Below are 143,552 nucleotides of genomic sequence, written 5' to 3' on the forward strand. Positions count from 1 at the left end.
ATTGCAGGCGTGAGCCACCTTACCTGGCTGAATTGTACATTTTATTCTCTCTCTCTCTTTCTATATATATGTGTATATATATGTATATATATGTGTATATATATGTGTATATATATAATTTTATTTATTTATTTATTTATTGAGATGGAGTCTCACTCTGTAACCCAGGCTGGAATGCAATGGTGCGATCTCGGCTCACTGCCACCTCTGCCTCCCAGGTTAAAGCGATTCTCCTGCCTCAGTCTCCTGAGTAGCTGGGATTACAGGTGTGCACCACCACGCCCGGCTAATCTTTGTATTTTTAGTAGAAACAGGGTTTCACCATATTGCCCAGGATGATCTCGAACACTGTCTCAAAATAAATAAATAAATAGTGTGCTAAGTCAATTTCTCCCTCTCCACACCTGTCCAGTCTTATTCTTCCTGAGTGTGCTATATCAGAGTTGTGGATGGACGAAAGGAGAGGATCGTGACAGGCAGCAGCCCTAGAGTTCCACCCTCCCCTGCAGGGAAGGCTAAGGGGCCTGCCTTGCGCTACGGTTTCATAGAATTGGAGTCCGTCAAACCTTCCTGAGCCCTAGCGGTAGCCTGGGAGCCAGGAGGGGCAGGTGTGTGGGGAGCTGCGCTGACTGCCCACTGCGTCCACTAGATGGCGCGCTGGCTGCACAGGTAAGCGCGTCGCACCTTCCCTGAGTGGGTCCAGCTTTCGGGAATCACCTGCGGGTATAGCCAGCACCTGTTAGCTGATCCCCGCCCCAGGTCTGCTGCATAGACGAGGAGACTGAGGCACGAACAGGTGAAAGGACTCAACTGTTATCTTTTTTTTTTTTTTTTTTTTCTGAGACAGAGTCTCACCCTGTTTCCGAGGCTAGGGTACTGTAACGCAATCACAACTCACGACGGCCTCATCCTCCTGGGCTCAAGCAATCCTCCCACCTCGGCCTCTCGAGTAGGTGGGATCATAGGTGTGCATCATCATACCCAACTAATTAAACACTTTTTTTTTTTCCAGACAGGATCTCTGTTGCTGGAGTGCAGGGGCACGATCTCGGCTCGCTGCAGCCTCCGCCTCCTGGTTCAAACGATTCTCATGCCTCAGTCTCCCAAGTAGCTGGGATTACAGGCGTGCACCACCAACCCCGGCGAATTTTTGTATTTTTAATAGAGATGGGGTTTCACCATGTTGGCCAGGATGGTCTTGAGCTCCTGGCCTCAACTGAGCCTCCCGCCATGGCCTCCCAAAGTGCTGAGACTGCAGGCATGAGCCACCACACCCAGCTAATTTTTGTATTTTTAGTAGAGACAAGGTTTCACCATGTTGGCCAGGCTGGTCTTGAACTCCTGGCCTCAAGTGATCCACTCATCTTGGCCTCCCAAAGTGGATCACTTGTTTCTGATCTGTTTTAGAGGTATCTTTGAGAGCCTGGTGAACGTTACAAGACCCCTTCTTAAAAATTTTTTTGAAATCAATTTCATGGGCTTCAAGAACACCACAGGAGTAGATTAAGAACATCTGTCCTTCATGTTGGCAGTGTATATGTTTAATTGGGCTTTGGCCGGAGGCAGTGGCTCACGCCTGTAATCCCAGCACTTTGGGAAGCTAAGGCAGGAGGATCGCTTGAACCCAGCAGATTGAGATCAGCCTGGGCAACATAGCAAGACCCTGTCTCTAACAACCCCCGCCCCGCCCCCCACCCAAAATTAGCCAGGTGTGGTGGTGCGTGCCTGTAGTCCCAGCTACTCAGGAGGCTGAGGTGGGAGGATCCGCTGAGCCCAAGAGGCTGAGGTTGCAGTGAGCCATGATCACACCACTACACTCCAACCTGGGTGACAGAGCGAGACCTTGTCTCAAAAAGAAAAAAAAAGGGAGTTTACATTAGCTCTTAACTTTCAATTCCAGATGTGAATATAATAATGTAATCCATCCACTTACTAAAAAAAAATATTTACTGAGCACCTCCTATGTGCTAGGCACTGTTCTAGGTGCTGGGGATACTTGCTTTTGTGTAGTTTACCTTTTAAAGGGGGAAGACAAGTGATAAAAATGGACAAACTATAGTAGTCATTAGTGCTGTTCTCTAAATATTTCAAATACTCCCCCTTCTCGGTACATGGTAGGATTTTAAATTTTTCTTTAATTAGTAGAAAATTTTTTTTGGCTGGGCATGGTGGCTCAGCTCATGCCTGTAATCCCAGCACTTTGGGAGGCCAAGGCAGGTGGGCCACCTGAGGTCAGGAGTTCGAGACTAGCCTGGTCAATATGGTTGACTAAAAACACAAAAAAATAGCTGGGCATGGACCTTTAGTCCCAGCTACTTGGGAGGCTTAGGCAGGAGGATCGCTTGAACCTGGGAAGCGGAGGTTGCAGTGAGCCAAGATTGTGCCATTGCACTCCAGCCTGGGCACTGCAGCGAGACTCCATCTAAAAAAACAAAAAAACAAAAAACAAACAAACAAAAAAACCGCAAACAACAACAACAAAAAACACCAAACAAAAAAACCCACAAATTTTTAAATTTTCTTTTCTTTTTTTTTTTTTAAGTAGTGGTGAGGCCTTGCTATGTTGCTCAGGCTAGTCTTGAATTCCTGAGCCCAAGCGATCCTCCTACCTTGGCCTCCCAAAATTCTGGGATTACAGGCTTGAGCCACGGAGCCCAGTCATGGTACAATTTTACTTCCTGCTTCTCTTATGGTTGGCTGAAATCATGTGACCAGTTCTGGCCAATGAATTGTGAGGAGTGGTGATGCCATACTTCAGGGCTGAGCGTTTAATTGCTGGTGAGAGGCCCCCTAGAGCTTTCCCTCTGCCCCAGGCATGAGAACTGGAAATATTTAAAATGAAGTCTGTTTAATCAGTATAGATCCCTGAGTCATGAAGCATGAGTGAGAAATAAACATTTTTTTACATCACTGAGATTTTGGGGTTTGCAGTGTATGTTACAGCAGTATAACCTGGCCTGTTCTGACTGATGCAACAATAAGAAGATCATAGAATTTTATAGATTGCTAGAAGGAGATTAGAGCAATGGAGAAAAGAAAATGTTGAGCAGGATCAATGGTATTGCTGGGGACTAGGTGTGGTGGCTCATGCCTGTAATCCCAGCACTTTGGGAGGCTGAGGCAGGAGGATTGCTTGAGCTCAGGAATTCAAGACCAGCCTGGACAACATAGCAAGGCCCCATCTCTAACAAAACCCAAAAATAACCGGGCATGGTGGTGTGCACCTGTGGTCCCAGCTACTCAGGAGCCTGAGGTAGGAGGACGGCTTGAGCCAGGAAGGCTGAGGCTGCAGTAAGCTGTGTTTGAGCCACTGCACTCCAGCCTGGGCAACAGAGCAAGACCCTGTCTCAAAAAAAAAAAAAAGGGACGGAAAGGGTGGAGGGGAAGGAAGATGGAATGATGAAGATGTGATCAAGGTGGGCTTCTTTGAGAAAGTAATATTTGAAAAGGAAGAAGGCAGTAAGCTGTGCAGGTACCTGGTGTGAAGGGGGTCCCAGGCAGGGGAGCAGCCAGGGATACACCAAAGGTTGGAGGTGTGTCTGATGTATTCCAGGAAGATCAAGTGGGTGGTGGGTGAACCAGGTGAGAAGTGAGGTCAGAGAAATAAGAGGGGCCAGGTCATGTGGAGCCTCATGGCCACGGGAGGACGTCACCATGTTTTCGGCGTGAACTTGGGAACCATGGTAGGGATTGGAACCCAAACATGACATGATATGATTTATTTATTTATTCATCCTGAGACAGAGTTTCACTCTTGTTGCCCAGGCTGGAGTACAATGGCATGATCTTGGCTCACTGCAACCTCCTCCTCCCGGGTTCAAGCCATTCTCCTGCTTCAGCCTCCCAAGTAGCTGGGATTACAGGCATGCGCCACCATGACCGGCTAATTTTATATTTTTAGTAGAGATGGGGTTTCTCCATGTTGGTCAGGCTGCTCTTGAACTCCCAACCTCAGGTGATGCACCCGCCTCGGCCTCCCAAAGTGCTGGGATTACAGGTGTGAGCCACTGCGCCTAGCCTGACATGATATGATTTATGTTTGTAAAGGATCTCTCTGACATCTGGGGAGAGATAGACAGCATGTAGGGGTGGGGCAGGATGGAAGGATGGAAGTTGGGGGGCACTTGTATGTTTCAGGAGACAGCAATCTGTGGCTCACACTGGGCAGTGACAGCAGAGGTGGGGACAAGTGTCCAGGTGGACAGATCCTGGATATTTTATTTTGTTTATTTCATTTGTTTATTTCCAAGGCAGGGTCTCTCCCTGTCACCCAGGCTGGAGTGCAGGTGGGGCAATCACAGCTCACTGCAGTCTCGACCTCCTTGGCTCAAGCGATCCTCCCACTTCAGCCTCCCCAGTAGCTGGGACCACAGGCACACGCCACCATGCCTGGCTAATTTCTAAATGTTCTTGTAGAGATGAGGGGGGAGTCTCATTATGTTGCCCAGGCTGGTCTCAAAATCCTGGCCTCAAGGGATCCTCCCACCTTAGCCTCCCAAAGCACTGGAATTATACGCTTGAGCTACCACACCTGGCCTTATAATTTCAAGATAGAACCAATACTATTTCATGATAGATTCAATGAAGGATGGGAGAGATTCAAGGCTTTTGGCCCCATCCTTCCAAGAAGGATGAAATTGCTGTCAACTGAAGCATGGAGGAGGTTACAGATGGAGTGGGTTTCATGGGCGGAAGATCAGGAGTTGGTTTTGGCCGTGTTGAGTTTAAAATGTCTATTGGACCCCAAGTGGAGGCATGTGGGTGGCTGTTGGATGTATGAGTCTGGAGTCGGGAGAATATAAATTTGGGAGTTGTTGATGGAAAGATGGTATCAACAGTTTAATGTCTTAAAACACTCTTCTCTATAAGCCAGGAACAGAAAGTTAAACACCGCATGTTCTCACTCTGAAAGCTAAAAAAAGTTGATCTTGTAGAAGTAGAAAGTAGAAGAGAGAATACTCGAGTCTGGGAAGGGTAGGGGAAAGAGAGAGATTTGTTAAATTTGTTTAAAAATTACAGCTAGGGGCCAGGCACGGTGGCTCATGCCTGTAATCCCAGCACTTTGGGAGGCTGAGCTGGGCGGATCACGAGGTCAGGAGTTCGAGACCAGCCTGGTCAATATGGTGAAATCCCGTCTCTACTAAAAATGAAAAATTAGCTGGGCGTGGTGGCGCGCCTGTAGACCCAGCTGCTCGGGAGGCTGAGGCAGAAGAATCACTTGAACCCGGGAGGCGGAGGTTGCAGTGAGCCGAGATTGTGCCTCTGCACTCCAGCCTGGGTGATAGAGCAAGACTCCGTCTCAAAAAAAAAAAAAAAAAATTACCGCTAGATGAGAGGAATAAGTCCTAGTGTTTCATACCACTGTAGGATGACTATAGTTCACAATAATATATAATTCCAAATAGCTAGAAGGAGGAGATGGAACCTTTCCAACACAAGGAAATGATACATGTTTGAGATGAAGGATTTGCTAATTACTCTGAGAACAGACTGGGCAACATAGCGAGACCTCATGTCTACAAAAAAATTAAAAAATTAGCTGGGCTACCTGGCATGCACCTGTGGTCCCAGCTACTTGGGAGGCTGAGGTAGGAGGATTGCTTGAGCCCAGGAGGTGGAGGCTGCAGTGAGCTATGATTGAGCCACTGCATTCTGATTGCTATACATTCTATGTATCACAACGTAACTATGTGGCACATGAATATGTACAATTATTGTCATTTTAAAATGTTTAGGCTAGGTGCAGTGGCTCATGCCTGTAATCCTAGCATTTTGGGAGGCCAAGGTGGGAGGATCGCTGGAGTCCAGAAGTTCGAGACAAGCCTGGATAACATAGTGACACCTTATCTATAAAAATAAATTAAAAAATTAGCCAAGTGTGGTGGCCTGTGCCTGTAGTCCCAGCTATTTGGAAAGCTGAGGTGAGAGGATTCCTTGAGCCCAGGAGTTGAAGGCTGCAATGAGCTATGATTGTGCCACCAACTGCACTTTAGTCTGGGTGACAGAATGACACTCTGTCTCAGAAAAAAAAAACAACAACAAACTTTAAAATAAGCCACGCATGATGGCTCACGCCTGTAATCCTGGTACTTTGAGAGGCCGAGGCAGGAGGATCGCTTGAACCCAGGAGTTCAGGACAAGCCTGGGCAACATAGTGCAACCCTGTCTCTACAAAAAATATAAAAATTAGCCAGACGTGGTGGCGCGTACCTGTAGTCCCAGCTACTTGCAGGGGCTGAGGTGAGAGATGGCTTGGAGGTCGAGACTGCAGTGAGCCTTGATTTTGTCGCTGTATCCCAGCCTGGGCAACAAAGCAAGAATCTGCCTCAAAATAAATAAATAGAATAAAATAAAATTTAAAAACCTAGTTGGGCACGGTAGCTTATGTCTGTAATCCCAGCACTTTGGGAGGCCGAGGTGGGTGGATCATCTAAGGTCAGGAGTTCAAGACCAGCCTGGCCAACATGGTGAAACTCTGACTCTACCAAAAATACAAAAATTAACTGGGTGTGGTGGCGGGCACCTGCAAAGCTACTCTGGAGGCTGAGGGAGGAGAATTGCTTGAACCCAGGAGTCAGAGGTTGCAGTGAGCCGAGATCGAGCCACTGCACTCCAGCCTGGGCAGCAAGAGCGAAACTCTGTCTCAAAAAGAACAAAACAAAACCAAAACCCCATTGTTCTCTTTATAAAGAACAATTTTGTTTGTTTGTTTGTTTTTGAGACAGAGTCTCACTATGTCGCCAGGCTGGAGTGCAGTGGCGTGATCTCCGCTCACTGCAACCTCTGACTCCTGGGTTCAAGTGATTCTCCTGCCTCAGCCTCCCGAGTAGCTGGGATTACAGGCATGCACCACCACGCCCAGCTAAGTTTTGTATTTTTAGTAGAGACAGGGTTTCACCATGTTGGCCAGGATGGTCTTGATCTCCTGACCTCGTGATCTGCCCACCTCGGCCTCCCAAAGTGCTGGGATTACAGGCGCAAGCCAATGCCCCTGGCCTGAAACTCAACTCTTAATCATTTGGGTCTGGAGAGTTTGTGTTTGTTTTATTTATCTTGACTTCTTACTTTTAACTCCTAGTTTTTGTTTTTTTAATTTTCATTTTATCATATGTATTCTCACTCTAAGTTGCCTCAGATCGACACGAAATGAGGCAGAATATAAAACAAAGAAATAAACATAATTGAATAAAGTTGCTTTTTAATAACAACACAACTCATTTATAAGTAAAAAGATATTGAAAATTTGTCTCTAAAGTAATCTATTATGTGCAGAATCTTATATTCCAGCTGACTTTCATTATAAAACAGAAAATGTATCCCTTCAGGAAAAACAATTCTAGTCCCAAAATGTTATAAAAATTACACTTTAAGATTGCAGCATCTATGTAAATTCACATATTTTAAGGCAAATAAGTATGCTATTGTGCGTTATCGAGAATAATATGCAAAAGAAGTCACAAAATACAAATGCAAAATAACTAGAATTGCTTTTATGTCTTCATGAAATGACTTACAGCTTGCAGGAAAAGAACATGAGTTTTCCTAACAGGAGACACCACGCTTTGAGTCTCCACGTTTACCTTTCCCTGGAATCCACTGAAGCAGCAATTCTCAGATCATGGGCAAACTCTTATCCTTTCCCTTTTTGACATCCCTGTAAGTCCCTGTTTTTGTTGTTGTTATTATTTGTTTTTGAGATAGGGTCTTGCTCTGTTGCTCAAGCTGAAGTGTGTTGGTGCAATCATAAGTCACTGTAGCCTCAACCTCCTGGGCTCAAGGAATCCTCCCTCCTCAGCCTCCTGAATAGCTGGGACTAGACAGAAGCCACCATGCCCAGGTAATTTTTTTATGTCTTTTGGAAGAAACGGGGTCTTGCTCTGTTGCCCAGGCTGGTCTCAAACTCCTGGCCTCAAGCAATCCTCCTGTCTCAGCCTCTCAGAGCTCTTAGATTACAGGTGTGAGCCACTGGGCTCAGCTCAGGCTCCTGTTTTGTTTTTGATTTTTTTTTTTTTTTTTTTTGAGACAGAGTCTCGCTCTGTCGCCCGGGCTGGAGTGCAGTGGCGCGATCTCGGCTCACTGCAAGCTCTGCCTATTGGGTTGATGCCATTCTCCTGCCTCAGCCTCCAGGTTAGGTGGGACTACAGGTGCCTGCCACCGTGACTGGCTAATTTTTTGTATTTTTAGTAGAGACGGGGTTTCACCATGTTAGCCAGGATGGTCTTGATCTCCTGACCTCGTGATCTGCCTGCCTCAGCCTCCCAAAGTGCTGGGATTATAGGCGTGAACCACTGCGCCCAGCCAGGCTCCTGTTTTTATAAGTCCATCAATATCGGTCTTTCCAATCAATTTCTTTTTTAAACTTAAATTTATTTAGAGGGGAAACAGTTTAAATAATGTATAGTGTGTGTGAATTCATGGGTTCGCTATTTTCCTAAGGTACACTAAAATCAATTCAGAAGTATTTAAAAAAATAGGATGGGGCCGGGCATGGTGGCTCACGCCTGTAATCCCAGCATTTTGGGAGGCCGAGGTGGGAAGGACCACCAGAGGTCAGGAGTTCGAGATCAGCCTGGCCAACATGGTGAAACCCCATCTCTACTAAAAATACAAAAACTAGCTGAGCGTGGTGGTGGGTGCCTGTAATCTCAGCTACTTGGGAGGCCGAGGCGGGAGAATCACTTGAACCTGGGAGGCGGAGGTTGCAGTGAGCCGAGATCACATCTCTGCACTCCAGCCTGGGCAACAGAGCGAGACTCCATCTCAAAAAAAAAACCAAAGGTATAGTATGTTGCCCTAAAACTATCTCTTTCACCCCATGTTGCCTATGGAGCAGTGGTGGGGGGCTCTGTCCTGGGGGATAGTTTTGCACTGGGCTGCTCCCAGCCCTTGGAAGTAGATTAACTAGGCTGAATGGAGGAGGAGCCCCAGCCACAGTGAGATACGCATGTCAATGAGTCAGCAGAGAGAAGAGGAAGACTCCCCCCAGTTAAAGAGCAAATGAGGCTCGTGGGGCGCGGTGGGTCACGCCTGTAATCCCAGCACTTTGGGAGGCTAAGGCAGGCGGATCACCTGAGGTCATGTGTTTGAGACCATCCTGGCTAACACGGTGAAACACTGTCTCTACTAAAAACACAAAAAATTAGCCGGGTGTGGTGGTGGGCACCTGTGGTCCCAGCTACTCGGGAGGCTGAGGCAGGAGAATGGCGTGAACCCGCGAGGCAGAGCTTGCAATGAGCCGAGATCGTGCCACTGCACTCCAGCCTAGGGACAGAGAGAGACTCTGTCTCAAAAAAAAGAAAAAAAAAAAGAAATGACAGGTTGGTTTCCAACAGTCTTTCCAATGGAAATCCAACAGTAATTGCAATTGGCTTTTATTTTATTATTATTCTTTATTATTATTTTTTGAGACAGAGTCTTGCTCTGTCTCCCAAGCTGGAATGTAGAGGCATGATCTCGGCTCACTGCAACCTCTGCCTCCCAAATTTAAGTGATTCTCCCGCCTCAGCCTCCCGAGTAGCTGGAATTACAGGTGCCCGCCACCACGCCCAGCTAATTTTACATAACTGGCTTTTAGAACAGTGGTTCTCAGCTGCAAACCCTGAATCTGTAGATTCATCATCACCTGGGAGCTGATTAGAAATGCAAATTCGTTTTTATTTTTTGAGACAGAGTCTTGCTCTGTTGCCCAGGCTGGAGTGTAGTAGTGCAATCTCAGCCCACTGCAAACTCCACCCGCCGGGCTCAAGTGATCCTCCTACCTCAGCTTCCCAAGTAGCTGGGACTCCAGGCGCGCACTACCACGCCCAGCTAATTTTTGTATTTTTTTTGTAGAGACGGGGTCTCACCATGTTGCCCAGGCTGGTCTTGAACTTCTGGGTTCAAGTGATCCTCCCACCTCGGCCTCCCAAAGTGCTGGGATTACAGGTGTGAGCCACTGTGCCTGACCAAAAATGTAGATTCTTGAGCCCTATCCCAGAGGTATGGACCTCCAGAGAATATAATGGATGCTAACATTGAGAACTACTCTTCTAGAAGAAACCCTGTTGTTGCACAGTAAACAGAGGGTGAACAGCAAGGAGACCTGAGATCTAGTCACAGATCTGTAGCCAATTAGCTGTGACCTCAGACCAGAGCCAAATTGCTGTCACCTGGAACCTGGGAACAGGCTTGGGTCTGAGCAAAAGTTCCCAGCCTAGAATCACCTGGGTACCTTTTTCTTTTATTTTTCTTTCTTTTTTGAGACAGGGTCTCACTTTGTTACCCAGGCTAGAGTACAGTGGTACAATCTCAGCTCACCACAACCTCTGCCTCCCGGGTTCAAGTGATTCTCCCACCTCAATCTCCCAAGTAGCTGGGACTGCAGCCACACGCCACTATACCTGGCTAATTTTTGTATTTTTAGTTGAGTCGGGGTTTTGCCATGTTGGCCAGGTTGGTCTCGAACTCCTGACCTCAAGTGATCTGTCTGCCTCAGCCTCCCAAAGTGCTGGGATTACAGGTGTGAGCCACTGCACCTGGCCTCTGGGTAGCTTTTTGAATTCTGATGCTGCTACACCAGAGTCGATACTTTATGATTCAATTTATGTTAAGTTGTAGAACAGGCTGAAACTAATTTATAATGGGAATAATCAGATCGGTGGTTGCCTGATTGACAGGTGGGAGTGGATCGACTGAGAAGGTATACAGGGGAAGTTGTGGGATGATGGTGATGTCCTGTCTTGATGGAAATATGGGTTATATGGGTGCATGCATTTGTTAGAATTTATTGAGTGGTATACATAAGATTTGTACATTTTACTATATTCATTACAAATTTTATTTTTGTAGAGACAGGGGTTTCACTGTGTTGCCCATGATGGTCTTCAACTCCTGAACTCAAGTGATCCTCCTGCCTTGGCCTCCCAAAGTGCTGGGATTACATGAGCCACCATGCCTAGCCTAGAATATTTGATTCTTTTCTTTTATGCTATGTTATTATTTAAAGCCATGATTTAGATGATGCTCTGTCTCTGGTCTGGATTGCAAGTTTATTCATTGGAAAAATATGATCCACATTGCAACATGATCTTCAGGAACACATCGAAGCAAAAAGGAAGAGACTTATGTGCTTTCTGTCTTTTTTTCTGAGACAGTCTCGCTCTGAGTGTAGTGGTGCCATCTCGGCTCACTGCAACCTCTGCCTCCCGGGTTCAAGTGATTCTCCCACCTCAGCCTCCTGAGTAGCTGGGATTACAGGTGTGTACCACCATGCCCAGCTAATTTTTGTATTTTTAGTAGAAACAGGGTTTCACCATATTGCCCGGGCTGATCTCGAATTCCTGAACTCAAGTGATCCACCTGCCTTGGCCTCCCAAAGTGCTGGGATTACAGGAGTGAGCCACCGTGCCTGACCTATATGCATATTTTATATCTAAAGAAAAAAGGACTATAAATAAATATGAGAGTCTTGTTATAATATGTGTGCTGAAGTGTTTAGGGGTGAAATGTGCTACTGCCACAATTCATTTTGAAATGCCTCAAAATTGAATGGTTTGAGGGATGGATGGTTGAATAGATTATATGATAAACTGAGCATAATGAAATGTTAATTGTAGAATTCACGGGTGGGTATATGGATGTTCACTGCAAAATTCTTTCAACTTTTCATTAAGTTTGAACATTTCCTAAAAATTTTTAATTCTTTTTTTTTTTGAGACAGAGTCTCGCTCTGTCGCCCAGGCTGGAGTGCAGTGTCGTGATCTCTGCTCACTGCAAGCTCTGGTTCCCAGGTTCATACCATTCTCATGCCTCATAATTCATTTATTTTTTAGAGACAGGGTCTCTCTCTGTCTCCCAGGCTGGAGTGCAGCGATGTGATCCTAGTTCACTGCAGCCTTGAACTCCTGGGCTCAAGGGAAGCTCCCTTCTCAGCCTCCCAGGAAGCTGGGACTACAGGTGCGCTCCACCACATTTGGCTAATTACCCAGGCTGGTCTCAAACTCTTGTCCTCAAGCGATCCTCCCACCTCGGCCTCCCAAAGTGTTAGGATTACAGGCGTAAGCCCCACACCTCAAAAGTTTTTATAATAAAACACTGAAGGGAAATTCTGAAGCTGAGACTCTACACTTACATCTGTTAATGAGATCTTTCCTCAATTAAATATTCTACAATTGGGGGTTGGTACATTTCTCTGCCAAAGGCAGCAGTTTTTAAGCCATTCATGTACACATGTTCCTGGGAAAAGTGACACTGTGGGAGATTGTTGGGTTTTTTTTTACCCCTGAAAATGAACTTATTGGGGAATAGGTTCATGATCTCTCCACAGGTTCCAATAATGAGGGGAGACCTGGGTTCTGCACCTGGCCTTGTTGTCGTGGTTACTGTTGCTTTCAGGAGATGGCACCAGGTGTGTCTCGACTTGTACTTGCTTTAGCCAAATATGGCCACCAGGAGGAGCAGTCACCCCACAGTTGCCTGAAGCACCCACACTTCAAACTCACGGCTTGAAATGTCACCTGTGGCCGTCTGAGGTCATCCATCGTTATTTTCTTTCTTTCTTTCTTTCTTTCTTTCTTTCTTTCTTTCTTTCTTTCTTTCTTTCTTTCTCTTTCTTTCTTTCTCTTTCTTTCTTTCTCTTTCTTTCTTTCCTGCTTTCTTTCTTTCATTCTTTCTTTCTCTTTCTTTCTTTCCTTTCTTTCTCTTTTCTTTCTCTTTCCCTCTCTCCCTCCCTCCCTCCCTCCTTCCTTCCTTCCTTCTTTTCTTCCACTCTCTCTTTCTCTCTTTCTTTCTTCCCTCCCCTCCCTTTCCCTTCCCTTCCTGACAGAGTTTCACTCTTGTTGCCCAGGCTGGAGTGCAGTGGCCAGATCTCGGCTTACTGCAACCTCCACCTCCCAGGTTCAAGCGATTTTCCTGCCTCAGCCTCCCAAGTAGCTGGAATTACAGGCACCTGACACCATGCCTGGCTAATTTTTGTATTTTTAGTAGAGACGGGATTTCCCCATGTTGGCCAGGCTGGTCTCAAACTCCTGACCTCAGGTGATCCACCAGCCTCGGCCTCCCAAAGTGCTGGGATTACAGGCGTGAGCCAACATGCCCGGCCATCCACGGCTATTTTCATCATGCCTTGCTTTCCCCTGTTGGTTCAGTCACCCTCAAAGGACAGAGCCTCTGTGCCATGGGCCCTCCCCCGAGATCTGTGCATTGCCTAATGTGACTGGACCCTCCTCCTCACCCCCCATCCTGCCCCAGCTCCTCTGATGACATCATCGGCTCTGGAGCCACCACTCAGTCTCGTGCAGGAGGGTCCGCTCCCTCTGACCACGCTGGTCCCTCAGGACCCCACTTCCCCCGGCACTGTCTGGTGCAGGGAGTCTTTCTCCTTTTATACCCCATGTACCACAGAAGCTAAGGTAGGGTCCATATCCTCCATGCTTCCTGTGGTCGCATCCAAGATATTTCTCTTCCAAAGGCAGCAGAGTCACCTGCTGACCCTCTCGGTGACTGCTGTCTGCTGGTCTTCCGCTTGTACCTCCTCATCCATTGAGGACCTGGGCTCCTGGTTGACCGTGTTCTCCATTCTTTTTGCCACCTTGTGCCCGAGGGCGTCATCACCCATGTGGACAGGCCAGGCTACTCCCAGTCTCTCTGGGCACCAGGACAGCTGCAGCTCCAGTGAGCTTTTCCAATGTGCCTCTCAGCTACCCCTCCCCGCGGTCACACCTGGGACCCTTCATCACCCGGAAAGGAGACTTCAGACAGCTCCCGGCTGACCTCTCCTCTCTCGTTCCAGAACTCTCTGCTTGGCCTCAATGCCTCACTGCCACTCTCTATATGGTCATTGCCTTCCTTAATCGTGGTTCATAATTAAAATCAACTCCTGCAGGGCGAGGTGGTTCACACCTGTAATCGCAGCACTTTGGGAGGCCGAGGCAGGTGGATCACTTGAGGTCAGGAGTTAGAGACCAGCCTGGCCAACATGGCGAAACCCCATCTCTACTGAAAATATAAAAATTAGCCAGGTGTGGTGGCGGACGCCTGTAATCCCAGCTACTCGGGAATCTGAGGAGGGAGACTCGCTTGAATTTGGGAGGTGGAGGTTGCAGTGAGCCGAGATCACACCACTGCACTCCAACCTGGGCCACAGAGGAAGACTCTTGTCTCAAAAAAAAAAAAACAAAAAAAACTCCTTTGTCTTTCTCCTGACATTGTTCCCCTCAGCAAGGGTGACACGAATGGGCCGGATCTCTTGCATCTGCACCTGGACAGTCAAGCATCACTTTATTTATTCGTCTATTTATTCATTTACTTATTTATTTATTTATTTTAGAGACAGAGTCTCACTCTGTTGCCCAGGCTGGAGTTCAGTGGTGTGAGCAGAGCTCATTGCAGCCTCCACCTCTTGGGCTCAAGCGATCCTCCCACCTCAGCCTCCCTGTGAGCTGGGATCACAGACATGCACCACACTGCGCCCAGCTAATTTTCTAATTTTCTGTAGAGATGAGGTCTTGCCATGTTGCCCAGGCTGCTCTTGAACTCCTGGCCTCAAACAATCCTCCTTACCTCAACGCCCCCAAAGTGCTTGGATTACAGGTGTGAGCCACAATATCTGGCTGTACTTTCACTTTTTTTTTTTTTTTTTTTTTTGAGACAGAGTTTCGCTCTTGTCACCCAGGCTGGAGTGCAGTGGTACGATCTCGGCTCACTGCAATGAATACATAGATGAATAAATAAAGTGAAAGTTTAGCTGAGTGTGTGCTTTCCCAGTGGGGCTTGGCTGTCCAGATGCAGATGCAATAGATCCAGCTCGTTCATGTCACTCTTGCTGGGGGGAACCATTTAAGGGTTCAAGCCATTCTCCTGCCTCAGCCTCCTGAGTAGCTGTGATTACAGGTGCCCGCCACCACGCCTGGCTAATTTTTATATTTTAAGTAGAAATGGGGTTTCACCATGTTGGCCAGGCTGGTCTCGAACTACTGACCCCAGGTGATCCACCCACTTCGGCCTCTCATAGTGCTGGGATTACAGGCATGAGCCACCGTGCTCAGCCTGGCTGGGCTTTCACTTTAATTTCACAGACTTCAAATGGGCTGCCTGGCAACCCCTCTACATTCCCCCAGGAGGTTTGCAACAGCGATTTCATACTTCCTGTCTCTCTCCTCAAACTTCCTGTGCTTCCTCCCCTCCCTCCCTTCTGCTCAGCTGAAGCTTACATCTCTAATGTTATTAGAAGCCATCAGAGTGAATGCTCTTATCTTCCCACCACCCACCGGCTGTGTCTGTTCCTTCTACTGTCACTGTGTAATAATTGCCCTTCTGGGGCTGGATATGGTGGCTCATGCCTGTAATCCCAGCACTTTGGGAGGCTGAGGCGGGAGGACTGCTTGAGGCCAAGAGCTCAAGACCAGCCTGGGCAACACAGTGAGACTCCATCTCTACAAAAAAGTTTAAAAATTAGCAAGGGGCCAGGTGCCGTGGCTCATGACTGTAATCCCAGGACTTTGGACAGCCGAGGTGGGAGGATTACCTGAGGTCAGGAGTTCAAGACCAGCCTGGCCAATACCATGAGACCCCATCTCTACAAAAATACAAAAATTAGCAGGGTGCGGTGGCTTGCACCTGTAATTCCAGCTACTTGGGAGGCTGAGGCAGGAGGATCACTTGAACCTCAGAGGTGGTCCTTTGTGGTCTGCACCAAAGAGCTTCCCCAGAAGAGTGATCTACTGGTAAACCCGTACCCGCTTCTCACTCCAAAAATGGCGACTTTTAGCATTCTGCTGACTTTTTTTTTTTTGAGATAGTCTCCCTCTCTCTCCCAGGCTAGAGTGCAGTGGCCTGTTCACTGCAACCTCCACCTCCCAAGTTCAAGTGATTCTCCTGCCTCAGTCTCCTGAGTAACTGGGAATACAGGTGCCCACCACCTCGCCTGGTTTTGTATTTTTAGTAGAGACAGGGTTTCACCATGTTGGCCAGGCTGGTCTTGAACTTCTGACCTCAAGTGATCTGCCAAAGTGACCTCAAGTGATCCTCCCAAAATGCTGAGATTATAGGCCTGAGCCACTGCGCCCGGCCCGCTGACTCTGCCTCGTGAATTCTCCCATCGCACTGGCTCCAAGCCATCCACATGGTGTCACTGAATGGGCATCTGGGAAGAGATGCATGCAGTTGGCTTTTGGGGTATTGGTGGGCTACCTGCCCCGCCCATGACCTGCTGAAGGTGGCAGGAGGGTTGGGTATGGGACGGTTGGGAAAGGAGAGGTGGGCTGCACCTCCTCAGAAGCAGAGGAGTCAGTGCTCTGGCCAGGCCATTTCTTGGCAGAGTGACTCTCATTTAAGCTACACCTGGCTGGGCGTGGTGGCTTACACCTGTGGTCCCAGCCCTTGGGGAGACTGAGGTGGGAGGATTGCTTGAGCCCAGGAGTTCGAGGCTGCAGCGAGCTATGATGGCGCCACTGCACTCCAACCGGGGTGAACAGAAGAAGACCCTGTCTCAAAAACAAACAAAAAAAGCTGGTCGCAGTGGCTCATGCCTGTAATCCCAGGACTTGAGGGTCACTTGAGGCCAGGCGTTCAAGACCAGCCTGAGCAACATAGCCAGACACCCAACTCTAAAAGAAAAGCTAGACTGGAGGAAAATGCTTAGAGAGAAAAAGCTGTATTCTCAGGCTCTCATGAGGAAAGTTGAGGTTTTCTCTCCTTTTTGTGTAGAAAAATCCACTGGGATGTGGCATTCTCATTAGACTGTAGTTTAAACAAGACAGGCTTCCATTTGCAGGTGAGAACTTTCGTTTTCACAGCCAGAGCACAAATGTCAGACCTTTTCATGGGATGAATCTGAAATTTGGAAAATCACTGTCATTTTTATACAAATGAAGCCCAGGTGGTTCTCGCTATAGAACTTTCTAGTTAAAAAAGAGGGCAAAAGTCTAATCTCTGAATAGGAATTCCCTGTTTCTTGCAGGTGAATTAATTGCTTTCTGTCTTGGGCTATTTACAGAATACTGATGACAAGCTGAGAGGAAGGAGGAAAAAAATCTCGTAAAAAAAGAGGAATTTTTAGTCACAAAAAGGAAATTATGCCTGCTAAGTGAGACAAGATGTGAATTTGCCTTAAAAAGGAGCAGACATGAATGTTAAGTGGCAGCTTTGTGCTGAAGGTGGGCAGGCGGCCTTGAGTGGCTGAAGAGGAAGACTGGGGGTGTGGAGGCGGTGGATCCTTCTAGAACCTTCTAGAAATTCTGTCCCTTTTAACTTTTTTTTTGTCTCGCTCTGTCGCCCAGGCTGGAGTGCAATGGTGCCATCTCGGCTCACTGCAACCTCTCCCTCCTGGGTTCAAGCGATTCTCCTGCCTCAGCCTTCTGAGTAGCTGGGATTACAGGTGCCTGCCTACATGGCTGACTAATTTTTGTATTTTTAGTAGAGATGGGGTTTCACCATGTTGGCCAGGCTAGTCTCGAACTCCTGACTCCATTTTTTTTGAGACTCCATCTCAAAAAAAACAAAAAACAAAAAAAAACCCCCAAAGTCTGGGACCTTCCCCTTCTCTCTCACTTGCTCCCACTCTTGCCGTGGAACCCTCTGGCTCCCTGTTGCCTTCTGCCATGATTGGAAGCTTCCCGAGGCCCCCCAAGAAGCAGATACTCCTGACATGATTCCTGTACAGCCTGCAGAATCATAAGCCCATTAAACTGCTTTTCTTTATTAATGACCCTGCCTCAGGTATTCCTTTAGAGCAATGCAAAGAATGCCTATCACAACTCTCTTTCTTTGCAGGTGAATTAATCACACCCGATCCTTGTCACAGGCTCTGCTGTTGGGGGAACTCACACTGGGACATCGGGGTGGTGTCCCCTCCCAGCATCACCACTGCCCAGCTGTGTGACCTGATTTCCTGGGTCTCTGGGATGTGTTAGGCTCTCAGTGCCTGGAGAGAATGGAGGTCTGTTTGTCCCATGTCTCAGGTTCTTTGATCGTCACAATGTTACCTCCCTACAGGCCTGTTGCTGAGAGGTGTACCTCCCAGCCCACTGACGTCAGGCTCAGCTGTGAGATGGGAGCAGAGGTGATCCACACTGTGTTACAGCAGAAAATTCACGAGCCATTTTCTCATCCTACCATACCCCTTCCCCTCTGCCATGAGACCGTCACATTCCAGATTGGGGCCGCCCCTTTAGTCCTGATCCTAGAATAAGGAGGACAGGGAGAAAAACCACTGCTGATCTGCAGTTGACAATGATGGTGGCAAGAAACCCACCTTCCTCCCTCTCTTCCTCCCCTCCACCTTCCTTCCTCCTCTCCTCCCCTCCCTCCCTCCCTCCCTTCCTTCCTTCCTTTCCTTCCCTCCCTCCTTCTGTCTTTCTTTCTCTCTCTTTTCTTTCTTTCTTTCTTTCTTTCTTTCTTTCTTTCTTTCTTTCTTTCTTTCTTTCTTTCTTTCTTCCTTTCCTTTCCTTTCTTTCCTCCTTTATTTTTTCTTTCCTTTCTTTATTTCCTACTTCTATTCCTCCCTCCTTCCCGCCTTACTTTTTTCCTTCCTCCCTCCTCCTTCCTCCTTCCCTCCCTTTCTTCCTTCCTTCTTTCCTTTCTTCTCCTCTTCTTCTTTCCTTTCCCACTTCCTCCCTCCACTGAGATTTTTGGGGCTATTTGTTACTGCAGCATAACCTAACCTTTCCTGACTGATACATTAGGAAATCCAGCAATGCCCTCATCTGGCCTCATGAATCTCCACTCCCGGATACAGCCCCTAAGGAAGAAAGTGTCTCTGGCCTTGAGTCCCAGATCCCAGTGGTGAAAGTCTGTGATGCAGGCTTGATCCTGCAGAGCCCCCTTCTTCCTCAGGTCCAGGGATTGGGGACAAAAGGCTCATGGTTCAAATAAACCTGCCCCAGAGGATGCAAGCAGAGAGGAAGAGAGCGAGATGGAACAATACTGGCACCCAGTGCCTAAGACCTGATGGCCTGGTCTGCCAGCCTGGCTGCCCCTTGAGAGAAAAGAAACCAGAGTGGAGGGGCTGGCCCCAGAGGCCAACAAGGAGGAATGGCATGTGTGGCCTGTGTACCATTCTCCCTACATTGCCCCAACTTGCTGCTTAAGTACAGTAGAAACTTAGGTCAAAGGAGAGCAGAACATACAAAAAACACTTGAGCCCTCTGAGGCACAGGGACCTAGGTACTAGCAAACAGGCCCCAAACCAGACCAACTCCATGCAGCAACCTCTTCCCTTGCACACGCAGGGCTGGGGTCATGTGAGGAGAGATTCATGAGTGAGTTTTCACCCTAGAGACTGTAGTGAAAGCCAAGTTTGCAAAACTGTTTTATAAATAGTAAAACATCCACCTGGGTGTAGTGGCTCACACCTGTAATCCCAACACTTTGGGAGGCCGAGGTGGGCAGATTACCTGAGGTCAGGAGTTCAAGACCAGCCTGGCCAACATGGGGAAACCCTGTCTCTACTAAAAATACAAAAATTAGCTGGGCATGGTGGTGCACGCCTGTAATATGAGCTACTCGGGAGGCTGAGGTGGGAGAATCACTTGAACCCAGGAGGTGGAGCTTGCAGTGAGCCAAGATCGCACCACTGCACTCCAGCCTGGGTTACAGAGTGAGATTGTGTTTCAAAAAGAAAAAAAAAATAGTAAAACATCTCTTATATGATAGAATCAACCTAAACACCCATCAATGATAGACTGGATAAAGGAAATGTGGTATATATACATTGTGGAATACTATGCAGTCATAAAAAATCATGAGATCATGTCCTTTGCAGGGACATGGATGGAGCTGGGGGCCATTATCCTCAGCAAACTAGTATGGGAACGAAAACCAAATACCACATGTTCTCACTTATAAGTGGGAGCTAAATGATAAGAACACAGGGACACAAAGTGGAGAACAACACACACTGGGGTCCACTGGTGGGTGGAGGGTGGGAGGAGGGACAGGATCAGGAAAAATAACTAATGGGTACTAGGCTTAATACCTGGGTGATAAAATAATCTGTACAACAAACTCCCAAGACACAAGTTTACCTACATAACAAACTTGCACTTGTACCCCTGAACTTAAAAAATAAAAGTAAAAAAAATAAAAGAGATGGGAGGAGGGCCCTCAATTCTAACCCCAGGAAGGGTTCGTGAGTCATATCTTGCTTTCCTGGATGCTGACTTCTTAGGGCAGGTGCTAATTGTGAGATTTTTTCTTTTCTTTTCTTTGTTTTTTTTTTTTTTTTTTTTTTTTTTTTTGAGAGAGAGTCTTGCTCTGTCACCCAGGCTGGAGTGCAGTGGTGTGATCTCGGCTCACTGCAATGTCCGCCTCCCAGGTTCAAGTGATTCTCCTGTCTCAGCCTCCTGAATAGCTGGGATTACAGGCACCTGCCACCACACCCAGCTAATTTTTATATTTTTAGTAGAGATGGAGTTTCACCAGGTTGGCCAGGCTGGTCTTAAACTCCTGACCTCAGCTGATTTGCCTGCTTCAGCCTCCCAAAGTGCTGGGATTACAGACCTGAGCCACCGCGCCCGGCCTAATTGTGAGATTTGAGAAAGAACTTCATTCACATCTACAGCAAGCTGGTAGATGTTTTTCCCAAATCGTTGTTTCTATGGACCGGGCAGATGGAATCATTTATCTAAAAGTTCCTCCCATTGGCATCGAACCAGCTGCATCTGATGCCTCTGGGGGCAGAGGCTGCTCTCGACCCAAAATCTCACCTTCAGTGCTACCTAGCAACAAATGCAAACACAATCTCCTAAGGCTTGAAAGAGAGGTCCAGTTGCAGCCATAAACTCCATTTACAGCATTCTAGGGGCCGAGAGGACCATGGAGGAGAAGAGGGTTGCCAAAGAAACCAGAGTTATTCTATTTTCTTTTCCTTTTTTGAACTTGAAAATAGAAAATCACTGCTGATGTCTGAATCCTAAGCCTGTACTGACCACAAGGTCCTGTCTTCCACAGGAGGAGGAGAGGGGAGGATTGGAGGTCGCGGGGCCCTTATGGGCAGTTTCCCTTCCAGGCCCGGGCTCCGGCTCACTTGGTGGAGAAGTTTATTTTCCCTTTTCTCACTCATTTTCAACCTTGCCCATCTCCAGTTTCTTTCTTCCTGGGCGTTGCTCATGTTCTCTCTCTCTTTTTTTTTTTTTTGAGACGGAGTTTCACTCTTGTCGCCCAGGCTGGAGTGCAGTGGCGTGATCTCAGCTCACTGCAACCTCCGCCTCCCGAGTTCAAGCAATTCTTCTGCCTCAGCCTCCCAAGTAGCTGGGATTACAGGTGTCCGCCACCACACCCAGCTAATTTTGTAATTTTAGTAGAGATGGGGTCTCACCATGTTGGCCAGGCTGGTCTCAAACTCCTGACCTCAGGTGATCCACCTGCCTCTGCCTCCCAAAGTGCTGGGATTACAGACATGAGCCACCATGCTCAGCCGCTCATGTTTTCATTCCTGATGCTTTTTTTTTTTTTTTTTTGAGACAGCTACTCAGGAGGCTCTGTTGCCCAGTGGCACGGTCACGGCTCACTGCAGTCTCCACTTCCTGGGCTCAAATGATCCTCCCACTTCAGCCTCCCAAGTAGCTAGGACTACAGGTGTGCACCACCATGCCTATTTTTTTTTAATTGTAGAGATGGGGTCTTGCAATGTTGCCCAGGCTAATCTTGAACTCCTGGCCTCAAGTGATCCTCCTGTCTCAGCCTCCCAAAGTGCTGAGATTACGGGTTGTGCGCTGTCACACCCTGCCCTCTTTTCTGATTCTAATTCACTATAATCACGCCCTTTCCTTTTTAGAAATTTAATTTCCTTTTAAAATTTTATTTTTATTTATCTATTTTCGACAGGGTTTTGCTGTGTCATCCAGGCTAGAGTGTAGTCGCACGATCATGGCTCACCGCAGGCTTGATTTCCTGGGCTCAGGTGATCCTCCCACCTCAGCCTCCTGAGTAGCTGGGACTATAGGTGTGTGCCATCATGCCTGGCTAATTTTTGTATTTTGGGGGGTAGAGATGGGGTCTTGCTATATTGCCCAGGCTGGTCTCAAATTCCTGGGCTCAAGAGATCCTCCCGCCTTGGCCTCCCAAAGTGCAAGAATTACAGGCATGAGCCTCTGTGCCCAGCCTCCTTTTTGTAATTTGTAAATTAAAAAAAAATTTTTAATAGGGTCTCACTCTGTTACTCAGGCTGGAGTGCAGTGGTGTGATCCTAGCTCACTGCAGCCTCAACCTCCTGGGCTCAAGCGATCCTCCCACCTCAGCCTCCCACATAGCTGGGACCACAGGTGCAAGACGCAACACCTGGCTTAGAAAGTGGATTTCTTGATCCACTCTCTTCACTTTTGCATCCTGGGATTGTTTACTGACACAATGAAATGCTAATGTTATAGCAAAGATGCCAGAAAACAGAGAAAAATATCCCTTGTCCCCTGCACTCAGCAGCCCCAGGGTCTGTGGCTGCAGGAAGGTGGACTGTGGCCCAAGCCTGGCCCCAGAAGGCCCCTGTGGGTGCCTGGTGTCAGGGGCAGCGCAGGTCCTGTGCCCGGACCATTTTCTCTTCTTAAAAGACACTAGGCCAGGCGCGGTGGGCTCATGCCTGTAATCCCAGCACTTTGGGAGGCTGAGGCGGGTGGATCACCTGAGGCCAGGAGTTCGAGACCAGCCTGGCCAACTTGGCAAAACCCCATCTCTACTAAAAATTAAAAAAAATTATCTGGGTGTGGTGGCAGGTGCCTGTAATCCCAGCTACTCGGGAGGTTGAGGCAGGAGAATTGCTTGAACCCAGGAGGCGGAGGTTGCAGTGAGCCAAGATCACGCCGCTGCACTCCTCAGCCAGGGTGACACAGCAAGACTCTGTCAAAAAAACAAAACCAAACCAAAAAACCCCCCAAAAAACAACAACAACAACAACAAAAAACACCAATCCTTGGATGTAGGGCTGAAATCCAATATGATATCATCTCATGATCTTTAATTTAATTATCTCTGCAAAGACCCTATTTCCAAATAATGTCGCATTCACAGATATTAGAGGTCAGGACTTGGCCGTATCTTTTTGGGAGGCACAATTCAATCTGCAACAGAAGGTACTGGTAGTTTATGAAGAGGACTGCACGATCTCATTGCTGATAGAACAGATCACGCTGGCTGCTTTATGGAGATTAGGCCAAAGTTGGGAGGTGGGGTACGGGGCCACTGCAGGAAGCTGGGCCAGGGATGATGGTAAAAAAGAAAAAAGTGTCACAGGCTTGTGGACTTTCACGGCTGGGCCTGGGTATTCTCCTGTTAGATGTAAATGATTTCGCAGATCATCGACATCGGGCAAAAGGCCGCTCTGTGGCCATGACGAATCAAAACAGTAGTCAGACGCCCCCCTTAAATCATGTCTGAAAACCGATAACATGGGGACAGTGTCTGAACCATAGTATTAACCAAACATGCTCCATCATGGCTGACAGGAGAGACTGAGCCTTTGAATTTTTCTTTTTTTAAAAAATCAATCAAGCCTAAGCAACATGGTGAGACCCATCTCTACAAAAAATACAAAAAATTAGCTGGGCATGGCAGTGTGTGCCTATAGTCCCAGCTACTGGGGAGGCTGAGGTGGGAGGACTGCTTGAGCCCAGGAAGTCAAGGGGCTGCAGTGAGCTGTGATCATGCCTCTGCACTCCATCCTGGGTGACAGAATGAGACCCTGTGTCAAAAAAGTAAAAATGAGCCGGGTGCAGTGGCTCATGCCTGTAATCCCAGCACTTTAGGAGGCCGAGGAGGGTGGATCACTTGAGGTCAGGAGCTCAAGACCAGCCTGGCCAACATGGTGAAACCTTGTTTCTACTAAAAATACAAAAATTAGCCTGGCATGGTGGTGCACACCTGTAATCCCTGCTACTCGGGAGGCTGAGGTGGGAGAATCGCTTGAACCAAGGAGGTGGAGGTTGCAGTGAGCTGAGATCGTGCCACTGCACTCCAGTCTGAGAAACAGAGTGAGACTCTGTCTCAAAAAAAAAAAAAAAAAAAAAATCACAATTCTAGCCTTTCTCCATTCTTCTCACCTTCTAGATGAGAATAATCAAGATAGTCAGGTGTGGTAGCTCACGACTGTAATCCTAGTGCTCTGGGAGGCCGAGGCAGGAGGGTCGCTTGAGCCCAGGAGGTTGAGCCTGCCGTGAGCTATAATTGTGTCACTGCATTCCAGCCTGGGCAACAAAGGAAGACCCAGTCTCAAAAAAAAAAAAAAGATCAAGTCACTCAATTGTGGATACCATCTCACGCCAGTCAGAATGGCGATTATTAAAAAGTGAAGAAATGTTTGGTCATGGTGGCTCATCACACCTGTAATCCCAGCACTTTGGGAGGCCAAGGCAGGAGGATCACCTGAGGTCAGTAGTTAGAGACCAGCCTGACCAACATGGAGAAACCCTGTCTCTACTAAAAATACAAAAATTAGCCAGGCGTGGTGGTGCATGCCTGTAATCCCAGCTACTTGGGAGGCTGAGGCAGGAGAATCACTTGAACCCAGGAGGTGGAGGTTGCAGTGAGCCAAGATCGTGCCATTGCACTCCAGCCTGGGCAACAAGCATGAAACTCCGTCTTAGGAAAACAAAAAAAAAAAAGTAAAGAAACAACAGATGGTGGCGAGGCTGTGGAGAAATAGGAATGCTTTTACACTGTTGGTGGGAATGTAACTTAGTTCAACCATTGTGGAAGAAGGGTGGAGATTCCTCAAAGACCTAGAACCAGAAATAGCATTTGACCCAGCAATCCCATTACTGGGTATATTCCCATAGAAATAGAAATCATTCTATTATAAAGATACATGCACACATGTGTTCATTGCAGCACTATTCACAATAGCAAAGACATGGAATCAGCCCAAATGCCCATCAATGGTAGACTGGATAAAGAAAATGTGGTACATATACACCATGGAATACTACACAGCCATAAAAAGGAATGAGATCCTGTCCTTTGCAGGGACATGGATGAAGCTGGAAGCCATTATCCTCGGCAAACTAATGCAGGAACAGAAAACCAGACACCGCATTTCTGACTTATAAGTGGGAGTTGAACAATGAGAACACATGGACACAGGGAGGGGAACATCACACACTGGGACCTGTTGCAGGGGCGGGCGGGGACGGGAGAGCACCAGGATAGACAGCTAATGCATGCGGGGCTTAATACCTATGGGTTGATAGGTGCAGCAAACCACTATGGCACATGTTTACCTATGTAACAAACACGTACTTTCTGCACATGTATCCCGGAACGTAGAATAAAATTAAATTAAAAAAAAAAAAAAGAAAAAAGGCCGGGTGCGGTGGCTCACACCTGTAATCTCAGTACTTTGGGAGGCTGAAGTGGGTGGATCACGAGGTCAGGAGATTGAGACCATCCTGGCTAACATGGTGAAGCCCCGTCTCTACTAAAAATACAAAAAATCAGCTGGGTGTGGTGGCGGGCGCCTGTAGTCATAGATACTCGGAAGGCTGAGGCAGGATAATCGCTTGAACCCAGGAGGCAGAGGTTGCAGTGAGCTGAGACTGAGCCACTGCATTCTAGCCTGGGTGACAGAGTGAGACTCCATCTCAAAAAAAAAAAATAATAATACATCAAGTAAAAAAAGATGCTCAATTGTGGAATGACCTGGTTCTTAGCAGCATGCAATCCAGAACAAAGCCTTGCTTCCTTGAGCTATTCTCCAAAACATACAACCCCAGCATGAATCCTAAATACATCCTTACAGAGATGTCCTAGGGTGTTCCACGATCTGTGCACGCTTCTTGCATTGCATCAATAAACCCACTTTGTTCAGCTGTCAGTTCCTGGTGGTCTTGGAGGGGCAGGGCCGGCTTCATGTGTGTGGGGCCTGTGCAATCCACAGAGCCCTGCACTTAAGAAGCATTAATCCCTGGACTGGATTCATGCTTGGGTGCTACCATATTGAATTCTTTTATTTTAATTTTTTTTAGAGATGGGGTCTCTTTCTCTGTTGCCCAGGCTGGACTGCAGTGGCGTGATCACAGCTCACTGCAGCCTCAAGCTCGTGGGCTCAAGCGATCCTCCTGCCTCAGCCTCATGAGTAGCTGGGACTACAGGTGCGGCCACCAAGCCCAGTTAATTAAAATATTTTTTTTTGTAGAGATGGGGCCTCGCTCTGTTGCCCAGGCTGGTCTTTTGGAGCAGGGGGCTCCCTGTGTTCATTTTTTACTGAGCCCCAGAAGTTACACAGGCAGTTCTGCTGAAGGTCAGGGCTGGTGGGTAACGTCAGGGTGGTCGTGGAAGAGGATGTGAGAAATGGGTGAATTCAGAACTTTTTGGCTAGAATCTGTAAGACTGGCTGATGTTTTGGATTTGGGTGGGAGGATGCAGGGAAGAGGGAGGAATCACTCCTGAATGTGGGGCTGGGACCTGGGGAATGAGTACCCTTTTTCCAGATGGGAAATATCGGGTAAACAAGTCAAGTGGATTTTGGAGTGGGCAGATGGGGTCAAGAATTTCAGTTTGGTGAAAATAAACTTCCTATCAAATTTTATAAAATAGGGACGGGATATTACATTTAAAAAAATTGCTGACCAGCCAGGCATGGTGGCTCATGCCTGTAATCCCAACACTTTGGAAAGCCAAGGTGGGAGGATCGCTTGAGGCCAGGAGTTTGAGACCAGCCTGGGCAATATAGCAAGACCCCATCTCTACAAAAAATTTTTAAAAATTAGCTGAGCATGGTGGTGTGCACCTGTAGTCCCAGCTACCTGGAAGGCTGAAGCTGGGGACGATTGCTTGAGCCCAGGAGGTAGGGGTTGCAGCGAGCTATGGTTGTGCCACTGCACTCCAGTGTGGGTGACAGAGCGAGGCCCTGCCTCCTAAAAAAGAAAAAAAAAAATTGGGCCAGGCACGGTGACTCATGCCTGTAATCCTAGCACTTCGGAAGGCCAAGGCGGGCAGATCACCTGAGGTCAGGAGTTTGAAACCCGCCTGGCTAACGTGGTGAAACCCCGTCTCTACTAAAAATACAAAAACATTAGCTGGGCATGGGAGCAGGCACCTGTAATCCCAGCTACCTGGGAGGCTGAGGCAGGAGAATTGCTTGAACCTGGGAGGTGGAGGTTGCAGTGAGCTGAGATTGCACTACTGCACTCCAGCCTGGGTGACAGAGTGAGACTCCGGCTCAAAAAAAAAAAAAAAAAAAAAAAAGAAAAAGAAAAAGAAAAAAGAAAATTGGTGACCCAATATTGTACTATAGTTTTGCAAGATGCTACCATTGGGGGAAACCAGGTAAGGGAGTTCATGAGCTCTCTCTGTATTATTTCTTACAACCGCATGTGAATCTACAATCATCTGAAAATGAAAAGTTTAATTAAAAAAAATTGGTGACCCAGAAAATCAGGATGTGAATGGAGCAATAGGCAGCTTGGGGCAGGTGTTACTCATTTTTATTCATCAGTTCTTAAATCTGCAAGGAGTTTGGGGGCAGCTCATAGAGGCAGACACAGCCAGGAACAGCGAAGGGGCTGTTCGTGGTGTCTGAGGGGATGGTGGCAGCGGCTGTGTCTCCTGAGCGTCTGTCCTTCCTGTTGGTCTGGTGTTGAGGGCTGATGGTGTGGACAGCAGCTCATCTCTTGGAGGTCCTGCCAAGTAAAGGGGTGAACTTGGTTCTAGAAGACAATGTCCTTGGCTCTGAGGACGCTGACTTCAGCACTCACCTCCTCTAGCAATTTCAGGTCACTTGGGCAGTGGGACAGACACAGGGGCAGGAAACTGTGGGTAGGAGAGGAGGCCAGGATAAGCCCGGTTGGTGTTCACTTTCAAGCTTTCCTTCGCTAGAGTCAGGGCTCCCGGTGGGGAGAGGAACATCTCATCTTAAGATATTTGCAGATTTATTCACGGAACTTCCCACATATCTGGATGAGGATATACGACTTGCCCCCTGGAGGAAAGAGTTAAATGAATCGCTAAAGCACAAAATGTTCCTGTAAAATTGCTTCCATATTTTATTAGACGCAGATGAGCATGAATTATTGTGAAGCCAGCAGGGGAGTTTGCAAGTTTGGTTCTTGCCTTTTTCCATCAACAACCCCCCCTCGCCTAGACGGGGATGGAAGGACTGGTTGAGGGATGCTGGTTTGGGGTAGGACCCTTGAATAAAGAGCTCATTCACTTGTTAATTCATCCAGCCATCAGAGGTTTATGGGGCACCTACTGTATGTCAGGGAAAGCAAGCACAATTACAGCTTGCAGGTATCATTCCTGTTGATCAACCTTCCAACGACACCACCAAGGTCCTTCTGAGATGCGCCATTTTTGTTTCACGGTTATGTTGAGGATGGCTTTTGGGGGAGGAAGCTTCCTTTTGAGCCTCTCAGAGTGCCACTCTTATCTGTGCCATAGAAAAGAAGTCACATTTCACCTACCCCTCCACGGTCAGAAATGCAAATTAACATGAAATCCCACTTTCCCACAATCTCCCGATTTGCATCAAGGTGTAAAACTCCTTGGGAGGAAAATGGACACAGTTGTGCAAAATTGGTTTTCTAGCTGAATAGATCTGATTAGTTTCTTACACTCGGTGTGGCTCTGTCAATTTATTTTTTCTTTTCTTTTTTTTTTTAAATTTTATTTATTTATCTATTTTTTGAGAGAGTCTCACTTTGACCCTCAGGCTGGAGTGCAGTGGCACGATCTCGGCTCACTGCAACCTCTGCCCCTAGGTTCAAGTGATTCTCCTGCCTCAGCCTCCCGAGTAGCTCGGATTATAGGCACGTGCCACCACACCCGGCTAATTTTTGTATTTTTAGTAGAGACGGGGTTTTACAATGTTGGCCAGGCTGGTCTTGAACTCCTGAGCTCAGATGATCCACCTGCCTCGGCCTCCCAAAGGGCTGGGATTACAGGCGTGAGCCACCATGCCCAGCCAAAAATTTTTTTAAAAAGAAAAAATAGTGGCTGGGCATGGTGGCTCACGCCTGTAATCCCAGCCCTTTGGGAGACAGAGGTGGGAGGACTGATTGAGGCCAGGAGTTTGAGACCAGCCTGGGCAATATAGTGACACCCCATCTCTATAACAAATAAAAAATTAGCCAGGTGTGGTAGTGCGTGCCTGTAGTCCCAGCTACCTGGGAGGCCGAGGCAGCAGGGTCACTTGAGCCTGGAGTTCAAGACCAGCCTAGGCAACATAATAAGACCCCATTCCTGCAAAAATTACAAAAATTAGCCAGATGTGATGGCATGAGCCTGTAGTCCAAGCTATTCAGGAGGCTGAGGTGGGAGGATCACTTGAGCACAGGAGGTTGAGGCTGCAGTGAGCCATGATAGCACTGCTGCCCTTCAACTTAGGAAACAGAGCAAGACTCTGTCTCAAACAAAATTTATTTATTTATTTTTGAGACGGAATCTCACTCTGTTGACCAGGCGGGAGTGCAGTGGCGCAATCTTGGCTCACTGCAACCTCCACCTCCCAAGTTCAAGCGGTTCTCCTGCCTCAGCCTCCACAGTAGCTGAAATTACAGACATGTGCCACCATGCCTGGCTAAGTTTTGTATTTTTAGTAGAGGCAGGGTTTCACCATGTTGGCCAGGCTGGTCTCAAACTCCTGACCCCAGGTGATCTGCCGGCCTTGGCCTCCCAAAGTGCTAGGATTACAGGCGTGAGCCACGGAACCCAGCCAAAAATTTATTTTTAAGTTTTTTTTCATTTCAGTAGCTTGAGGGGTACAAGTGGGTTTTGGGGATGTGGAAGAATTGTATGGTGGTGAAGCCTAGGATTTTAGAGCCTCTGTCACCTGAGTAGTGTACTTTGTACCCAATAAGTAGTTTTTCATCATCACCCACTACCATCATCCCCTTTCTGAGTCTCCAATGTCCCCACTCTGCATGTCTTTGCATACCCATAGCTTAGCTCCCACTTATTGGTGAGTACATGCAGTATTTGGTTTTCTGTTCCTGAGTTACTTCACTAAGGATAATGGCCTCCACTTTCATCCAAGTTGCTGGAAAAGACATTCTTTCTTTCTTTCTTTTTTTTTTTTTTTGAGACAGGGTCTTATTCTGTCACCCAGGCTGGAGTGCAGCAGTACACAGCTCACTGTAGCCTTGACCTCCTGGGTTCAAGCAATCCTCCCACCTCAGCCTCCCAAGTAGCTGGGACTACAGGTGTGCACCACCATGCCCAGCTAATTTTTAAATTTTTCATAGAGATAGGGGTCTCACTATGTTGCCCAGGCTGGTGTCGAACTGCTGGCCTCAAGCAATTCTCCTGTCTTGGCCTCCCAAAGTGCTGGGACTACAGGCATGAACCACCTCACCCTGCCCCTACTTCATTTTTTTTTTTTTGAGATGGAGTCTTGCTCTGTCACCCAGGCCGGAGTGCAGTGGCATCACTGCAACCTCCATTTCTTGGGTTCAAGTGATCCTCCCACCTCAGCCTCCCTAGTAGGTGGGACTATAGGCACATGCCACCATGCCTGGCTAATTTTTGTATTTTTAGTAGAGATGGGGTTTCACCATGTTGTTCAGGCTGGTCTGGAACTCTTGAGCTCTGGCAATCCTCCCTCCTTGGCCTCCCAAAGTGCTGGGATTACAGCATGGGCCACCGCACCCAGCCTAATATGTAATCTTAATTGAGAGCCACAAGCATTCATTCATCAGATATCATTTGGTAGTTTTTATTTAATGGGTATATGTCTTTGAAGGTGATGCCACATTGGAAACGGGTCCCATGGGATTAATTTGGATTACCTTTAGGGAGTGACCATCAGAATTTTGGAACTCAGCTGTTGTGTTCAGTTGAGTCACTTATTAACGTAATCACCCAAAGCTGGGTGCAGTGGCTCACATGTATAATCTCAGCACTTTGGGAGGCCAAGGCAGAAAGATCGTTTGAGCCCAGGAGCTAGAGACCAGCCTGAGCAACATAGTGAGACCCCATCTCTACAAAAAAAAAAAAAAAAATTAGCCAGTCCGGGCGTGTGGCTTACATCTGTAGTCCCAGCTATGCAGGAGGCTGAGGCAGGAGGATGGCTGGAGTCTGGAAGCTCAAGGTTGCAGTAAGCCACGATTACACAGCTGCACTCCAGCCTGGGCAACAGAGCAAGACCCCAACTCAACAAAATAAAATAATCACCCAAGATCTGAGCTGTTGTATAATTAAAATTTTGTTCTAGAATAAAGAATTTCCCTGGTTTCTGAAAGGGAGCGTCTAAGTTCTTGGAATTTCCTGAGTGATAGGAGTGTGTGTTATTCACACAGACTGCCCATACCTGAGTTTATGTTAATGAGGTGACTTGGGATGGGAGCTGGCCATGCCAGGAAGTCCAATCGTGTGATTACAGGGTTGGGGCTTTGAGCCAGGTGATATCAGCCCAGTCTGTGGGGTGGGGTAGGGTGGGAGGCTGGAGACTGAGTTCAGTCACATGGCCAGTTATTCAATTAATAATGTCTATGATGAAACCCTAGTAAAAACTGTGGACACTGAGGCTTGGGGGAGCACCCTTGTTGATGAACATAGAGGTGTGCCAGATTCTATGGGGAGAGGGCCTAGAGACCATGCATTTGAGACCCTGCCCCCTCCCACCACCCCTCAGGCCTTGCCCTATGTGTCTCTTTGTTTGGCTTGTCCTGATTTGTACTCTTTATAATAAAACTGTAATTGCAAATACAGAACTTACCTGAATTCTGAGTCATTTTAGCAAATTATTGATCCTGAGGAGGATCATGAAACCTCTTCCCCTCCCAGATTGGTGGCCAGTTGGTCAGAAGTGCATGTGTCTTGGTGACCCCTGAACTGGCCTCTGAAATGAGGGCGGTGTTGCTGGGAACCATGCTCTTAAACCTGTGGAGTCAGATGTTAACTCCAAGTGCCTGGTGTCAGAATTGCATCGCAGTAATTGCAGAGCCAAGAGAACGCCACATCGTATTTCATTTTGTCAGCCAAGAAATGATCTCTCGAGGGCTTATTTTGTGCCAGGCCTGGTGGTGGGTGCCACAGGTACCACCTAACTGTTGAATGTTATGTTACTGAAGGAATTCATCAGGCTTAAAATAGCACCTGTGTCAAAGGGACGACACTGTGAAAAACACGCCGTGATCGGAATTACTATTTTGGGGAGGATGCACAGATTTGGAGGACCAGATTTTCCCATACATTCATTAAACCAAGGAAGTCAAAAAGCTTCATGAAGTTAAAGGCTGGAAAGGAATTTTTAGCATTACCTTAAGAGGTGTCCCATTTCTTAAGAACTTGGAGTCATTTCTTGATGGAGAAAGGATTCCGGTGGCAGACACTGTGGTCCTATCCATGAGCTCTCCTTGGGATGTGCCAGTTGTGGTGAGTTTGCTGGGGGAAATGTTTGAGACCACTGTTAGCAAGGACTTGAGAAGTGCACCAGGCATCGTGTACCAAGAGCAGGAGGAAGGGCTTGAGGTCTCCTTGAGTCCTCATGTGGATGGGTGGGCCCATGACAGAGAAGCACTAGTAGATGAATGTCTGTAAGATCCCATATTGGGGCCGGGAGCGGTGGCTCATGTCTGTAATCCCAGCACTTTGGGAAGCCGAGGCTGGTGGATCACGAGGTCAGGAGATCAAGACCATCTTGGCTAACACGGTGAAACCCTGTCTCTACTAAAAATACAAAAAATTAGCCAGGTGTGGTGGCGGGCACCTGTAGTCCCAGCTACTCGGGAGGATGAGGCAGGAGAATGGCGTGAACCCAGGAGGCGGAGCTTGCAGTGAGCCGAGATTGCGCCACTGCACTCTAGCCTGGGCAACAGAGTCAGACTCCGTCACAAAAAAAAAAAAAAAAAAAGATCCCATATTGGGGGTTTTCCTGTCCTGGGGGCCAACACCTCCATTTCTCTCTCTTTATATTTTTTTTTTTTGTTATTTAGTTTTTATTTCACAATCATAAACTTAACTCTGTAATCCAGCTAGGCATGGAAGGGAACAAGGAGAACATGGAACCAAAGGGAACTGCAGCGAGACCACAAAGATTCTAGGATACTGCGAGCAAATGGGGTGGAAGGGTGCTCTCCTGAGCTACAGAAGGAATGGTCTGGTGGTTAAGATAAAACAGAATTCAAACTTATTAGAGTTGTCCGCAGTCAGCAATGGTGATCTTCTTGCTGGTCTTGCCATTCCTGGACCCAAAGCGCTCCATGGCCTCCACAATCTTCATGCCTTCTTTCACCTTGCCAAAGACCACATGCCTGCCATCCACCACTCAGTCTTGGCCGTGCAGATGAAGAACTGGGAACCGTTTGTGTTGAGTCCAGCATTTGCCATGGACAAGATGCCAGGACCTGTATGCTTTAGAATGAAGTTCTCATCATCAAATTTCTCCCTGTAGATGGACTTGCCACCAGCGCCATTAAGGAGTGTGAAGTCACCGCCCTGACACATAAACCCTGGAATAATGCTGTGAAAGCAGGAACCTTTATAACCATATCCTTTCTCTCCAGTGCTCAGAGCATGAAATTTTTCTGCTGTCTTTGGAAACTTGTCTGCAAACTGCTTGAAGGAGACGCGGCCCAAGGGCTCGTCGATAACAGCAATGTAGAAGAACACGGTGGGGTTGACCATGGCTGATAGTACAGAGTTCCTGGTGGCGGCAGTGTCTGCAAAGCTTCTCTCTCTCTTTTTCAAGAAATAGGGTCTCACTCTGTCACCCAGGCTGGAGTTCAGTGGCACAATCATAGCTCATTGCAGCAGCCTCAAACTCCTGGCCTCAAGTGATCCTCCTGCCTCAAACTCCTGAGTAGCCGGGACTAGAGGTGTGTGCCTCCATGCTTGGTTAATTTATTATTATTATTATTATTATTTGTAGAGATGGGATATGGCTTTGTTGCCCGGTCTGTTCTCAAACTCCTGGTCTCAAGTGAGGATCCTCCCTCCTGGGCCTCCCAAAGTGTTGGGATTACAGGCATGAGCCACCATGTCTGGCCAATGCCTCCATTTCTGAGGTGGACAGTCTCACTGCCCAGAGGAGTGTCTGGCTGGCCTTCATTTGTTAAAGAGCATCTCAACAGAAGGGGGCCCACCCATTGGAGGTGATTCAGCTAAGTCTGGAGGCCCACCAATTGGCAGTGGTTGAGCTAAGTCTGGACATTCAGACATGGTGGGCCAGGTGCTTGTTAGAACCCCTTGGAAGCAAGAATGGCTGAATAAACCAGGATTTTGTTGCAGAATGGAGTTGGTCCTGAATTCTCACTGTTAGAGTCACCATCTGGGGGACCCTTCCAGCAGCCCCCAGGATCAATGACTAAAATGAAGTGGGCAGGCCTGGGGAGCTGGGAATGATGCAGGTGTATCCAAGCTCTGAAGGCAACCTCTACAAGCCAGTGCCAGTGGGAGGAGGCAGACAGACATCCTCCGGGAGCCTGTTGGGGCTAGAGGGAGTCGCCATGTCCCCAGTATGCTACCAGGGTAGCAGGGGCATCAGCAGCAGCATCACTGGATGGCCTCTTCTTCCATCCTCTGGCGTTTCACAGACTCACCATGAATGGGACAGATTTCATGACCACTCAGGGACTTTTCAGAAATCTAGGAGCAGGGATGACCCTGTACCTTTTTCAGGTCTGAAAGCAAGAAACATCCCATGGGCTGACAGCCCCCACCAGGGAAAGGACAGCTGTATGCAGCATCTTCCTCCTTAACTGGGCACAGATCCCAGGGGCTGGAGAAGGAGTGTTGACACCTAGGGGCTGGCCACACTGAGATGCCAAACTCCCCAACTTCTGGGAGGAAATGCATATAATGGATACAGGTATGTTTGGAAATGTGCACATAATGAGTACATATGTGTTTGAATGTATGTGTTGTGAGTACATGTGTGTGCATTTGTGTGAGTCTGTGTGAGAGCATAAGTGAAAGTGTGTGATATATGAAGCCAGCCTGATGGGGTTTGGTGGCATTGCTAGAAGCCCCTGAGAGGAAGGGAAAATGTGCGTGTGTGTGTGTGTGTGTGGGAGTGAGTAGGGTGTGTGTGTCTATGTGAATGTAAGGATACATAACTGTGAGTGTGTGTCTTAGTCCAAGGCGGCTGCTATAATGGAATGCACACATTCAAACCACACATAATCTATCTGGCTGTTCTTATGCACCAGTCCTTGCAATGAATAGCATGTATGTTTGAATGTGTGCATATAATGGGTACGTGTATGTTTGAATTCATGCATATAATGGATACATGTATGTTTGAATATGTGCACATAATGGGCATACATATGTTTGAATGTGCATTGTGTATATGTGTGTGTACATTTGTGTGAGTCTGTGTAAGTGCATGAGTGAATGCGTAGGATATATAAATATATGTGTATGTGAGCTTTGAATGTGTGCATTTGTAAGTATGTGTGTATGTGTGAGTGTGTGTTTGAATGCGTGAGGTGGTGTGCATGGATTGAAAGCATGCGTGAGATCCTGATTTACTATTCTTTAAGAAAGAGCTAATTCTCAAGAATAAGAACAATGGAAGGAGGACATATTAGGAGAGTCACAGGGCAGAAATTCAGAAATCCAGGATGGATTGAGGGGCTCAGGGAGGAGGAGGGAGAAATAAATGGTAGCCAGGGTGCTGTGTGAATAAGCTATAGACCTATTTTAGTAGATGCCAGTAGTGGGAAATTTGGAGAGAGAAAGAGATGTCCGGTGAGGATTTTCAGAAAATTTCCATGAAAAGATTTGTCTAAAGCCCCTGGGCCTACCTTTTGACGAAGCCGATATGAAAGATTTACATGAGTATACATTGCAAGGACTGGTCCATGAGAACAGCCAAATATATTCAGGTTATACAAGGGAATAAAGGCCTAGTGGCCATTTCTCCGGGACATCCTACTGTGTAAATTCCAAAGGACACCCAGAGAAGCTCGATATAGATTTGTAAAAAGATAACGTTTTGAATGTCCATTGGGATATGATGAGTTTCTAAGAAAGAAGCCCAAGGGGGTGGAACAGCTGTTCGCCTATGACCATTGGCCCGATACCTCCCCAGGGAGCATGGCGGTGCATGGGAATGACATTTGATAGGAACCGCAAAGACACAGCCACATTCATCAAAATATGTTCAGCTGTTTGCATTCACTCTGGCTCAGACATTAGAGGAGATTTCCTGGCTTATGTGACTGAAAGGCCAGAGGCAGAGTGGGTGCCAGCATGGGGTTTCATTTAGTGAGTCCAGTGTCATGAGGGTTTCTTCCTATCTCTGCTTTGCTTTCTGTGATGAAAGCTTTATCCCCAGGACGGCTCCTCTTCCTGGGTCCACATCGTCTCTTCCACACCACCTGGGTAAACAGGGAGACACTCTGGCCCAAGATGTCAAGGGTGAGTCCTGAGATCCACCTGGCAGACTGTAATGACCATGGACGGGGACCAGCAAGGTTCAGACACCTGCTGAGTTTGGATCTGTGGCCTTTGGGTTCTAGAGGACTCAGCCCCAGTAGCAGCAGGATTTTTTTTTTTTTTTGGAGACGGAGTTTCACTCTGTCACCCAGGCTGGTGTGCAGCGGCGCGATCTCAGCTCACTGCAACCTCCACTTCTGGAGTTCAAGCGATTCTTCTGCCTCAGCCTCCCGAGTAGCTGGGATTACAGATGCCCGCCACCATGCTTGACTAATTTTTATATTTTTAGTAGAGATGGGGTTTCAGCATGTGAGCCAGGCTGATCTCGAGCTCCTGACCTCAAGTAATCCACCTGCCTCGGCCTCCCAAAGTGCTGGGATTACAGGCGTGAGCCACCACACCCAGCCTAAGGCTGGCTTATTTTCCTGGCTCTGCCCCCACTAAACACCATAGGGGACTCCTGCTCCTGGAATGATCAGAGCCACCTTGGGGCCAGCTGCCCCTCTGCAGCACAGATGCTGAGCTGGGGACTCAGAGAAGGACATCAGTGATAGCCATCTTCTTCCCAAGAAGGCGCTGGTGCAGGGCGATGGTGGAGATACCCCTGAATTTCTGAGCTGTGGGCTCACAAGTTTGGGGGTGCAGAATGAATGAAGGGTGGGACCCAGTGTATATGAGGAGGCAGCCTGGATTTTGAATCCCAAGCTTGGAGGACACAGATCATCTGTTTTTGCAGTCTGACATCTGAAGCCCTGTCCTAGGCATTCCCAAAGCCCCTCCTTAAGCATCTTGGTGAGCAGTGGGGACACCTCCCACTCTAGGAACTGAAAACACAAGGTCTTCCATTCCCAGCACGTCTTGCAGCCTGAGCATGTGACCTGAGCTCAGCCAATCAGAGACGTCTGCTCTTCCTGGGCACTCCTTCCGGTGGTGGTGGTCACGTGGACCATGTTGTCTCGGGGCAGCCATGCCTTTCCCAAATGCAAATGTGTGGACTCCGTAGTACCCTGCCCATCAGTTCCCTTCTATCTAATTAACAATCCAACTCTGTTGCTTGCGACTCATAAGCTGGCTGATACGAAAGGGAATGCAGCCCACCAAAGTCAGCCTGGGGATGTCGAAGAGGGTCCAGGGAGCAGAGCTGGACACCCCAGGACAGGGCAGCCAGGAGAGGATCCTGGGTCAAATGTAGGGGTCCCCTGAAGTGAGGGAGGACAATGACAGATTCACTGCACAGCCCGGTGAAAGCAAAACTGTCAGTCCCCAATACCATCCTGCCCCGACTATCCAACAGGCTGTGTGACCTTGGGCCACCGCCTTCCCTCTCTGAGCTTGGCTCCTCCTGTATGGGCTGGGGGCCGGTGTTGGTAATCTCCAGGGGGCCCCCTCCTCGCCTTTGCCTCTCTGTCTCTACATTTGGGCTGTGCTGTGGTGGCTGGCGGCTCTGGGTGCTATCTGCCTATCAGTCCAAAGCCTCGGGAATCAGGCCAGGCCTCGGCCCACCTGGGGAGCAAGCAAGTTTTATTTTATTTTCTCTTTCCAGGCTTTGGCGAAAGGCTGTCCCCGATGGGAGACAGCTTGGGGGGTTCCGGAGGCAGGAGGGAGATGAGCTCCGTATTGCAGATCTTCAGGCGATCTGAGGAAAAGTAGGAGAATTTAAAGAGTCGTGAGACAACCTCCCAGGGAGTTCCCAAGACCAGCCTAGGGCAAAACCGGGGATGGGGGCTCAGCCCAGGCTCGGGGAACAGCTACCCCTGGCAGGTATAAATAACGAAACGCTGTAACTACTGACAGAACCACACCATTCGAAGGGTGCTTGTGAATTCTCTTTGATTTCTCCTCTGCACCTGTGGAGTGCCTGCTATGTGTGTCCGCACCTGCCAGGGAAGCTGAGAGGCCTGGCTGGCTGCTTCGGGTTTGAGCGAGGACAGCAGCTTGGTTCTGAGTTAAGCAGATTGCATCAGAGGTAGCCAAGTATTGAGGCTTCTGCTGGGCCCCCCACCGTGTTCCCCAGCCAGTCAGGGCTACCGGGGACCCCTTTGTCCACACTGGGCACTGGGCTGAGATGGGCTTCTGCCCGAGAGCCATTCATGAAGGTGTGTAACACACAAGGCCCAGTCAGGAAAAGAGAAACCACTCTGGGTATTTCAGAGTGAACTTGTTGGTTACCCAGGTATAGTAGGGAGTTAAGAAACAGAAAGGGTAAAATGAGGCAAGCCAGAGATTAGCAACGCAGGGAGCCGCAACCACCCCTAGGGTTGGTAAGACCCAGGGGGAAGTGGATTTCCTGGAGCCAAGGATCTGGGCCATGGGGTTGGGGGCGGAGCCGTGGCAGGGGCTGACCATAGGGAGCTGGGACCGCGGAGGGAGGGACTGTGCAGCAGGGGCTGTGACTGTGGAGGAGCCACCACCAGAGGCTTTACCCAGAGGAAGAGAGAGCAGGAGAAATTCCCTGATTTCTCCCTTTACCCCATCTTCTAGTCTTTTCTTTAAAACTGTAGTAAAAGACACATAACAGGAAGTTTATCATCTGCACCATAAAAAAATATAATAAATAAATATAATAAATATTTATTTATATTATTTATTTATTTATTTTAAGGCAGGGTCTCACTCTGTTGACCAGGCTGGAGTGCAGTGGTGCAATCATAGCTCACTGAAGCCTCCAATTCCTGAGCTCAAGCGATTCTCCCACCTCAGCCTCCTGAGTAGGTGGGACTACAGGCACGTGGCACCATGCCTCACTAATTTTTAAATGATATGTAGAGATGGAGTCTTGCTATGTTGTCTAGGCTGGTCTTGAATTGTCCTTAAGTGATCCTCCTGCCTTGGCCTCCCAAAATGCTGGGATTACAGGTGGGAGCCACTGCACCTGACCAGCTCCACTTTTAAGTGTACAGTTCAGTCGCGTTAAACATATTCACATTGTTGTGCAACCATCACCACCATCCATCTCCAGAGCTTTGTCATCTGGCCACACTGAAACTTTGTCCCCATTAAACAACAACTCCCCATTCCTCCTCCCCCAGCCCCTGGCAACTACCATTCAACTTTCTGTCTCTATGAGTCTGACTGCTCTAGATACCTCATATAAATTGAACTATACGGGCTGGTCGCAGTGGCTCATGCCTGTAATCCCAGCACTTTGGGAGGCCGAGGTGGGTGGATCACCTGAGGTCATGTGTTTGAGACCAGCCTGACCAACATGGCGAAACCCCATCTCAACTAAAAATACAAAAATTAGCCGGGCATGGTGGCGTGGACCTGTAATCACAGCTACTCAGGAGACTGAGGCAGGAGAATCGCTGGAACCCAGGAGGCTGAGGTTGCAGTGAGCTGAGATCACGTGCCTGCACTCCAGCGTGGGCAACAGAGCGAGACTGTCTCAAAATAAATAAACGAATAGATAAACAAATAGAATTATACAGTATTTCTTTGTGTGCGATTGGCCTATTTTATTTAGCATAATGTCCTCAAGGTTCATCCATATCGTAGCATGTGTCAGGATGTCCTTCCTTCCTTCCTTTTTTTTTTTGTTTGTCTTAGAGATGAGGCCTTGCTCTGTTGTGCCGGTTGGAGTGCAGTGGTACAGTCATAGCTCACTAAAGCCTTGAATCCCTGGGCTGTAGGGGTCCTCTTGCCTCAGCCTCCTGAGTAGCTGGGATTATAGGTGAGTGCCACCATGTCCAGCTTCCTTCCTTTTTAAGGCCGAATCATCTTCCATTGTATGGATGAGACCACATTTCATTCATTCATTCATTCATTCATTCATTATTCATCAATGAACACGTGAATGCTTCTACCTTTTGGCTATTGTAAATAATGCCGAAACACATGTGGTGTACAAATATCTCTTTGAGACCCTGCTTGCATTCTTTTGGTTATATACCCAGAAGTGGAATTGCTGGATCATATGGCAATTCTGCTTTAATTTATTGAGGAAGCGCCATGCTGTTTTCCACAGCAGCTGCACCATTTTGCACTCCCACTAGCAGCGCACAAGACTTCCAGTGTTTTGTTTGTTTGCTTTTTTGTTTTGAGACAGAATCTCACTCTGTTGCCGAGGCTGGAGTGCAGTGGCGCGATTTCGGCTCACTGCAACCTCTGCTTCCCAGGTTCAAGTGATTCTTGTGCCTCAGCCTCGTGAATACCTGGGATTATAGGTGCACACCACCATTCCTGGCTAATTTTTATATTTTCAGTAGAGACGGGTTTTCCCCGTGTTCGTCAGGGTGGTCTTGAACTCCTGGCCTCAAGTGATCACCCCACCTTGGCCTCCAAAAGTGTTGGGATTACAGTTGTGAGCCACTGCCCCCGGCCATCTTTTATTTTTTTGTTTTCTTAATAAACTTGTTTTCACTTTACAGACTCACCCGGAACTCTTTCTCATGCGAGATCTAAGAACCCTCTCCTCTTGGGGTCTGGATCTGGGCCCTTCCCTATAACAGGATGGCAAGGCTGGGCTGAGAAGGCAGTACTGCAGGGAGCTGGCCTGCCTAAGAATAAGGCCAACAGAAGGAAAACAAATCCAGGATTGCAGAAGCAGGGAGTCTTGACTGTGTTTCTGTGCCTGGATACAGCTATGCCTAAAGCCACCTCTCACCTGTGGGCATTCACAAGTTCCCTCTTTTTTCAGGGCCTAGTTGGGTTGGGATTTCAGTCACTTGTCACTAGAGGTCATGACTGATGCACGTGCCTCGGGGCCCAAGCCCTGGCCTTTGCGCGCCTTCTTGATTCTGTATTCCTTGTGTTGCAGTTCGGGAAGTCTGGTCTTCCAGACAGGTGGTCCCTCTGAATACGCCGCAGTACTTCCTTGATTTGCACAGAGACAAGCAGATCAGAAGTTGGTGGGAGGCCAGCTGAGAGTTTTTGAGTCGGAAGGATGCACCTTTGCTGATTCTTAGACTTAGTGACTTGCCTGTGGTACCCTGGATGGTGAGTGATGGAGCTGAGACTGAGTCAGGCTGTGGGGCCACTTGGTTGTTTTGTCCGCACTTGGGAGCCTGGTGAAGGCTGCGGGGGAAATCCTTGTTAGACCAGGATGACAGAGCTTTTCCTGTTTCTTTTATTATTGTTATTGTTATTATTAATTTATTTAAAAGATGGGGTCTCACTAAGTCGCCCAGCCTAGAGTAGAGTGGCACAATTGTAGCTCACTGCAGACTTCAACTCCTAGGCTCAGGAGATCCTCCTGCCTCAGCCTCCGACTGGCTAGGACCACTGTTGCACACCACTATGTCTGGCTAGTTTTTAAATTTTTTGTAGAGATAGTCTCACTTTGTTGCCCAGGCTGGTCTCGAACTCCTGGGCTCAAGCAATCCTACCACCTCAGCCTCTCAAAGCCCTGGAATTACAAGCATGAACCACTGGGCCCGGCTGTTCCTGTCTCTAAAATGGCCATAGAGCTGAAAGAATCTTCTCTTTGTTTGGTGACAGAGTGGAGTGCTGGCCCTTGGAGGTCTCAGTGGCCCTGCTTTTGCTGAGACAGGCTCATCTCCTCCCCAGGCACTCAGGAGGGCCGCTACAGGGCGCTCAAGGCTTTGTGCTTCAAGGACAGAGCTGGAATGAAGCCCTAGCAGCCCAGCGCCTCGTCAGCCCCATTGCCATTCCCTGTCCTCCCCGAGCACTTTGCACATTCAAAAGCTGTTTCAGAAGTAGCAGCACATCTGATTCTCTTTAATGCACTTCCAGGCAGCACAGATGTGCATCAATGAATGAATGTTCCCTGAACCAAAGTGCTTCCGTGGGCCTCATGGTCCCCTCCCTCGGCACCCACTCCCAGGCCAAGAGCGTCCTATGAATCATGCATTTGTTCCTGTTATTGCTGTTCACAGAGTGGCAACTCTTGCAAAGGGAGGGGTACAAAGTGAATTTTTAGATGCTGCAGGAGACGAAGGGTCAGGGACTCTGGCTGGGGTGGGGAAGGGGAACGGGAAGAAGCAGACCTTGTCAGGGGGTGATGGATGTAGGCTCCTGGAGGGGAAGCTTGCAGAGTCCAGAGCCCTGCCACCTGTTCACATGGCAACGGCACCCTGGCTGTAACACCTCCTGCATATGTCCATACGTAACAGGCTTTATCCTGAATGGAGAATTTGGCACCTGAAGCAGTCCCATGTGGAGTCCAGCTGACACGGGAGTGGAGTGGGGAGGGAACCAACAGACACAAAACAAAGCACTGGGTTGGGGAGGGGGCAGGTGGAGGGGGTGCAAAAATCTCCATGGCTGAAGAGACAGCAAACCAGAGACCAGACTAACAAGAGATGTGCAGACGGCTATACAGCAACTCCCAAATCGAAATGATTGCATGAAGCTCGTTCAAATATCCAAAGGCATAAATTAAGCACTGAGACCGTCTGTCCCTAAAATGTGTCAGTCAGACAGACAGATGACTGAGGGAAGACAGCTGATGTTTCCGTCGTTTGCAAAAATACAGTACTCTGATTTTGAGGGGGAGGCACCAAAATTCGTGATTCAACTTTGAAAGCAATGTTCAAAGTTTAAAAAAAAAATTTAAAGCTTAAAAAATGTCCCTGGAAAGGAACATGAAGACAAGTGTTATGAAAAGATGAAAGTCTCTCCCTTCAATGAAATGAAGGAAAAACATCATTGCACCAGCCACGTGGATGCTCCTGACAGCAGCGTCTCCTTGGGGAGGGTTGGAAGGGCGGTGGCTGTTTTTCCTTGTGGGAGAAGAGCTGGGATGAGAACTCCAGGGAAACCCGCAAGAGTGGATCCAGGCTTTGTGAGGCCTGAAGCTTAGACACTTCAGGGGATTCCCGCTGAGGGAAAGAATATGTAAATACAATATAAGCTTAGATACGAAAGTGAATGTTTATTTAAAATGAGAAAAGAAATCATTACAAAATATAGGCACCCTGTATATTCAGGTCCCTTTCTTCTGCCACCCGTTTAGGTAACTTACTAGACATGTTTGCAGACTCCATCCTGGCTTCTCTCTCCACCCAGAACACTCTATGGCTCCCAGCATCTCCCAACTCTTGCAGGGGCCCAAGCAAGCAAGGGGTCCTGACATTGGGGTATCATTAGCTTTACCCAGAATCTGTCTCTGGAAATAAGAGTGCCCAGAAAAGCCAGCCCTCTGCCCTGACTGGGATTTGCTTTCAGTGGGATTCAGGGTCTGTGAGTAGGAGGCTGGAGGATTTAGAAAAATCCAGAATGCCTGTGCTCTGGGATCTGGGGGCAGTTGCCGGAAGGCAGCCTGGCCTGGGTTTGTAATTTCGGTTCGTGGAAATCTGGCCAATTGAATCATACTCTGCAAAGAGCCCAAGCATAGGGAGGCAGAGGCTGGTGAGCACAGGGAGGCAGGCTGGTGAGCACAGGGCATGGAGACAGCTGTGGGCAGACAGCCATTCGCTGGGGTCAGGCAAGAGGCATCTTGGCTAAGGTATCGAGGTTTTCTTGCCAGGGCTGGTCCTTCATGTGGGAGAGAAAGCCTCAGGCTGCCCTATCCCAGAGCCCCTGCCCAAGTTCACCTCCCTCTCCTTGTTCTGATTCTGGGTTAAACAGGCAAATGTGGGCAGGGGCGGGCATCGGTGTCTTTCTCTAGGAGACCTGCTTATTGGACAAGAAATTAAAGCCAGTTTGCAAGGAGGTCTGTCCATCCGAAGCAGCCAGACAATATTAATCTGGCTCTCCTGGGAGCTTGCCTGAGGAACAGAGGGTACTGGTCTGTCACCTTGTATGCCTGATAACTGTGTCTCTCAGGGCAAGTCACTAAATTGGCATTGTGGTTTTATTCATCCATTTCTTTGAACCTGGTTCATGCCAGGTCACCTCCAAGAGAGATGGAACCATTTCACTGTGCCCAGAAAATCAATGTCTGGTGCACAGCCAGCGCTCAATAAATATTACCGGAATGAATGAAAATTAGATTTCTGAGTTTGCTGGGGAGGGCTGGGCTCAGACAGTAGCGGGTTCCCAAGGAAATGGTCGCCTTGCTCGGGCTAGGCTGGGGGAGCAGCCGGCCCGTGCTGGGTTCTCTCTGATGGATCACAGTGAGCAACAGAAGCGTGGGTAGGTATCACCTTCAGCCTCCACTGACTGCTGTGGAATCCTGCTAATGCCACTGCCTAAATACCCCAGAACTGCCCTCTTCTCTCCATCCCTTTGCCCTAGAACTCTCTCTTGCCTAGATGGCCATAGCAGCTTCCTTCACTCTGAAGCCTGGTTGGGTTTCTTCTCTTTTCTCTCTTTCTCTCTCTCTCTTTTTTTTTTTTTTTTTTTGATACAGGGTCTTGCTCTGTTGCCCAGGCTGGAGTGCAGTGGTGTGATCACAGCTCAGTGTACCCTCAACTTCTCTGGCTCGAGCAATCCTCATCCTCCTGAGTAGTTGGGACTACAGGTGCACCACCACACCTGGCTAATTTTTTTTTTTTTAAACGGAGTCTTGCTCTGTCACCAGGCTGGAGTGCAGTGGCACGATCTGGGCTCACTAAAACCTCCAACTCCCTGGTTCAAGCAATTCATTCTCCTGCCTCAGCCTCCTGAGTAGCTGGAATTACAGGCACGTGCCACCATGCCCAGCTAATTTTTGTATTTTTAATAGCGATGGGTTTCACCATGTTGGCCAGGAGGATCACAATCTCCTGACCTTGTGATCCACCTGCCTCAGCCTCCCAAACTGCTGGGATTACAGGTGTGAGCCACTGCGCCCACTCGGCTAATTTTTAAAACATTTTTGTAGAGATAGGGCCTCACTGTGTTGCCCAGACTGGTCTTGAATTCCTGGGCCCAAGAGATACTCCTGTCTTGGCTTCCCGAAGTGTTGGGATTACAGGTGTGAGCCACTGCACCTGGTCCAGGTGGTTTTTTATAAAGCTCAAACCAATCACCTTCCCTCCTGGCTCGAAGACCTCTCTGCCTCCCCATTAACCAAAGACAAACCTCAAACTCCTGAACATGGCACTGAACTCCCCTCCTCCCTACCTCATCTGCTCTCACTCCCACCTCCTACTTTGCTACAGATTGTCTGCAGTCCCTCCCACCACCCCACACCCCCAAACTGCATGCAGCTTCAACCTCCATAACTTACTTGGTGAATTCATTTACCAGGGCTGCTGTAACAAAGTACCTCGGGCTGGGTGGCTTCAGCAATAGAAATTTATTCTCTCAAAGTTCAGGAGACCAAAAGTCCAAGATCAAGGTGTCAGCAGGGTTAGTTCCTTCTGCGGGCTGGAAGCAGCTATTTTATTTATTTTATTTTTTGAGACAGAGTCTCACTCTGTTACCCAGGCTGGAGTGGAGTGGCACGATCTCGGCTCACTGCAACCTCCGCCTCCCAGGTTCAAGTGATTCTCCTGCCTCAGCCTCCCAAGTAGCTGGGATTATAGGCACGAGCCACCGCACATGGCTAATTTTTGTATTTTTGGTAGAGACAGGGTTTCACCATGTTGGCCAGGCTGGTCTCAAACCCCTGACCTCAGGTGATCCACCTGCCTCGGCCTCCCAAAGTGTTGGGATTACAGGCATTTTAGGGGGACACGTTTTGGGGGGAAACCCTTGGCATATGCTGTTCCCTCCATCTGGCATGCTCCTTCCTTCTTTCCTTCTTTTCTTTCCTTCTTTCCTCCCCTTTCCCTTTCTCTTTCCTCTCCTTCTTTTTTCAGAGTCTTGCTCTGTCACCCAGGCTGGAGTGCAGTGGCATGATCCCACCTCACTGCAAGCTTGACCTCCCTGGTTCAAGTGATTCTTCTGCCTCAGCCTCCCAAGTAGCTGGGATTACAGATGCCTGCCACTGCACCTGGCTAATTTTTGTGTTTTTAGTAGAGTTGGGGTTTCACCATGTTGGCCAGGCTGGTCTCAAACTCCTGACCTCAGGTGATCTGCCCGTCTCGGCCTCCCAAAGTGCTGGGATTACAGGCTGAGCCACCGCACCTGGCCCATGCTCTTCTTCTTGTCCCTCACCCCAATCCCCTCCCACTGCCCTGATAACTCTTTGTTGTCCTGGAAGAGGCCGAATTCACCTTCTTAAGTGCTTCACTGTTGTCACTGAATGGCCAACTGCTGTTGACACTAGACTGGGAGCCCCTTGAGGGCAGGACCAGAAAGCCTAGCCCTGGGCTAAGGACATTGAGAGGTGAGTTAGTTAAAGTAACATTAGTTGCTGTAACAGATAAACCTCACAGGCTCTCTGGCCAAACACAATAGAAGTAGAAGTATTTTTCTTTCTCGTATTAGAGGTGGGGTGTAGGTGTTTGGTTCGGGCTCCTGAGTCTCTGCCAATGTCACCAACTGGCTCCAAGGGCACCATGGGCATCACTACCCACCTGATAATATGTCAGAGATGGGAGGATGGACAGGGAGGTTTGCATGGACCAGGTCCTCTCATTCCATTGGTTGGAACTCAGTCATATGACCCTATGTGGCCACGCCCACCTGCAGGGGAGGTTGGGAGATGTTGTCCCTGGTTGAGCAGCACAAAAGGGAAGCACACATCTTAAGGGGACAAGAGTCCATGTTACATGTATGTGCACCTGAAACCCCACACTCCGAGCCTGATATTGAGAAAGGGGCATTTGAAACATAGGGGCTTTCTTATTTTGTATTCCAAAGCTGAACCCACTTGGGGGGATTTTGAGTCCAACCCCTTCTATGAGTCTGTTCTCTTTCCTGGACTGCCTGTGGGATGTCCGCTATGACCCTATTTTGGGGAAGTTGCTGGAGGACTCATATGGTTTGGCTCTGTGTCCCCACCCAAATCTCATTGGATTATAATCCCCACGTGGTGAGGGAGGGACCTGGTAGGAGGTGACTGGATCATGGGGGAGGTTTCCTTCATGCTGTTCTCATAATACTGAGGGAGTTCCCCCAAGATCTGATGGCTTAAAAGTGGCAGTTTCCCCTGCACGCTCTTTCTCTCTGCTGCCTTGTGAAGAAGGTACTTGCTTCTCTTTTGCCTTCCATCATGATTTTAAGTTTCCTGAGGCCTCCCAGCCATGCAGAACTGTGAGTCAATTAAAACTCTTTCCTTTATAAATTACCCAGTCTCAGGTAGTTTTTCTTTTCTTTTCTTTTCTTTTTTTTTTTTTAACATAGTCTCCCTCTGTCACCCAGGCTGGAGGGCAGTGGTGCCATCTCGGCTCACTGCAACTTCTGCCTCCTGGGTTCAAGTGTTCTCCTGCCTCAGCCTCCTGAGTAGCTGGGATTACAGGCACATGCCACCACGCCCAGCTAATTTTTGTATTTTTAGTAGAGCTGGGGTTTCACCATATTGGCCAGGCTAGTCTTGAACTCCTGATCTCAGGTGATTTGCCTGCCTCAGCCTCCCAAAGTGCTGGGATTACAGGTGTGAGCCACTGTGCCTGGCCTCAGGTAGTTCTTTATAGCAGTGTGAAAACGGACTAATACAAGGGCAGAGCTGGGTTCTTGGTCCACATTAAGTATGGTGGGATCTTACGGGGTGGGTATTCTGAGGAATTGGTTATTTCAAATTCAGGGCACACTAATGGGGTCATTCCTGGGGTGGCCTTGGCCCAGCCTCTGTGGATGCTTTTGGACCCATCTCTCAAGATGCTGGGCTCTGGAGGGTTCAGCCAGGAGCCTCATCTGCTCTGTGTCGGCACTGCTTACCTCATGCCCAGCTGGCCACAGTGGAGTCTGGAATGAGGTGGAGGGAAGAAAGGGAGTTAATCTGTCCTGAAGGCTTGGTGTGTGCCACCTTCATACATATATGGCCTCCTCAGAACCTCTCAAGAGACCAGAAAACAGGGTCTTCAAACAATGAGGTGATCTCTACATTAACAAAGGAGTGGAGAAGGCTTCCTCTCACCCCCATTTCAAACCCTTTCTGCAAGAAATCTTCTGTTTACCCAAAGTACATAGAATACATTTGCTCAGACATTTTTCAACACCCATGCCCCTTCCTGCTGTTTCTGTTTTTAGTTTGCAGATTGTATGAGTCAGATTTGCTGCAATAACAAACATCACACACATTTCAGCGGCTTGCCACAACAAACATTTATTTTCCCTCATGGTGTGAGCCTGTGGCTGTGGGCCAGCTCCATGTGTCTGATTCTGGAACCCAGGCAGAAGGAACTGCTTCCTCGTGGAACTCTCCTATTCTCAAAGCAGAGGGCAGAAGCGGTGGATGCAACTTTCCATTTGGACCTGGCATGCATCATGTCAGCTAATAGAAAATAACATAGTGGATGCCCACCTGCCCACTCCTGGTCCTTCTCTTAAGAAAAGTAACCAAAAAGCAAAGAAGCCCTGGGCCCTGTGGATGTGAACATGTCCACAGAACACATTCCCTGCACCTTACTTCAGGGAACCACAGGCTTAAAACATAAACCTAGGTTTGCAATGTAGATCCTTGAAGGATTTTGCAAACTTCAGGTTTCAAACAAACAAACAAACAAACAAAAAAGGGCATAACCAACTTGGAAAGAAAGGTTCTGAGACTTTGCTGGAAAGTGACCCCATCATGCCACCCTATAAAGGTTTCTTTTTTTCTTTTCATTTTTTTTGAGACCGAGTCTTGCTCTGTCACCCAGGCTGGAGTGCAGTGGCACAATCTCGATCACTACAACCTCCGCCTCCTGGATTCAAGTGATTCTCCTGCTTCAGCCCCGAGAGTGGCTGGGACTACAGGCACGCGCCACCATGCCCAACTAAGTTTTATGTTTTTAGTAGAGACAGGGTTTCACCATGTTGGCCAGGCTGGTCTCGAACTCTTGATCTCAGGTGATCTGCCCACTTCAGCCTCCCAAAATGCTGGGATTACAGGCGTGAGCCACCGTGCCCGGCCTATAAAGATTTCTTTTACCCCCTCCACATTAGATCCAGGGTATTGAGGCAGGAGTCCTGACTATCTCCTCTAGCTCCTCCAGCGCCAGTGCTCACAGCTGCCTGCCTGCAGAGTTGAGGGAGGGGAGGGGAGACAGGGAAGGCGATAGCTCCTAGGGCCACACTGTGACTACTGAAATATGAGCCCAGGGGCCAAGGCAGTTTAGGGGAGGGGTTTCACTTCCTAAGAGGGTGTGCAGGTCTCTCTTTGGAAAGACTTCAGGGTGCTAATGAGGAGCCAGGAATTTCCTAATACTCTGGGGGTGTCTCTTCTCCTCCTCCTCTTGGGGTCCCCCTATTTTGCGAGGCAGAGGCTCCCTCAAGCCTGTGGTGCTCAAGTAGCTTCAACCCTAGAGAGGGGAAAGCTGTCTTCACTGCTCCGTCACCCCAACCTGGGGTCCTCTTCACCACGCACATCACCTGCAGGGCCACGCGGCCGGGATTCCCGCTTCATTGCACCCGCAATGCCCGAGAGGCGGCAAGGTCACGCCCCCTCTCCGTCCCGCCCCCCTCCTTTTATTTCTCTGGCCTCGCCCCCTCTCCAGCCTCTCGAGTCCTGTCCCCCGCCAGTGGACCACGACCCGCCACGCCCCCAACTGCGGGCCACGCCCCATCCAGTGGCCCCGTCCAGACTCCGCCTACCTCAGGCCCTACCTCGTCAAGGCCCCGCCCCGTGCTTCCGCCCCTCTGCAGGTCCAGGTACGTGTGGCCAAGTGTGGGGTCGCCGCGCCCCCGCCCCCCAGGGACCTCGCGTCCCCTTTTCCCTTGTCCTTTAATTCGGGTCGTCGTCTTTCCTCTGCATTTGTTTGTTTCCAGAATTAATGAGACTAAAATTATTTTTGAGATTTTTTTTAGGGGTATTTAGAGACTTCCCTTTAGGTAGTAGGGGGTGCCTTGAGGGAAGGCTGGTGCTCCTCGATTTGATAAGTGATTTCTTCAGGGTTGCCAGGCTGAGCTGGCTCTCGGGAGGAGCGCTTCTGCAGGGATTACAGTCGGCAAACATTTACTGTTTATCTGCAAGCCTCAGGGCCTGCGGGAGGAGGGTGAGCGTCTTTCTAATGCAAAGGAGGAATAATGATGGCAATAACAGCTCGCCTCAGGCTAATTGATTTTATTTATTTATTTATTTATTTATTTATTTATTTATTTTGAGACGGAGTTTCGCTCTTGTCCCCCAAGTTGGAGTGCAGTGGCGCGATCTCAGTTCACTGCAACCTCCGCCTCCCGGGTTCAAGCGATTCTCCTGCCTCAGCCTCCCAAGTAGCTGGGATTACAGGCATGCGCCATCACGCCCAGCTAATTTTTGAATTTTTAGTATAGACGGGGTTTCACCATGTTGGTGAGGCTGGTCTGGACCTCCTAACCTGAAGTGATCCGCCCGCCTCGGCCTCCCAAAGTGCTAAGATTGCAGGCGTGAGCCACCAAGGCCTCGGGCTAATTTACAAAGCATGTTCACCGCCACCGTCTCATTTGATCCTTTTTTTTTTTCTGAAGCATTTTTTTCTGTCCCCATTTTAAAGACTGCGAAACTGAGGCCCAGGGAGGCGAGTTGGAGCTAGATCTGCCTCATTTCAGATCTGTCTTGTCAGATAAACATATTTAAAACTAGCAAGTACAGAGAAAATGAATGTTGAGTAAATAATTTTAAAGAATGTATCCTCTTATGTTCCAATGAGGGGGTTTTTAAAATTTGATTTTATTGTTGTAACAGAAGCTCTTATTTCCACGTCTTCTTAAAGGGACTTTACTATCCCATATGTTTAAAGCACAATTTAAAGAGAACAAGGCCAGGTGCTGTGGCTCATGCCTGTTATCCCAGCACTTTGGGAGGCAGGAGGATTGCTTGAGCCCAGGAGTTTGAGACCAGCTTGGGCAACATAGTGGAGCCCTGTCTCTACAAAAGTAAAAAATTAGCTGGGTGTGGTGGCGCGTGTCTGTCATCCCATTTATTCAGGAGGTTGAGGCAGGAGAATCACCTAACCCGGGAGGCAGAGGTTGCAGTGAGCCAAGATGGCGCCACTGCACTCCAGCCTGGGTGACAGAGGGAGAACCTGTCTGTGGAAAAAAAAAAAAAGAGAGCGAGCGAGAGAGAACAAATCAGTTTTGAATAATTATATAATTAAGTTACCACAGGGCACAGACTTGTACCCTGACTTGTAGCTCATGCAGACACATCTTACCTGGTCCTTTGGTGGAGAAGGGGCAAGATGGCTGGCCCCAACAGGGAGTCGAGGCTGGGCTGGAACCACAGGAAGGATGGAGACACAGAGGGAAGGGTGCCTGAGACCCTCGCTGCTGTCTCTGTAGTTAAGCATTTACTCCAAGCCCAGCACCTTGGCTGCACCCAGGAGCAGCTGCGGGGGCTCTGGGTCAGGCTCACCGGACCCTCGTCTGCTGAGAGGAGCCTCCTGTCAACCCCAGCCCCCTGGATGGACCAACCAAGAGCAGACTGCCCCGGTCTCCAGGTTTCTTTTGCATGAAAAGCTGTGCTCAATAATCCTATCAAAGCTGTCAGCCGACCAAGCCCAGAGACCAGCTGTCTCAAGGAAACAGTAAACCAGATGAAGGATGCCTTTCTCCGATTCGGTTGACATGCTTTATGTGTGATCACTCTTACGACAACAGCAGGTATATAAAAAGGTTCAATTACAGTTTCTTGGAAATAATAAAATAACTCGGAGGGACTCGTATGCCAAGGAGCTTGAAGATGAATGCCTGGCCATAAAAGTGGGCTGTCTTCATATTTCATAAAGCTGTGGTTCAGCTGTCTGGCAGGTTGAGGAATGAAAGGTGGGATTATTTTAGGAACGTTTTATGTTGCATCCAGAAGTATCCAGTTTATTGCATAAACAGCACTCAGACTTGAATGAAGGCAACAAGCATGATCGTTTTCTCCCTTCAGAAATCCTTTTGGGAGATAACAGTTTTAGGGCTAATTGAGTATAACATCAAATAATTATCAGCTATTGCTATACAGGAAGGAAATCCCTCTTCCATCTCTATAGTGTGTGCCATGCATCGGGCTACTTGGGGTTGAGGAATTATTGTCTCAGTGTTACAAATGGGGAAACTGAGGCTCAGGGTGGCAGCGTGACTTGTGCAAGGCCTCAAAACAGAAAAGAAACAGGGCCAGGCGAGGTGGCTCGCACCTATAATCCCAGCACTTTGGGAGGCTGAGGCAGGAGGATTGCTTGAGCTCAGGAGTTCAAGACCATCCTGGGCAACATAGTGAGACCCCCGTCTCTACAAAAAATACAAAAAATTAGCTGAACATGGTGGCACCCGCCTGTAGTCCCATCTACTTGGGAGGTTAAGGTGGGAGGATCACTTGAGCCCGGGAGGTGGGGGCTGCAGTAAGCTGTGATTGTGCCACTGCACTCCGGCCTGGGTGACGGAGTGAGACCCTGTCTCTTAAAAAAAAGAAAAGAAAAGAAACAGACTGGGAATCAACCAAAGGACGAGGCAAGAGGACTGTACATGAAACTGTCTGTACACTGTAGTCTTCATTATCTAGTTTAAAACGGATTCATTCTCTTTAAATTGTGCTTTAAACATATGGAATAGTTAAGTCCCTTTAAGAAGACTTGGAAAGAAAAGCTTCTGTTACAAAAATAAAATCAGAATTAAAAAGAAAAACCCTCATTAGAACATAATAGGATCTATTCATTAAAATTATTTACTCAACATTAATTTTCTCTGCACTTGCTGATTTTAAATATTTTTAAATATTTCATAAGACAGATCTGGAATTATTCATTTATTATGGTAACACCTCAGTGTTTAATGTATTTTCAATACTTTTCTAAAGTGAAGTCTCACTTTAGTGTCATTTTTTTCTTTTTCTTTCCTTTCTTTTCTATCTAAAATTAGAAGTTGGGTTAAAAGACGTGGAAATTCAGGGCCAGTGGGGAGGTGAAGCTCTCCTCAAAATGTTTTATTTTAGTTCCTTGAGTTGACTTTTTTTTTTTTCCAGTTTGATTCACGTATAATTGTAGTATGTTATGCCACACATATTTAAACTATACAATTTGGGCTGGGCGTGGTGGCTCACGCCTGCAATCCCAGCACTCTGGGAGGCCGAGATGGGTGGATCGCCTGAGGTCAGGAGTTCCAGACCAGCCTGGCCAACATGGTGAAACCCTGTCTCTACTAAAAATACAAAAAAATTAGCAGAGCGTGGTGGGGGTGGGGTGGGGTGGGGGGGCGCCTGTAATCCCAGCTACTTGGGAGGCTGAGGCAGGAAAATCTCTTGAACCCAGGAGGTGGAGGTTGCAGTGAGCTGAGATCTCACCATTGCACTCCAGCCTGGGCAACAAGAACAAAACTCCATCTCAAAAAAAAAAAGTATATAATTTGATCAGTTTTAACATATTTAGTAACTCATATAGAGAGTCATGTGTTGCTTAATGACAAGGATACTTTCTGAGAAATGCATTGTTAGGCGATTTCATGGTTGTGTGAAATCACAGAGCGTGTTGCTGCAAACCTAGATGGTGTGGCCTACTACACACCCAGGCTGGATGATGTAGCCTGTTGCTCCTAAACTGCAAACCTGCACAGCATGTGACTGTACTGAATATTGCAGGCAATTGCAACACAATGGTAAGTATTCATGTATCTAAATATATTGGCTGGGCGCGGTGCCTCATGTCTGCAATCCCAGCACTTTGGGAGGCCGAGGCAGGCAGATCACTTGAGGTCAGGCATTGGAGACCGGCCTGGCCAACATGGTGAAACCCCGAGTTTACTAAAAAAAAAATAAAATTAGCTGGGTATGGTGGTTTGTGCCTGGAGTCCCAGCTACTCAGGAGGCTGAGGCAGGAGGACTCCTTGAACCTGGGAGGCAGAGGCTGCAATGAGCTGAGATCATGCCACTGCACTCCAGTCTGGGCGACAGAGCGAGACTCCGTCTTAAAAACAAAACAAAACAAAAACATAGGCCAAGTGTGGTGGCTCACTCCTGTAATCCCAGCACTTTGGGAGGCCTAGGCGGGTGGATCACCTGAGATCAGGAGTTTGAGACCAGCCTGGGCAACATGGCAAAACCCCATTTCTACAAAAAATACAAAAAATTAGCTGAGTGTAGTGGTGTGTGCTTGTAGTCCCAGCTACCTGGGAGGTTGAGGTGAGAGGATTGCCCGAGCTGGAGAGGTTGAGGCTGCAGTGAGCCGAGATCATACCACTGCACTCCAACCTGGGCAACAGAGTGAGACCCTGTCAAAGAAAAGAAAGAAAGAGAGAGAGGGGGGAAGAAAGAAGGAAAGAAATAAAGAGAGAAAAGGAAGGAAGGAAAAAGAAAGAAGGAAAGAAAGGAAGGAAGGAGGGAGAGAAGGGAGGGAGGAAGGAAGGAAGGAAAGAAGGAAGAAAGGAAGGAAGGAAGGAAAGAAGGAAGAAAGGAAGGAAGGAAGGAAAGAAGGAAGAAAGGAAGGAAGGAAGGTAGGAAGGAAGTAAGGAAGGGAGGGAGGGAGAGAGGGAGGGAGGGAGAGAGGGAGGGAGGGAGGCATTTATTTGTAGCTTGCCAAGCAAGAAGGACCAGGTAGCAAAATGCTCGAATCCTGGCTCACCGATGGCTTTTGCAGGCAAAAGTTTTTAAAGGCAGAGATATATTTCAGAAAAGCAGAAGCTACAGGCAAAATTGTGAATGAATACACAAAGGTTACACATTGATTTAGGCCTAAAAGGGTGGTGAGATATCTTGAAGCGAGGGCTTAGTGGTCATAGGTAGACTCAAAGATTTTCTGATTTTCAATTGGTTAAGGAAGAGATGCTTTGTTTAAAACTTTGGGGTCAGCAGAGAAAAATGTTAACTGTCTCAGGGGTGTGATGCCCTCCAAGACCCTCAGAAAGAAATTTAGACCAAAGAATGGTGCTCAGAATTCAGTCTTCAGTTCCCCCTTATCTCAGGCCTTCAGTAGAGGTCCAGGTTTCTGAAACACAGCTCAGGGACATATGGTAAGATGTTATCTTTAGTTTCTATAGGGAAAGCAAACATCTCTGGAACTCTTACTTTCTTGGCTTATTGTTTTAAGCTACTATTACTTTTTTTTTGAGATAGAGTTTTGCTCTTGTTGCCCAGGCTGGAGTGCAATGGCACGATCTTGGCTCACCGCAACCTCCGCCTCCTGGGTTCAAGCAATTCTCCTGCTTCAGCCTCCCGAGTAGCTGGGATTACAGGCATGCACCACCACGCCTGGCTAATTTTTGTATTTTTAATAGAGACAGGGTTTCACCATGTTGGCTAGGCTGGTCTCAAACTCCTGATCTCAGGTGATCCACCCGCCTTTGCTTCCCAAAGTGCTGGGATTATAGGCGTGAGCCACCGTGCCGGCCCTATTGCTACCTTTTGTTTTAACAATTGACTTATTTACTTCTGGGGCTAGCTAGATGCCTGGGATTTCCCTTGAAAGAACCAGAATTTTCCTTAATTTCCATGCTGTGAGGTCCACAGGCACCTAAAAAAGAGGTCCCTGCTCCCTCTCATTTCTCAGCTGGCGGACAGCCTCTTGCCTCTCTGTGGGGATTCAAGATGTTGGCCCATCCTCCACTGTCCCCAGGTAGTCGATGACCTTGGTGGTCAGGATGGACTCTTAGGATCATGGGTGGGGGGGGTGTGTTTGGAGCTTTCTTGACCCCGGGAAAGCTGCAGGATGACACCTTGAATTTTCTCTGCAGTGCCGCGGGAACTGGCAATTGCATTTAGCACTCGTTTGTCCTCTCTGCGTGCTAAGTGATTGGTGACACATGGAGGCACTGATTGTTTCCGAAGGGCTCTTTTACGAGATCTCCAATAAAGTTCTAAGCGGATCATGCCTGTTTGGGGAAAGATAACACCAGTGTGAGGCCCAGGAGTTTCTCAGAAGAAATTCTAGCTGGATGAGCATTTAAGGAAGGAGATGAAGTCAGCGTTTGGAGACAATGAATTAGATGGCTGGATATGTCACCGCAATCATGAATAATAAATGAGCAGGAAGAGGCTATAATTCACAGAGTGGGAGAGGAGACTAGAAACTTGTAGTGCCTGGGGAAAGAGCATCTCAGACATGCCTTGGACTTGTGAAAAGAAACCTTCTTGAAGAAATGCTTTTCCGCAAAAATGCCTATTATCGGGAAGAGTGTCCATGTTTCCGAGAGACAAAGGATTTATGGCTGTAACAGAAACTCTCTCCATGCAACTCCACCCTCCTCTGTCCCTCCCTTTGCACCCTGCAAGATCTTGCCAGCCATAATTAGGGCTGTTTTGGGGACAGGCCATTGCCCCACCTTCTCAAAGGGAGGTAGAAGGCATGACTTGACTCCAGAGGTGGGGCTTGGACACTGGACCAAACTGAGGACTAGTTAAAACAGGGCCGGGGGCCGGGTGCTGTGGTTCATGCCTGTAATCCCAGCGCTTTGGGAGGCCAAGGCGGGTGCATCACCAGAGGTCAGGAGTTTGAGACCAGCCTGGCCAACATGATGAAACCCCGTCTCTACTAAAAATACAAAAATTAGCTGGGCATGGTGGCGTGTGCCTGTAATCCCAGCTACTTGGGAGGCGGAGGTGGAAAAATCGCTTGAACCCGGGAGGCAGAGGTTGCAGTGAGCCGAGATCTCACCCCTGCACTCCAGCCTGAGTGACAGAGTGAGACTCTGTCTCAAACAAACAAACAAAAACAAAAAACAAACAAAAAACCAAAACAAAAAACAGGGACAGGGTAGAAGCAGCTTTCCATAAGACACACCCCCCAGTGCGTCATGTCAGTTTACCACTGCCATGGTAACACCTGGGCGTTTCTGCCCCTTTCCATGGCAATGACTCGACGACCCAAAAGTTACTACCCCTTCTCTAGAAACTTCTGCATAGGCCGGCGCAGTACACACCTGTAATCCCAGCACTTTGGGAGGTCAAAGCAGGTGGATCACCTGAGGTCAGAATTTTGAGACCCGCCTGGCCAACATGGTGAAACCCCATCTCTACAAAAAATACAAAAATTAGCCGGATGTGGTGGCACAAGCCTGTAGTCCCAGCTACTCAGGAGGCTGAGGTGGGAGGATTGCTTGAACCCAGCAGGCGGAGGTTGCAGTGAGCTGAGACTGTGCCAACTGCACTCCAGCCTGGGCAACAGAGTGAGACCCTGTCTCAAAAACAAAAACAAAAACAAAAAAAATTTTTTTCATAAGCCACTTCCTTAATCTATATGTAATTAAAAGTAGGTGTGAATGTGGCTGCAAAGCTGCCTTGAGCTGCTGTTCTCTGCCTATGGGACAGTGCTGCTCCCAGGAGCAGTCATAGAGCTGTAACCCTGCAGCCTCAGTAAAGCTGTTTTCTTCTACCCTACCACTGGCTTGCCCCTGAATTCTTTTTTTTTTTTTAAAGTACAATTTCCATTTTATTTTTCTCCAGATAATAGTCTGTCTTCAGTCTTGAAGGACTCAGCTCCTTATATGGGCTTTGGTGGGGGTCATGGGGCAGCACCCCCAGGTCTAAATTGGGGTGGGGGTGTTTGGTCCTTGAGGGCTTCACGAGATCGATTCCTGACTACTTTGCTGTGAATGGCACAACCCACACAGTAACGCAGCTTCAGATACAGCTTGGGAAGCACATAGGCATTGAAGATGCTCGCTTCAGAAATGTCCCTGACTGCTGTGGCCTCTGCTATGTTTAGAATGATGTCTTTCTTTCTTTCTTTCTCTTTTTTTTTTTTGAGATTGAGTCTTGCTCTGTCACCCAGGCTGGAGTGCAGTGGCGTGATCTCGGCTCACTGCAACCTCCGCCTCCCGGGTTCAAGTGATTCTCCTGCCTCAGCCTCCCGAGTAGCTTGGATGACAGGTGCCCGCCACCATGCCCCACTAATTTTTGTATTTTTTAGTAGAGATGAGGTTTCAACATGTTGGTCAGGCTGGTCTTGAACTCCTGACCTCAGGTGATCCACCCGCTTTGGCCTTCCAAAGTGTTGGGATTATAGGCGTGAGCCACCACGCCTGGCCCCAATGATGAATTTCCTAATGGCCTTGTCCTTGGGCACATGTCAGGCACAGTTCGTGCAGTGAATAGACTGCACGTGGTCATGGCCCTTTTGGGCATAATTGTTGTTCCTTCTTTTCTTTGTCATCTTGGAGGCCTGGACTGGAGAGAGCTGGCCTTGAATTATTTCCTGCGTGAAGCCAAGAATCCTCTCAGGCTGAGTCCCAACTTGGGGCTCGCCTGCCCTGCATCCAAAGTGTGTCCTTCTAAACCTCATCCCTGCAGACAGGGATCAGGCCCTGTGATTCACAGGTGTAACAGGCCATTGCAAGGGGGAGAAGAGCTCTCAGCTGGAAAAAGGGTTTATGAGTTTCACAAGCATAGGGAGTCTGCTGTTTTTGTTAGGGTCCAAGGGTTGCCACCTCAGCATCTATTTAGAGCACCCCCTGGAAAAGACAAGAGTCAGCAATAAATGGGCCTTAGGTCTGTGGATCGATGCTGACGTTTAATCACTTATTCATGGTCTCCTGGGAAGCTGTGAGCAGCACAGCCTATGTGAGAAGGTGCCAAGGAGGCCGTCTGCAAACTTGCCTGTCTCCTGGACCATTCCTACCCACAAAACAGTGTCTCCCATTTTATTATGATTTTATTTTATTTATTTTGAGACAGGGCCTCACTCTGTCACTCAGGCTGGAGTACAGTGGTGCAATCTGAGCTCACTGCGCCTCAACCTCCTGGGTTCAAAGCGATCCTCCAGCCTCAGCCTCCTGAGTAGTTGGGACTACAGGTGCACACTACCATGTCTGGCTATTTTCTTTATGTTTTGTAGAGACGGGGGTTTTGCCACGTTGCCCAGGCTGGTCTCGAACTCCTGAGCTCAAGGGATCCTCCTGCCTTGGCCTCCCAAAGTTCTGGGATTACAGGTGTGTGCCTGGCCCCATTTTGTTTCTTAATTATTTTTATTTCTTTAGAGACAGGGTCTCCCTCTGTCACCCAGGCTTGTGTGCAGTGGTGTGATTATAACTCACTGCAGCCTCAAACTTCTGGGCTCAAGTGACCCTCCCACTTCAGCCTCCTGAGTAGCTGGACTACAGGCATGTGCCACCATGTAAGACTAATTTTTGAAATTTTTTGTAGAGCTGGGGGTTTCGCCATTTTGCCCAGGTTGGTCTCGAACTCCTGGCCTAAAGCGATCCTCCCACCTTGGCCTTGCAAAGTGCTGGGATTCCAGGCATGAGCCACTGTGCCTGGCTCCATTTAAAATAATCCTGCCTTGACCTCCCAACTGGGCCCCATTTCTGAGCTCTCCGTTGGAGTAGAGTTTCTCAACCAGCTCTCTGTACTTGCTGAACCCATTCCTTCCCTTGCATGTTTGCTCCCTCACACCCTGTCTCTGCCGCAATTACCCACAACCAAGTCACCACTGAGCTCTGGGTTAGTAGACCCAATGGGTGTGTAATAGCCAGGGTTCTCTAGGGGGACAGAACTAATAGGATATATAAGTTAATTCTCCTTAACTCAAACAATCACAAGGTCCCACAATAGACCATCTGCAAGCTGAGGAGCAAGGAAGGCAGTCAGAGTCCCAAAGCTGAAGAACTTGGAGTCTTTTTTTTTTTTTTGAGATGGAGTTTTGCTCTTTTGCCCAGGCTGGAGTGCAACGGTGCCATCTGGGCTCACTGCAACTTCAGTCCTCCAGGTTCATGCGATTCTCTTGCCTCAGCCTCCCAAGTAGCTGGGATTATAGGTGCCTGCCACCACGCCCGGCTAATTTTTGTATCTTTAGTAGAGACAGGGTTTCGCCATGTTGGCCAGGCTGGTCTCGAACTCCTGACCTTTGGTGATCCACCCGCCTCGACCTCCCAAAGTGCTGGGATTACAGGTGTGAGCCACCGTGCCCGGCCCCCACTTCTTTTCTTTCTTGGCTTCTGTGACCAGGCCTTCTTCTACCTTTGTGATCTTGTGCCTGGGTCTTAATTTATAAAGGTGACTGAGGGTGATGACACAGAGGAGTCAATGGTATAGAAGGAAAAGTTTAATGTTGGTCAGGCACGGTGGCACACGCCTGTAATCCCAGCACTTTGGAAGGCCAAGATGGGAGGCCCGCTTGGGGCCAGGAGTTCGAGGCCAGCCTGGGCAATATGGGGAGACCTCATTTCTACAAAAAATTAAAAAATTAGCCAGGTGTGTTGGTGCACACCTGTAGTCTCAGCTGTCGGGAGGCTGAGATGGGAGGATTGCTGGAGCCCAGCAGGTCAAGGCTGCAGTGAGCTGTGATGGCGCCCCTCCACTTCAGCTCTGGGTGAAAGAGTGAGACCCTGTCTCTAAAAAATAGACAAGAAAAAGCTTCATGTTATTCCCAGTTCCTCTGGAAGTGAGAGGCATGACACCCAGGCAGGCCTGCATGGGGGAAGCGCGCACGTGGGTCAGGAGGTAGAGGATTGTGGGGACAGCCCAGGCAGAGACCTTCCTTGCATTTCCTGTGGGGAAGGCTGTGAAGGGTGGTAGAAACAGCTTAGGACCAGCTGGCTTGAATAAAGCCAGCAGGTTATGGGTTATAGGAATGGTCCCTGGTTGTCTGGTACCTGGCTCTGGGTGATTTAGGGCAGGGAAAGTACTGTCTTGGTGCATGACAATCAAAGGAGGTGGTTGGGAGTATGAACTTGGGATTGGTTGGAGGGTATGTGCGTCGGAAAAATCAACACTTTCTTCTCTTAACCAGTCGACGCTCAACACAGGTAGTGTCAGATCCTCTAGGCTAAAAGCTCAGTCTCACAAGACTGCCCCCTGCCGACGCCGCTTCAGATGCCAATACCAAGCTCCAGACTATTTTACTTGTGTTTCTGACTGACCAACTGTAAATCGGGGTTCCCACAACCCCCTCCTCATATTCCATCAATTGCTAGCGTGGCTCACAGAACTCGGAGAAACTCTTTCCTTCCATTTACCTATTTATTATAAAGGATATTACCAAGGATACAACCAGATGAAGAGATGCATAGAGTGAGGTTTGGAAGTGTCCCAGGTGCAGGAGCTTCTCTCCCCATGGAGTTGGGGTGCGCCACCCTCCAGCTACAGGGATGTGACCGTGAATTGGAAGCTCTCTGAACCCTGTAGTTCAGGGATTTTTTATGGGACTTTGTCACATAGGCATGATGGATTATTTGCCCAATCTTCAGCCCCTCTCCCCTTCCAAGAGTAGCCTCATTAGAGCAAAACACATTCCTATCACCCAGGACGTTTTAAGCGTTTTAGGGGCTACGTGTCAGAAACTAGGGTCAAAGACTAAATATTAGAACCAAAAATGTTCCTAGTACTTTCCTAGCTCAGGAAATTACAAGGGTTTTAGGAGCTCTGTGCTAGGAACTGTGGTAAGAAATCAAACATAGGGCCGGGCACTGTGACTCACGCCTGTAATCCCAGCACTTTTGGAGGCCAAGGTGGGTGGATCACCTGAGGTCGGGAGTTCAAGACCAGCTTGACCAACATGGGGAAACCGCGTCCCTACTAAAAATACAAAATTAGCCAGGCGTGGTGGCCCACCTGTAGTCCCAGCTACTCGGGAGGCTGAGACAGGAGAATCGCTTGAACCCGGGAGGTGGAGGTTGCAGAGAGCCAAAATCATGCCACTGCACTCCAGCCTGTGTGACAGAGTGAGATTCGGTCTCAAAAATAACAAAAAAATAATAATAATAAATAAATCAAACATACTGTCCAGTCTCAGTGGCTCATGCCTGTAATCCCAGTGCTTTGGGAAGCTGAGGTGGGAGGACCACTTGAGACCAGGAGTTTGTGATCAGCCTGGGCAACATAGCAAGAGCCTATCTCTAGAAAAAAAAAAGAAAAAGAAAAAAGAAAAGAAACCAAGCATATATTTCTTATTATATCATACTATCACAGTTCGTAATATATTTTTATGTGCCAGCAAAAGCTAGATTGCAGGGGAGATGCAAACAGCATTGGCTGTTAGTTCAGCCCTAAGATGAATGGAGGCCAAATAGACAGAGCCTTTTTTTTTTTTTTTTTTTGAGATGGAGTCTTGCTCTGTCACCTAGGCTGGAGTGCAGTGGGTGTGATCTCAGCTCACTGCAACCTCTGCCTCCCAGGTTCAAGCGATTCTCCTGCCTCAGCCTCCCAAGTAGCTGGGATTACAGGCTCCCGCCGCCATGCCTGGCTAATTTTTGTATTTTTGTAGAGACAGGCTTTCACTATGTTGGCCAGGCTGGTCTTGAACTCCTGACGTCAAGCGACTCACCTGCCTTGGCCTCCCAAAGTGTTGGGATTACAGGTGTGAGCCACCACTCGTGGCCATGACCAGCTTTTAAAAAAATTTTAGTAGAGACAGGGACTCGCTGTGTTGCCCAGACTGGAGTGCCGTGGTGCAACTAGAGCTCACTGCAGCCTTGAACTCCTGAGCTCAAGCCATCCTCCCACCTTGACCTCCAAAGTGCTGGAGTTACAGGCGTGAGCCATTGTGCCTGGCCTGACCTCTCTTCTGCATCCCTCCCTAAGTCTTTAAATGTTGCCTTGTCCTACAGCTGGGTCCTCTAGAGGTCTCCAACCCCTAGGCAGTGGACTGGTACCAGTTCATGGCCTGTTAGGAACCAGGCTGCACAGAAGGAGGGGAACGGTGGGTGAGCAAGTGTTACCACCTGAGCTCTGCCTCCTGTCAGATCAGCGGCAGCATGACATTCTCATACAGCATGAACCTTATTGTGAACTGCACATAGAAGGGATCTAGGTCACGTGCTTCTTATGAAAATCTAATGCCTGATGATCTGAAGTGGAACAGCTTCATCCTGAAACCATCACCCACCCTTGCCAAGCTGGCGTATGGAAAAATTGTCTTCCACAAAACCAGTCCCTGGTGCCAAGAAGGTTGGGGATCACTGCTGTAGCTACTTTTCTTGGGGAAGGTCTCCTAGCACCCTGGATTTAAATACCATCCTATGCTGAGACTCCAGGACACTTGGTATCCTCCATAGGACCCCAGCTCTCCATGTGATCACATTGCCCCTGCCCCAGCCCAGCCACCCACAGGGACATGCCACAGGGTTGAGGGCAGGAAACTCCTGGAAGGCAGGAGCCTGGGTCCTGATCCTGGGTCCTGATCCTGGGTCAGTCACATGCTGAGGTCTTGGCAGGTCCTTTTCCTTGTGAGACCTCAGTTTCCCCATTTATCCTTGGTTCATTTTTGAGTTCCAGGCTGCTATGCCAGTTAGGAACTCAATTAAGGGCCAGGCGTGGTGGCTTAGGCCTGTAATCCCAGCACTTTGGGAGGCTGAGGTGGGAGGATGGCTTGAGCCCAGGAGTTTGAGACAAGCGTGGGCAACATAGCAAGATACCATCTCTACAAAAAAATAAAAAATAAAAAAATTAGCCAGCTGTGGTGCCATGCACCTGTAGTCTCAGCTACTCAGGAGGCCGAGGCAGGAGGATCACTTGAGCCCAGGAGTTCAAGGCTGCTGTGAGCCATGATTGTGCCACTGCACTCCAACCTGGGTGACAGAGCAAGACCCCATCTCTAAAATAATAATAACAATATTAATAATAATTCTCAAAACTGTAGGCAGCTTTGTTTAAATGCAACAGTTAGAACCCCAGGGGAGTTTGTGTAGAGAAGTGTTGAATGGGGTGAGCTATGACACTGAACTGACCAGGTTTGAATCCTGGCTCTGGAACTTCTTAGTTGGGGCATTTTGAACCTGGTAATTAGGATATCTGTGCCTCGGTCCTGTCATCAACAAGAAGGGCAGGATTATGGCACCTCCCTTATGGAGTTGTCATAATGACCTGATGGGTTAATACATGTAGGGCTTGGAGCAGTGCCTAGCACTTGGAAAGCACTCAATAAGTGCTAGTCATTAGCATTAGCATTATAATACTTATAGTAATTACTATTTTCCCTCCTGCTCCTTGTCCTGTGGTCTTTGTTTCTTTGAATGACACCAACATTAAGTGGTTTTGCTAGGGTTGGCTGGTGAGAGCTGTTGTTAAACTTTCAGGAATTTTACCAGCTGGTGGATGTCACATTGGTAACTTGAAATAGGCTTTGGTGGGAGTATTTACACGTTAGGAATCGGCAGATGCTACAATCAGGTCCTTACACTAGAGAGCTGATTGTTGAACATTGACCAGCACACCCCTGCCATCATCCAACCATCCTATTACCTATGCCAGAGATAAGACGTGGGAGGAAAAATTGGGGTATGTATTGCCCCACTGCCTACCTGCCCGCCTGGCCATGGTTCTGACACTCTCCTCCTGACTGGCAGCCCCGTCCTATCACTAGGTTGTAACAGCTTTTTTTTTTTTTTTTCGAGACAGACTCTTGCTCTGTCGCCCAGGCTGGAGTGCAGTGGCACAATCTAGGCTCACTGCAACCTCTGCCTCCCATGTTCAAGCGATTCTCCTGCCTCAGCCTCTTGATTAGCTGGGATTACAGGTGCACACCACCAAGGCTGGCTAATTTTTTTTTTTTTTTAAGACAGAGTTTCACTCTTTGCCCAAGCTGGAGTGCAATGGCATGATCTCGGCTCACCGCAACCTCCGCCTCCTGGGTTCAAGTGATTCTCCTACCTCATCCTCCCGAGTAGCTGGGATTACAGGCATGCACCACCATGCCTGGCTAATTTTGTATTTTTTTAGTGGAGACAGGGTTTCTCCATGTTGGCCAAGTTGGTCTCGAACTCCCAACTTCAGGTGATCTGCCCGCCTCGGCCTCCCAAAGTGCTGGGATTACAGGTATGAGCCACCGTGCCCAGCCTAATTTTTGTATTTTTAGTAGAGATGGGGTTTCACCATGTTGGTCAGGCTGGTCTTGAACTCCTGACCTTGTGATCTGCCTGCCTTGGCCTCCCAAAGTGCTGGGATTACAGGTGTGAGCCATCACGCCTGGCCGGTTGTAACAGCTTTTGACTGATGCTAAACCCTGGGTGTTCACTATCTATGAACTCCACTCACACCTCTGTACTCAGCCCTTTCCTCCCAGCTCCCTTCAGCTGGGCCCTCTGAGTGTGCATTGTGTTTTTCACCAGGCTCCCAGCTCGGCTAGGCTGCCAGGTGCAGATTTCACTGGTTCCTGCCCATATCCCCTGTGACTTACCTTGTCAGTGCACACGGGCCTGATATCCAGCTGCCAGCAGCCACATCACCTTGCCCTAGGGCTTTCTCTGAAGCTGTTCTACATCTAGGGCATTATCACCTCCTAGAAGTCGTCCTCAGTGACTTCCAGGAATTAGTGGATAAATTCATGAGCCTGCCCTCTTGGATGGGTAACTCTGAAGCACTTATGCCACATTCCAGAGAGTTCTGCGGTAGGCCAACCTTCATTGCCTACAGGGTAACTGGCTTAACAACACACTCTTTATTGGCCAACTTCCCTCCTGTATGACTTCGCTAGGGCTGCCATAGATTGGGTGGTTAAGCAGCAGCAATTTATTTTCTCACAGTTTTGCAGGCTGGATGTCCAGATCAAGGTGCCATCAGGGTTGGTTCCTGGTGAGGGCTCGCTTTCCAGCTTGCAGATGGCTGCCTGCTAGCTGCATCCTCCCATGGCCGTTCCTCTGTGCTTTCGAGGAGGGAGAGAGAGAGATTCTGGTTTCTCTTCCTCTTATTATAAGGACATCAGACCTATGAGATTAGGGACCTACCCTTATAAGCTCATTTAACCTTAATGACCTTCTTAAACGCCCTGTCTCCAAATACAGTCTTATTGGCGGTTAGGGCTTCAATATATAAATTTTGACAGAGACAGTTTAGTCCAAAATACCTCCCTTGTTTCAGTGATTCCCCTGAAAATGCTTCCTGGGATCACCTCCCAGGAAACCTTTAGGACCCTGAACCTTTGTCTTGGATCTGCTGTAAGACAATGCTTCTCAGACTGTCCTTTCTAGACTGCAGGCTCACTGACAACAGATGGGGGTCCTCCTACATGAGGGTCCTCCCACAAATGCTCCGCAATACGGGTGACAGGCCAGTGGGGTGAGCCCCAGCTCCTACCAAGGGCTCACAGTCTCGGGCAATCTCTGTCCTCCCATCTTTCAGCCTCTGCTGCATTCTGACCTCTTCATTAACCCCATCGGGGAGTTGCCCCCCTAAGGGCAGGGGAAGCCATCCAGGGGCTTTCATTATCCGGGTCTCAAATCTGGGGCCAGATTCAGCCAATGGGTAGGGTACAAGAAGGCCTTCTACGTCCCATCCTGGAGGGCAGAGGTCTGGGCCGTGGCTGGAAGAAAGCCTGCTCTGGTGACTCCTCTCAGGCCCTGGCCCACCCCAGTCCTGCCCTTGATGACAAAAGAGGGTGTCCCTGTCTCTCAGGGGTCTAGGATCCCGGACACTGTGTCTGCTTTGAAGGGAAAGACGCCGCTGAGAGCGGTCTGTGGCTTCACATTTATTATTGATGCAGGCTTCAGCAGCCCTCTCTTGGGCATTTCCATTCTATATGTAAATTCCAATCGGATTTCAGAGCAACAGTGGCCCAGCGCAGGCCTGTGTAAGCTGTGGCTGCTTAGACAAGGCTGGACCGAGGGGGAGACACGTTCCTACCTGACCCCAAAGGACCTTGCTGTTTGGATTTTGGAGACTCAAATTACAATGCATCTGTGCCCTGTTTTGTTTTATTCTATTTGTTTAATTTTTTGAGATGGGGGTGGGGGTCTCAGTACATTGTCCAGGCTGGTCTCGAACTCCTGGGCTCAAGTGATCCTCCCGCCTTGGCTTCCCAAAGTGCTAGGATTACAGGTGTGAGCTAGTGTGCCCAGCCTGTGACCTATTTTATTTTGGACCGACTTTTGGGGAAGATTCCTTTTTGCCACCCAGGGTCACTTGTGGCTGGTGGGTGGGGAGGGAGGCTGATTGCAATAGGTGCCTGCAAGCTCCTCCCCTCCCCTGGTGGTCTGCCTGGATACAGGTCACCCTCTTGAGTTCTGGTGTTGAGGGGAAAATGTCACCCTGTGGTTTGTGAATAGTGCGGGATGGGATGGAAGAGGAGAGGGCTGAAGATACGTGCCCATCTGCCTGCCATGGACCATATGTGACTTTTAAAATTAAAATTAAATAAAATATTTTATTACTTATTTATTTATTTATTGAGATGGAGTATTGCTTTGTCATCCAGGCTGGAGTGCAGTGGCATGATCTCGGCTCACTGCAACCTCTGCCTCCCGGGTTCAAGCGATTCTTGTGCCTCAGCCTCCCAAGTAGCTGGGATTATAGGTGCCTGCCACCACGCCTGGCTAATTTTTTAAAATTTTTAGTAGAGACAGGGTTTTGCCATGTTGGCCAGGTTCGTCTCAAACTCCTAACCTCAGGTGATCCACCTGCCTTGGCCTCCCAAAGTGCTGGGATTACAGGCGTGAGCCACTGCGCCCGGCCAAAGTTAAATAAAATTTAAGATGCAGTTCCTCAGTCACATTAGCCCTATTTCCAGTGCTTAGTGGCCACAGGTGGCTGCTGTATTGGACAGCACAAATATAGAACATTTCCATCCTTATAGAAAGTTCAAAATTAGCCGGGCATGGTGGTGCTTGCCTGCAGTCCAGCTACTCGGGAGGCTGAGGTGGGGAGGTCGCTTGAGCGCAGGAGGTCAAGGCTGCTGCAGTGAGCTGTGATTGCACCACTGCACTCCAGCCTGGGTGACAGAGCGAGACCCTGTCTCTAAACAAGAAAAGAAAGAAAGAAAAAAGCAAGTTCCATTGGCCATGCTGGGCTAGTGCCTGCAGCCTTGCTTGATTCATATAGGTGAGCACCCAAAAGGTGGTTTTCAGCCTTCATGGAAAGGAAGGACTCCTTGGATCCTTGTTAAAAATGTAGCTACGTGGAGTGGGTGGCTCGTGGCCTGGACTCCGAGTGCCTATAGCCTTCTCATCTCCATTCTGTCCTGCCTTCTGCTGTGCTTCTGGCCTCAAAGGCTGGTCCTTCCTGGGTCCCTAATGCTAGGCTGGCCCAAGGGTGGATCTGTCAGCCACCCTCAAACCCTAACTAGGGGAAGGGAATGGGAGCGGAAGTGGGGTTCTGTGCTGCTGCCCTTCTGCAGAGCCTGTGTGGTTCACAGGTGATACAGCCCTGGCACTGTGTCCAGAGCAGAGCACGTGTGTCCTGGGAGAATGGCCAGAGGGTTTACAGGGAATCAGTATGTTAGACTGTTAGGGGCTAAACTGTGTCCCTTCAAAGCCCATCTGCTGAAGTCCCAACTGCCACAACCTCAGAACATGACTGCATTTGGAGATACGGTCTAAAAAAAAATGTAGCTACTTGGAGCCCACCCCTAGAGTTTCTCATTTCCTGGGTCTGCACTGGGCCCAGGAACTTTGATTCAAAAAACTTCCAAGGTGATTTAAAAAACACTTTTTATTTTGAGTTCTCTTGAAATATACAGAAAAGCTGTAAAAATGGTACAGAGAGTTCCCATATCCCCCCTCACCCAGCTTCACCTCTAGCTGACATCAGACATAACCACTGTGTAATGATCAGACCCAGGAAATTAACACACTGCAATGCTGTTAACTAAAAGATAGATCGTATTTGCATTGCACGATTTTCTATGCTAATGTTCATTTTCTGTTCCGGGATCTCGCCCAGACCACATGCATTTGTGGTTATTTCTCTTGATTCCCTTCTAATCTGAGGTCCTCAGGAGAATCTGATATGGTGTCTCAGGGATTTCACCCTGGGAGATGCGAGGAACTGGGGCCCAGGATGGGCAAGGGCCGATGAGGAGAAGAGACAGAGGGAAGATGCAGGGAAGTAGCGTTTCAGAGCACAGGCTGCTGTGTGTGTGAGTGTGTGTGTTGGTGTGCATGCACGTCTCTGTGCACATGTGCGTGTGTCGGTATGGGGCCGCACACGTGTATCTGTGTGTGCATGCGTAGGTACATGTATGTGTGCATGAGCATGTGTGTGCACATGTGTATCTGTGGGTGCGTGTGTATGTACATGTATGTGTGCATAAGCGTGTGTGTGCACATGTGTATCTGTGGGTGCATGCATAGGTACACATATGTGTGCATGAGCATGCGTGTGCACACATGTATCTGGGTGCATGCGTAGGTACATGTATGTGTGCATGAGCGTGTGTGTGCACACGTATATCTGTGGGTGCATGCATAGGTACATGTATGTGTGCATGAGCGTGTGTGTGCACACTTGTGTCTGTGTGTGCATGCATAGGTACATGTATATGTGCATGAGCATGTGTGTACACACGTGTATCTGTGTGTGCATGCATAGGTGCAGGTATGTGTGCATGAGCATGTGTGTGTTCACATGTGTATCTGTGTGTGTACCTTCCTGTGTCTCTGGGTGTGCAAATACGTGTGCGTGTGCAAAATTGGGAGGGTGATGGCTGTAGGGTGGGAGCAGGAGAAACTCCTAGAGAAAAATCCAATGTCTCTCCACTACTATATATATATATAGAGAGAGAGAGAGAGAGAGAGACTCTGTCGCCCAGGCTGGAGTTCAGTGGCATGATTGTGCTTCACTGCAACCTCCACCTTCCAGGTTCAAACAATTCTTGTGCCTCAGCCTCCCGAGTAGCTGGAATTACAAGCGTGTGCCACCATGCCTGGCTAATTTTTCTTTTTCCTTTTTAGTATTTTTAGTAGAGACTCCATCTCTACAAAAAATAAGAAAATTAGCCAGCCATAGTGGGGCATGCCTGTGGTCCTAGCTACTCAGGAGAGACTGAGGCAGGAGGATAGCTTGAGCCCAGGAGTTGGAGGCTGCATTAAGCTATGATTGCACCACTGCACTCCAGCCTGGGCAACAAAGTGAGACCTTGTCTCTAAACAAACAAGAAAGAAGCAAAGGGCCAGATGTGGTGGCCCACACCTGTAATCCCAGCACTTTGGGAGGCCAAGGTGGGTGGATCACCTGAGGTCAGGAGTTCGAGACCAGCCTGACCAACACACATGCCCACCACCCAGCTTGAAATGAGAACACAGCCTGTTCATTTGACGTCCTGTGTGTCCCTCCCTCCCCCATCATAGTCTCCTGTCTTCCCACAAAGTTGTTTTTGTTTTGTTTTGTTTGTCTGTTTTTGTAGAGGCAGGGTCTCACTCTATTGCCCAGGCTGTTCTTGAACTCCTGGCTTCAAGAGATCCTCCCACCTCAGCCTCCCGAAGTGCTGGGATTACAGGTGTGATTTCCCCAGTGCAGCCTCCCAGCCCACCACCCTGCACAATCCTCAGCCTCAGTGGATGGGTGTCCCTGACAGTCGCAAGAGGGAAAAAAATAGGACTGTCAGTGTCTTTAATAATAGAAGAGGTAAATCACTGTAATAAGACTGGAGACCATACAGGATGCAGATCAGCTTTGCAAATCACAGGCAGGAGCAGCAGCAGAACCTGGGGGGGTCCCCTCCTGGGGAGCAGGATGTTGAAGGCCCCATTGCAGCTCACCCAGCCAGCCACTATCAGCACGTCGTTCTCGAGATTCATGTACACAATATTTGCTCCTCTGCCCAGTTAAACAAATCTGAACCTGTTCTTGAGGGTAAGCCATAGAGGGACGTAAGGACAGAAGTGGTGACATTTATTTGCCTCACAAACAAACGTGCCTCCTGTTTTGCAATGAGGCCATTTAGATATCTCTGGGCATGCATTTCATCACTGTCTGACTGCAAAAGTAATCTGTGTTTATTACAAAAGCTTTGGAAAATACAGAAAAGAACGAAGAGAAAATTAAAAGTCCCTGTAATTTGGAGATGCTACTGTCAGCACTTCTATGCACATAAACATATTTTTTGAAAATGTGAATGAAAAAAACGTTTATCATATATATTATGCATGTATCTGTGTATGTATTATGTATATGCGTAATATATGGATTTAGGGATACATATATTTGAGGAAAACATTAAAGAGAAGCAGAGTTTGAATGCGGTGGCTCACACCTGTAATCCAGCATTTTGGGAGGCCAAGGTAGGAGGATAGCTTGAGCTCAGGAGTTCGAGACCAGCCTGGGCAACATAGCGAGACACCATCTGTATATGCAAAACAAAAAGCAAGCAAGCAAACAAACAAACAAACAAAAAAAACAAAAAAAACCTAGCTGGGCATGGTGGCACATGTCTGTGGTCCCAGCTACTCTGGAGGCTGAGATGAGAAGATTGCTTCAGCCAGGGAGTTGGAGGCTGCAGTGAGCTATGATGGTGCCCCTGCACTCCAGCCTAAGTGACAGAGCAAGACCCTGTCTCTCCAAAAAAAGAAAAAAAAAAGAAAACGAAAAGCGGAGGAATGATTGAACACAAATGAAGGATTGTGATTAACTTTGGGCAACATAGCAAGACTCCGTCTTTACAAAACAATTTAAAATTAGCTGGGCGTGGGGCACGAACCTGTGGTCCCAGCTACTTGGGAGGCTGAGGTAGGAGGATTGTTTGAGCTCAGAGTTCGAGGCTGCAGTGAGCTATGATTGCACCACTGCACTCCAGCCTGGGTGATAGCAAAAGACCCTGTTTCTGGAAAAAAAAAAAAAAAAGCAACAGCTGAGCCTGGGACCTTCCAATGTGAACACATTGGGGAGAGGAGGAGGAACCAGCAGAGACTGAGAAGTGGCCTCCAGGGAGCTAGGAGGAGAACCAGGGGAGAGGGTAGGGTCCTGGAGGCCAAGAGAAGAAGCACCCAGAAGAGGGATGTTGATGATGGGCTAGACACGATGAGAATGGAGAATCAATACTGGACTCAGCAGCTTGGGGACCCTGGCCAGTGGAATGATGCCATTTGTAGTGGATGGAGTAGGTTGACTAATGGTCCCCCAAAAGACATATCCAGGGCCTAACCCATAATACATATGAATGTGACCTCATTTGGAAATAGGCTCTTGGCAGATGCAATTAAGTAAGGTCAGAATCTCAAGCTGGGCGCAGTGGCTCATGCCTGTAAAGCCAGCACCTTGGGAGGCCGAGGCAGGTGGATCACCTGAGGTCAGGAGTTCAAAACTGGCCTGGCCAACATAGAGAAACCCCATCTCTACTAAAAATACAAAAATTAGCTGATGTGGTGGTGGGCACCTGGAATCCTAGCTACTTGGGAGGCTGAGGCAGCAGAATGGCTTGAACCTGGGAGGCAGAGGTTACAGTGAGCTGAGATTACACCATTGCACTCCAGACCTGGCAACAAGAGTGAAACCCCATCTCAAAAAAAAAAAAAAAAAAAAGAATCTCAAGATGAAATCATCCTGGATTTAGGGTTGGCCCTAAATCCAATGATCCCATGATGTATGTCCTTATAAGAGGCAGAAAAGGCTGGGCGCAGTGGCTCATGCCTGTAATCCCAGCACTTTGGGAGACCGAGGCGGGTGGATCACGAGGTCAGGAGTTCGAGACCAGCCTGGCCAATATGGTGAAACCCTGTCTCTACTAAAAATACAAAAATTAGTTGGATGTGGTGGCGCGTGGCTGTAGTCCCAGCTACTCTGGAGGCTGAGGCAGAAGAATCGCTTGAACCTGGGAGGCGGAGGTTGCAGTGAGCAGAGATTGTGCCACTGCACTCCGGCCTGGGTGACAGAGCGAGATTCCATCTCAAAAAAAAAAAAAAAAAGGCAGAAAAGACCACACACACACACACACATACACACACACACACACACACACACACACACACACACGGGGTCTTTGAAGACAGGCAGAGATTGGAAGGATACCACTGCAAGCCCAAGGTTGCCAGCGACCAGCAAAGAGCTGGGATTATAGATGTGAGCCACCGTGCCTGGCCAAGCCTGACTCTTTAAGAGGAGGGAGGGGCTGGGTGCAGTGGCTCATGCCTGTAATCCCAGCACTTTGGGAGGCTGGAGATGGGCAGATCACCTGAGGTCAGGAGTTCGAGACCAGGCTGCCCAACATGGTGAAACCCCATCTCTACTAAAAATACAAAAAATTAGCTGGGTGTGGTGGCAGGCGCCTGTAATCCCAGCTACTTGGGAGGGTGAGGCAGAAGAATCGCTTGAACCCAGGAGATGGAGGTTGCAGTGAGCCGAAATAGCACCACTGCACTCCAGCCTAGGTGACAAGAGAAAAACTCAGTCAAAAAAGAAAAAAAAAAAGAAAAAAAAAAGGAAGGAGAAAGAGAGGAATCGGGACAAAGAAATGGGGTGGTGGCGGGGGAGGGAGGTGGAGTCAGGCAGGGAGCTGTGGGTGGAGAAGCTAATGCGTGCATAGCTGAGCCAGTGGAGGTCTAGAGGCGAGCTTCCATTTCCCCAAAATATAGTGTTATCATTTCCCATGATTTTCATATTTTATATCATTTTGGAATTTTTAATATAAGCCAATAGATTATTGAAGACCACTCCATTATTCATCGGGTGGAATATTCTTGCATTTTGATTGCAAGAATCATTTTCTGCCACTTCCTTGAAATGCCTTAGGCTTCTTGACACCACCTTGTACACCCTCCACTCTAGAAGCTGAGAGTGGGGGGCTCTCGGCTTGGCAGGCTCTGTGACCAGCATGGTCAGGTGCCCGGTGCCCTGGGCCTGGACTAGCCATCGATTCCTGGGCAAGGGGCTTACAGCTGTCGGGATTTCAAACAGCTCTATCTTGCAATGTCCTCATGTAGTCATTTAAAATTCCAGGATTTAATCATCACGCCTGGTATAAAAATAAAGGAGGGTGGGTGGGGAGGACAGGAAAATTTTAATGCAAACACACAAGACCACAGGCTGCAGCAGCTTGAGGCGGGAAGTGTGTTTTTGCCCCTGGCTGCAGAGTGGATTCTGGCGTTTAAGCTGATGGCTTTGTGAAGCCGGGCACCTGAGCACCTGCCAGTCCATCCCCCTGCTCCATCTGTCTGGGTGTAGCTGGGGAAACAGGATGGTCCCACCAGGGATGGAAAGCCAGTCTGCTCTGGGCTAAATGTCTATGTCCCCTCCAAATTTATGTGTTGAAGCCCTAAGTCCCAATGGGGTGGTACTAGGATGTGGGGCCCTTGGGAGGTGATTAGGTCATGAGGGTAGAGCCCTCATGAAGGGGAGTAGCGCCCTTATGAGAAGAGGCACCAGGAACTTGCTCTCTTTCTTACATTGCAACGATACAGTGATATCGCTTCTTGACCTTTTGGCTAAGATCAAGTGTAAGGATACAATGAGAAGTCACCATCTACAAGCCAGGAAGAGGGAGCTCGCTAGAACTTCCAGCTTCCAGAACTGTAAGAAATTAACAGGGCCGGGCGCGGTGGCTCACGCCTGTAATCCCAGCACTTTGGGAGGCCCAGGTGGGCGGATCACGAGGTCAGGAGATCGAGATCGTCCTGGCTAACACGGTGAAACACGGTCTCTACTAAAAATACAAAAAATTAGCCGGGCGTGGTTGCAGGCGCCTGTAGTCCCAGCTACTCGGGAGGCTAAGGCAGGAGAATGGCCTGAACCCGGGAGGCGGAGCTTGCAGTGAGCGGAGATCGCGCCACTGCACTCCAGCCTGGGCGACAGAGCAAGACTCCATCTCAAAAAAAAAAAAAAGAAAAAAGAAAAAAAGAAATTAACAGGTCGAAGCCACCTAGTCTGCGGCATTTTGTTTTGGCAGCTGGAGCTGAGCAAGTCACGGCCCTTCTGAGTGATGAAGTAAAGCCCGTGACGGGGCCTGTAACGGTGGCTGCGAGAAACCCCTGCCAGGGTGACATTTGTCCTGCTTCTCTCTGGCCCATCTAAGGGATTTCTCCAAGGCGGTTTGGACTACACACACATTTTGCTTGGAGCATCGACTTATAACCCCAGCCCGAGAGAGCCGTGGCGTCCTTGTGTGGGTTAATTCACTCATTCCCTCGTTCATTAAGGGTATCCCTGAAGCCCTGCTCAGTGTCAAAGAAAACAATCGATTCTCCAGTTATTCGTCCGCCCAAGGCCAGGTTATCCGGGTAATGGACTGGAGGGATGTGAGTCCCTGTGGATTAGAGGTCCTTGTGCAGAGTGACAAATTCGGATGAGTTCAGCCCCTGGCTAAAATCAACCTTCCTCGTGGCTCCTTGCGAATACAGCGGACCATTCATCAATTCTGCACACCTCGTGAACCACTTCCAGAGGGGGCTGCTGGGTCTTTAGAATAATGTTTCTCAAGCCCAGGGAAAAAGCTGGGTGCCCCGGGACCCCATTTTAATCAGTGTTGCAAGCATCTATTCCTCAAAGCCAGAGAGAATCCAACCCTTTAACCTCACCATCGCGCCCTGTGTTTTTGTGTTTGCTGCAGGGCTGCCCGATCAACGGATAAATTCATTAGGTTGTATGTTTTAACCTCCATGGCTTCCCTCTTCCGCTCCTTTCCTGGCTTACAAAGGGGAGGCATTCCTAATAAGCCGATCATCTGCCTTTGGCAGGCAGGGGAGCCAGCCGGGTTCTGCATTAACGGTGCGGGGTTTTCATTTTTATTTATAGTGCATGTCTGAGACAAGCCAAGTGTTGAATCCTCCAGGGTATTACAGAGCAAACATCCCCGCACATTTCAAAAATCTTCTATCTGTCTGAACAAGGGGTTGCCAAGGGGAAATTTACCTAACCAGCTGCTTTTTTTTTTTTTTTATGATGAGGAGAGGGAGTGTCCAGGCTCATTGTTGGATTGGAACGTTGTCATGCGGCCACCAAAGCAAAGTTTGTAAAGCGGATGCAACATGTTCCCAGCCAGGGCCCAGTAGAGCAGCTCTGTCACTTCCTGCCACCCCACAAATTCTACTGATTTGTTTAGTGGTAAAGTCATGTGGTATTTCTTTTTTTTTAATTTTTAATTTTATTTTTCCATAAGTTATTGTGGTACACGTGGTTATTTGGTTACATGAGTAAGTTCTTTAGGGGAGATTTGTGAGAGTTTTGATGCACCCATCACCCGAGCAGTACACGCTGCATCACATTTGTAGTCTTTTATTCCTCGACCCCTCCCATTCTTCCCCGCAGGTCCCCAAAGTCCATTGTGTCATTCTTACGCCTTTGCATCCTCATAGCTTAGATCCCACATATCAGTGAGAACATACCATGTTTGCTTTTCCATTCCTGAGTTACTTCACTTGGAATAATGGTCTCCAATCTCATCCAGGTCACTGCAAATGCTGTTAATTCATTCCTTTTTATGGCTGAGTAGTATTCCATCATATGTATAGCACAGTTTCTTTATCCACTTGTGGATTGATGGGCATTTGGGTTGGTTCCACGATTTTGCAATTGTGAATTGTGCTGCTACAAACACGCGTGTGCAATGATTTTTTTGGAATAATGACTTCCTTTCCTCTAGGTAGATACCCAGTAGTGGGATTGCTGGATCAAACGGTGGTTCTGCTGTTAGTTCTTAAAGGAATCGCCACACTGTTTTCCATAGTGGCTGTACTAGTTTACATTCCCACCAGCAGTGTAGAAGTGTTCCCTGATCAACACATCCACACCAACATCTACTGTTTTTTATTTTTTGATTATGACCATTCTTGCAGGAGTAAGGTGGTATTGCATTGAGGTTTTGATTTGCATTTCCGTGATCATTACTGACATTAGTGATGTTGAGCTTCTTGGCTATTTCTTTTTTATATATTGAGCTTTTCTTTCTTTTCTTTTTTTTTTTTTAGAGATGGCATCTTGCTCTGTCACCCAGGCTGGAGTGCAGTGGTGCAATCATAACTCACTACAGCCTTGAACTCTTGGGCTCAAGTGATCCTCTTGCCTCAGCCTCCCCAGTAACTGGTACTACAGGGACCTGCCACTATGCTCGCCTAATTTTTTAATTTAATTTTATTTTATTTTATAGACACAGGGTCTTGCTATGTTGCCTAGGCTGGTCTTGAATTCCTGGCCTCAAGTGATCCTCCCAGCTTGGTGTCCCATAATGCTAGGATTACAGGCGTGAGCCACCATGGCTGGCCCATGGCTCTTTCTCTTCTCTTCTCTTCTCTTCTCTCTCTCCCTCTTTCTTCTTTCTTTCTCTCTCTCTCTCTCTTTCTCTCTTTCTTTTTTTATTCAGAGTCTTGTTCTGTCACCAAGGCTGGAGTGCAGTGGTGCGATCTCGGCTCACTGCAACCTCTGCCTCCCAAGTTCAAGTGATTCTCCTGCCTCAGCTTCCCAAGTAGCTGGGACTACAGGCATGTGCCACTACACCCAGCTAATTTTGTGTCTTTAGTAGAGATGGGATTTCATTATATGTTGGCCAGGCTGATCTCGAACTCCTGACCTCAAGTGAGCCACCTGCCTTGGCCTTCCAGAGTGCTGGGATTACAGGTGTGAGCCAATGCACCCAGCTGCCCATGGCTATTTCTGTATTCCAGTTCAAAATTAAAGTTAGTTCCAGTGGAGGGGCTGATAAGAGAGAAACATATCTCTTCCTACACTTCCTTGTCTTTCAGACCTTGGTTTATTAGAGTAGGATTTCTATTCTCCCTAATTTACCTACATGGCTGTAAGAAAAGATGAGAGGGACCAGGATCGGAGCAATCAATCTGCCTCTGTTTCTGATGGGAAGCTGGGCCTCTGGGCTGGGGAGATGTTGACCACCTGGAGAACATTACAGAGGAAGGCACCATCATTTGTGAACATATAAAAGCCATGTGATTTCCCGTCATTTTCAGCCAGAACATCTGCTTTATTAATATTGAATGAAAGTGCTTTAGGCTGTTAAGAAAACATTACTGTAAAACGTGTAAGTATAATGATCCCATTCTGGATACAGTTTATGAGATCCCCTGTATGGGAAAACAGGCAAACGGGTGCTTTTACACTTGTTTTTTCATCATATGCAAGTGTGATAGGTAATAAGAACATAAATCTACATGGAATCATAAAAATAAAATTTACTGTCTCTTCCTGACATGAAAATCGTCTTGGATTGCATCATCCTCTTTTCTCTGTGAGATGAATCCAGGCTTATTTTGAATGTTACTGTGTCCATCTGAAATATCAGTGCAACAGAGTCTAATTACAAGGGCTTGATGGAATATATTTCTGTTAGTTCTACGATTGGCAAGGGCAGAATGATCTGGTAGCCAATTCTCCAGCATCACTCGCCTTCGTGGAGGGAAAGCATGAAGGGGAAGATCTTACTGGAACTCAGTGTAAAGGCATTTGGTAGTTCTGCAAACATCTGCCATCCATTGCAAACATAGCGGCAAGCTTTGGAGGAAATGAGGGCATGCTAATAGGGTAGTGTACATCTTCATTAAGACAGATATTTGTGGGGCCTGAAAAACCACCTTCATCCATACGCATAGCTTTTCAGGCAGGCAAGGAGTGCAGGTTGTAAGAGGTGGTTGATAGAGCATTTTTTTCCCCACCAGAAATCTCTATTAACCAGCAGATCTGCACACTTAAGGTAGGAATAGTAATTCATACTCATAACTATGGCCCTCCAGCAACAAAAAATCCTGGTGAGCCTTTGTGTGTATCAGAGCCAGATTAAATTATGGTCACCAAGGTTTTAGTGCCAAATGCATTTTGTTCTTTTATAATTCTCTGAGAACAGGAGATCTGTGCAAGGTACACATGAATGCTCCATTAACAGGGATATCTGAGACAGAAGGGCCCTCTCTGCCAGCCTTGCTGGAGAGCAGAGTTAACTGAAATCTGCTAGTAAAAGTGACAAACTGTGGCCCAGCAAGCCTAGTTCTCCTTACTGTGGTGATAGTAGCAAACGTAGCGGTCAGGATGGGGCTGGTGTGAGCTGGCCATAGGGAGAGGGGCAGAATTCCTAACTCACTGGATGCCTCTATAGTATGGGGAAGAACTTGTGGGCATTGGCCCCTGCAGATTATGGCATGCTGAAATGTATCTTGGCCTCAATGGTCCGTGAATATCTCATCCTTGTCAACAAGCCAAAATGTCAACCCAGTGTGGAATTTAGGGGAATTCTGAGGCCCAGTGACATGAGCAGCTGGGCAGTGTTGTTATAGGACCACCAGGTTTGTATGTCCATTGGAAAACAATAGGCCAATACATTGAGACAGCAGGATTTGCAGCAGGGAAAGAGTTTAATGATTGCAGGGCACTGAGCAAGGAGATGGGAGAAGATCCTCAAATCCATCTTCCTGAGGAGTTCTGGCCTGGGTTTTTTTTTTTTTTTTTTTTTTGGAGACAGGGTCTCACTCTGTCACCCAGGCTGGAGTGCAGTGGTGTGATTATAGTTCACTGTAGCCTTTACCTCTTGGGCTCAAGCAATCCTCCCACCTCAGCTCCCTGAGTAGCTGGGACTACAGGTGCCTGCCAACACGCCTAGCTATTTTTTTTTTTTTTGGTAGAGATGGGGGCCTCACTATATTGCCCAGGTTGGTCTTGAACTCCTGGACTCAAGCAATCCTCTTGCTTCAGCCTCCCAAATTGTTGGGATTATAGGTGTGAGCCACCAAGTCTGGCCGAGTTCTGGGCTGCGATTTTTAAGGGGACCATGGAGAGCAAAGGATTGGAAAATTGGTGTCATTGATTGATTGGGGTAAAGGAGATGAAATCCTCAGGATGTGGAAACTGCATTCTTTGGTGAGTCAGCTTGTCATGCAGTCCTTCAGACCAGTTGGTGTCAGCATGCAGGACCTGAAAGAACATCTCAGATGGAAAACGTAATGTTTGATAATGTTCAAGTTGGTATCTATAGAGCTGTTAAGGGGACCTATAATTTTCTAACAGGGTCTACACGATTCTAGGACAATAGGCAACGCACAGCTATGTGGAAACAGGTCAGAAAGCAGGCTGAGACCTAGTGAATGTGCTGAATGTGCTATAAGCTTGGTTTATTTTAATTTCTTCCCCTCCATTCTTCCCTGATTAATTTTATAAAGTTTATAGGGACAGTTTCAGTGTGCAAACAGAGCACTCACTGGGCCACTTGAGGCTTGCAGGGACAGCAACTTGCCCAAGTGACTCAACTTCAAAGTGTCAGAACATGATCTTAGAACCCCACCTCCTGCCATCTGGAATCTGGCTTGTCCCCCATGGCATGCAGAATTCTCTGTCCTGGCTCAGTGGTTCAGCAACAATGGTCCTCTGCTCTCTGAAGATGTCGAAGCTCACTCCTGCCTCAGGACCTTTGCACAGGTCCTTATTGCCACCTGGAATGTTTGCCTCCTTGGCATTTGCACAGCTGGCTCCTTTTGTCATCCCATTCATGGCATGGATACCAGCTCAACGTTGTCCTTCCCTGATCACCCAATCTAGAGTGGCCATTGGGTCACTTTCCATCATGCCATCTTGTTTAAATACCCCACACGTGCCCCTCACATGCTAATATTTTCTCTGGTCTTTTTTTTCTTTTCTTTTCTTTTTTGGGATGGAGTCTTGCTCTGTTGCCCAGGCCGGAGTGCAGTGGTGTGATATTGGCTCACTGCAAACTCTGCCTGCCGGGTGCAAACAATTCTTGTGCCTCAGCCTCCTGAGTAGCTGGGATTACAGGTGTGCACAACCACACTCAGCTAACTTTTGTATTTTTAGTAGAGACAAGTTTCACCATGTTGGCCAGGCTGGTCTCCAACTCTTGACCTCAAGAGGTCTGCCTGCCTCGGCCTCCCAAAGTGCTGGTATTGCAGGTGTGAGCCACTGCGCCCGGTCTTCTGGTCTTCATGTGGAGTGTATTGTCTGTCTCCATGAGGTTGGAGGATGGGCACATCTTGTTCTAAGCTGCATCTCCAATGCATCATGCACATTGCAGGTGCTCTTAAATGTGGTGGAAAGAATGAAGTAATGAATTGCTTTTGGGCAACTGTGGTTTGACCCAGAATACATCCAAATTCAGCTCTGGAGGTCCAGAGCTGTGCCCTTGACTGACAACAGGCCATCAATCCTTCACTCCCCTGTGGAGGGGATGACATAGAGGAGAGTAACTTTTGGGGACAGGAAAATGCCTGAAATGTGGGTGCTGCTTCAGGCCTGGGGAAGGTGGGGTGTGCTGAGAGCAACATCTTCTAGTCAAGGTCATCAGCAACAAGGCAAGACTCATTCAGCTGAGGCTGAGGTGAGAGGATTGCTTGAGGTCAGGAGTTCAAGACCAGCTTGGGCAACATAATGAGACCCCACCTCTACAAAGAATTAAAAAATTAGTGGGATGTGGTAGCGTGCACCTGTAGAACCAGCTACTCCAGAAGCTGAGGTGGGAGGTTTGCTTGAGCCCAGGGGTTCAAGGCTGCAGTGAGCTGTGATTGCACCATTGCATTCCAGCCTGGGCAACAGGGCGAGGCCCTAAACTCCCCCTCTCCCTGGACTGGGAAACAAAGGTTTTTCACAAAATTCAGTCACAAGTGACAAAAGCAAAAAATAAAAAATAAAAAACAGGCCAGGCGTGGTGGCTCATGCCTGTAACCCCAGCACTTTGGGAGGCCGAGGTGGACAGATCATTTGAGGTCAGGAGTTCAAGACCAGCCTGGCCAATATGGTGAAACCCCATCTCTACTAAAAATACAAAAATTAGCCAGGCGTGGTGGTGGCCGCCTGTAGCCCCAGCTACTTGGGAGGCTGAGGCAGGAGAATCTCTTGAGCCCGGGAGGCAGAGGTTGGAGTGAGCCAAGATGGCACCACCGCACTCTAGCCTGGGCAACAGAGTGAGATGCTGTCTCAAAAAATTTTAAAAAAAGATACATAAAATAAATACCAAACCAAAACCTACCTAAGATCTCCCCAGGAATCATCTGGAGCAAGAATTAGGAGCTATGACAAAGAAATCCTCAGAGAGGGTCCCAGCCCTTCTCCCATGCAGGCATGGAAGAGCAGAAGGCAGAAAAATCCAAGTTCAGAACTTGGATGGGCCAGACACTTGTAATCTCAGTGCTTTGGGAGGCTGAGGTAGGAGGATCACTTGAGCCCAGGAGTTCAAGACCAGCCTGGGCAACATAGCGAGATGCTGTCTCAAAAAAAAAAAATTACCTGGGCATGATGGTACATACCTGTAGTCCCAGCTATTCAGGAGACTGAGGCAGGAGAGTCAGTTGAGCTTAGGAGTTTGAGGCTTCAGGGAGCTATGATTGCACCCCTGCACTCCAGCCTGGGTGACAGGAAGAACTTGTCTCAAAAAAAAAAAAAAAAAAAAGAACTTGAATGAATGGAATCCAGGCAGAGTTGACTGGAGCCCAGATCTGCCCTCTCTGCCGCTTGTCTGCATAGTGACTGACAGCTCTCCCTGGCTTCTTCTCAGGAATTGTATTAGTCCATTTTCATGCTGCTGATAAAGACATACCCGAGACTGGGAAGAAAAAGAAGTTTAATTGGACTTACAATTCCACATGGCTGGGGAGGCCTGATAAGCATGGTGGAAGGCAAAAGGCACATCTTACATGGCGGCAGACAAGAGAGAATGAGAGCCAAGCAAAAGGGGTTTCCCCTTATAAAACTGTCATATCTCATGAGATTTATTCACTACCACGAGAACAGTATGGGGGAAACTGCCCCCATGATTCACATTATGTCCCACTGGCTCCCTCCCACAACACATGGGAATTATGGGAGTACAATTCAAGATAAGATTTGGGTGAGGACACAGCCGAACCATATCAGGGATACAATAAAGGCCATATGCACCTGCAGGCACAAGTGGGTGTTGCATACGGTACAAATGTCAAATGGTTTTTACTGGACAGCTCCACCCATAAGCCAAAAATCAAGACCCAATTCCTCACGGCAGCACCAGCCTGAATTATGGCAAACATTTCTGGCTCCAGGTTGATCTTTGGAGACAGAGGCTCATGTGTCTTAGACCAGTGAGAGATCACAGTCCTGCTTGAATAATAGCAATGATAGTAATAACTGGAGATGGCAGTACTGACAGTTTGCATTTAGGAAGAATATTCTATGGGCTGGACACTGTGCTAAACACGTTCCGCGTACTGCTGTATCCAACTCACACTAAAGCCATTTCACCAATGATAAAACTAGGGCTTAAAGAAATGAACTCATGTACCTACCCAAGCTCACTTGACTGATAAGTGACAGAGTGAGGATTTGAACCCTGGAGTCTGACATCCAAGCCTCCCTACGAGCCACCATGGCACATGGTCTTTACTAGGGTTAAATGAGACCCAGGGAGGTCTTGTCACGTGTGGAAGAGGTGGAGGGTGGCTGGAGGGGAGGCATCGCTCCCTGTCTGAGAGCGAAGATGATGACATAATTCATGGAAACACTGTCAACTGTGGCTGGTGGTTGGAAAGGTCCCAGCTGGGTCTCTGTCTAGTGCTAATGATTTTGCAGCAACATAGGGCCTCAAAGGAGCTTAAATGCAACACTCTCCAAGTTCAAAAGGGAGAACATAAAATTTCCATCAAAGTAACATTGTAGTGACAGCCTCCTTTTCCCTGAGGCTGATTGGACAAATTACATTCAATACTTTTGAGTTCTTCCTGGCTAAAGATGGAGGTCATTGACAGGAACTTCTTTTTCCTTTTCTTTTCTTTTCTTTTCTTTTCTTTTTTTCTTTCTTTCCTTCCTTCCTTCCTTCCTTCCTTCCTTCCATCCTTCCTTCCTTTCTTCCTTCTTTCTTTCTTTCTTCTTTTTTTTTAGACAGAGTCTTACTCTGTTGCCCAGGCTGGAGTGCAATGGCATAATCTTGGCTCACTGCAACCTCTGCCTCCTGGTTCAAGTGATTGTCATGCCTCAGTTTCCTGAGTAGCTGGGACTACAGGCACACATGACCATGCCTGACTAATTTTTTTTGTATTTTTAGTGGACACAGGGTTTCTCCATGTTGCCCAGGCTGGTCCTGAACTCCTGAACTCCTGAGCTCAGGCAATCCACCTGCCTTGGCCTCTGAAAGTGGTAGGATTACAGGCATGAGCCACCAAGCCTGGCCTGGAACTTTATATATATATATTCCATAGAGATGGAATCTCACTATGTTGCCCAGGTTGGTCTCAATCTCCTGCCTTAAGTGATCCCACTTCAACTTCTCAAGTAGCTAGGACTACAGGCATGTGCCACCATGCCTGTCTAATTTTCTAAAACAATTTTTTTTTGTAGGGGGGTGGTATCACTATGTTGCCCATCCTGGTCTTGAACTCCTGGCCTCAAGCAGTCCTCCTGCCTCGGCCTCCCAAAGCACTGGGATTACAGGCATGAACCACCGTGCCAGGCCAGGAAGTTTTTTTAAGGTTGATATCGGTGGCCTTGCAGGCAATAAATAGTAGAGGGTAGACCCAGCAGCATAGCCAGGCTGAGCCCTCAGAGAGTCCCAGTGCATTTGGAAGGGGGATGGAGAAGCCAGACAGAGCTGGTTCAAACCCCTGTCTGTGTCTTCCTTGTATGTGACCTGGGCACATTACTTAACCCTTTGTGAGACTCAGTTTTCTCTCCTGTACAATGGGAACAATGTATCCCTTGCAGGGCTTTAATGAGGAACAAAGATATTCTATGTGATATGCTTGACATTGAATTGGTTTCCAGCACAGACTATCAACTCTGCTAGGACTCTGTGCATTTTTTTTTCTTTTTAGATGGAGTCTCGCTTTGTTACCCAGGCTAGAGTTCAGTGGCGTGATCTTGGCTCACTGCAACCTCCATTTCCCAAGTTCAAGTGATTCTTGTGCCTCAGTCTCCTTAGTAGCTAGGATTGCAGGCGTCTGCCACCATGCCCAGCTAATTTTTGTATTTTTGTAGAGACGGGGTTTCACCATGTTGGCCAGGCTAGTCTCGAACTCCTGATCTCAAATGATCTGCCCGTCTCAGCCTCCCAAAGTGCTGGGATTACAGGCGTGAGCCACTGCACCTGGCTGGACTCTGTGCCTTTTGAACAAGGTGTCAGGTGGAAAAATATTTTCCTGGATGTCTGCCCTCCTGTGCAATGCTTCTGAGAGCTCTGAGCCCCACCTGCCCTGACAGAGGCACCCTGATGACCTCCCCTGCTGGTGCCCATTTGCCCTGTTCCCCTGCAGAGTGTGACCTGTGATGCAGACCAAGGAATTCCCACCATAAGTGAGTCCCCGATGGGCTGCCCCTCTTAAGAAGGCCCCATGCAGGCTGGGTGTGGTGGCTCACACCTGTAATCCCAGCACTTTGGGAGGCCGAGGCGGGCGGATCACCTGAGAGGTTGAGAGTTCGAGACCAGCCTGACCAACATGGAGAAGCCCCGTCTCTACTAAAAATAAAAAATTAGCCAGCATGGTGGTGCATGCCTGTAATCCCAGCTACAGGGGAGGCTGAGGCAGGAGCATCGCTTGAACCTGGGAGGCGGAGGTTGTGGTGAGCCGATATTGTGCCATTGCACTCCAGCCTGGGCCACAAGAGTAAAACTCCATCTCTCCATCTCAAAAAAAAAAAAAAAAAGAAAGAAAGAAAGAAAAGAAAAGGGAAAAAGAACGTCCCATGCAAAAGGTGGTGGAGTGCGAGTAGGCTGGGGAAGCTGGGTTGATGGGCTCCTGGAGTGTGCAGAGTGATTGACACCTGGAGGCAGGAGAGAGGCTCTGGTCAGCTCCCATGCTGAGGAGCTGGAGAAGGTGAATGAATGTTGTGGGGAGGGTGGGGAGGGAGTGTCTTGACAAGCGTAGACTTTTTTTGTTTGTTTGTTTTTTTGAGAATGGAGTCTCACTCTGCTGCCCAGGCTGGAGTGCAGTGGCGCGATCTTGGCTCACTGCAACCTCCACATCCCGGGTTCAAGCAGTTCTCCTGCCTCAGCCTCCCGAGTAGCTGAGATTACAGGCGCCCATCACCACATCTGGCTAGTTTTTGTATTTTTTAGTAGAGACGGGGTTTTACTGTGTTGGCCAGGCTGGTCTCGAACTCCTGACCTCGGGTGATCTGCCTGCCTCGGCCTCCCAAAGTGCTGGGATTACAGGCGCGAGCCATCGTGACTGGCCAAGTGCAGCCTTTTGAAGTCTGTCCTGGGTTGAATTGTGTACCCCCCAAAATTCATGTCCTTCCTGGACCTCAGAATGTGACTTTATTTGGAAACAGGGTCATTGCAGAAGTAATGGAAGTAATGAGTTAAGGTAAAATGAGATAGAACTGTGGTAGGGGAGCCTTTGATCTGACACAACTGGTGTCCTTATCATCAGAGGAGGACACACAGACACACAGAGGGAAGACAGGCATACAATGACAGAGGCAGAGATTAGAGTGGTGTATGCACAAGCCACTGTCCTGCAAGGATTGCCGGCAGCCGCAGGCAGAGGCAGGTGGATCGCCTGATCCCAGGCATTCAAGACCAGCCTGGGCAACATGGCAAGACCTCATCTCTACAAAAAATGCAAACATTAGCTGGGCATGGTGGTGCGAAACTGTAGTTCCAACTACTTGAGAGGCTGAAGTGAGAGGATCACCTGAGCCTGGGGAGAGTGGGGCTGCAGTGAGCCATGATTGTACCACTGTACTGCACCCTGAGCAAGAGTGAGACCCTTTCTCAAGAAGCCAGGAAGGAAGCAAGGAGCAGATCTTCCCCCTGAGCCCCCAAGAAGAAAACAACCTTGCAACAGCTTGAGTTTGGTGTTGTTCTGAGTCACCTAGTTTGTGTCACAGGAAACTAAGACAGACACGCCCAGAGGGTGTGAGGAAGAGGGTCTGCAGAATCGGCTCTTGGGGCCCCCCAGGCAGAACAAGGAGGAGACAAGCTCTAGAAAACTGCATACATTGGATGCGACAGCAAATAAACCAATTGGTATAAGGAAGCACACAGGTTGATAGCACACAATAGATTCAGAAACAGTTTCCCATATGCATGAAAATGTTTGGCATTTCAAATCAGTAGAGAAAAAGTGGGATTATCCAAGACATGGTATTGAGATAACTTAGCACAGTCTGAAAAACATGAAACTGGGGTCCCTCCGTTGCTCCTTATGTAAAAATGAATTCTAGATGGATCAGAGAATTAAATGTCTTATCAAAAAAAAAAACAAAGCCACAGCTTCCAGGATGGTGGAATAGACATACTTTTCACAATTCCTCCTTTGCAGCTAAAACCTTTGAATATTGGATGTAAAACAAACAGATGAAGACTCTGAATGGTGGGGAGAGAAGGCAGATGGGCTGGGAGTTCAGAACTCAAGGAATGGCCTGGCAGTGAGGTCCCTGGGTTTTCTTCTTGTCTCATATATCCCAGACTGCATTCTGAAGAAGCTGGCAGCCTAGAAATGCCAACAGGTACAGGTTTTTTTTTTTTTTTAAACACTCCAAAAAAAGCCTGCTTTTTAAAGCCAAATGACTAGAGGAAAGGGCCAGGAAAGGGACAGCCTCATGAAATTAAAAAAAAAACTTTGGGCTAGAGGTGGTGGCTCCCACCTGTAATTCCAGCACTTTGGGAGGTGGAGGCAGGTGGATCGCTTGATCCCAGGCATTCAAGACCAGCCTGGGCAACACAGCGAGACCTTGTCTCTACAAAAAATACAAAAATTAGCTGGACATGGTGGTGCAAACCTGTAGTTCCAGCTACTTGGGAGGCTGAGGTGGGAGGATCACCTGAGCCTGGGGAGATTGAGGCTGCAGTAAGCCATGATCATGCCACTGTACTCCAGTCTGAGTGACAGAGTGAGACTCTCACTCAAAAAAAATCCCCAAACTTTAGACAATAACCTCTGCACTCCAGCCAAATAAGGCTGAAAGCACTGAGACCCTATGCCCACTCCTGCCAGCAAAGGCCAAGGGTAGATCTCAGACTGTCACCTTTTTTGTTTGTAATGAGGCACCCTAATCCAGCCCTTCACTGAGGTGGTGGCAGGGAAGCCTCCAGTGAGGACTGATACTTGCATTCCTGCTGGGTGCTCATGAAAGCTGCTCCCTCTGCAGGTTTGATGGACAGCCTTGTGGAACCTAGACTGACACCCCCACCCAGTGATAACGAGGCACCCCTTCTCCTCCCTGTTGGAGTGATTCGAAGGAGTTCTGGTAAAACAGAGGGTTTAAATAAGATCCACAGTCTTGTAACATATTATAAGAGTGATTTCAACTTAAGAAATCACTCATTATACCAAAATCGAGAAATATCTCAACTCGAATGAGACAAAGCAATCAACAGACACCAACACTGAGATGGCACAGATGTTAAAATTATCTGAAATGGATTTTAAAGCTGCTGTCATAAAAATGCTTCCATAATTGTGAACCCATTTGAAACAAATGAAAATGTAGAATGTCTCAGCAAAGGAATAGGAAGTCCTGGCAAAGAAATAGAAGATATGAAAAACAACAAATGGAAATTTTATTTTTATTTTTACTTTTTGGTTTTTGAGACAGAGTCTTGCTCTGTTGCCCAGGCTGGAGTGCAGTGGCACGATCTCAGCTCACTGCAACCTCCACCTCCTGGGTTCAAGCAATTCTCCTGCCTCAGCCTCCTGAGTAGCTGGGACTACAGTCACGTGCCACCATGCCTGGCTAATTTTTGTATTTTTAGTAGAGACGGGGGTTTCGCCATGTGGCCCGGGGGGTCTCGAACTCCTGACCTCAGGTGATCCCACCCGCCTTGGCCTTCCAAAGTGCTGGGATTACAGGCGTGAGACACTTCATCTGGCCCCAAATGGAAATTTTAGAACTGAAAAATACAATAATCAAAATGAAGCCTCAGTGAATGAGCTTGACCACAGAATGATGGGACAGAGGCAACAAGTGGCAAACTTGATAAAAGAATAATAGAAATTACCCAAAATGAACCACAGGGAGAAAATGGGCTTGTATAAAGCCTCAAGGATCCATAGGATAATAATAAAAGATCTAACATTAATGTCATAGAAGTCCCGAAAGGAGAGTAGAAAGAGGTTGGGGCTAAAAACTCTTCAAAGAAAGAATGGCTGAACACCCCCCCCCCACCTAATTTGATGGAAGACATAAACCTGCAGGTTGAAGAAGCTTGGTAAACAAACCCCAATCAGGAAAATGCAGAGAAATATATTCCAAGACACATCATAATCAGATTTCTAAAAAAAATCTGGAACACAATGAGAGAAAATGACACTTTATCTATATGAAAAAATAATTCGAATTATAGCAGATTTCTCATCTGAAACCATAAAGGCCATAAAAGAAGAAGCACAACAGTTTTCAAATGCTTACAGAAAAGAATCGTCAGCCCAGAATTCTACATGAAGTAAAAATGTCCTTTGGAAATGAAGAGGCATTTAAGACATCCTCAGATTAAGAGAAAGTAAGAGATTCGGTCACCAGCCAACCTACTCTGAAAGAATGGCTAACGAAAGGTCTCAGTTGGGTGCAGTGGCTCATGCCTGTAATCCCAGCACTTTTAGGGCCAAGGCAGATGGATTGCTTGAGCTCAGGAGTTCGGAACCAGACTGAGCAACCTGGTAAAGCCCTGTCTCTACAAAAAAATACAAAAATTAGCTGGGCATGGTGGTGCACACTGGTAGTCCCAGCTACTTAGGAGGCTAAGGTGGGAGGATTGCTTGAGTCCAGGAGGTTGAGGCTGAGGTGAGCCGTGATCACACCACTGCACTCCAGCCTGGGTGACAGAGCAAGATCCTGTCTCCGAAAAAAGAAAATGATAAAGAATGAATCTTGGAATACCAAGAAAAAAGAAAGAAAGACAGAAAGGCTAAAAATATGGGTAAATACAATATGCCTTCCTTGTATTCTTCAGTGTTCTAAGTTATGTCTGATGGTTAAGTAAAAGGTATAATATTGATGAAGTACTCAATTTATGTAGAGGAAATATTTAAGACAATTAAATTATAAATGGGAAAGTGTAAAGGGAAGTAAAGTTTCTGCATTACCTTCAAACTGATTAAATGCTGACACTAGTAGACTATGATTCATTATGTATACATAGTAAAATATCTAAGGTAACCTTAAAAAGTATGCAAAGAGATACATTAAAACCATAAATAAGAACAGAATTCTAAACAAATGTTCAAGTAAACCACAGGAAGGCAGAAAAAAGAAAACAGAGAAATGACATAAAAAAGAAAACAAAAAATAAAATGTCAGGCTTAAGCCCTAACAAATTAATAATTACATTAAATGTAAATGGCCTAAGTATACCAGTTAAAAGAGAGACATTAGCATAGCAAATTCAAAAACAGCCACTATGGAAGATAATTTAGCAGTTTTTTAAAAATTTAAGAAACACTTACCATATGGTGTAGCAATTGCACTCTTGGATGTTTATCCTAGAGAAATGAAAACTTATATCCATGCAAAAATGGATTATTCATAGCAGCTTTATTTGTAACAGCAAAAACTGGAATAGTCCTACAATTGGTGAATGGTTTAACAAACTGTGGAGCATCCATGAAATACTACTTAGCAGTAAAAAGGAATGAACTATTGATACGGGCAACAACTTAGATGGGTCTCAAGGGCATTATGATGATTCAGAAAAGCCAATCTCAAAAGGTCACTGAGTGTAGGATTCCACTTATATAAAATTCTCAAAATGACAAAATTATAGAGATGAAAAACAAACTAGTCTGGGGGTAGAAGTGGTGGAGGGAAAGAGTATGAGTGTGTCTATAAAGAGATAGCATAAGGGAGATCTTTGTGATGATATACAGTTCTGTATCTTGATTGCAATGGTGGTTACATGAATCCACACAAGTGATAAAATTACGTAGAACTACAAGTACACATTGTACCAACGTCAATTTCTAAAGCTATGTAAGCTGTAACCACTGGGAGAAACTGGGTGGGGATTATGTACAACCTCTCTGTCCTATCTTGATAACGTTCTATAAATCTATAATTGTTTCAGAATAAAACGTTTAAAAAGAAAATAAAATTATAGAAGCAAGTGTGAGTGAAATAAAATACAAAACCTAGAACTCAAAAAGGAAAGAATTGATAAATTTGACTACAGAAAATTCTAAAACTTCCATTTGGCAGAGAAGACCATAACATAAAGTCAAGAACAATGAAACACTGGGAAAACATATTTGCAACATATGTGGCAGATGAATGGGACAGGCCAGTTTCTCTGCTTTATAAAGAATTTGCATAAGTCAATAAGAAAATAAAACAATAGAAAAATAGGCAAAGGATGTGCATGGTCAATTTATAGTAAAATAAACACAAATGGCCAGTAAATGTGGGAAAGCTGCCCAGCCTCATTCTTAAAGAAAGAAATGTAAAACAAACAACAGTGAAATTTGTTGTTCATTTATCAGGTTAACAAAAATGGAAAACTGTGATGCCACAGGGCTGGTGAGGATGGAGGAGTAGATACTTTCCTATGTGCTAGTGGGAGTGTAAATCAGTGCACTCTTTCTGGAAGACAACTAGGAAATAATCATGAAAATTAAAAATATTCTCAGCAGTAAAGTTATGCTAAAAACCTATTCTCAAGAGTTTCTCAAGATACATGCCCCAGGATCTTTGTTTGTTTTGTTTTGAGATGCTCTGTTCCCCAGGCTGGAGTGCAATGGCGCCATCTCGGCTCACTGCAACCTCTGCCTCCCAAGTTCACACCATTCTCCTGCCTCAGCCTCCCGAGTAGCTGGGACTACAGGCACCCGCCACCATGCCTGGCTAATGTTTTGTATTTTTAGTAGAGATGGGGTTTCACCGTGTTAGCCAGGATGGTCTCGATCTCCTGACCTCGTGATCTGCCCGTCATAGCCTTCCAAAGTACTGGGATTACAGGCAGGAGCCATCGCGCCCGGCCGCCCCAGGATCTTTTTGTGCCAATAAATGGGTTATATTTGTAAAGCTCTTAAAATGGTGTGTGACACATAAGAAGTCCTATGTAAGTGTTTATTAGATAAAGCAACAGAAAAATTATATGTGCAAAGCTTTCAAAAAGAAACAAATAGCATGTATGTGATAGGACTCCTTTTTGTATTTAAAAATATATCCACATAAATGTGAATATTTGCTTTATACATGTGTGTATGTGTATATTTCTGTATGGGAGTGGGGAGGGAAGTGTTTACTTCATTTCTCTTTATATTTATTTTTATTTTTTGTAGAGATGAGGGTCTTGCTATGTTGCCCAGGCTGGTCTCAAACTCCTGGCTTTAAGCAATCCTTCTGCCTCAGCCTGGCAAAATGTTAGGATTACAGGTGTGAACCGTGCCTGGCGTGTGTACTTAATTTCTTTACTTTGTAGAAATCTGTGGTAGGCTGAACCATTTTTCAGTAGTTATCTGCTCCCCTTCCTCTTCCTAATGGGCATGAAGTAGACGTCTCTCCTTGGGTTTGGTTACGTGATGTGCTTTCAGCAATAGAATGTGAGCGAGTGTTGTGCAAACAGAGGCTTTCAACGTGCTTTTGTGGTTTTGTCTGGCTTCTTGTGTTTCTGCCAATGGCCTTAGGAGAACATGCTCTACATTATCACTGGTCCTAGACTGGGGACGATGTGGAGACCCACAGACTGAAGCAGAGCTGTTCCAGCCACTTGCAGACCTGTAAGTGAAAAATGTATTTGTCACTGAAAGCCACTAAGATTTGGGGGTTCTTTGGGATGCAGCATGATTACTCTAGTAGATGACTAATATAACACCCCTCTAAACTTTTTTTTTTTTTGAGATGGAGTTTTGCTCTGTCGCCCAGGCTGGAGTGCAGTGGTGTGATCTCAGCTCACCACAACCTCCACCTCCCAGGTTCAAGTGATTCTTGTGCCTCAGCCTCCTGAGTAGCTGGGATTACAGGTGTGCACCACCACACCCGGCTAATTTTTGTATTTTTAGTAGAGACTGGGTTTCACCATGTTGGCCAGGCTGGTCTCGAACTCCTGACCTCAAGTGATCCGCCTGCCTCAGCCTCCCAAAGTGCTGGGATTACAGGCATGAAATACCCACCCAGGCCCCTCTAAACTTTTGATCTGTTTCTAATTTTACATATATATGTATATGTGTGTGCGCCTATATATATATACATATTTTCAACATATGAATATACATGATATGAATATATAATATGAATATATATGAATATGTGATATAAATATATATTCATATACTATATATATTCAACATATGAATATACATGATATGAATATATACAAATATGTGATATAAATATATATTCATATACTATATATTCAACATATAAATATATATTCAACATATGACTATATAATATGAATATATATAGGCACACATACATATATATTTTATTATTTCAGAATGTCAGTAGGAATTATCTAGGTGGAGAGATTATGGCTCATTTTGAATTTTCTTTTTCTTTTTTTTTTTTCTTTTAAATAGAGACAGGGTCTCACTAAGTTGCCCAGGCTGGTCTCAAACTCTTGGGCTCAAGTGATCCTCCTGACTCAGCCTCCCAAAGTGCTGGAATTATAGGCATAAGCCACCAAGCCTGGCCAATTTTCTTTAAAAATTAAACAATCTTAAATATCATGTGTTATAAAGGGGAGATTCAGAAGGTGGTTGAAGGAGGCAAGTCTGATTCCTGACTGTTGTGGGGAGACCTGAGGTGGCAAGGAAGAGAGATGTCAGTGGTTCTTTGCTTTTTCATTGACATCTCCATGTTTCTTTGCAGCACATACAGCCACCTGCACATGGGGAGCTTGGTCTGGGAGGCTGCCTGCTCCCCCTTCGAGCCTGGGTGGCATGTGTCCAGGTGCCACCCCTAAGCGGAAGAGCCTTTCCTGGGGTGGTGTGCAGATGGCCGCAAGGGAGGCAAGGTGGCCCAGGGAGGAAGAGAGAAGCCCAGGAGAAGCCAGCTCAGGATACCTCTTGGACATGGCATGAGAGCGCGCTGTCTTTGGCATGTTCCGCAGGAGAAATCCATCAGAGGAAGTGAGAGTGAAGGTAGGAAACAGAACTCATCTTGTGAGCAGCCCTTCTTGCCAACGCCACACATCCTTGTTGTCCAAATGTCAAGTGAGAAATGTATCTGTGTGCATTGTCAGACCTCATTGCTGGGAGATGTCAGCGCTGCCCGCAACTCCACTGGGAGAGGACAACTGGGAGATCCATGTATGGAGCCCTCCTGGACTCTGCCGCACGTGCCTCTTCCCTGAGCTGATTTTAATCTGTGTCCTTTTGCTGTAATAAGCTGTAAGTGTGAGTAGGATGCCCTTCTGAGTTCTGTGAGTCCTTCTAGCAAATTATCAAACATAAAGGTGGTCTTGGAGACCCCCTGAACTTGCTGGGGGTGTCAGAAGTGAGAGTCCTTTTGTGGACTGTTTCCCTAAATTTCCTCTCCCTCATTTTTGGAATACATATATACACACATATATGCATATATATGCATACGTATACACACATATATACATGCATATGTGTGTGTGTGTGTATGTGCGTGCACGTGTGTATAATCTCATCCCTTGGTCCTCACAGGGCCTCTGTTTCCCTGTCTGAACCCTGTGACAGGCACAGGGCTGGTGAGAGGGCATTTCCAGGCTCCAGTTTGGAGAATGGGTGAAACACAGACTACTCATTATCATAGTCATTGGTTTTTATTTTTGGTCTTGATGAAAATGGGGCAATTTTTACCTTGTCATAAAGCACACACCACCATGACTTAACTGTGCCAATTTATCAAGCTGACTTCATGCATTAACACATTTGATGGTTTGATACATTTACGACATTTTCAAAACATGTCCCCTTTGGAAAATTGTAGCGTGAAGGGAACATGTTTACCCTCTTCATACAATTATGACTAATCTGTTTTTAGGAATTGATTAGAATAGAGGCTTTTCTTGGTGGGGCTGCTGAAAGAGGAAGGAGGTGATTTGTGTAGCAGTGACTGGAGAAAGATGGGAAGAAGAGAATACCGAGGAGGGGTCCCAGAGAGGGGACTGCAGTATCCTTCAACAGCCATTGGAGTTGTGATGTGGAGAGGTGTTTTCAGAAGAACCTCAGTGAAGCCCCAAAGGTGGGCAGAGTGGCCCTGGACTCTGTTGATAGATGCAGAGGTAGATCCAGCGGTGCTTGGCCTCAGGGAGGCCATGGCTTCCGGGGCACTGGCATGCAGACCCTGGGCACAGACACTACAGTTGTGGTGTACATTGTTGGTGCCTACCTGTGATGGTTATTTTATTTTTTATTTTTTTTAGAAACATGGTCTCACTCTGTTGCCCAGGCTGGAGTGCAATGGTGTGATCGTAGTTCACTGCAGCCTGAACTCCTGGGCTCAAGTGATCCTCCCACGTCAGCCTCCTGAGGTACGGGACACCACGCCAGGCTAATTAAAAAAATTTTTTTGTGGAGGTGGAGTCTTGCTATGTTGCCCAGATTGGTCTCAAACATTGGCCTCAAGCAATCCTCCTGCCTCGACCTCCCAAAATGCTGGGATCACAGGCATGAACCACAGCTTTTAACCTGATGGTTAAGTTTATGTGTCAACTTGACTGAGCCACAGAGTGCCTAGACATTTGGTCAAGCATCATCCTGGGTTTGTCTCTAAGAGTGTTTTTGGATGAGATTAACGTTTAAGTCAGTAGGCTGGAGTAAGGCAGATTGCCTCCCCCTTATGTGGGTGGACCTCATCCAATCAATTGAAGACCTCATTAGGATAAAAAACCTGAATAAAAGAGAAATTATTGGCTGGGCACGGTGGCTTACGCCTGTAATCCCAGCATTTTGGGATGACAAGGCAGGCAGATCACTTAAGGTCAGGAGTTCGAGACCAGCCTGGTCAACACGGTGAAACACCATCTCTACTAAAAATACAAAAATTAGCCGAGCATGAGCTGAGCACGGTGGCTCACGCCTGTAATCCCAGCACTTTGGGAGGCCTAGGCGGGTGGATCATGAGGTCAGGAGTTCGAGACCAGCCTGACGAACATGGTGAAACCCCGTCTCTACTAAAAATACAAAAATTAGCTGGGCATGGTGGTGTGCGCCTGTAATCCCAGCTACTCAGGAGGCTGAGGCAGGAGAATCACTTGAACCCAGGAGGCGGAGGTTGCAGTGAGCTGAGATTGTGCCCCTGTGCTCCAGCCTAGGTGACAGAGTGAGACGCCGTCTCAAAAAAAAAAAAAAAAGAAAGAAAGCCAAGCGTGGTGGCGGGTGCCTGTAATCCCAGCTACTCAGTAGGCTGAAGCACAAGAATTTCTTGAACCCAGAGGTCGGAGGTTGCAGAGAGCCAAGATTGGGCCCCTTCACTACAGCCTGGGCAACAGAGCGAGACTCCATCTCAAAAATAAAAAATAACATAACATAACATAACATAAATAATAAAATATAAAATAAAATAAAAAACTTCTGCCTGTCTTTGAGCTTTAAGCCAGCACATTGGTCTTCTGCCTTCAGAGGTGGACTGGGACTGAATCTATACGATCAGTTCTCCTGGGCCTCCCGCGGGCAGACTACACTATCTTAGGGCTTCTCAGCCTCCCTAACTGCATGAGCCAATTCTTTATAATACATTCCTTTATATAGATATCTTATTAGTTCTGTTTCTCTGGAGAACCCTTATGCACTACCGAAAATTCATTTCCCTCTTTCCTTCCACCAGAGCCCTAAGTTGGTAGAGTTGACTGCCTCCCCTCCCACAACACCGACCTTTCCCCACTTGGACCCCAGCGAGCCTGAGCACGTGTCATTTCCCTTGGTGACTGTGATTGGTCCAGGGCTGGCCATGTGACCTAAGCCAGTCCAGTTAGATGGAAGGCGAGACTCCGCACTCTATTCCGGGGTGGAGTTTTTGCTCCTCCCTTCAGTCCCTGCTTTTGGGTTGGAACAGGAAACAGGGAGCTGTGATTGACACTTGCAGGCTAAACCGTGTGACGGATGCTGTGGCTTCACGGGGGCACCAGCAGCTGAGGCAGGAAGGCTAGAGCTACAGAATGAGGGCGTGGGTCCCTGAGCCCAATTACGATATTTCTTGGGTGTCCCAGAAATATCCTGGGTGACACTGGGGGGTGCTGAGGTCTTAGGGCCAGCTGTGGTTTCAGAGGCACTGTAATGTGGAAATTGCCGTGATCTCATTTGTAACCCCAGACTAGTAAGGGCTGTAGACAGCTTTGGTCCCATAAGACCAGAGGAAGTCCCACCTCTTTTCATTTCCTTCCAAACTCAGGTGCCCTTTGCTTGAGAGATGCTGTTACCCAGCTCAGCTCCTGGGGGAAGATTCAGCTCCCGAGGCAGCTGGTCCTGAGGATGATGAGGCCTCCTGCTTGTCTTAGGCACTCACTGCATCTATGTGCCTCCGATTTGATGTCTATGACCATACAACTCTTAACGTCACAGCTGCTCTCACCTAGTTACCCAGAAACCACACTCACAACAGGCTGTCCATCAAAGTCCTCCTGGCTCACCATGTTCATGTCACACAGCGAAGAGAACCTCACGTGTGGAGTCTTGGTTTTTCTCTAGTCCCCCTTCCTGTGATGATGAATGTCTGGTGCAGTATTTTTCCCCTACACCTGCAAAAGTCTCTCTGTCTCTGTCTCTGTCTCTCTCTTCTCTTTTTTTTTTGAGACAGGGTCTTGCTCTGTCGCTCAGGCTTGAGTTCAGCTGCATGATCTTAGGTCACTGCAGCCTCCAACTCCTGGGGTCAAGCGATCCTCCTGCTTCAGCCTCCCGAGTAGCTGGGACTACAACTGTGCACTACCACATCTGGCTAATTTTACAATTTTTTGTAGAGATGGGGTCTTGCTATGTTGCCCAGGCTGGAGTGCAGTTGCATGACTATAGCTCACTTCAGCCTCCAACTCCTCGGCTCAAGCAATCCTCATGCCTCACCCTCATGAGCAGCTGGGACTATCATGCCCTAATGTTGGCATGCATCTGTAGTCCCAGCTACTCGTGAGGCTGATTTTTAAATTTTTTGCTAATTAAAAAATTTTATTTTGTTTTGTAGAGACAGGGTCTTGCTATGTTGCCCAGTCTGCAAAAGTCTCTACTCATTTTAAACATGTACCAGGGCGGGATCTGATCCTGAGCACCCAGAAACTCAGCGTTCTGGATTCATACAGTCTTCCCTGCCTCCCCCTACACAGGGAGCCATCTGCAGTGAAGACACTGGCCTTGGTCTTTGGGACACATGGAACATATAGTGTTTATGGCAGGTCCAGTGGACTGTGCCTCATCTCCACGGAACTCCTATCTCACAAGCGCAGGTCAGGCAGAATAAGAAAAGTGATGGTCACACCTTTCTGGTCTCAAATTCCTGAAGTCAAGGTCGTCTTGTGACGGGTGTGACTGTCGCTAAAAGTGAAACAACAGGATGCAGGCCTGTGCAGGAAATGCAATTAGCACCGACACTTCTTATACCTCTCTTCTCACTTATCTAATTATTATCTAATTAAATAAGATGTTCTGTCTACAGTAGAGGCAACCATACAGACAGGGTGACTTGCTCAGCTGGGGGACTTTGGCATGCTCGATCACACATGTATTAGTGACATGTACAGTTATTACTTTAGACTAAACGACAAAATATTGTCCTCTAGAGTAGAATTAGAAAACAGAATTTTGACTTGTGAATTTGCTAGAATTCTTCCTTCTTTCTGTGCCCCTTAGGGGTATTGATTTATTCTTTTTCTTTTTCTTTCTTTTTTTTTTTTTTTTTTGAGATAGAGTTTTGCTCTTGTTGCCCAGGCTGGAGTGCAATGGCACAATCTTGGCTCACCTCAACCTCCGCCTCCCGGGTTGAAGCGATTCTCCTGCCTCAGCCGCCCGAGTAGCTGGGATTACAGGCAGGCACCACCACGCCCGGCCAATTTTGTATTTTCAGTAGAGATGGGGTTTCTCCATGTTGGTCGGGCTGGTCTCGAACTCCTGACCTCAGGTGATTCGCCCACCTAGGAGTCCCAAAGTGCTGGGATTACAGGTGTGAGCCACTGCACCTGGGCTAATTTATTCTTTAGCCCATGAGATGCAAAGAAAGTTCTTCGAATGCATCTCAGAAGCACCCCTGGACTCTGAATTCATGGAGACATCATCTTGGAACACACACCATTGCAAGCTCTCAGGGCTGCTCTCTGGGCAGTGTTTTTTTGTTTTGTTTTTAAAATAAATAAATGTAAGGTGAATACTCTTGAGTTTAAAATGTTTCCTTCCGTTTCTCTCCTCATTCGGCTCCCTTTCTCCCTCTTTTCTATTGAAATCTGCTTTTTAAAAAGTTTTTAATTTTTTTTTTTTTTGAGACTTGGTTTCACTCTGTCACCCAGGCTGGAGCGCAGTGGTGTGATCATAGCTCACTGCAGCCTCAAACTCAAGGGATCCTCCCATCTTAGCCTCCCCAGTAGCTGGGACTGCAAGCCCGTGTCACCGAACCCAACTAATTTTTTGTAGAGATGGGGTTTCGCTATGTGGCGCCAGGCTGGTCTTGAAATCTGCCTCGGCCCCCCAGAGTGCTGGGATTAGAGGTATGAGCCACTGAGCCTGGCCCCAACAAAGCTCTGAAATTAGGGACCCAGTAAGTTTCTCCATTGTGATTGGTGTCTGTGGCCGTAAGTCTTGTGAAAATGTTCTGGTTAAAAAAAAATTTACACAAACAATTTCCAATAATATAAGACCTCAGATACAAATCGAACCAAGTGGAAGCTTAGGATAGAAAATGGCAGTTTCCTGACCCTGTCCTCCCACCCCCATCCTGCTGACTCCAGGACCACCTCTCTGCACAGTTTCCCTCTGCAGCTCATCTGGTAGCTGTTGCTGGAATGCTGGACAATATGTTTCTTTCTCTGTTTCTTCACTTGCCAAGAGTAGCAACTGGGGCTGAGAGCAGCGGCTCATGCCTGTAATCTCAGCACTTTGGGAGGCTGAGGTGGGAGGATTGCTTGAACCCAGAAGTTTGAGACCAGCTTGGGTGACATAGTGAGACACTGTGTCTCTTTTTAAATTTTTAAAAATTAGCTGGGCATGGCGGTGCATACCTGTATTCCCGGCTACTCAGAAGGCTGAGAGGGGAGGATCGCTTAAGGCCAGTAGTTGGAGGCTGCAGTGAGCCATGATGGCGCCAGTATACTCTAGCCTGAACAACAGAACAAGAGCCTGTCTCTAAAAATAAAAATAAGCTGGGCATGGTGGCTCACGCCTATAATCCCAGCACTTTGGGAGGCTGAGACTGGCAGATCATTTGAGGTCGGAAGTTCGAGACCAGCCTGGCCAACATGGTAAAACCCCATCTCTACTAAAAATACAACAATTAGCCAGATGTGGTGGCAGGCTCCTGTAATCTCAGCTACTTGGGACACTGAGGCAGGAGAATTGCTTGAACTTGGGAGGCGGAGGTTGCAGTGAGCCGAGATCGTGCCACTGCACTCCAGCCTGGGCAATAGAGCGAGACTCAGTCTCAAAAAACAAACAAACAAACAAACAAAAAATAACAAAAAACCATACAAATAAAAATAAAAAAAGGAACTACTGATGCTTGCTGTGTGGTCAATGAGGACTTAATTGCTCAATTGATCAACACCACATTCTTCCTGCCTCTGCTTCTCTCCCCGTGTGAGCTGAGAACATTCTTTTTCCTTCTTGTATTGGCTCCCTGAGTGGGGTCTTTGGACACCGTGAGGGCGTGCTGACACCCAGGCTTCCTTTGAGGGTGGGTGAGTAGGTTGCCCCGGATGCCCCCAGTCTCTGTGGGAGGAAGGCAATTCTGGGCTCTGGTTCTCTCTCTCCTGATTGCCCAATGATCTGCCTGGGGTTGGATGAAGGCTGCCATATTTGTCAGCACGTGGGCCAGGGAGACGGCTGGTGAAAGCGGATGGGAGCAGACGTTTCCTAATCACGCCACTCTCAGTCCCCCTTTCCCCAGCCTCCACCAGGCTGGCCTGGCTGGATTCCCACCCCCACTCCCCACCATTCCACTGAATTCCTAGTCACGACTTCCTCCCCCTTTCATCATTCCGTGTGGCTCCATTCATTTTCTTGTCTTCCAGAAACACGCTGAAGTTTCTTATTCACCGGGTAAGAACTTTCTCCCCTTTCCTGTCTGCCTGCTCCCCAGGAAAACCATATCAGCCTTTTGAACAGGTCTCCAGGCACCACGTGGAGGCCCGAGCTCCACGGCCAGACGGCCCTGGACAGACAGTCTACGAACAAAGCCCAGGCGTGATCTCTGATGATAGGCTGCTTGGGCCTTTCTGGGTTCCCTTTATAGATGTTCCAGACAGTTCTATTCATCCTAAACTTCCTCGAAGGTTTAATAACAACCTCTCAACCTGGGGCCATTTGGGAAGTATTGAGTCATCTTTACAACGGAGGAGTTGAGGTGGTGGTTGAATCAAGCCAAACTGCACATCCCTTCTTCCGAGAAGAGGTGCCCATGAGAGCACACTTCTACATGCCTGGTTACTCCAGGAATCAGTTCTTGTGAAAATGAACGAAAGTTTTGAATGATTCCAAAAATCTCTGTGAGCACTTTCCTTTTTTTTTTTTTTTTTTTTGAGACAGAGTCTCGCTCTGTCACCCAGGCTGAAGTGCAGTGGCACGATCTTGGCTCACTGCAGCCTCCGTCTCCTGGGTTCAAGCGATCCTCCTGCCTCAGCCTCCCAAGCAGCTGGGATTACAGGCAAGTGCCTCCACGCCTGGCTAATTTTTGTATTTTTAGTAGAGATGGGGTTTCACCATGTTGGCCAGGCCTGTCTTGAACTCTTGACCTCAAGTGATCCACCAGCCTCAGCCTCCCGAAGGCTAGGATTATAGGATTACAGGCATGAGCCACCACGCCCAGCCTGACATTATTCCATTTTCCAGGGGAAACCAGTGGGCATAGGAGGGCAGCCAGACAGATCGGGGGTGTTGCCTCAGGTCTCCAGACTGGGGGTGTTGCAATTCGGTTTCTGGCGGAGTGTGGCTCTTGCGTTAGGAACAACTCCAGATCCACTCCCTGGGACTCTACATCAAATCATGGCTCTCCTAATCGCTTGAACCCAGAAGGCAGAAGTTGCAGTGAGCAGAGATTGTGCCGCTGCACTCTGGCCTGGACAACAGAGTGAGACTCCATCTCAAACAAACAAACCAAAAAATCATGGCTCTCCTGGTTGTATCACTTATTTCCAGTCATCAGTCTTTGTAGACTAATTCTTTTTTTCTTTTCTTTTCTTTTCTTTTCTTTTTTTTTTTTTTGAGACAGAGTCTCACTCTGTCACCAGGCTGCAGTGCAGTGGCGTGATCTTGGCTCACTGCAACTTCTGCCTGCCGGGTTCAAGTGATTCTCCTGCCTCAGCCTCCCGAGTAGCTGGGACAACAGGTGTGCACCACCACGCCCAGCTAATTTTTGTATTTTTAGTACAGACGGAGTTTGCCCTGTTGGCCAGGATGATCTCCATCTCTTGACCTCGTGATCCTCTCCCCTCTGCCTCCCAAACTGCTGGGATTACAGGCGTGAGCCACCATGCCTGGCCTTTGTAGACTAATTCTATTACCCCAAAAGTTTGCCGGGTGGGACCGCCACAATGAATGACAACCCTGACTCAGGGGAGTTTGGGATGGCCCCAAACAGGTGAGTGCTGACTGTTCTCAGAGGAGTCTCTTCCTCTTTTCCTCACTGGATTCTCAGGTAATGCACAGACAAAAGTGCAGAAGGAAGTGTCACTGGCACTGGTTTATTTTAACTTTTTTTTTCCAAAGAGCTTTGATTAATAGAACTAAAAAAGAACAGAGTATAGCCAGGACCAAAATTGGAGGTAACAAATCCAAACTGTATCCAGGCTGAGTGTTGGCTCGGGAAAACCCACTTCGTGGAGAAGAGGTGCCTTGAGGGTGGACAGGGAACCTGTCAGCTTTCCATGGGCGGGGCCTGGCTTGAGGGGCGGGGCTCTGGATGAGAGTGGGCGGGGCTCTGGATGGGGATGCACAGGCCCTGGCTGGCAATGGGTGGAGCTCTGATGGGGTGGGTGGGGCTCTGAATAAGAATGGGTGGGGCTCTGGCTGGGAGTGGGTGCGGATCTGGATGGGGATGCACAAGGCCCTGCATGGGGATGGGTGGAGCTCTGGGTGGGGTGAGCGGGGCTCTGAATGAGAATGGGTGGGGCTCTGAATGGGGTGGGCAGAGCTCTGGATGAGAATTGGTGGCACTTTGAAAGGAGTTGGGCAAGGCCCTGGATGAGAATGGGCGTGGCTCTGATTGGGGATGCACAGGGCCTGGCTGGATTGGGTGGGGTGCTGGATGAGAGTGGGTGGGGCTCTGGATGAGAGTGGATGGGGCTCTGGATGATTGTGGGTGGGGCTCTGGCTCGGGGTGGGCGGGGCTCTGGATGATAATTGATGGTGCTTTGGGAGGAGTTGGGCGGCGCCCTGGATGGGGGTGTGCAGGTCTCTGGACATGCATGGGTGTAGATCTGAACCTGTCAGCAGTGGTTGGAAGAGGGGTAATGGGAGGATAAAAGCAGGCTGTGGGAGAAGGTATGGTTCGGGAGAGACCATGGCCTCTGGACCTAGAATCTAGCTCTGTGGCTTGTCTGCTGCATAAGATGGACAAGTCCTTTGCCCCAGTCTCCTCATCAGCAACAGTCACCTCATGCAGATCAAATGGGAAGGTGCCTGTGAGGCACTCACATGGTGCCTGGCACGTGGTGGGCTCTAGGACTGGGTTCCCGTTTTTCCTTCCTCTGGATTTCCTATCGTCTTCCCTGCAGAGGGGGTCAAGGCACATGAGTGTGTGTGAATACCTATCCCCTCCCAAGACTTCTGTGAGACTCAGTGCACCTGGACGTGTCTTCCCCTTGGGGAACATTTAATGCAACAGAAACCAGGAGACCGAGTTCTGGTTTCAGCCATGCCACTCACTGGCCATGTGACCCTCAGCTTTCTAGACACAGTCGTCCCATCTGAAAAAGACAGGTTTGAGACAAGAGAAGTTATCTCCAGCTTCCCTACAAAGCCCCCAAAGTCCTGGGTCCTTGCCTGTGGCTCCAAAACGGGGTCACATCGTGAGTCCCTCTGGGCACTGTTGGTGGGGTCCTCGCCCTTCGGCTCCCACTCAGTTCCCTGTGTCCACTTGCTTGGTTCATGGGACCTCTGGGGGTCCTCACTACAGTCCCTGCCCACTGTGGGAATGTGGAGGGCACAGACCAGGAAGCTCCTGACCCAAGGGGAGCCAGGGAGCTGAGTTGGATGGGGAAAGTGGCTCTTCCAGGTCTGGGTGGTGCCTGTGGGGTCTGGATGGCAATGGATGCTGGGTGGCTACCTGTTCAACCCCTCCTCACCCGTCCTCCTCCCCCCAACTGGAGGCTCCCATCTTCCCCAGGTCCCTGAGGGTGGATTATCAGTGCATATGCACAGACACTGGTGTGAGTGCGTGTATGAGTGTGAGAGAGTGATATATGGTGTGAGATCAGGTGTGCATGCAGGTGCATGAGTGTGGGAAGGTGTGTGTGAGTGTATGCATGTGCCTGTGTGAGGGTGTCAGAGCCCTGCCCCAGCTGCACATATGCAACAGATGAAGGGAGTTACTCTGGCTGTAGATTTGGGGACTCAGATGCTTCCATGGGCTCCTCCTCCCCACCCACAGCAGCTCCTAGTGCCCTCTGTGCAGCTGGTAGATCTCTGGGCTAGTGGACTTGTAAACTCTAACATTCTGTGATTCCAAGATGTAAGACTCAGATGAGTCACTAGAGAAAACCTGGTAACAAAATCCCACTAAGGCACAGATGGCTGCCATGCCCTTCTTCCCAGGGGATACATTTGGGCAGAGGAGGAGTCGGGGTGCTGGTAAAGTGGGGAAGGAGGGAGTGACCTGGGGTGACATGGGTACTTATGTCTGCAGGGAGCTATGGAGGGACACTGATGTCACATTCATGCAATAGGAAGGGAGAGGCCTTTCAAAAGGAGAAAAAGGAGGAGCCCCAGGTCCTAGGAGATGCCTTCAGGGGTCTGCATGCACAAACACCTCAAACGGAGGTATCTTAGTCAGCTCAGGCTGCCATAACAAAATAGCATAGTCTGGGTGGCTTGAACAACTGAAGTTTGTCTTCTCATGGTTCTGGAGGATGGAAGTCCAAGGTCAGGGTACAGCTTCCAGTAAGGGCTCTTTTCCTGGCTTGCAAACAGCCACCTTCTCATTGTATCTTCAAGGTGGGGAGAGAGGAAGAGAGAGAGCTGGCTAGTGTCTCTTCTTGTAAGGACACTAATCCCATCATGGGGACGCTACTCCAAGACCTCATCTAACCGTAATTATCTCCCAAAGGCCCCACTTCTGAATGCCATCATATCACAGGGTAGGGCTTCACCCTATGAATTTTGAAGTTGCAAAAACATTCAGTCCATAGCAGAGGGGTGGAGAACCACTGGGCGGCCAGAAAGGGAAGACTGAACGTAACATGACGATGGCCTTTGGTAGTCACTGACAGCTTGCTATGTGTTAGGCATTGTGCTCAGAGTTCTATATGTATCAGCTCCCATCACTTTTGGGGCCCAAGGTGGGAATTTTTTCCCACACCTTGCACCCTCTGAACACAAGCACCCCAAAACACAGCCATCCCAACTGAGCACCCCAATGTCCCAAATAACTCAGTGTATTGCCCTTTAAGTCACAGACTTCCCTGGTGCATTTAAAATGATTCCATTTAGCAAAATCAATTGACCCACAACTTTTTCAGGAACACAAATATTAGCTAATGCAAAAGACAAACAGAAAGGGATATTTTATCTCCTTGCATAACTAGCTCAATAGTTTTCTTTTACCTCCCTGGAGAGGAAGCAGAGTTATATAAGTCAAGCTTTGGTGTCTCAGGATGTCTGAAGTCACTGATGGCAAAAACTTAGAGTTCTAAGAGCCAGTCAGCCGTGAAACTCACTTTGTTAGTGGCAAAACAAGCAGGTTTGTAATCAACAAGTGTCCATTTCTTTTCTGTTCTGTGTACTCTTCACTTTTGGGGTGGGGGTCCCCACTGTTCTTGGGGTTGCCCTTTGAACACAATTAATCAGTATGTCTTTGCCCAAACTGGGGCAAGGGAGGTATTCACAGACAATAGATCACTTATTTGGATCCTAATTTGTGTGTGCATCTTGCCCTATGCTTTTTCCTTCAGGTTCCATAATGGGTTTAACTGTGTCCCCTATACCAGTGATCCCCAACCTTTTTGGCACCAGGGACTGGCTTAGTGAAAGACAATTTTTCCACAGATGGGGCAAGAGATGGTTTCAGAATGATTCAAGCCCATTCCATTTATTGTGCACTTTATTTCAATTATTATTACATTGTAATAGGTAATGAAATAATTCTACAACTCACCATCATGTAGAATCAGTGGGAGCACTGAGCTTGTTTTCCTGCAACTAGACAGTCCCGTCTGGGGGTGATGGGAGACAGTGACAGATCATCAGGCATTAGATTTTCATAAGGAGGGTGCAACCTAGATCCCTCGCATGCACAGTTCACAATAGGGTTTGAGCTCCTATGAGAATCTAATGCCACTGGTTATCTGACAGGAGGCAGAGCTCAGGCCATAAATCGAGCGATGGGGAGTGGCTGTAAATACAGATGAAGCAGCCAGGCGCAGTGGCTCATACCTGTAATCCCAGCACTTTGGGAGGCCAAGGTGGGTGGATCACAAGGGCAAGAGATCAAGACCATTCTGGCCAACATAGTGAAACCCTGTCTCTACTTAAAATACAAAAAAATTAGCCAGACATGGTGGCAGGTGCCTGTAGTCCCAGTTACTCGGGAGGCTGAGGCAGGAGAATCGCTTGAACCTGGGAGGCGGAGCTTGCAGTGAGTCAAGATCATGCCACTGCACTCCAGCCTGGCGACAGAGTGAGACTCCATCTCAAATAAATAAATAAATAAATAAATAAATAAAATACAGATGAAGCTTCACTTGCCAACTGCTCACCTCCTGCCATGCAGCCCTGTTCCTAACAGGCCATAGACTCCTACCCGTCTGTGGCCTGGGGATTGGGGACCCCTGCCCTACACCTCCCTGAGTCCCCAGATTCATATGTGAAAGCTCCCAGTACTTCAGGAAATGACTCATCTGGAAATAGAGGCAACAAGTTAAAGCAAGGTTGTTAGGGTGGTCTGTAATCCAATATGACTGATGTCCTTATAAAAAGGGGAAATTTGGGGCCAGGTGCAGTGGCTCACACCTGTAATCCCAGCACTTTGGGAGGCCGAGGCAGGCAGATCACAAGGTCAAGGGATGGAGACCACCCTGGCGAACATGATGAAACCCCGTCTCTACTAAAAATACAAAAATTAGCTGGGCATGGTGGCACGTGCCTGTGGTCCTGGCTACTTGGGAGGCTAAGGCAGGAGAATCGCTTGAACCTGGGAGGCAGAGGTTGCAGTGATCTGAGATCATGCCACTGCACTCCAAACTGGCGACAGAGCAAGGCTCCGTCTAAAAAAACAACAACAACAACAACAAAAGGGAAATTGGAGCACAGAGACACACATACAGGGAAGATGGTGTGAAGAGACAGGGAGAAGACAGCCATCTACATATGAGCGAAGGAGAGAGGCCAGAGCAGATTCTCCCTAACAGCACTGGGAAGGAACCAATCCTGCCCACACCTTGATCTTGGACTTATAGCCTCCAGAATGGTGAGACAATAAATCTCTGTTGTTTAAACCACCCAGTTCATGGTACTTTGTTATGGTGGACCCAGGAAACCAAAACTAAATTCTTTGCATTTCCTGGCTTTGAGGAATTTACAAAATGCAGTGCAGAAAACTGCACTATCGCGGGCTTTGTAAAACTCTATTATCATAGAAGAGAGGTGCTTGGTGTTCCAGAAGGGGAGGGTGGGAGACAGGCCTTGGAGGTTGCGGAGAAGAGGTGTGTGTATTTGTGGGTGGGGGTAGGGATCCTACTTGCAGGATCCGAGGAAGGGGCATCCAGCTGTATGGGGACTTGGCCAACACTTGGTGACAGGGCTTCAGGGCTGCTGCTGGTGCAGGCAGATGAATGGGCTTGGGAAACAGGGTCTCTGAGGTGGGAAAAGATCTCTGCATCCTGGAGAGATGGCCATCTCCAAAGACAGAGCTGACAACGAATGGAGCTGCCCTGACCATAGTCAGGTGGCTCCACTCACTCTCAGATCTTGCCCCATCCAGCCTCGGTTCCTTCCTTTGAAGTGACCAGAATGCTCCGGACATGACACGACATGCTCCCATCATGCAGGTTTGTGTGGATGGCACTTGGGTCTCATTTCTGGGCTCAGTTGGGTGTGTGACCAGTGCAGGTTCATGGAGCCCTGTGCTTGGAAAGGCCCCTCTCTTGGAGTTTAATGCTCTGTGGTTGCCATCTTGAAATTCTCAATAGTTTCATCTTTGCATTTGTGTCTTGTAAGTGAAGTCTGATGGGACACAGAAGCTGCTCCCCAGTGTCCCCAGGACAGGTTCGCCCCCTTGCCTACACCAGGCCCTCCAGATGCCCAGTGCTGCCCTCTGTTCCTGGTGGGGCCTGAGCACAGGCATGGGCTGGGATGGGGGTATTCTGTTGTCTCATCCCTGTTACACACTTGGGGCTGCGTGGAGCACCCTGATGTGGAGCCCAAGGCGTCGTCATATCTGCTCCCTGCACACCCAGTGATATGCCTGAGTGTGGCCCTCTCTGCAGGTGAATCCTACGATGCTCATTCACCTTCTCCACTTGGGCTAGAAACAAGCGGGACTTTCAGAGGAAGGACATCATCTCCTCCGATGGGAGCAGCCTGTGCACCCCTAGCCTGAACATCAGGCTCCGGCAGACTGTGGCTGCAAACAGCAAAGGGTCAACTCAGCTTTTGTGGCAGCCCCACGACATGGGAGGCCATGGATAGGAGGAGGCAGGGGGCTAGTGGGCCAGGGGAGGTTGGTGGATGAGGCCTAGGGGGACTTCTCTTAGGGGTGAAGCCTCCATGGGCCACAGGTCAATGCCACCCCTACCTCATTCTGGTACAGGCTCTTGAGTGGCCAATAATTTTTTTGTTTCTTGAGACAGGGTCTCACTCTGTTATTGAGGCTGGAGTGCAGTGGTGGAATCATAGCTCACTGCAGCCTCGACCTCCTGGACTCAAGCGATCCTCCTGCCTCAGCCTCCTGAGTAGCTAGGACTAGCAGGTGCACACCACCATGCTCAGCTGGGATCAATAAATTGCCTCAGCTGTGCTTAGGCTGTGCTGTGGCCTCTGCTCTGGGAGTGAAAGCTTGTGGCTTCCTCTAGTCTGTGATTGTTGATCCTTCCTTCCTTCCTTCCTTCGTTCCTTCCTTTCTTCCTTCCCTTCCTCTCTCCCTCCCTCCCTCCCTCCCTCCCTTCTTTTCTTTCTTTCTTTCTTTCTTTCTTTCTTTCTTTCTTTCTTTCTTTCTTTCTTTCTTTCTCTTTCTTTCTTTCTCTTTCTTTCTTTCCTTCTCTTTATTTCTCTCTCTCTCTCTATATATATATATATATTTGGGTTTTTTTGAGACAGGGTCTCACTCTATTGCCCAGGCTGGAGTGCAGTGGCATGATCTCGGCTCACTGCAGCCTCTCCCTCCCAGATTAAAGCAATTCTCCTGGCTCAGCCTCCTGAGTAGCTGGGATTACAGGCATGTGCCACCACGCCTGGCTAATTTTTGTATTTTTAGTAGAGATGGGATTTCACCACGTTAGCCGGGCTGGTCTTGAACCCTTGACATCAGGTGATCTGTCTGTTTTGGCCTCCCAAAGTGCTGGGATTACAGGCGTGAGCCACCACACCTGGTCCTTTCTGTATATTTTTGATATATTTATCTTTTTATTATACAAAAATAGAAACCCATACCTAATGGAGAGAGTATTGGAGTGAATGAAGGAGCCCCATGATCTCATCTCCTTGCTTCAACAGCTCATTGGCAAATTCATTGATTAGTTCTTCAACCACCCCCCCCCCGCCCCCCACCTACCACCATCAGGATTATTTTGAAACAAATCCTTAACCATATATCATTTTATCTGCAATTGGGAATTTTTTTTTTTTTTTTGAGAGAAGGTCCAGCTCCCAGGCTGGAGTGCAGTGGCACGATCATGGCTTACTGCAGCCTCAACCTCCCAGGCTCAAGCAATCCTCCCGCCTCAGTCTCCCAAGTATTTGGGACTACAGGTGTGCACCACCATGCCCAGCTTATTTATTTATTTTTTCTTGTATGTTTTGTAGAGATGAGGTCTTGCTGTGTTGCTCAGGCTGGTCTCTAACTCCCAGGCTCAAGTAATGTGCCCACCTCGGCCTCCCAAAGTGCTGGCATGAGCCACCATACCCTGCCAGGACTGCATTTTTAAGAAAACATAAATACAATACCATCGTCTCACTTAAAAAAAAGTGTTAATCTCCAATATTGTTAAATAACTTGTCAGGATTCACGTCGTTTTCATTCTGTCTCTCTTCCTCCTCCTCCTTCCTCCAAAAAGGAAGCTTCCTAGGGCCAATGTAACTTATTACCACAATCCAGGTGGCTTAAGGCAACAAAAATTGATCCTCTCACAGTCTGGAGGCCAGAAGTCCAAAATTCAGGCGTCGGCAGGACTGGTTCCTTCTGGAAGCTCTGAGGGACCGTCATCCTCTGCTTCTCTCCAGCTCCTGGGGTGGTCGGCAGCCTTGGCATTCCTTAGCTTGTAGTTGCATCACTCTAGTCTCTGCCTCCATCTCCACCAGCCTCCTCCTTGTGTGTGTGTGTGTGTCTCTGTGTCTCTTCTTCTGGGGACACCAGTCCTTGGATTAGCACCCACCCTAATCCAGCATGACCTCATTTTCACTTGATTAATGACCTCTGCAAAGATCCTATTTCCAAACAAGATCCCATACACAGGTTCGGGGTTTGGGACTTCTACATGTATTTTTGGGGAACACGGTTTAACCCCCGTTGGACCATACCTTGGGATTAGTGGGCACAAAGATGCTGCTTTGAGTACTGCTGCCTACAGCCATGGCGGCCAAGGGCCCCTCTTCTGCCTGGGAGTAGAGGGGAAGGGTTACCTTCCACCCCAGAGGCAGCCTGTGGGTATAAACCCTCTCCAACTCCTTGCTTCTCAACAGGACAGCTCTGCAGGGCAATTTTCTCACCAAAGACCCCTTAAGTCTCATTTGGCTGTGGCCTGAGATCATATCCTTGCTGGACTTCCCCTGTGCCCCGTCTTGCCTGGGCCTCCATCAATAAACCATGTCCTTTCCTCTCCAATTCCCAACTCAGGCTTTGCTTCCTGGGACCTGATCTAAGAAAATATCTCTCTTGATAGGTTCCCCCTCTATGGTTTTGACATTTTGATTTAATTTAATTTTTTAAAGAAACTAGGTCATTTGTCCTGCAGAGTCCCCATTGGCTGGATGTGGCTGATCGTACCCTGGGGTGCAGTTGGCTTTTACTGCCAGCCTCTCTCATGCTCTGATTCACCCTTTGAGGTCTGCAGCCCCTGCCTGTGATGTAGACAGGGCACAGGTGCCACAGATTCACATCCCAGGCAGCCCCCAGCCCCCAGGCCCCCAGCCATGTGGATGATCAGGTAGAGCTCTGTTGAAAAACAACCCCAACCTGCCAGGCGCAGTGGCTCATGCCTGTAATCCCAGCACTTTGGGAGGCTGAGGCGGGAGGATCACTTGAGGTCAGGAGTTTGAGACCAGCCTGACCAACATGGTGAAACCCCATCTCTACTAAATATAAAAAATTAGCCGGGCGTGGTGGCGCATGCCTGTAATTCCAGCTACTTGGGAGGCCAAGGCAGGAGAATCACTTGAACCTGGGAGGTGGAGGTTGCAGTGAGCCGAGATTGCACCATTGCACTCCACCTTGGGCAATAAAAGTGAAACTCCATCTCAAAAAAAAAAAACAAAAAACAAAAACAAAAAACAACCACAGCAAATTCTGTAAAATATCCAAAAAGGTTTATTACAAGCCAGTATGAGTGACCATGGGCCTAGGAACAATTTCAAGAGGTCCTGAGAAAGTGTACCTGAGGGCCGGGCATGGTGCTCATGACTGTAATCCCAGCACTTTGAGAGGCCGAGGTGGGTGCATCATTTGAGTTCAGGAGTTTGAGACCAGCCTGGCCAACATGGTGAAACTCTGCCTCTACTAAAAATACAAAAATTAGCCAGGTGTGGTGGCGGGTGCCTGTATTCCTGCTACTCAGGAGGCTGAGGTAGGAGAATCACTTGAATCCCAGGAGGCGGAGCTTGCAGTGAGCCGAGATCACGGCACTGCACTCCAGCCTGGGCTACAGAAGGAGACTCCATCTCAAAAAAAAAAAAAAAAAAAAGTGTACCTAAACTGGGGGTTGGCTCCAGGAGGTGGAGCTTGCAGTGAGCTGAGATCACGGCACTGCACTCCAGCCTGGGCTAGAGAAGGAGACTCCAATTCAAAAAAAAAACAAAGTATACCTAAGGGGGGGGTTGGGTTACAGGTTGGTTTTATACATTTTAGGAAGACAGGAATTGTAGGTAAATTATAAATCAATACATAGAAGATGTACATTGGTTCAGCTTAAAGGGGTGGGTTATCTTGAAGCAGGGACTTACAAGTGGATTCAGAGATTTTCTGATTGGCAATTGGTTGAAAGAGTTAAGCTTTGGCTAAAGACTTGAAGTCAGCAGAAATAAATGCTTGAGTTAAGATAATGGGGTAATATGGTTTGGATCTGTGTCCCCACCCAAGTTCCAGGTTGAATTGTAATTCCAACTGCTGGAGGTGGGGCCTGCTGAGATGTGATTGGATCATGGGGGTGGAGTTCTCATGAATGGCTTAGCACCATCCCCCACCTTGATTCTGTAGAGTGAGTGAGTGTGCACAAGATCTGGTTGTTTAAAAGTGTGTGGCACCTCCCTCCTCTCTCTCTTGCTCCTGTTCTGGCCATGTAAGACGTTCCTGCTTCCCCTTCCGCCATGATTAAAAGTTTCCTGAGGCCTCCCCAGAAACCGAGCAGGTGCCAGGACCATCCTTCCTGTACAGCCTGCAGAAGTGTGAGCCAATTAAGCCTCTTTTCCTTATAAATTACTCGGTCTTGGGTATTTCTTTTCTTTCTTTCTTTCTTTCTTTTTTTTTTTTGAGACCAAGTCTCACTCTGTTGCCCAGGCTGGAGTGCAGTGGCATGATCTTGGCTCACTGCAACCTCTGCCTCCCAGGTTCTAGTGATTCTCCTGCCTCAGCCTCCCGAGTACTGGGATTACAGGCACCTGCCACCATACCTGACTAATTTTTTGTATTTTTAGTAGAGACAGGGTTTCACCATGTTGGCCAGGCTGGTCTTGAACTCCTGACCTCAGGTGATCTGCCTGCCTCGGCCTCCCAAAGTGCTAGGATTACAGGTGTGAGCCACCATGCCTGGCAGGTTTTTTTTTTTTTAATAGTAATGTGAGAATGAACTGATACACAGGGATCGTGGACACCAAGGCTTTTGTTATGTAGATGGAACCTCAGAGGTGGCAGCCCTTAGAGAGAAGAGGTGGCAAATGTCCCTTTTCTGACCTTAAAAGGTGTCATACTCTCAGTTGATCTCTCCTAGATCTGGGAAAGTCCTGGCTTCTCTTTCTCTACAGATGCAAATCTCCCCCACCCACCAAAGACGGCTTTGCAGGGCCATTTCAAAATATGTCAAAGAAATGTATTTTGGGGTAAAATATTTCAATGTCCTTCAGGGTCTGCTATCTGTCATGTGATGCTATACCAGAGTCAGGTTGGAATTTGAGATCTTATTGCCACAAAGAGTCTGTCCTGTCAGTCTTATGATTTCTATTTTAATGTTAATGCTGGCCAGTTGTGCCTAAATCCCAAGAGGGAGGAGGTATAATGAGACATTTCCAACCTCCCTCCTTATTATGGCAGACAATTCCGTTTTTCAGGTTTCTCTGGGGTCTTCTTCGCCCAGAGGGAGTCGATTGAGTCATTTGGTTGGGAGTAGTTTATTTTTGGTTTACAGCTCTGAGCCTGGGAGCAAGACGGGGGCCCTCCTGGCTGGAGTCAGCTGAACTGCAAGGTGGGAGAGGCCTTTCAGGGCTGGCTGTGCTTATTGTGGGACTTCGACATGGGGCTGTTTACAGTTCCTGAACTACCTCTTCTCAGCCTTTCCTGTCTTACTTGGTGAGGTCTTGTGAAGTAGTGAGCCTTCTGCAGTGGGCAATAGGAAACCAGGGGTTTCATGCACATCTTGCATTGTTCTGGGGGAGCATTTATCTCTAGCAGCCAGCAGGGGGTGGCATCAGGTACCAAAGGTGTGAGCCTGGCCCAAGGGAGTGGGAGCAGAGGGCTTTGCAGATTTGGGAGAGGTCAAGGTCAGGTCCCCCCATGCCCCACCACTCCCTTGTGCTCCACCACAGCTCTCTGGCCTCATCACCAAGCGCCATGATAGGTAGAAATGAGACTCGCAGATTTTTCTCCAAATACCTTCCAGTCCTTCACTCAGGGTGGGCATGTGTTTGGGGATGTACCATGTCTGCGGCTGGCTTGAGCAGAGGTGAGAGTAAAGGTCGTGCAGGGCAGCCCCTTGTCCATATGCATCCAAGGCCTATTTTGCTGGGCACACATTTTTGGCCTCTCATGGGGCAAACATTATCATCCAGGTTTTAAAATCAGGCATGGCCCTGGAAGTCCTTTCTCTTGCCACCAAGAGATACAGCACCCCTGCGATGAATTAGCTGCTCTGGCATGGCCCTTCCACCATAATTCTTCGCATGGGGCTATTTGTTCTTTCTTTCTCATCTTTTCCTTTTTCTGGCTGGGATTCTGGCGCCACAGCTGCCAGCCTGGTCCCAAATCTCACACCAGGGCCGCAGCCCTGAGAGGCTCATTCCGTCAGAGTCTTATTGGGTTGCAAGCTGCCCGGACAATGTCTTAGACAAGGGCATGCTGCTCTGAGATTAAATTCTTCCAATGAGACAGGGCCCATCTTTCCTCATAAAACATGAGCTTCTGTCAATGTCATTGCCCTAGGATCTGAGGGGAGCTCTACTGTTGAGCCTGCGGGGACAGGGACAAGGAGATGACAAAGATGCTGCTCTCTGGGACTGCCTGCCTCTTGAAGGAGAGACTCCAGGCATGTGGAGAGTGAGTCCTGGGTTGGAATTCTTAGCTTCTCGCCCTACTGGCTGGGTGGCTTTAGGTACCTCACTTTGTCAGCTGGAGCCCCAAGGCCCCTACCTGGGAGATGGTTCACGGTGTAAGGTTGCGGTGCAAATGTAATCAGAGAAGGCAAAGTGTCTGGCACATACTTTGTGATCAAGCTGCATTTGTTCTCTCTGCTCCCAATATCTTCCACAAGAGTCTGAAATTCCTACTTTTCAGGGTAAAGCAAGCACAATACACTCTTCTGGAGTTATCACTTAAGTTTAAATGGATTAAGCAACATATGAGCATTCAGTCTGTTTTAATGTGGTGTCTTTTTTCCCTTTTCTTCACTCTCCATTAGAAAATGTCAGTCCAGCCGGGTGCAGTGGCTCATGCCTGTAATCCCAGCGCTGTGGGAGAGCAAGGTGGGAAGATCCCTTGAGGCCAGAAGTTTGAGACCAGCCTGGGCAACATAGTGAGACTGCATCTCTAGATGTATATACAAAAAATTAGCATGGCATGGTGGTGTGCGCCTGTAGTCCCAGCTGCTTGGGAGGCTGAGGTGGGAGGATCACTTGAGTCCAGGAGGTCGAGGCTGCAGTGAGCTATGATTGTGCCACTGCACTCCTGCCTGGGTGGCAGAGTGAGACCCATCTCAAAAAAAGAAAAAAAATAATATCAGCCCAGTCTAGGGTAGGAGTGAGGTGTGGGATGGGCAGGGTCCCTCTCCCTGACCCAACCATCAGCTGCAAACCCTTCCTCCGTCTGCCGGCTCATGTCTGTAGTCTCAAGTCTCTTGGCTCTTGTAGTACCGTGGCTTTGGTGGAGGCTATGGCCTTAGTGGCTACCAGAGTGTGCCCTGCTAGGAAAGAGAAGATGTTTTCGGGTGTCAGGAAGAAAACTGTGTGCAACTGGAGAGGGAGCTTGGTGTCTGGTACTGTTCTAGGTGCTTAGGACACAACAGTGTAGAGTCAGCCAACCCTCCTTCCTGGGCTCATATTCCAATGGGAAAGAACCAATAAACAGAAAGCATAATGCTTAAAAAGATTCTGCAGCAGCCGGGTGCGGTGGCTCACACCTGTAATCCCAACACTTTGAGAAGCCAAGGGGGTGGCAGATCATGAGGTCAGGAGTTCGAGACCATCCTGGCCAACATAGTAAAACCCTGTCTCTACTAAAAATACAAAAAATTAGCTGGGGGTGGCGGCAAGCGCCTGTAATCCCAGCTACTCAGGAGGCTGAGGCAGAAGAATCGCTTGAATCTGGGAGGCGGAGTTTGCAGTGAGCCAAGATTGTGCCACTGCACTCCGGCCTGGGTGACAGTACGAGACTCTGTCTCAAAACAAAACAAAACAAAAAACAAAAAAAGATTCTGCAGCATGCTGGAGAGTACCAAGCATCATGAGAAAAGGAAGCATCAAGCTGGGTAAGGGGCTGTGAGTACAGGTAAGGGGTGGGAAGTAGCTCCTGGGGAGAGGTTGCAAAATCCTATAAGGCTGCTGGAAGCTGGGGCTCAGTGAGAAGGTGACTTATTTTTTATTTATTACTATATTTAACTTTTTTAAATTTATTTTAGAGAAAGTGTCTCACTCTGTCAGCTGGAGAGCAGTGGAACGATCATAGCTCACTGCAGCCTCAACCTCCTGGGCTCAAGGGATCCTCCTGCCTCAGCCTCCTGAGTAGATGGGACCACAGGTGTCACCCACCACCATACGCAGCTAATTTTTTTCTTTACTTTTGGTAAAGATGGGGTCTCACTATGTTGCCCAGGCTGGTCTGGAACTCCTTGCCTCAGGCAATCCTCCTCACCTCAGTCCTCCAAAGTGCTCGGATTATACCAGTATGAGCCACCACACTTGGCCCGAAGGTGACTTTTAAACAAAGACTTGAATTACGCAAGAGGAGTAGTCAAGTGGAGATCTGGGGGAAGGGTGTCCAGGCAGAGAGAACAGTCAGTGCCAACGCCCTGGGGCAGGAGTGTGCCTGGTGTATTTCAGGCACGGAGGCGGGAGATGAGTGAAGCCATGGAAGGATTTTGGGTTCTACTCTGAATGAGATGGGGAGGTACTACAGGAGTTTTGTTTTGAGATGGAGTCTCGCCCTGTCGCCCAGGCTGGAGTGCAATGGTGCGATCTCGGCTCACTGCAACCTCCGCCTCCCAGGTTCAAGTGATTCTCCTGCCTCAGCCTCTCAAGTAGCTGGGATTACAGGTGCCTGGATGATTTTTGTATTTTTAGTAGAGACGGGGTTTCGCCATGTTGGCCAGGCTAGTCTCGAACTCCTGACCTCAGGTGATCCACCCACCTCAGCCTCCCAAAGTGCAGGGATTACATGTGTGAGCCGCCACGCCTGGCCTGTTTTGTTTTATTTTTAAGACATAGAGTCTCACTCTGTCTCCCAGGCTGGAGTGCAGTGGCGCCATCATAGTTTACTGCAGCCTCAGCCTCTTGGGCTCAAGTGATCCCCCAACCTGGGCCTCCCAAAGTGCTGGGATCACAGGCATGAGCCACCGAGCCTGGCTGATTCAGGGCTTTGATAAAAGACATGACATTATCTGCTCTAGGGACACAAGAATACAGCAGGTTGACCAGTTAGGAGGTGGTCACAGCGGTTCACATACAAGATGATGGCCCTAGATCTGAACTTGGGTGGCTGTAGTGAAGTGGGGAGATTGGTTTCTGGATGTATTTTTGTAAGAATTTCCAGCCAGATTGGGTGTGGGATGTGAGGGGAAGAGAAGAGTCAAGGATGACTCAAAGCTTTCAACCCAGGGGCCTGGAAGAACAGAGCCGCCATCAACAAGGATGGAGAGGATGATGTGAGAAGCTGGTTTTGGATGGAAGGCTGGGGGTTCAGTTTTGGACGGGTTGACTGAAGGTGTCTGTTAGACAATTCCATGGAAATACTCATTCGGAAGTTGGATATAAACATCTATCTAGAGTTTGGGAGAGAGAACCAGGTTAGGGATGTACAACTGGGAGTCACTAGCCCATAGATGGAATTTATACACCATGAGACTGAACAAGGTCAAAGCAACAAGGATACGTGAAGAAGAGAAGAGAACAGAAGTCTGAGTCCTGGAGCCCTCCAAAGTCAAGGAGAAGAGACTAAACCAGCACAAGGGTTCAAGAAGCTGCCAATGAGGGGGTGAATGGGGGTCATTGTTGACCTTGGCAAGAGTACTGTTATTGGCAGAAGCCACATGTTGAAGCCCTAACCCCTATCACCTCAGAATGTGACATTGTTTGGAGACAGGGTCTTTAAGCAGTGAATTCAGGTGAGATGAGGTCGCCTTAATCTAATAGGACTGGTGTCCTTATAAAAAGAGGAGCTTGGCCAGGCACAGTGGCTCACACCTGTAATCCCAGCACTTTGGGAGGCCAAGGCGGTCAGGTTACAAGGTCAAGAGATCGAGACCATCCTGGCCAACGTGGTGAAACCCCGTCTCTACTAAAAATACAAAAATTAGCTGAGCATGTAGTCCCAGCTACTACTCGGGAGGTTGAGGCAGAAGAATCACTTGAACCCAGGAGGCAGAGGTTGCAGTGAGCTGAGATTGCGCCACTGCACTCAAGCCTTGTGACAGAGTGAGACTCTGTCTCAAAAAAAAAAAAAAAGAGGAACTTAGACCCAGATGTGTGCAAAGGAAAGATGATATGAAGACACGGGAGAAAACAGCCATCCACAAGCCAAGGAGAGAGGTCTCGGAACCAGCCCTGCTAACACCTTGATCTTGGACTTCCAGGCTCCAGAGCAGTGAGACAATACATTTCTGTTGTTTAAGCCACTCTTGTGTTGTTACAGCAGCACCAACTCCGATGGGCTTAAGAAAGTGTGGGAAGAGAGAATGGGAACAGGGGAATATGGATAACTCTTCAGAGAGATTTACTATAAACAAGAGCAAAGACAAGGAGTGGTTGCTTCCAGAGGGATTATTTTTCTCTTTCTTTGAAACTTATTTATTGATTTATTTGATGGAAGAGATGGGAGACATAACACCTTGTTATTTTGCTGCTGGGAATGATCGCCAGGCAAGAAAGAGTATGGAGACCACTGTTCTACTTTCTGCTTCTATGATATCAACTCTTTTTTTTATTTTTTCAAGATTTCACATAAAAGTGAGATCATGCAGTATTTGTTTTTCTGTGTCTGGCATTTGCTTTTCACTTAACATAATGACCTCTGGGTTCATCCCTGTTGCTGGAAGTGGCAGGATTCCATCCTTTTTTATGGCTGCATAGTGTTCCACTGTGTATATATACCACATTTGCTTTATCCATTCCACCCATTACTGGACATTTGGGTTGACCCCACATCCTGCAGGGAGGGGGAAAGGGAGGATGGGAGGATGTTGGTTAATGGATACAAAGTGATGATTAGATAGGAAGAGTAAGTTCTGGGGTTCTAATGCACAGTGGGGTGCTGATAATTGGCAGTAAGGTATATATTATAAAATAGCTAGAAGAGAGGTTTTGAATGTTCTCACTATGAAGAAATAAGTGCATGAGGTGATGGATATGCTATCTACCCTGATTTGATTATTATGATTATTATGCAACATATATATGTATCAAAACATAAAATTGTATCCCATAAATATGTGCAATTACAATGTGTCAGTAATTTTTTTTATTTTTTTCTAAGAGACAGTCTCACTCTGTTGCCCAGGCTGGAGTGCATTGGTGTCATCACAGCTCATCGCAGCCTTGAAATCCTGGGTTCACATGATCCTCCCGCCTCAGCCTCCAGAGTAGCTAGGATTACTACTACTAGGCATGCCAGGATCATTTTTTTACATTTTATTTCTTGTAGAGTCTTCGTATGTTGCCCAGGCTGGTCTTGAACTCCTGGCTTCAAGCAATCCTCCTGCCTCAGCCTCCCAAAGCACTGGGATTACAGGCCCAGCCAAAAAAAAAAAAAAATTTATTGAAGAAAAAAAGACTATGTAGCACCCTGTCAAGTTGAGTTATCTCTGCCTTTTGTTGTGTTTGAGCTCTTTTACCACTCTGCACATTGTAGATAACTGATAGGATGTAAGTGATTCTCGTCCATCGAAATGCAAATGAAGTGTGTCTACTGGAAGGCAATTTATTATCACGCCACAGATAGATCAGTTTTGCATCTATTTGCAAATTTACATCAGCACCGTTTATTGTGATGCTTTCAATCCTTCTTTAAACCATTTGTAACATCTTACTAGTTCCCACAGTAATTAATGAGTTAAAGAAGATCTTTGACATGTGTTCACTTTGTATTTGTATGAGAGTCATTTTTCTACCTGAAAAAAATTCCTTTAATAAGATGCTGACAGATGATAGGTGTCTTTAGATGTGCTCTTCTGATGGGTTAAATTTTTCCATGATGCTGAAGATCTGAGAAAAAGCAGACCCCTCTCTGAAACTGACCTGGGAAGTTCTGAGTTTCTGAGTTTGGGCTATTGAGAGAGACTTTTTTTTTTTTTTTTTTTCTTTTTTTTTTAGGCAGAGTCTCATTCTGTTGCCCAGGCTGTAGTGCAGTAGTGCAATCTCAGCTCACTGCAATCTCCGCCTCCTGGGTTCAAGCAATTCTCCTGCCTCAGTCTCCTGAGTAGCTGGGATTACAGGTGCATGCCACCACACCCGGCTGATTTTTGTATTTTTAGCAGAGACAAGGTTTCACCATGCTGGCCATGCTGGTCTTGAACTCTTGACCTCAGGTGATCCAACTGCTTCGGCCTCCCAAAGTGCTGGGATTACAGGCATGAGCCACCACGCCTGGCCTGAGAGAGACTCTTTAAATGTACTCATAAGCTGAGTCCTGGCTAGGGGATTGACCCAAGTTTCCCAAGAGTGAAAACCCTTGGTCCTGTGTGGATCGAGGGATCCCATTTGTATTTTGGCTGCAAGTCTGTCTGGCAACACCATGATTTTTCATGCTGAAACCCCTACGGAATTCAGAAATGCCCAGCATGGTTTATATGTGCATCTGACTGCAACCTGATGAAGGCGGGGCTGTCCCACTGGGCTGGGATAAGACCAAGGGCGCACACCTCCCTCACACAGTCAATCCCAACTCTCCAAGTTTGGCCTTGAGAAGTCAAACTGCAGGGGCTGGGGCCGCTCAAGGATGGAGAAGCAGGCCAGGTGTGGTGGCTCACGTCTGTAATCCCAGCACCTTGGGGAGCCGAGGTGGGAGGATCACTTGAGCCCAGAAGTTCGAGACCAGCCTTGGCAACACAGCGAAACCCCATCTCTACAAAAACGGAATTAGCCATGTGTGGTGGTGTGTGCCTGTAGTCCCAGTTACTCGGGAGGCTGAGGTGCAAGGATTGCTTGAGCCCTGGAGTTCGAGGCTGTGGTGAGCCACGATCGAGCCACTGCACCCCAGCCTGGGTGACACAGCAAGAGCCAATCTCAACAAATAAAAAATAAAGAAAAAAGATATGCAGCTGGGCTTGGCCCGCTGACCCCACTTACTCTCCAATACTCCAGTTGTCTCCTGGTGGAGTCCCTCTGTTTGTTCCCTGTGCACATCTCAGATAGAATGGGACTCAGGAACACTAGTTCTTGCCACTCTACCCCCAACCCTGTGTCCCTTCTTAGGTTCACAGACTCCAGTGTCCTTCAGTGCTAAGGCAGGACCTGCTCCTCAGCCTGCAATGAGCCCTTCTCCAGGGGTCACTCCGAGCTCCGCCCCTACTCCTGCCAAGCAGTAACCAATCCCAATCTAACAATAGCAATTTGCAAATGAGTAGCAGCTGGAACTTCTCCTTGGAGGTCATGGCCAGACTCTGGGCCTCCTTGACTTCCTCCAGAGATCTCGCTGTGACTATTTATTTTTGTTTTTTACTTTTAGAGACAGGGTCCTGCTCTGCTACCCAGGCTGGAATGCAGTGGCACAATCATAGCTCACTGCAGCCTTGAACTCCTGGGCTCAAGTGATCCTTCTGCCTCAGCCTCTTGAGTGGCTGGGACTACAGGCTCACACCATCATGCCCAGCTATTTATTTTTATTTTTTGTAGAGTTGGGGGTCTTGCTATGTTGCCCAGGCTTGTCTTGAACTCCTGGCCTCAAGTAATCATCCTGTCAGCCTCCCCAAATGTTGAGATTACAGGCATGAGCTACTGCACCCAGCCACTATCACTTATAAAAATGCCTCAGTGTTCTAGAATCTGATTAGGTTTGACCTTGTACAGGCTGTTTAGGAATACTGCCCCTGCTTCTGAAAAAATGTATGTACTTTTTGATATGTGGCCTCCTTCTCCAGTTCTCAAAGGTCTACTCAATCTTTCAGGCTTTGACCAAGTGCTGCCTCCTTCAGGTAGCCTTCCTGGATTGCTTGCAGATTGAAGTGACTGCTCTCTACTATATAGCTCAAATCCTCTTCCCATCCTGGTTGAATTTAGATGTTCATGTTGTTTCTTTTGGTAGATTCATTTGTTCATTCATTCATTCCTCAGAGGTTTTTGAGCACCTGCTCAAAAACAGGCACTATGTTAGGCCTGGCATGCAGGTGTAAATGCATCAGGTGCCCTCCTTCTCCGTGCCTGCATCCTTGGGCAGGCAGTGGGCTGGGCTTGTTCTCAGCACCTAACACAGCACCTGCTGCCAGGTGACAGGTGTTTGATAAATAAATAGATGCCAGGAGGCCATCTGACCACCTCTCCTGCACTTCATCGCATCTTATTTGTTTAGATTTTACCTGCTTTGCTAAATCACGCTTTAATTAACATTCTTCCTCCCTTGATGGGAGGGCAGCAGCTGCAAGGTGGTTTGGAAGCTGTTAGGAATCTGTCAAGTCTCCGCAGCTACTCTGGCCTGGGGCCCTGGGGCTGCCTGGTTCCTAGGCTGGCTGCTTGTCTTGGGCAGTCCCCTACCTTCCCCTTCTCAGCCTCGTCTTCCTCCTCTGCCGCCTCTTGTCTCTTGGGAGCTCTGAGATGAGAGGAGTGGGCTTGCATGGGTGCATCCACGTGGCGTGGCTACCATCGCTGCTCCTCGGCCAAAAGGGCTCTGCCTCCACAGCCACTCAGCCTTGATTTGGGGCTCCTATTTTCTGAGCCGCTGAACCTTGCACAAAGCAGCCTGTGCCCAGGCAGGGCCAGTACAGGCAGAGAGGTGACCTCCTCTGCCCTCTGGGCAGCATAGCATCTGCAGGGGCCTGGATGCCTTGAAGTGAGGCTGCCTTCAGGAGAGGACAGGGAGTAGGGAGGGCAGGAGGGCAGAGCCATGAATGTCACAGGGCGGGAGGCAGGCCCGCCTCCTGGTTCCCACTTTGCAGGATGACCCTGGAAGAGGGACAGGTGTGGTCTGCAGAAAAAGCATCCATATCAGCTGGTGACTGTGGCTGAGCCCATGGACTGTGGCTGAGCCCCTGTCCTCCTGGGGTCTTGCTGTGGAGTGAACACAGGAGAGGCTTCCTGACCAGCCACCTGCCACCCCTCCTGTGGTCTCACCGTGTCTGCCATTGTGTCTTGCCTGCCAGTCACCATTTCGCAACGGTCCCGCATGTGAGCAGATGCTGACATGCCCATTGAATAGGGAGTCCACTGCGGGAGGGAGGTGGTGGCAGCCCCATTCACAAGGGAGATGGGTGATGAGACGGTGGGCCAGGGACTGATCCTGGGGCAGTGGCTGCTGTCTCTTTATTGCCCTCACAAAGCCTTCAAGGTCATGGGCTCCAAAGGCTCGGCGAGACCTACAATCTAAGCCGCAGCGTAGGGACAGGGCAGCCAGGGACCACCATGCTCTTCCTCTGTTCCCCTTTCCCAAGGCCAGAGGAGGGTCAGTAAGCTCAAGGATGTTCTGAACTTATAGGCAAACCAGGCTGTTGTCAACACAGTAGGTTTCCTGTGTGAACATCAGGGTCCCTGTCCCAGTGGCTCACACCTGTAATCCCAGTGCTTTGGGAGGCCAAGGCAGGAGGATCACTTGAGCCCAGGAGTTGGAGACCAGCCTGGGCAACATAGTGAGACCCCCCATCTCTACAAAAACATTTAAAAATTAGCTGGGGATGGTGGTGCACACCTGTAGTCCCACCTACTTGGGAGGCTGAGGTGGGAAGATGGCTTGAACCCAGGAGTTCAAAGCTGCAGTGAGCTATGATCACACCACTGCACTCCAGCCTGGGCGACAGAGCAAGACCCTGTCTCTAAACAAACAAACAAACAAACATCAGAGAGATCAGCTCTCCAAAGAGAGAGTGTATTCAGGAGTTGCAATCTAGGATACATATGCTATGACGAATTTTAGGTTCATCAAAAGAATTTGGGGCTGAGGGAAGCTTTTATTTTATTTATCTATTTTTTTAAAAGACAAGGTCTTGCTCTGTCACCCAGGCTGGTGTGTAGTGGTGTGATCATAGCTCACTATAGCTTCAAACTCCTGGGCTCAAGTGATTCCCCTGCCTCAGCCTCTCGAGTAGCTGGGATTACAGGTGTGTAATGACCAGCTAATTTTTATTTTTTATAGAGACAGGGTTTTGCCATGTTGGCCAGGCCAGTCTCAAACTCCTTGCCTCAAGCAATTCTCCCATCCCAGCCTCCCAAAGTGCTAGGATTACAGGTATGAGCCACTGTGTCCGGCCAGGGAAGCTTTTAAAGACAAAAAAGGAGAGAAGTCCACGTAAACTGTTTTGAAACAAAGACATTGATTAAAGGGGCTCATTGCAGGAGTTGGCAATTACTCATTGGTAGAAGCAGCCATCATTGGGCAAGTGTTGTTGTGTGAAGGGCTTATTCGGAACCCTGGTTTTTTGTTTCTTTCTTTTTTTTTTTGAGACGGAGTCTTGCTCTGTCACCCAGGCTGGAGTGCAGTAGCGCGATCTGGGCTCACTGCAACCTCCGTCTCCCAAGTTCAAGCGATTCTCTTGCCTCAGCCTCCCAAGTAGCTGGGATTATAGGCACGTGCCACCGTGCCTGGCTATTTTTTGTATTTTTAGTAGATATAGGGTTTCACCATGTTGGCCAGGCTGGTCTTGAACTCCTGACCTCAAGTAATCTGCCTGCCTCCACCTCCCAAAGTGCTGGGATTACAGGCGTGAGCCACCGTGCCTGGCCAAGGAGTTCCTTGAGTAGTTCCCGTCATAGGCATATGTGCAGGCATTTTTTCGTGTGTGTGTGATAAGTCCTGTTACAGGCATACGTGCACGAGGGTTCCCTCTCCATGGCTTCCTGGCGGCAGGCACCATGCTAGGTGCTGACTCTGTTTTGAGATTGGTAATGTCCATACTATATGAGTGTCCTGGGGCTGCTGTAACAAAGTACCACAAACTGGGTGGCTTAAGACAACAGGAATTTATTCTCTCACGGTTCTGGAGACCAGAAGGCCAGAAGTTCAAGCTGTTGGCAGGGCCATGATCCCCCCAAAGGCCCTAGGGGAGGATTCTTTGCAGTGTCTGGTGGCTCTAGGAATCCTTAGGGTCCCTTGGTTTGGGGATACATCACTCCAATCTATTTCTGCCTTTCACATGGCCTTCAGCCCTGCGTGCCTCTCTTTATCTCTTTCTTCCTTTCAAGACACCAATCACTGCATTAAGATTCACCCAGCTGAGTGACCCAGATGGCCTCATTGCAACTTGATTACATCTGCAAAGACCTGTTTCCAAATAAGACCACATTCTGAGGTTCAAAGTGGGCATGAATTTTGGCAAGGACACTATTCACATCTGTTGTTGAGGCTGGGTGTGGTGGCTCATGCCTGCAATTCCAGCACTTTGGGACGCCGAGGCAGGAGGATTGCTTGAGGCCAGGGGTTCGAAACCAGCCTGGGCAACACACCGAGACCTTATCTCGACAGAAAAATTTAAATAATTAGCTGGGTGTGATGGTGTGCCCCTGTAGTCCCAGCTACTCGGGAGGCTGAGGCAGGAGGATCACCTGAGTCTGGGAGGTTGAGATTGCGGTGAGCGGAGATTGCACCACTGTACTCCAGTCTGGGTGACGGAGTGAGACTCTGTCTCAAAAAGTATAAAAAAAAAAATTAAGAGTTGCCCGCATTTCCAGGCTTCATCATGAGAACACAGGGGAGGGCCTCTCTGATCACAGCCACCCACCTGACCCTCAGCCATCCTTTCCCAGCCCAGTTGGGGACCCTGAGGCTCAGTGGCATGTGATGTTCCTGAGGCCCTGGGTCCCACAGTGGTAGAGATGGGAGTCCCTGCTAAAGACCCTGGAGACCTGCCGCTCCCCATAGAGTGATCGGATTCTCCCTCACGGCGTGCCTTTGTCAGCATCCTCCAACTTGTTATATAAAAGTTGCCCTATAACAACGTTCAGTATCATCAGTCCAGTTTTCTCGAAATGAGGATATGGCCAAACATCTGATGGGGGGGGGGGAAAGGCAACTCTTCACCAATCAGCTAGAACCCTAAACGCAGGAGTAAGAATTAAAATAGCCATTCAAATATTTTATGTTAATTAATGTCTCTGGTGATGATTCAGTCTGGAGAGAAGTAAGCGAAGCGCTGGTTCCCTGGCAGGCTGTTCAGGGTGGCGACATCCTGAAGGAAGGAGGTAGGAGGAGCTGGGTCCATTAATGCTCACTGCTGTGGGCATCTCTGCCCTGCAGCACCTGGGTAGGACCTAGCCCTGCTGCACAGAGATCTTTTCCTCTGAACACAGAATCAGTCCATGGGAGCTTCTTTCTTTTGAGATGGAGTCTCGCTCTGTCACCCAGTGTGGAGTGCAGTGGGGCAATTTCGGCTCACTGTAACCTCCACCTCCTGGGTTCAAGCCATTCTCATGCCTCAGCCTCCCGAGTAGCTGGAATTACAGGTGCATGCCACCACGCCTGGCTAATTTTTGTATTTTTAGAAGAGACAGGGCTTCCCATGTTGGCCAGGCTGGTCTCAAATTCCTGACCTTAGATGATCTGCCCCCCTTGGCCTCCCAAAGTGCTGGGATTACAGGCGTGAGCCACCGCGCCTGGCCACGGGAGCTTCTTACAAAGGTCATAGCACTTGGGTTGGGGTTTGGGGTGGGTAGGGAACCCAGTGACCTCGGCTCCCAGGGAAGAGGGGGACTCGGAAAACATTGGCTGAGAGCCTGGGTTGAGACTCTGTCCTGTGCTGCCTAGCTCAGCCTCTCTGAGCTCCAGGTCTCCTCGTGGATACCATGAGAATGAGGTCAGCATCTGCCTCAAAGCCTGCTATGAGGATTAAATGCCTCCTGTGCACAGAGTTTAGCTCAGCGCAAGGCACGCCTAGTGGGCTCTCAGCTCGGTGAAGGTCAGCCACCGTTATCCACACTTGCTGGATGAATGCATTGACAGTGAATTATTTTGAAATGATCAGCAGTAGGAGGTGGGCCTTGCTCCCTCAGTGTCACCCCCAGCAAGGGACTACCTTCTCTCCTTGCGAACTCTCGTGGGTCATCACACACGGACTCAGAAGGCACTGTCTGCTCCTAGCGTTCAACCCTCAGAGCAGAACAACCATGATTACGATTCGCACTTGTGTCTGCTCTTTAAAGTAAACAGCCCCTTCACACCCTGAGAACTTACAGACTGGTAAGGATATAAATACATGAATTTGTTTGAGGCCGTTGGGGAGAAAAGTGGCATTTTGAGCACTGAGAAGGACTGAATCATGCTCTCAGGGTGTACAATTGGATCAACTCCTCGGAGGGGTCAAATGTAATTTTAGAGCAGAATTATTATGATTCATGATAGAGCTGTTACACTTATAAAAACAATTTATGTTTTCAGTTCTAAGCAAGGATTTTGGCTCTTTTTAAAGGGTTTTCCAAAAAAGCTTAACGTGTGCTTTGGAAAGGGAGGGGTTTGAGAGCCGTGGCAAGAGGCTGAACTGGCCTCTCTCTGCTGGGCACCTCTTTGTTCCAAAGGTCTAAGTCGTGGTGACATGCCCTCATGATATGTGGGCTCAGCGAGAGCCTGAGCTTCCTCATCAAGTACCACTTCCTTTTCTTTTCTTTTCTTTCTTTTTCTTTTTTTTTTTTTTTTTTGAGATGGAGTCTCACTCTGTCACCCAGGATGGAGTGCAGTGGCGTGATCTCGGCTCACTGCAACCGCCGCCTCCCAGGTTCAAACGATTCTCCTGCCTCAGACTCCTGAGTAGCTGGGATTAGAGGCACCCGCCATCATGCCTGGCTAATTTTTGTATTTTCGTAGAGACAGGGTTTCACCATGTTGGCCAGGCTGGTCTTGAACTCCTGACCTCAGGTGATCTGCCTGCCTCGGCCTCCCAAAGTGCTGGGATTATGGGTGTGAGCCACTGCACCCGGCCGAATTAATTCAATTTTAATTGTTTCTTTCTTTCTTAGAGACAGAGTCTCGCTCTGTCACCCAGGCTGGAGTACAGTGGCGTGATCATAGCTCATTGCAGCCTCGAACTCCTGGGCTCAAGAGGTCCTCCTGCCTCAGCCTCCTGAGTAGCTGGGACTACAGGTGCGTACCACCATACCTGGCCAATTTTTAAATATTTTGTAGAGATGAAGTCTCACGGCCGGGTGCAGTGGCTCATGCCTGTAATCCCAGCACTTTGGGAGGCCATGGTGGGCAGATTACCTGAGGTCAGGAGTTCGAGACCACCCTGGCCAACATGATAAAACCCCGCCTCCACAGAAAAATACAAAAATTAGCTGTGCATGGTGGTGGGTGCCTGTAATCCCAGCTACTCAGGAGGCTGATGCAGGAGAATCAGTTGAACCAGGAGGCAGAGGTTGCAGTGAGCTGAGATCGTGCCACTGCATCCTAGCCTGGGCAAAAGAGCGAGACTCTATCTTAAAAAAAAATAAAAAATAAAAAAAGAGAGAGAGATGAGGTCTCACTATGTTGCCCAGGCTGGTACTGAACTCCTGGCCTTGGCCTCCCAAAGTGCTGGGATTATAGGCGTGAGCCTCTGAGCCCAGCTCAATTTTAATTTTGAAAATAACTGGCTGGGCACGGTGGCTCACGCCTGTAATCCCAGCACTTTGGGAGGCCAAGGTGGGCAGATCACCTGAGGTCTGGAGTTCGAGACTAGCCTGGCCAACATGGTGAAACCCTGTCTCTACTAAAAATACAAAAATTAGCCAGGCATGGTGGCAGGTGCCTGCAATCCTAACTACTTGGGAGGCTGAGGAAGGAGAATCGCTTGAACCTGGGAAGCAGAGGTTGCAGCGAGCCAAGATCGCACCATTGCACTCCAGCCTGGACAACAAGAGCAAAACTCCGTCTCAAAACAAACAAACAAACAAACAAACAAACAAACAATCAATAGTAGGATTGAAGCAATCTGCCCCCAGTCCCCTCTAATCCTTCCCTAAAGACAGGCCCTAACTATTCCAGTTCTCGCTCCATCAGTGCCTTTGGTGTTCCCACTCACACCCTCAGCGTCCTAGACCAGTTCCTGGGGATTTTGTGGAGTGCGTCCTTGCCCTGAAATCACTTACTATTGGAAGAAGAAGGCGCACTCTCAGAGACACAGCTGTATCCATAGAGCAGGTTAGCCAATGGTACATTATTTCTGGAAGATCTTCAGAATATTCTGCTCAGATTTATTGCAAGTGTGGATTTAGCTTCTTTCCTGCAGTGTTGCCAGTTGGTAAGGACTTATTTTGCCAAGGTAATTTGTTCTGCTCTGGCCCAAGCAAGATGCAGCATGGGAAGACATGAAATCTTCAATTTGGAAAAGGAAAGAGCAAAAATTCTGAAGTGTAGCACCCGCCAGTGCAGGCAGGTCCCTAGGGAAGGCTGTGTGAGAATTCTATAAAGTTTTAATAGCTCAAGACCCAAGGTAGCAGAATTAAATGCAAGCCTGGGGACCCACTCTTCTCTTGATCATATAAAATGTGGGGAAATCTCTGCATCAACTCTGACAATTCCTCTGGTCTTTGGGCAGAATGTGGATGCTTTGGAGTTTCGAGGCACATGTGAGCCCTTCTTGTCTCATCATGAGAGATGGAGCTATTTTCTGGACGTGCCGAAGAGTATGATTACCTTATAGCTGCAGGACCCAGGGAATAGGAAACAATGGTGGGGTAGAAAACGGTCACTTCCCAGTGAGGTGCGCAGACCCACCGTGACTGCGCCTCATCCATTAATGTGAAGCGAGGTTGTTTTCTTTTTCTATCTGATGTGTTCTGCAGCGGCGCTGTTGAAAGCAGGCTTCATCTCCCTGTAGTCATGCTACCTACCTACCTGTCAACCTACCTACCTACCTGCCTATCTATCTACCTACCTATCTACCTGCCTGCCTGCCTACCTACATACCTACCTGCCTACCTACATACCTACCTGTCTACCTACCTACCTGCCTATCTACTTGCCTACCTACTTACATATCTACCTGCCTACCTGCCTACATACATACCTACCTACCTGCCTACCTACCTGCCTATCTACCTGCCTACCTACTTACATATCTATCTGCCTACCTACCTGCCTGCCTATCTACCTACCTGCTTACCTATCTACCTACCTGCCTACCTATCTACTTACCTACCTACCTGCTTACCTACCTATCTGCCTGCCTACCTATCTACCTATCTATGTACCTGCATAACTACCTATGTACCTGCCTACCTACCTATCTACCTGCCTGTCTAGCTACCTATTTACCTGCCTACCTACTTACCTACTTGCCTGTCTACCTACCTACCTACATATCTATCTGCCTATCTATCTACCTACCTATCTACCTGCCTACCTGCCTACCTACCTACCTGCCTATCTACCTGCCTACCTACTTACATATCTACCTGCCTACCTACCTACCTTCCTATCTACCTACCTGCTTACCTATCTAACTACCTATCTACTTACCTACCTACCTGCCTACCTACTTACCTACCTACCTGCCTACCTACCTATCTGCCTGCCTACCTATCTACCTACCTATGTACCTGCCTACCTATCTACCTGCCTATCTAGCTACCTATTTACCTGCCTACCTACCTATGTACCTGCTTAACTACCTATGTATCTGCCTACCTACCTATCTAACTGCCTATCTAGCTACCTATTTACCTGCCTACCTACCTACTTACCTACTTGCCTGTCTACCTATCTACCTACATATCTACCTGCCTACCTATCTACCTACTTGCCTACCTACCTATCTGTCTACCTATCTACCTGCCTACCTACCTACCTGGCTGCCTACCTACTTACCTATCTACCTGCCTACCTAACTACCTATCTACCTACCTGCCTACCTACTTATCTACATACCTACCTGTCTACCTACCTGCCCGTCTCCCTACCTACCTACTTGTGCACCTATCTACTTGCCTGCCTACCTATCTACCTACCCGCCTGTCAACCTACCTACCTACCTGTCTACCCACCTACCTTCCTGCCTGTCTACCTACCTACCCACTTACCTACTTAGATAAGCAGGTACCTATCTACCTATCTTGAGAAGACAGGAAACAGCTAACTATCTTCCTACCTACTTTTTCCCCCCAGTAACCACAGTCTTTCTGTGCTTATGGTTTTATTCTGGGAACCTACACAAGAACTGAGGCAAAGCCATGGGTGAGGGAGGTGGGGGAAAGACCCCCACTGGGTGTCAGCAAAGCCTCCATCCCCCAATGATAGAGTGGCTTGGCAGGGTCCTTGTGTTGGTGCCAACCCTCAACTCTCTGGCATGAGGCGCCAGTCTCCTCCCCACAGCTGAACTTGTCTCCCAGGGCAGACCCACCAGAAAGGCTCCTGTGAGCATAAGGGCTGATCTGCCGTGGCTCCCCTCGAGCAGGGCCAGGTGCCCACACTGACTGGATACAGCTTTGGGCTGGGCATTGTGCCTTGGGTTGGGATTTTCATGATGAAATAGCTGAGCATTGGCCTCCTGACCAAACATCTGCCGAGTCTGGGGAGGGCGATTTACTCCTCAGGAGGCTCCAAGATGAAGGGCAGGTGCCTCAACCTGGTGGCCCCATCTTCTGTGATCCAGATGTGCCTGCCCTGAGGCTTCCTTCCTGCAGCCCCCCTCCCCACCCCTGCCATCCGGCCCCTGCATCTCCTGCAATGGACACGTCTCCATCCCTGGTTCATATGCCATGTCCTCCTATCCCGGTGCCTTTGCACATGCTGTTCCCCATGCTCCAATGCCCTTTTCCACCCTGTCTGTCAAAATCCCACCCACTCTTCAAGGCCTGCCTCACATGCTATCTGCACAGTCCCCGGTAGCTCCCTTCCCTGTCCTCACCAGGTCTGGACACCCCCTACTGCAGTTTGCTTCACACCACACCTGTGTGTGCCTGCCCCCCAGCACTAGGTTTAAGATTCTTGAGGGCAGATACCTGATGGACCCTTACCTTACACCCAGCAAGTGCCAATCAGTCTTCAATAGGAGCGTGAGATTTATTCAAACCTTAGTGCTGCTTCTTCATAGCTATTTGACCTTGGGGAAGTTACTTGACCTCTCTGGGCTTCAGTTTCCTAAATATACATATGTACATATATATATATATTTGTAATATATATTACATATAAATATACATATGTACGTATATATATATTTGTAATATATATTACAATATGCAATATATTATATACATATATACATAAATATATTTATATACAAAAATGTATGTACATAAATATATATATTATGTATATAAATATATACTACATATTACATATATTTGTATGTGGAAATACACATATGTATATATTACATATATTTGTATAAGGAAAATGAATATATATTTAGGAAATAATATGTATAGAATTCTATATGTATAAATACATATAGAAATTATATATAATTTAATGCATTGTATGTATTTTTATATATTTATGTATATGTTTATATATGTATTTTTATATATATTTCTATACATAGTGCATACAATTTAGTGCATACAATGCACATTTTATAAATATAATGTATATATGTTATGTAGATATGTATATATATTTATATATAATTTCGTGCCTACAATGTGCTGGGCCCTGTGCTGAATGCTTTATGCACATTGTCTTGTTCATATAATTCCTCCTTGTAAGATTGGGACAATCACAGGACCATTGTACTCGGATTTTGGGAGAATGATCATCCAATAATCCTCAGACGCTCCCCATAGCCTTGGGCAATTTCCTGTCCAGCTGGAGGATAAGACCCTCATAAGAAGAGGTGGTTACTCAACGGTCCTCAATACAAGGTGAGAAACTGATGTTGTAGACATCACAGGGCACCTTGCATGGTCTGGAGGAGGAGGAAGGCTTTCCTTTGGTGGGAGGGGTCTGGGGAAGCTTCTGGGAAGAGGTTGTTTTGGGACAGGGCAAGACAAGGTCCCGTCTCCTGAGTATTATTCCTGCAAAAGCCTTTTCCCATTTCCTTGAAAGAGCTCAGCCATGCTGACACCTCATTACCCATGTCTCGGGGTGGCCTCACAAACTTGACTACTGGGCAGGGGTTTTGGGTCTTGTTCATGGTGGTTTTCCTAGCATAGTGCTAAGTATTCATGAAGTGAATGCCATATATATATATATATATATATATATGCATTATATATATATATGCACACTATATGGCATATATATGTCATAGGTATGGCATATATATGTATGTATATGTATATGTATATGTATATGTATATGTATATGTATATGTATATGTTTAGAGACAGGATCTTACTCTGTTGCCCAGGCTGGAGTGCAGTGGCACCATCATGGCTCACAGCAGCCTTGAACTCCTGGGCTCAAATGATTCTTCTGCCTCAACCTCCTAAGCAGCTGGGACTACAAGTGCCCACCATCATGCCCGGCTCACTTAAAAATTTTTTTTTGTAGCTATGGGGTGTCACTATGTTGTCCAGGCTGGTCTCAAGCTCCTGGGCTCCAGCAGTCCTCCCGCCTCAGCCTCCCAAAGTGCTGGTCTTACAGTCATGAGCCACTGTGCCCAGGGAATGCCATATTTTTTTCATCCCTCAAAGGGGCCATAGGAGGGGTTCTCATACATGCTGCAGTATTTGGTTATTCTCCAACGTTTTCTAACTTGCCCCCATTGGGCCAGCTTCCCAACTTGAAGCCAGACGCAAGTGGGAAAATGGCCCCAGAGTCACTCAAACAACAGTCCTTAGGAGGGCTTCTCACCCTGGTAAGTCCTCTATCCTGGGAAGATTCTCCCTGCAGCCTGTGATTAAACAACACTCCCCAAAGCATTAGCCAGGCTGGCCTTGGGAGGGGCCCAGGGTTCAGTAGTGTTTTATTACGCTCATAAAGTAATTGGCCTAGAAGTATCACAAACCCCATGGCGTCTGTACAAAGTAGGACTCCGAAACTAATTATATGACTGTGGGCATGAATGAATAATGGGAATGCCTGCCTGTATCATGCTCTGCTCCATTGCTTCAAAGGGCTGCAAAGCTGGAACTCATCATCTCTGCCCAAATAACAGGAAGCTTTATGAGCTGAGTGTTGTATTTCGGCCCTGGGCCATTATGGACATTGTTGTATAGTAAAGTCTGGAATTTCCCAAGAAATAGGAGTGTCATTGTTTTTCATGATCCCCTTGGATTCCATTTGAGTTTCAGCTAACAAGATGGCTCGGGATAAGGGCTGGTCATGCCAGAAAGACCAACCAAGTGATTAGAGGGTTGGGGCTTTGAGCTACGTGATACCAGCTTGACTTCCAGGGAGGGGAGGGGGATTGGAGACTGAGTTCAGTCACATGACTGGTGATTCAATCAATCATGCCTATGTAATGAAACCTCAATAAAAACTCTGGACACCAAGGCTCAGGTGGGCTTCCTGGTTGGTAAACATATTGATGTGCTAAGAAGGTGACATTCCCGAGTTCATGGGGTCAGGGCAAGGAAGCTCTGCATTTGGGACCCTCACTCATCTTGTGCTATTATGAGTCTCTTCTTTTGGCTGTTCTTGGTCTGTATTCTTTATAATAAAACTGTAATTGTAAGTACAGCATTTTCCTGAATTCTTTGAGTTATTCTTGTGAGTGATTGAACCTGAGGAAGTTGTGGGAGCTCATGATTTGTAGCCAGTTGGTTAGAAGTGTGGGGGAACTGGGGACCACCAACATGTGTCTGAAGTAGTGGGAGCCTTGGGGAGCCCTTGTGAGGTCTATGCTAACTCTTGGTAGTTAGTGTTAGAATAGAATTGTTGCACACCTTGTTGGTTTCTTCTTTCCATTCAACAGGGAAAATATTTCCATGCACATTCCTAAAAGAAATCAGGAGCTCTTGGATCCTTCTCTCTTTCCAAAGGGAGGCTGATGTGGCCAGAGGGTTTGCCGGGGGACAAATGGCCTTTTGTGGGAACTCTTCTTGACAGCCAGAAAAGACCACAATCTCACACTTTTTTTTTTTTTTTGAAACGGAGTCTCGCTCTGTCGGCAGGCTGGAGTGCAGTGGCACGATCTTGGCTCACTGCAACCTCCACCTCTCGTGTTCAAGCAATTCTCCTGCCTCAGCCTCCTGAGTAGCTGGGACTACAGGTGCGCACCACCATGCCCAGCTAATTTTTGTATTTTTAGTAGAGACAGGATTTCACCGTGTTGGCCAGGATGGTCTTGATCTCTTGACCTTGTGATTCACCTGCTTCAGGCTCCCAAAGTGCTGGGATTACAGGCGTGAGCCACCATGGCCAGCCAATCACACACTTCCTATATGTTCATCTAGGTGCTACAAAGCCACAAAACTAACCAGAAACCAAAGGTGTAAATGAACACCAAGATGGCAGCTCCAGGCACATGTGTCAAAATCATCTTTCCCAAATTGAGGTAGAAGGCAGGACTCAACTCTGGACCAGACTGAAGACTAGCTAAAACAGTGAAGAGGGGAATGCACCTCTCCATAAGACATGCCCAGAGGGCCATGTCAGTTTACCATTGCCATGTCAACACCCAGAACTTACCGCTCCTTTCCATGGCGACAACCAGTAAGTACCACCCTTTTTCTAGAAAATTCTGAATAACTCACCTCTTAATTTGCAGGTAATCAAAAGTGGGTATAAATCTTACTGCAGGGCTTCCTCTGAGCTGCTACTCTCAGCACACTGCCCACAGGGTAGCCCTGGTCTGCATGAGGAGTCACGGAGTGTAACATTACTGCTTCCATAAGCTGTTTTCTTCTACCACTGGCTTGCTCTTGAATTTTTTCCTGAGTGAAGCCAAGAACCTTTCCAGGTTAAGCCCCAATTCTGGGACTTGCCTGTGCTGCATCAAAACGACAGAGAAGCCCTGAGTCTCTTGGGCTCTCCATTGGGTCTCAGGGTAACCATGTGACATACTCTTTTAAGCACAGGCTGTAGGACAGTTAAGGTCTTACCCTTGCAACCGAAGTCTTTGCACAGCTTCACTGTGGGGTGGAGTTCCTGGCAGTGATATATTTGTAGTGCTGCTATTTAACTGGGTGATTTGCCTTGGCAGCTGCTGAGATCTCAGATCTCACAGAGATTTGAGACTTAATCACCCGCAGCACCAACAAAGACCTGCTCTTTTTATGCGGCTAAAAAAAATATGACATCCAGACATAGCTCAGCCGTGCTCTGTCTCCACGGCATTTAAAACACCTCTGCCCACGTGGGGTGCCCAAATGTGCTAGGTTTCCTATTAGGAATGTGATCTTCAAAAAAAAAAAAAAAAAAATAGAACCCCCAAACCACCACCACAACACAAAAAGGGATGAAGAAAAGGCTCAAAGCTGGCTCTGGCAGTATATGAAGCTCATTTGAAGAGAAAGTGAAATTCTCAGAGTCTTGCACTGACATGGCCCAGAGTGGTGGGAGGCAGGAGAGGGGAGGGTGAAGTCGTGTGAATGGACTTGAAGAGCTCCATGCACACTTCTGGAGTGCCCTGCACACTGAGGGTTTGCTCACACTCTGAAAGGGAATTGCTTGGTTGAAGCTACGGATCTAAATCCACTTGAGGCTGGATGCAATGGCTGATGCCTGTAATCTCAGCACTTTGGGAGGCCAATGTGGGTGGATCACCTGAGGGCAGGAGTTCGAGACCAGCCTAGCCAACATGGTGAAAACCTGTCTCTATTAAAAATACAAAAAAAAAAAAAAATTAGGTGGGTGGAAAGCAGGAGAATCGCTTGAACCTGGGAGGTGAAGGTTGCAGTGAGCTGAGATCATGCCATTGCACTCACTCCAGCCTGGGCGACAAAAGTGAAACTCCGTCTCAAAAAAACAAACAAAAAAATCCACTTGAACATCCTCATCACACTGTGATTTCTCTGTTGGCTGAAATAAAGACCACATCTCCCTCTAACTGCTCTGCTCACACCCGTGGCTGGCTCCTGCCTCCCCGCCTCCTCTCCCCTTTGTTTCTTTTCTTTTTTTTTTTTTTCTTTCTTTGAGTTGGAGTCTTGCTCTGTCACCCAGGCTGCAGTGCAGTGGTGTGATCACAGCTCACAACAGCCTAGATCTCCTGAGCTCAAGCCATCCTCCTGCCTTATCCTTCTGAGTAGCTGGGACTACCGGCAAGCACCACCATGCCCAGCTAATTTTAAAAATTTTTAGTAGGTCCGGGTATGGTGGCTCATGCCTGTAATCCCAGCACTTTGGGAGGCCGAGGCGGGTGAATCACCTGAGGTCAGGAGTTTGAGATCAGCCTGGCCAAGATGGTGAAATCCTGTCTGTACTAAAAATACAAAAAATTAGCTGGGCGTGGTGGCGTGCGCCTGTAGTCCCAGCTACTCAGGACGCTGAGGCATGAGAATCACTTGAACCCGGGAGGCAGAAGTTGCAGTGAGCCGAGATCACGCCACTGCACTCCACCCTGGGTAACAGAGTGAGACTCCATCTCAAAATAAATAAATAAATAAATAAATAAAACAAAATAAATAAAACACTTTTTTTTTTTTTTTTAGTAAAGATGAGGTTGCTATGTTGCCTAGGCTGGTCTGGAACTCCTGGCCTAAAGCAATCCTCCTGCCTCGGCCTCCCAAAGTGCTGGGACTATAGGCATCTTTGTTTATTTTCTATGTAAGGCATCACAACATCTGTTTGTGTCGCTGCCACCTGAGAAGGAGAGCCCTTGGCAGGCAGCCATCCAGTTTGTCTCTCTGTTGCTCCTCTGGACCTGGCATGGTGCCAGCAAACAGTAGGAGCCTCATAAATGTTCAGTGTACAAGGAAATCTCCTAACCAGCCTCCCCGCCGCTGGCCTCACTCATTCCACCTGCCTACTTAGCCCAGCACCTGGGGCATTGCTCAGGTAACTGAGTGAAGGACTTTTACCCCCAGCTCCTCTTCCTAGCCTTCCCTTGGTTATATGGGATGACTCACTCTTCCCTCACCAGCCAGGGCCCCTCATATCACCCTGGGATGAATCTCTGAGATGTCCTCAGCCTGGAGTGCTCATACCTTCTCCCCTGCCTTACAATCTTGCTTCTTCATGCATTTCCTATCTAGCTCAGCCGCCATAGTACCGTGCTCCAAAAGGGGCTCAGTAACTATCAGAAAAACATCGGCCATTCCCTGCCCATCATGCTGGGTCTCGTAGGAAGCAAGGCTTTCTCTTTTAAAGATTTATAATGGGGCCAGGCGTGGTGGCTCATGCCCGTAATCTCAACAGTTTGGGAGGCAGAGGTGGGAGGATCACTCCAGGCTGGGCAACATAGTGTGACCCCATCTCTACAAAAAATAAAATTAGCCAGGTGTGGTGGTGTATATCTGTAGTCCCAGCTACTTAGGAGACTGAGGTGGGAGGATTGCTTGAGCCCAGGAGTAGGAGGCTGCAGTGAGCTATGGTCATGCCACTGCACTCCAGTCTGAGCAACAGAGACAGACTGTTTCAGGAAAAAAATAAAAAGACTTAACCATGTATATATTGTGCTAAAATAAGTTATTTTTGTTATTACTTGAATGGAGCTGCAGACAGTTGGAAAAAAAATTCTGTTTTTCATCAAGTGAAAAAAAGAAAAATCCAATAACACGGAACTCAGCCATTTGCACATCCGGATCCTTTTACCACAAATGGCTTAAGTGCCCAGACACGCCACTGTTCCCCTGTAACATGAACTCAGCGCCAGAGCCAAATGAAATTCCAGGTGGCAGGGAACAGAGCTCTCTCTGGCTTCCTGGAAGCGCGGTCACTGGTGAGACTTGATACGGGGCTGCAACTGCAAGTGGCGAGAAACCTGTTCATTGCTCCTCGGAGTCGGTGCTGAGAGGCTCAGTGGATCTAGGCTCAGAAGGATGACCACTGAGCAAAGGCTAGCACAGCCGCCCAGAGCAGGCAGGGCAGGCGACTCACCAGAGGGAAATAATCAAAGTCAGTTTGAGGAAGTGTTCTAAAACACACCTCGGGCTGGGCGCGATGGCCCACGCCTGTAATCCTAGCACTTTGGGAGACCGAGGCGGGCGGATCACAAGGTCAGGAGTTCGAGACCAGCCTGGTCTACATGGTGAAACCCCATGTGTACTAAAAATACAAAAATTAGCCAGGTGTGCAGGTGCGTGCCTGTAATCCCAGCTACTCAGGAGGCTGAGGCAGGAGAATCGCTTGAACCCCGGAGGCGGAGGTTGCAGAGAGCTGAGATTGTGCCACTGCACTCCAGCCTGGGTGACAGAGCAAGACTCCGTCTAAAGAAAAAAGAAAAAAACATCTTGCCACTATCTCCTGATCTCCTGGAATTTTCTTTTTATTGGGGTGGGGGGAGCAGGAAAACAAATAAACTTTATGATATTGAAAACTCCTGATATGCCAGGTGTGGTGGCTCCTGCCTGTAATCCTAGTGCTTTGGGAGGCTGAGTCAGGAGGATCACTTGAGGCCAGGAGTTTGAGACCAGCCTGGGCAACATAAGTGAGACCCCCACCTCTATTAAAAAAAAAATTGAGACAAGTGTAGTGGCATGCCTATAGTCTCAGTCACTCTGGAAGCTGAGGCAGGAGGATCACTTAAGCCCAAGAGTTTGAGGTTGCAACCAAGATTGCACCACTGCACTACAGCCTGGGCAACATAGCAAGATCCTGTCCCTAAAATAGAAAAAGTAAATGAAAGAAACCTTTGCTATAATGATCTGCCTCCAGAAGCAGGGGTGGTTGAATCCCTGCTTGGGCAAGGCCCTTACTTTTTGGAGCCTGTTTGCTGATCTATAAACCTGGGAGGATGAGAACAGCCTCTCCTCTCCTAAGTGTCTGCATCCGGGCAACTGGTCATATGCAGGCTGAGCACATGTGGCCAGATTTCCCTGGATCTCGCCAGCTGAAAGCATTAACCCTTGCTTCCAGCCATCTGTGCCTATTTTTACACAAAATATGACTTTTGATTAAATTAACAAGAGTGGTAATGATAATCACTGCTTGCTGATATTAGCACAGTACATGGAAAGGAGCAACGTGGTCAGGGAGATTTAGAGAAGGGCAAACAGACAGATGTGACCAGGCACTCCTGGAAGCAATCGCTGTTAGTCACTGCCACGTGTCCTCTTACCTGTGTTCTCCTGCCCGCGACTCAGCAGAAAATGACCTTGAATGTTTTCTTGCCATCTGAGGCCCACGGAGACCTTGACTCTTAGTTGCTCCGGATCTCACGGCAGCGATGACAGATCAGGGCTCTCCAAGGGCATCAGGGCCTCTTAGCAGTAGGGGGTCCCCTTTCCACTGCCCCAGGCCCCATCATTGGAAACCTGGTGATTTTACATGGACAAATTAAAGATGACTTACTGATACTTTCATTTCTACATTCAGCAAACTTCCTGGAAAAGTGCAAAGCCAGCCTCTAACTCAGACTCACGGACACAGGGAACATCCTTGTGTTCCCCTCCTCCTCCCTCCCTTTTTTTCTGAGGCAGAGTCTTGCTCTGTTGCCCAGGCTGGAGTGCAGTGGCACAATCTCAGCTCACTGCAGCCTCCACCTCCCGGGTTCAAGCAATTCTTCTGCATCACCCTCCCAAGTAGCTGGGATTACAGGCATGCGCCACCACGCCTGGCTAATTTTTGTTTTTTTAGTAGAGACAGGGTTTCATCATGTTGGCCAGGCTGGTCTCGAACTCCTGACCTCAAGTGATCCACCTTCCTTGGCCTCCCAAATTGCTGGGATTATAGGCGTGAGCCACCGTGCCCAGCCCCTCTCCCATATTTTATTTTTAAGAAGCAAAGTCACTTTTTCTTTCTGTCTCTTTCTCTCTCTTGCTTTTTTCTAAGGTCTTGCTTTGTCTCCCAGGCTGATGCACAGTGGCGAGATCACAGGTCATTGCAGCCTCCAACTCCTGAAGTCAGGTAATTCTCCCATCTCAGCTTCTCAAGTAGTTGGGACCAGAGGCACGTGCCACCACGACCAGCTAATTTTTGTTTTTTTTTTTTTTTTTTGTAGAGATGGAGGCCTTGCTTTGTTGTCCAGGCTGATCTTGAACTCCTGGGCTCAAGCGATCCTCCCACCTCAGCCTCCTAAAGTGCTGGGATTGCAGGTGTGAGCCTTGGAGCCCGGCCCAAAGCCATCTTTTCTTTAGAACACCATAAATATATCAGATAGAGGCACACAGCAGCTTCTCTCCAGCATCCTCCTCCTGCTCGGCTCCTGGGGTCTTCATGGTGCCTCCTGGCTGCTCCCAGTCCCAGCTGTTACCCCTGGGTCTTTTCCTTATGCTCGGCGGCATCCTGATTCGTGCATCTCTGTGGCTGTGCTCTCCAACCATCTAATCCGGGATCTAGTTCATGCTAAGTTATTGCAGACTGACAACAGATGCAGTCCCCTGACCTCCCTAGAAAACATACCTTTGTTTTGAGTTGGGGTCTCACTCTGTTGCCCCGGCTGGAGTACAGTGGCACAATCATGGCTCACTGGAGCCTTGACCTTCTGGGCTCAAGTGATCCTCCTGCCTTAGCCTCCCGAGTAACCCGTTTGCTTTGTCTCTCTCTTTCTTTCTTTCCTTCCTTCCTTCCTTTCTTTCCTTCTTCTTTCTTTCCCTCTCTCCCTTCCTTCTTTCCTTCCTTCTTTCTTTCCTTCTTCTTTCTTTTCCTTCCTTCCTTCCTTCCCTCCCTTCCTCCCTCCTTCCTTCCTTCCCTCTCTCTCTCTCTCTCTCTCCCCCTCTCTTTCTTTTCCTTCCTTTCTTCTTTCCTTCAGGCATGCACCGCCATGGCTGGCTAATTATTTTATTTTTTGTAGAGATGAGGTCTCACTATGTTGCCCAGGCTGATCTCAAATCCCTGGCCTCAAGCAATCCTCCTGTCTTGGCCTACCAAAGGGCTGGGGTTATAGGCACGAGCCACCGCGCCTGGTGAAAATATACATTGGAATAGAGATTTTTACTAAAGATGAGAAGTAGTCCCAGTGGACATCTGGAGAGACATTCTGGAGAGAAACTGCCACAGTTCAGAGTGGCTTGGCCGTCACAGGCGTGGTCATAGAAAGAGGAAAAAAACTGTCATTTACTGAGACCCTGCTGGGCCTTCCGGCCTCTCTGTGTCTCGATTGGCTGTCGTTTTCTCTTCAATTGCTGTTCCCGCCTCTCTGCGTGCAGCTTGTATCTTGGGAGGTAAGAGGGCCGTTTCTAGTAGGCAGGGAGGGGTTGTCAAGCCCTTGCAAACCTCAGGGGGCTGGGCTGAAAGGATTTAGAAGGGCTGGGCAGAGTGTAAGGGAACAAGGCAGGTTGGGAAATGGGTCCCAAGAGAGGAGGTGCCAGGAAGAAAAGCCATCACACACTTCCTGGGGTAACCTAATCCCTCCCTCTGGTCCATTCTAGTGGTGCTGCCAATCATCACAACTTTGCTCAGGGATTGGCCCAAGGGGCAGGGACATGAGTCAAGCAAGGCCAATCAGAGTGCTTCCCTGGGATTTTAACGTTTAGAGTCCAAAGCAGGAGTGTTCCTTTCTCTTGGGCTGCTAAGCAGCCAGAACGTGAGTTCAGAGCTACCCCTGGCTGAGGTCCTTTCTTTTCCAAGTTAAAAACCCAGCAGCACTGGAACGGGAAGAAGCAGATGCTTGGAGGGAAATAGAGAAAGAGGCAGAGAGGGGAGGTCTGTCAGGGGTCAACGGCCCAGAGCCAGTGTCCCACACCTATAGCGTTTTGGGTGGGCTGGGAGGTGGGGAGACGAAGGAGGAGAACCAGGAGAGAAGTGTGGCAGGAACGAAGATGTGTTTGGAGGAATATTAAAAAGAAATGGGTGGTTGAGAGTGGAAAGGACCATGGAAAATCACTCACTTGGATCTCAGTATGAATCTATTGATGAATCTCATGTTGAATCTATTAGGATGGTCAGAAAAAGAAAATCTGCCTCACACTGGCTCCACCACCAAAGGGGGATGGACTGAGTCATATACCAGGAATGTTGACAGGGCAGCTGAGAACTGCCTGCTGGACAGACCACATGGCTGCTGAACAACATCTGCCCAAATAAATGCTTTCTCTTTCTTTCTCTCTTTCTTTTCTTTTCTTTTCTTTTCTTTCTTTCTTTCTTTCTCTCTTTTTTCTCCTTCCTTTCTTCTTTCTTTCTTTCTCTTTCTTTCTCTTTCTCTTTTTTCTCCTTCCTTCCTTTCTTTTTTCTCTTTCTTTCCCTTTCTTTATCTCTGTCTTTCTTTTTTCTCTCTCTTCTTTCTTTCCTTTCTTTTCCTTTCTCTTCTTTCTCCTTCCTTCCTTCTTTCTTCTTTCTTTCTCTTTCTTTATCTCTCTTTCTTTTTTCTCTCCTCTTTCTTTCTTTTTCTTTCTTTCTCCTCTCTCTCCCTCTTTCTCTCTCTCCTCCTTTCTTTTCCTTCCTTCCTTTCCCCCTCCCCTCCCCTCCCCTTCCCTTCCCTTCCTTCTCTCTCTCTCTCTTTCTCTCTCTCTTTCTTGAAACAGGGTCTCACTCTCTTGTCCAGGCTGGATGGAGTGCAGTGGTGTGATTATAACTCACAGCAGCCTCAAACTTCTGGGTGCAAGCAATCTTCCTGCCTCCGCCTCCTAAAGTGCTGGGATTACAGGCGTGAGCTGCCATGCCAGACCCAGGTGCTTTTTTCTAATTTTCCAAAGGTGCCGCGTGGACCTAGGATTTTGTTCTCTGAATCATCTGCTGAGGGCCAGCCTCTGCCCTCAGT

The 143,552-nt window shown here is 48.0% G+C and overlaps 1 protein-coding gene and 1 pseudogene across 1 annotated transcript; one reads left to right on the forward strand and one right to left on the reverse strand.

The window, feature by feature from the left end:
- Positions 1-32,363: 32,363 nt before the first annotated feature.
- LOC100972587 (peptidyl-prolyl cis-trans isomerase A-like) lies at positions 32,364-33,531 on the reverse strand (annotated as a pseudogene).
- Positions 33,532-48,712: 15,181 nt separating this feature from the next.
- Positions 48,713-92,703, forward strand: LOC134730749 (keratinocyte proline-rich protein-like). Its single transcript, XM_063606151.1, has 2 exons — positions 48,713-49,785; positions 92,128-92,703. Exons 1-2 carry the CDS (start codon positions 49,317-49,319, stop codon positions 92,157-92,159), a joined length of 501 nt encoding a protein of 166 aa, XP_063462221.1. The 5' UTR covers positions 48,713-49,316; the 3' UTR covers positions 92,160-92,703.
- Positions 92,704-143,552: the final 50,849 nt, after the last annotated feature.

This window comes from Pan paniscus, chromosome 6, assembly GCF_029289425.2.
Source record: "Pan paniscus chromosome 6, NHGRI_mPanPan1-v2.0_pri, whole genome shotgun sequence".
Taxonomy (NCBI): domain Eukaryota; kingdom Metazoa; phylum Chordata; class Mammalia; order Primates; family Hominidae; genus Pan; species Pan paniscus.

What these genes read in the sequence shown, in the direction of transcription:
- LOC134730749 (XM_063606151.1), top strand. Translation starts at nt 49,317, where the DNA reads ATGAGGAGCCAGGAATTTCCTAATACTCTGGGGGTGTCTCTTCTCCTC. An exon ending in CCGCCCCTCTGCAGGTCCAG is followed by an intron (nt 49,786 to 92,127) that starts GTACGTGTGGCC and finishes CAATGGCCTTAG; the next exon opens with GAGAACATGCTCTACATTAT.